Raw genomic sequence first — 144,179 nt, forward strand, 5'->3', positions numbered from 1 at the left:
TATAGAATATTTTTAAATGGTTTTATTTTAATTTATTATGGATAGGATATGTTTAATGGTTTTATTTTTATTTATTGTGGATAGGATATTTTTAATGGTTTTATTTTAATTTATTGTGGATAGGATATTTTTAATAGTTTTATTTTAATTTATTGTGGATAGAATATTTTTAAATGGTTTTTAAGGATTTTTAATATTATTTTATTATTATTTTTTATTAACCACATTTATATGCTACCCAATCCCGAAGGACTCCTGGTGGCTTACAAAAATAAAGAGAAAAAAAAACCACAACGAACACATAACGAAGGAATGGTTTAAAACAGCAGCACCTCATACATTCATTCTAATCGGGGCTGGACCTCAATAGTGAGGTCAACAGCCCCAGGCCTGCCGGAACAGCCAAGTTTTTACAGCTTTCCTGAAGGCCATGAGAGTGGGTATGGTCCGGATCTCTGGGGGTAGCTGGTTCCAAAGAGTCGGAGCAGCCACAGAGAAGGCTCTCCTCCGGGGGCCCGCCAGCCGACACTGTCTGGCTGACGGCATCTGAAGGAGGCCCAATCTGTGGGATCTTACTAGCTGCTGGGAGGTATGTGGCAGTAGGCGCTCTCGAAGGTACTCTAGCCCTAAGTCATGTAGGGCTTTAAAGGTGATAACCAACACCTTGAATTGCATCCGGAGACCAATTGGTAGTCAGTGCAGCTTGCGGAGGACAGGTGTAACGTTGGTGTACCTCGGTGCACCCAATATCACTCGCACGGCCGCATTCTGGATTAACTGCAGTCTCCTATTTGCTTTTCAAGGGTAGCCCCTTGAATATCTTTTTTTTAATTATTTTTAGGGAATTCTTATTTATTTATTGTTTATAGAATATGTTTATTACAAGAAATGTTATTCCTTTTTGCAAATGTTTTATTTGTGATGCAATATGTTGCTTTTAAGTGTGCAGGTTGGTGCATGGTTTATGTGTCTCAAAGTGGCTGCTTTTCTCTGGGCAGGCCAGGTTGGTGGAAGGCAGCTTTGCCAGATTTTGTGTGCTTCTGTGTGATACCTGGTTGTTTAGGCAATTGTGAGGTGGTTGCTGGTTCTGTGAGCTTCCTGGCACCATCCTTTATAATTTCCCACAATGCCTTGATGGTTTTTATTCCAGTGGTTTTGTCTTTCCTGTCCTTTGGGTTAGGGGGAAAAAACTGGTTTCATCTGCAGTCTTTTGGGGGGAAATTGTTATTTTTTGGTGTTTTCCTGGCACTGTCGTTTGTGTGTGTGTGTGTGTGTGTGTGTGTGTGTGTGTGTGTAATATCCCGCAGTTATCTATGCATTAATAATGATCAAGTACTAATAATATTTCTTTATATATTTTAGTGATCTTTCCTTACATAATTGGTGTTTTCTTTCATACTTTTAGATTTCTAATTTCTGTTTCTGTTAGTTAGCAATTAATAAAACAAATCCCACATGAAAAAGTATTTGAAGCCTTCTTGATTTTAATTGTCAACTTATTCATTCCTGCACATTCTAATATTTATTCATTTTCATATCTTTGTTTTTCCACTGTTGTGCAAACACAATTCCAGCAGCTGTTAACATGTGTAAAATTAAATATGTATTGTATTCCCTTTGAAATACACAACAAAATATTACTATTTTTAAATCCATATCTTGCTTTACCATTGCTTCTAACCATGACACCACTAACTCTAGAATAGCTACTTGGTCTGTCCTAAGTACTGAACCTAATTCATATATTCCTGTTTTTTGAACTGAGGAATAAATTTCAGAAAAAGAAATCTGTATTGCTCTGTGAAACTACCTATGACATTCATTCTTGATCTAACTTCTTAGATGAAAAACTATATCTTTCCTGTTTGTTGGGGGACATCCTTCCTGAAAAGACTGTACATTGTTGGGTCCCTTCTGTTACCTATAGTGTAGTCCTCAGCTTACAACCACAATCGAGTCCAATATTGTTTTATTTCTTCTGCAGTTAATATTATTTAACAGGATGAAGAGGCAACAGAGTATGACCGCTAGGACAGTCATCTTCCTTCTGTAAGTAGCTGTCTTTATTGTTTTGTGTGCTTGTTTCATCCTAATGCAGTGCATGCAATGGAAGAATTCATTTCTCTGTCTCTTCTTTGTGCAGGCCATTCATTGGAGTCAGTGATATTGAAGACTGGCAAGGACAGTCATCTTCCTTCTGTAAGTAGCTCTTTTATTGTTTTGTGTACTTATTTTAATCTTATTTAAGTAGTAAGTGCACAAAATAATGAATTTCCTTTTTTATATCTTTTTGTAGATCATCCATTGGGGCAAATAATTCAGTGACATCATTTTGGCCACTCCCACCCAGTCACATGATTGCCAAGCCATTCCTGCCCGGTCACATGGCCAGCAAGCCAATCCCACAAAGCAGGCCACACCTACAGAAGAGATTCTAAAAAAATTTGAAACCCACCACTGGAATATAGTAGCTATTTGTTCCTATGTATCATCATTGAAAAATTTATCCCCAAACTAACCTCTTTCCAAAATGTATGTATTTTAAACATACATTTAAATGTATTGTGTTCCCAGGCAACCCTGGGGACACAAATCACAAGCAGCCTTATCTTTTGTAAAAATGTTGGTTTTAGGAAACATTATTACTTTTGTCTTTTGGTTACATCTTGAAAGCTCGAAAACGTGAGCTGTTCATATTGTTTCCCCACAGCCCAAGTAGTAATTTATTTTCACCCCATTGATGACGACCGCACGACTCCCGACAACAAACAGATGCCTGCCCTAATTTAAAACTTCATATACCATCTACCCTCCACAGGGTTCTAGGCCATTCACAGCAATAATCAAAACATTTCTCTAAAGACAAAAATGTAGAATGTAAAACAGCAGAGTTAAACACCGGGGTAGCGAGAGAAAAATATTAAAAATAATGAAACGGCATTTGATAAAATAGCAAGAAAAAATCCATACCAAGGCCCTCGTAAAGAAGAAGACCTCCTCATCTTACAGAGGAGGGGGGGAGGCTGGTGAAAGCTGGTTAGAGCAGGAAAATGTTTCTAACTATGAATAGCAATTATACCAATTAGCACACACATACAAAAAGACTGACCCGGGGAACATTACTTTTAAAGCCAGGTAAATCAGAAGAAATTGCATAAAAGGAGTGGTGAAATATGTGGACTCAGTTGCCTATTTTTAGATGGAAGAGGTAGGGGGAGGAGAGGGGGCGGGAGGGGATGGGGAACAGCTAGGAAGATAGAGAGGAATGTAAGATAATCAGAATAAGAAAACAGATCAGTTTTTATTGATCTATACTCATAAGCAGGAAAAATAATAATGCAAATAATGCCTAGTAAGAGTCAGATAAGAAAGGGCATACCATCTCACAAGCAATGCTCCCCTTTGTTGGAGGAAAAAGATGTTTATGCCATAAGGTTTGTGCTGGGCTACCTTTGTGTCTCAAAAGCAATAATGGATGGTATCCCATCACCAGGACTAAAGCAAACCCAGGATAGGACAGGAACGGGATAGGACAGCATAAAATTTTGCAGTATTTCATATGACCACCTTAATATTGACTACCCTGACTTGGTTAAATGTGTCATGTTATTACAGCCAATACACACAAAGCAGGAGACTAGGGACCTGTATCTTTCTATTTGTTTTCTGCACTATACATTCTTTGACAGAGTTTTATACAGGAACTGGAGATCTTTCATAAGAAGTCCATCAGAATCCTAAGCTCCATTAAAACAGAGTCAACTGTAGTTCAAAACTGACTAAAAGAGGAATGTTTTAACTATTTGAAGAAATAGACAATTGCAGAATCCAGTCTGGGTCGGTCACGGGGATGAGAGGTTTATTCTTCCGAGCTTTCGGACTCATGCTGGAGCCCATCTTCAGGGAACTTCTCTCTAGCAGAGTGTGACAGAGTGTGTCACACTCTGCTAGAGAGAAGTTCTCTGAGGATGGGCTCCAGCACAAGTCCGAAAGCTCGGAAGATTAAACCTCTGGTCCTGGTGAAAGATCCAGATTGGATCGTGCAACATTATCCTGGGACATGTATAATTCGCCTTCATTCGAAAGAGACAATTGCCAATTCTCCTCTGACATCTCAGGGCTTCTATATCTGTCTTGTCAAAATCCAAACAATTACTAGAAGGAAGCAAAGAGATAAAGAAATCCTACTTCTTTGCTCTGATCTAGGAGTCATGCAGAGCTTTCGCAGATCAAGGATAGATTAAGTTTGTTGTGCTTAACCTTTAATTAATGTTATTCTGATATATACATAATACTGTGTAAATACAGTACCTCTGTTAATGTTCTACTGGCACGGAAGACTTTATTGTCTGCATATTCCAAAACTCTAAACACTGAGTGTGGCATCATACCATTAAAAAGATTTCTAAATGCCCTGTTCTAATCCTTTTTAAATAAATCTAAGGGTATTTAAAACAAAAGGAAGAACAGAACATTCTGTGTCATTCTTTAAAAGATACTGACAATTAATTCAGTTCACTTACAAGGGTCTTCCTGGAACAGGAGTTAAGATTTTGGATATTTTTACTCCTTCTATAAAAACCCATCAAACATCATGACATTAATCGAATACCAAGTACTCAGTCGACAGATTTGTAGGAAACTATATCTCATGCACTATCCTTAAATGCTGAATTTCTGAGGTGAGACAATGAAAAATAAATTCCTACTTATTATTGGTTAGGTGTGAGAATATAATTAGAATGCAGAACAGATGGCGAAGTTTTCATTCTTCGTGATACAGGGTTAAAGCTGCTGTCAAATGGTAGCTCACAGTACAGAGGGCAAGATTTTTCAAGCACCAATTGCATTTTTCAAAAACAGAGCTGAAGCAGGAAAGTCATGGTAATCACCTTATTTATTTATGTATTTATTTCAGCTATGCAAATTATTGGAGAAGGCCTTTTATCAGGGTCTATCTATGACAATTTGCCATGGCCAACTTGCCACCAGGTAACCTGCTGTGGAACAAGAGTTGCATTAATATCAAAGAAATGGTGGAATAGAATCATTAAAGAAAGGATGCAAAAGGAGGGACAGATGAAATGTGAATGGCAGAAATTAAAATATTTATTTATTTTAAATAATTAAATAGAATTGTTACATTGTCCCGCAATGAATTGGCCATGGCAAGTTGTCCCATTCCCCTTTCATCAGACGCCTTTTCCTGATTCTCCTTTATTCTCTCCCCCCCCCCAAGGAAGTTATGAAAAGAAAAATTAAAGGTGACAATATTATGAACCCTACCTTGAATTGTATAAAATAAAGTCAGAATAAGAATAAAAGAAATAAGTTTTTTAAAAATAATAATAATAATGAATGTAGCTAATGGAGCCTAGCTAATAGGAATAAGTTAAGATGTATTTTCTGGAAACGTAAGTTATACAAAGAAAATTAACACCCTCACCTTGCTTTTGAATGCATTCAGATAATTTTAGAGATGGCAAATAGGATTCTAATTCTAATCCTACTACTCTCTATGGTGGACCTCCAAGGAGAAAAGTAGCTCCATTGCTAATTTTATATTGTGTTTATTTTGTTAATATGTTTATTTATTATGTTTACAAATCCCTCAAAGCGGGGAACATATCCAACACACCTTCCTCCTATGTATCCCACAACAACCACCCTGTGAGACCAGTTATGTTGAGAGATACTGACTGGTCCTGAACCTGTAGAGATGGTGGAAATCTCAAAGCTCTTTTCCCAGAAGCCAGAGGTGGTATTCAGCCAGTTCTGACAGGTTCTGGAGAACTGATAGCAGAAATTTGAGTAGTTTGGAGAATCGGCAAATAGGCTGGCCCCGTCCCCGCTGCCTCTCAGCCTTCCAGTTGATCTTCCTTTGTTGCCCTTAGCAGGAGAATGAAGCTGGAAAGCAGGTTAGTGGGGTGGGGAGGGAATGGGGATTTTGCAGTATTCTTCCTCTGCCACACCCACAAAGCCATGCCCACAAAGCCAACCCATGCACAAAGCCACGCCCATAGAACTGGTAGTAGAAAATTTTGAATCCTACCACTGCCAGAAGCCCCTAATTACCCTAGTTCCAGCCCTTTTTGTTTTGGTGTGGGTTTCTTTAAGTGGGGCTCCTGGCAACTGCCAAGATTAGTCCCTGAAGTTTTCTTGTCAAGATTTCAACAATGGCTTGCCATTGTCTCTTTCCTAGGACTAACAGAGAATGACTGGCCCAAAGTCACCCAGATGGCTTTATACCAAAGGCAAAACTCACCAACTTGTAGTTTGTAACCTGCTGCTTTGACCACTACACAGACTGGCTGATTTGGTGTAGTGCAGTGGTAGGTTGCAGGTGGTATGGCCCGGTATGGGCGTACCAGTGCCTGCCGGGAGCACTGGGCACCCTTTCAGTACCAGTGCTCCAGAGGGCCCACCCGCTCCACAGTCCTTACCTGTATTTGAGTTCTTCAGTGCTTCTGCGCACGGAGTGTACAGTGCCTGCGCAATGCTCCACTGAGCAGCTGGAGAGTCACGGAGGTGTCATGGAGCATCACAGGAGGTAAGGATGCATGCCCGTGCTGCCCATGTGTGCGTGCATGCTGCATGCAGTCATATGGTGGATGCCGGGCCCCGTTTCACCGTACCAGTTGCACCGGGTTCCGGAACCCACCACTGGTGTAGTGGTTCTGGTTTAGCTGTTTGGAAAGTATTGCCATAATACCTTTCATCCAAGAGGAAAGCTCAGTTGATGACCTCGCTACAATCTCAGCATCTGGGATAGTAATTCTGGAAATTCTGTGCCTTACTGGAAAGTAAACACACACAAAAATCTGATAAAAATGAAATAAAAGTTATAGTGATAACTTGTGACCTTGACAAGGCATGTAATTAGGGAAAATTGCTCCCCTCATTTGGGGGAATAGATCAATCACACAAGAAGTGGACAATGCTGACTTTAACTTTTTTTAAAAAAAAATCAGGAAAAGAGAAACAGTAACTTTTCCTTTTTAACTTTAAATAGCCAAATACAAAATAATTGATGGCGAACTAGAGAAAAATGTAGAGCAGATGAAATTGCAGGTGGTAAGAAATCTTAAAAGAATCTCCAGTGGAGAAAAAATTTAAAGGAAAATATAAAGTTTTGACAGAACATAGTCTGATGCTCCTAGTTTAGAGGCAACTTTGTTGTAAAGCAGTTCCAGCTGCAGGAAATCATGCAATTTACAGCAAATATGTACAGAGAACATAAATACTAAAGATAATAAAACGTTAACTAGAAGACACAGAAAAAGAAATAATGCAGATCTTAACTAATCTTTTTTCTATTCCTCTAGGGAACAGATTAGCGCTGAATCAAACTCCTTTTAAAATTCAACTAGACAATCCATACTCTGTTGGATTATTGTTTCAGGGATATTTCCCAATTTAAAAAGAGCAATAAAATTACCGGGGGGGAGGGGGGGCAAAGCAGTGGGAGCAGGAGTAACTTCTGATTCCCTGCCAGTTTCCCCATTAATTTTCTTTGTGGGAATCTGGCTGGGAGTATTGAAAATTCCATTCCCTATTCCTATCTTTCCCTTCCCTTACCAGCTGGCTGTTGTTGGGGTAAGGAGCGAGGGATTGCAAGACTGGCTTGAAAACTGTCATAGAATATTGAAAATGAAGATTACATGACCAGAACAGCAGCCAATAGCACTGAAGCAGCCACAAAGTTTCCAAATTTCATTCTCTTGGGAGCCACGAGTGCCAGATTTTGGACCCAGATTTTAGCCCATTTGAGGTATCTTAGTTCAAAAAAGGTTGCCCTATAATGTACCATTTTGCCTAATTAAAGGCCATTACAAAACAGTTTTAGTGATATATGGATATTAATAAAAATTCCTTTGCTCTGAAAATTCCACCTATATCAGAGACTCAGGCAACATAATAAAGCATGATTTTCAGTCTGTCTTTCAACAACATCTGTTTTTTGCCTGTGTAACAAAACCCATTTGGAACTTAAGTAAGTTTTGTTGGCCTCTCTGAAATCTCAGCTTGTTGTTTTCAGCCATTTCTCTACCTTCATATCAAGCTGCTTTTGAATGTTCTGTCTTTTAATATATTAGCAAATTCAGTCAAAAATTGTGTTATCAAAAAAGTGAGATAAGATTCCTTCTGTCTTTTTATCAAATCAACAATATAATGATATAATGATACCCATGACTGATCCTTGCTTGTTGATAATTCTGCCAATTTAATAAGGGTGATTGATTAGCATTCTTTGAAATGATTTTCAAACCAAGGCTATCTATTTAGCTGCAATGTCATTCAGTTCATACTTGACTAGCTTGCTCATCAACATGTCATATGACACTTTGTCAAATTAGCATTCTCACAATCTATTAAAAAGTTATTTAATTAAACTTTGAGCTAAAATTAGTTTATTAATGACAAATTCATACCGACCTTACCAAATTACTGCATTTTCAAGGTCTTATTTGTCTTTTCCATTATGATCTGTTTAGATCTTTCCAGGTTAAAGACTGACAATCTGAGACTAATTGAGCTGGATCCTCCTTTTCTCTCTTTTTGAACTAAGGGAAACATTTTCCCTTCAATCTATGACACTTCACCAGCTCTCACAAGGGTTTGTTTTCACCATCACCTAGTACCTTCAAGCTCTCCAAGAAGCAGTTCACCTGATAGTGGAGATCTGTATTCATTCAAAATGAAAAGATGTTTCCTGACCATGTTTCTAAATCTCAGGCTTTAGTCCTGACCTTTGATCCTACTCTAAGGTGACCAGTTGTCCTGATTTTGGCGGGACAGTCATGATTTATAACAATTTGTCCTATGTCCTGGGGTGTTTTAAAAAAGTCCCGATTTTCTGGCTTCATGTTGAAAGCCCAGTGGATTTGCTTAAGAAATCCTAACCGGGGCAAGACAAAAGACACTCTGCCTAACCTCTCTCTCTCTGTCTCAGTACTTTCATTAAAGATATAATTAAAACATTAAAGCAAGAAAACGGACTCCCCCACACACCCCTTTTACCTCCTTTTATAAGAAAAAATGACCCAGTATCATAGAGCTCCAGGAAATACTTGGCTAGAGAAGTCACCAGTGTTCCTTCCTGGATTTTCCAGAGGGGAGGGGCACGGAGGTTGGAGGTCTGCTCGTGTGGAAAAAATGGTGGCAAAGTTTCTTTGAAAAATATTTTCCTGACTAATTTCACCATTTTAATTTGCTCAGTTCTTTGTATTAACATTTACATCATTCTGGATTGACTTGGAGTTCCTGCCTGCTGGTAAGTGAGCTGGGTTTTTTTCTGTTATTTTTTTAATGTATTTTAAAATAATATTTTATTTATTGTGCATAGGATTTTTTAAAATAGTTTTATTCTGTGTGGATTCTTTTTTAAAATTGTCTTAGACTATTTAAAAAAAGATTCTATCCAAAATAAATTGAAGTGAAACCATGTTTAAAAATTCTATGCAAAATACTTTGAAATATATTGTGCATAGAATTTTTAAAAATAGTTTTACTTCCATTTATTCTGTGTGGAATAGTTTGAAATGTTTTACTTCAATTTATTCTGTGTGGATTCTTTTTTTAAATTGTCTTAGACTATTTAAAAAAAGATTCTATCCAAGATACAAAATACCAGCTGCAGTTATTCATTTAAGAACTGTGGCAAGAAAGGTGGTATAATGGGCTTAGTGACCAAAGTTACAATGGCAGTTATTCATTTAAGAACTGTGGCAAGAAAGGTGGTATAATGGGCTTAGTGACCAAAGTTACAATGGCATTGAAAAAAGTGACTGACCATTTTTCCACTTAGTGACCATTTTCACACTTAGTGACCGTTGCAACATCCTCATGGTCACGCGATCAAAATTTTGATGTTTGGCAACAGATTCGTATTTATGATGGTTTCAGTGTCCTGGGGTCATATAATCACCTTTTGACAAAGTCAAATGGGGAAACCAGATTCACTTAAGTTACTAACTTATCAGCTGCAGTTATTCACTTAAGAACTGTGGCAAGAAAGGTGGTATAGTGACCAAAGTTTCAATGGCATTGAAAAAAGTAACTGATAACCATTTTTCACACTTAGCAACCATTTTCACACTTAGCGACCCTTGCAGCATCCTCATGGTCACGCGATCAAAATTTTGATGTTTGGCAACAGTTACAATTTATATTTGTAAATTGTAGTTATGTTGAAATAAAAAAATATTACAATACTATTTTTGCGTTGTATGATAATTTTTGTTGCTCCGTATAACTTTTTAATCAAGCCCCCCCCCCCCGGTCAAAGGTGTCCCTCTTTACCAATCTCAAAATCTGGTCACCTTATCCTACTCTTTACTCTTTCTGATAGACTGCATACCAAACTAGCAGCTCTTCTTCTTCCTGGTTACTTCTTAACATTTTGTCCCCTTCACTGAGCTGCCAACTTATTGCTTCTTTTGCTTTTGTTTTGAACACATCTAATACTTTTGTTACTCTTCACAAAGTCTGCTAAGGTCATTCTGACATTTCACTTTCCTACAGTTCAAAGCAACCTGCATTTCTTTGTCAGCCAGCCCTCTTTCTATTTTCTGTATCATCTTTTATTTTCAGATCTTCACTAAGTTGTATTGGTTTCTTCTGCTATTTTCCATTTCTGTTCTTCCTCAGGACATTTACTATTGTGTTTTTAGTATCTTCTTTAGGTGCCCCCACCCATCCTGAGTTCCTATTAGCTTCTCTTGCCCCAGGTCTATTTATTATTGCTTTTTTGAGAGGGGGGGGGTTCAAGATTCACATTTAGCTGTGCTTGGTTTTACTTTTCCTTAGACTCGAGAGTTTTAGCTGAACATGTCACTATCTCTTATCCAGCTAATTTTACTTTCTCAACTAAGTCTATTTATTAGTATCAAGGATAGCTTTCTCACTTGTGCCTCTCGCCACCTGCTAAATGAAACATTTGTCGGCAAGACACATGAGGACCTTTCTGGAAGAATTATCCTTGGTAGTGTTTGTCTCTCAACAGAAATCAGGATGCTGAAATTTTCCATGGCTGTAGTCTTATGCCTTTTTAAAAGATATGGTATAATCTACGTGTTCTGCTTGGTTGGGAGTCGTGCTTGTATTGGTTCCTCTACCTGTTTTAACTTGGATGCTCTCTACAGCACTGCAAAACTCATCCATTTGAATTTCTAAGCAGGAATGGATATTTTTAATATGTGCAACTCCTCTTCCCTTTCTACTGCTTCTGTTCTTTTTGAGCAAACAGTATCAATAAGCCTATTATAGTCATGGATATCGTCCTAGATGTGTCTTTTAATACCCATTAAATCATTTTTCTTTTTTGTACAATGAGGTCAAGTTCATCTTGTTTGTGTCCCATATCTTGAGCTAAAGTTTTCTTACCTTGATTTAGACTGTCTTATTGTTTACTCTGACTGTATGCAACTCTTCATAACATTAACAGGACCATAACTCTGTGGCGGAGCATATTTTCACTAGTTCTGTGACAAAAAACAGGCATCCAATTTCTCAAAAGCATTTTTTCTTCCCAAAGAGGCATTTATTTTTCTACATTCGTTATGAGTTGTGGATAGGATGCTGGTTCTGTAATGGGTTTTTTTCCCCAATTACACATTTTTCCACTGCTCTACAGCAAGGCTGTCCAGCAATCCAGATTCAAAGAACAAAAGGTGATTTAGGGTACACATGAACATGCACATTTCACCCTCATTGGTATCCTTAAAATATCTATGTCCTTCCCTGGGGCAACACTGAAAAGTAAGTAAGATCTTTATTATGGTCAAAGACCAGCAATATACATTTGTCTTTACACTATATTAAAAATACTAACATTAAAATATAATTAAAAGTATTTACATTAAAAGTGGATAATAACATTATGGTCCAAAGATTGTTAAAGGTATGTCCAGATAATTGGTACAAGATGGTACTATACTGTAGCCAATTTTTTTCTTATGGACATTGCAGCAGCACAGAACTTTGCCACTGCATACGTGGTAACCGGGTTAGTGTCCTGGAGGAGAAAGCCTAGATAAAAATGGTCTGCCCTCCCTGGCAATCTCTCTAATAAGGGGAGAATATATGCAGCCTACAAGCTCTGTATAGCTCACAGTGTAATAGTACATGTGAATTATCTTCCACTTCTCCTTTACCACATATACAAAGACGTTCGGCTATAGGTGTTCTCTTATACCTGCCCTGGAGGAGTGCTGAAGGAAGAATGTTAAATCTGCTGCATTACTCCAAGAAAAGATCCAGCTGCTTTGTGTTGCTGATAGGCATGCAATGTGAAGTATCTTTTCTCTTTAGAACAGGAGTGCCCAGACCCTGATCTCCAGATTACTACCGATCTGTGGCCTGTTGGCAACTGAGCCACACAAGCAGCAGGCGAGTGCAGGAAGCTCCACTTCTGTAAGCAGCGTGCGTGCAAAACCATAACCTCTTCTGGCTATTGCTGCTGCCGGTCCATGGACCAAACCAGAAAGATTTGCCACACTTCAAACAAAATTGCCTAATACCAGGAAGCCAAGTGGACAGAAAACCCATGCTGTTTCCTCTGATAGTGTCTGTTTTCATGTTTTGCCATGCATAATCATTGCAAAAGTAGGGAAGGCAATAGTCTGATCCTGGCAAAAAAAGACAAAATATAAAGCCACACTAATTTTTAAAAAAACAACAACAAAGCAAGACTTTCCCCCAAACATATCCTCTCTCAGTCCCAAAGCATTCTATACCTTTTTGGAATATTATCCATCCATTAGAAATAGATTTTAAAGTTAAGATGAAGATGGATGAGAAGGAATAAGTCCTCTTTATTGTCTTGGGGAAAACATGTCAAACAGTGGCATCAGCTAATTGGAAACATCCATATATTCCTTTGGTCTGCTGTTTACTAACAGGTCATCTAAATTTGAACTTGGCATATTTTATATTCTATGCATATATTCTATCACTGAGGATTTTGTTTTATGCAATTTTTCATCTTCTAGGGAAGAAATTGATTGTATGAATCCGATTTTATACGCAGGAGTTTTCTCATCAGCATCCATATTACTTTATGTTGTATTTGCAATGGTGGGAAATTTCATGCTCCCCTCCTCTCTACATGAAGCTGCCACTGCCTTGATGGGCTGCTCAAGAAGTGATTACATATTACATTCCTCTCTCTCTCTCTTTCTCTTTCTCTCATTCTACTGTGTGTCGTGCCCAAAGCAGAGAGAAATGAAAAAATAAGTTATAACTTCCCTAACAATTTAATTAAAAAATCTGGTGCCAGCTGCTGTGTTATTAAAAACCATTTTAATTAACACAACTAGTCCCTCAAAACCTGTCTCTGCAAAGCTCTTCGGGGAGTAAGTCCCTTTTTCGCTGTTTCTCTCCCCTCCTAAATAAAATCTGACTCTCAAGACAGAAAAGCTGCATTCTGCACATCATTTTGTTCCCACCAAGTTTATGTTGGGGGGGGAAATGTGAAGATAGGACTGACCACTTTCTCTTGTCATGTTTTTCCATAACACCTATCACACTAAGCCACAATGTTATTATAACTGCTTTATCAGGATGCCCACCAGTGGTAAAATGTGTGGTAAAATGGCAGCTGAATTCAAAATCATGGGAGTACCTGTAGCTATAACTCAAAGGAAAGTAGAATAGTTGTAGAGATGGTTTATTGGATATAAATTTTAAATGGTAAAATACACTCATGTGAAGCTTTTGCACCATACGACTATCAACATTCACAGCCTCGAACAGATTTATATGGATTATTTGTAAAACTAATTATAATGTTTAGGGGGGTTCTAGTGAAGATTTAAGGCAAATTTGATGTCCCTGAAGAAACAAATTTTGGCCAGTGAAGTCTCTCTGGAAAAAAAGAGAGATTGTGAGATCTTCCATTTGCACTTCAGACAGTTGCTCCTTGTGGGTAGACTGCAAGAACTGTGATTTTTGTTGTCAGCTTTTGAGTCAACTCACTGCAAGTTGAGGGATTTAAATCAGAGCTCATGGTTGTAATATGATCTATATGGACATACGGTTCACGGAGCTTCATTTCTTAATAACTTTCAGAAATTGATTCTTTGATTTGCAGCTACCAGTATTAGAAATCTTTGGAATGACCCATTTTATAGCACCAAGCGACAATACCAAGTCAACATCATGACAGGTTATGTTGAAAGAAGGAAGAGGTGATTTGCAAATCATTTCTGAGTCCCATCACTTTCAACAAATACTTTTCTTTCCACTTGAAAATGATGGTTGGCATCATTCCATATGAAGAACAAGAAACTAATGGCTATGTGTTATTATGCATATCAAATAATGAACCATGCTAAGGAGTTTAACTATCTCCTAAGAGAGAGACATGTATTTCACCAGACTTGGTTGACATATCCTTCCATCATTCAAAAAAATCTGCAGAGAGAAAGGATTCTTGCAAGCTGATTATTATTTAGCATATGATAAGAACATGACAAAAGAGAAGTGTGTGTGTGTGTGTGTGTGTGTGTGTGTGTGTGTGTGTGTTGTATTTGTGCTGATAAATAAAGGGAGACTAGTATAGATCTATTTCAAGCTATTTAGCTCTCATCAGCTAGCCATAGCCTTACTGCGATTCGAACCTGGGCTGTATTACATATTAGGCAGATGTGTTAACCACTAGGCCACAGGCTCTTCTCCTTTTATCAGCTGAGCCAGGGGAATAGGTATGTAATTAGTGTCACAACCCCCTGGTATGCCCAAATATGGGAGGAAGCTCACTGCTTCCATTCTCTGTCCATCGGCTCGTCACAAGAGACCATCCAGACGAAACCCAATATTTTTAATGTTGCCTTTTTGTTACATTTGTGTTGTATTTGTGCTGATAAATAAATAAAGGGATACTAGTGTAGATCTATTTCAAGCTATTTAGCTCTCATCAGCTAGCCATATTTATTTATCAGCACAAATACAACACAAATGTAACCAAAGAACATACATTGTGGACAATCTTGCAAACTGATGATCATTGGCAACAAATTATGGAAGACATTAAAAGAAAAAGAATCCTCAGAACACCAAGAGATTTGTTTGTTGTCTTGTAAACAAACACGAAATCAACACTGAAATCCACAACTGTGGAACCAATTCAAGAATGTAGTGTCTGAAGATTTCATCCAAATCAAAAGGAGAGCTATCAGTGACCCTAATATTATGATTGGTGAGAAAAATTATGAACAAGCTCTTCTGTATTGCCAGGACAAATATGAGAACTTCAGAAAAAGATTTGAAGGCAAAACTTGCCAAAAACAACAAATGGTACAAGTAATCAAAATGGTACAATGCAGAGGTAGTATTCTGCAGGTTCGCCCCAGTGTCATTGATGACACCTGGAGCATCTGGTCCTGCCAGATCTTACTGGAGAAGCAGAAGCAACCAGTAGTGGTGGTGGCGGCAGGAGGCTCTGCCCACGTGTCCAGACATCATCACAGATGCTCTGTACATGCACAGAACGTTCTGCGCATGCGCAGAAGTACTCCCCCGCATGCACGCTCCCAGTTCCAAACCGGTAGCAAAAGTTAGAGCATTTCATACCTGGTACAATGATACAATGATCTGCAATACAACAAAGACTATGATTAACACACAAAAGCCCTTATTGAATAAATAACCAAACAGCAGTATATGAATATGTGTGTAACTGCTTCCAATCTTTCTTTGATAATTTTAATTGATGCACCAGGAGAAAAGGGAAAGGCATTCGTCACCAACTTGATCCTCACTATAATTAGGAGACATAGAGGTATTGTTATTACTATGCTTTGCTATGCTGTTGCAGCAACATTGGTGCCTGATGACAATGCATTCAAGATTCATTATACCTCTCAAAGTGAATGAAAATGCTCTTTGTAATTTCCAAAAAGCCTCTGATACTGCAAATCTGCTTTGACATGCAAGTCTTTTTGTCTGAGATGGGAGTCTCATGATTAGGAGAGAGAGCTTTGAAGTCCTAGACCAGACTTCTCAAAAATGAGGCTTGGGGGGGGGGGGATTTTAACCATTTGCTGTAGGGATTTCTGCCAGCTTCTATCAGTTATGAAAAGAAAAAAAATGATGCTGACATGAAGAATTCATGCATCAAAAAAGAAGCTCTGACAAGTTTCAGTTGAAGAGAAACATGCAATTGACTGAGAGAGAAGGAAGACATTCTGAGTTCTTATTCGATGTTGGAGAAAACAACATTCAGAAAAATCAAAATATTCAAAAAAGAATTACTTTAAAAGATGGTTCTGCTAGCAAAATCTACGGAAGAGCATATAGATTTCATCTACCTGACATTCAACAATCCCTTAGAACTGTTTTCAAAGAATTCTGTCTTACTTTCCCTCACCGAAATGATAAAAATCAATTTCTCATGCATTAGACACATCCCTGGAGTGATGAAATGTTTCTTTAATGCTGTCAGTAAAAGAATTAAGGTCATTCATTTTCCATCAGAATTCCTTGATTCATTTGAACTGTCTGAATTGCCACCACATACACTAGAATTGAAGATAAGATCTCCCATCATTTTAATGAGGAATTTGGATCTGCCAAGACTTTGCAGTGAATACAGACTGCAAAGATGACCATGGAAGAACTCCACAAGAATCTCATTGTGACAAAGATAAACCAATGCATTTTTTACATTCAAAAATGACATTTTTTCATGATTTCAAGAATTACAGTCAATTTATCAGAAGGTGAAGATGTCCCTTTTCAGGAGACACAGTTCCCCATACAGTCATGCTGTGCTCTCACTATAATAAGAGTAAGAACAAACCATGGAGACTGTAGAGATTTACCTGGGGAAACCAGTAGTCAAGATACCATAGTTGGTATTCTTAAAAGAATGAAAGATCAACTACAAATATTTTTATGAAAAGCATTCTTTCTTAAATGAAAAGAACCCATATTTGTCTTGTGATGGATCTTTCTTCTTTACTAAAATATTTCTTCTTTAATTTTAAAACCCAAACAACGACAATCTATCTGTGGTCATTCTATTTCTCTGTTTCGGTAAGGAAATATCTCAGAGTCGCAGGTTGTCTAGTTTACAACCTACAGAATATATCACCGAGTAGCACTTGGTTATAGTAACGAAGAAAAATATTCAGGTGTCATGACATATTTATTTTTATTTAGTTAGTTTGTCATTCATGTACAAGATAACAGGAATAAGAATAAACATGACCAAGAACACAGGGAATGGGTACAAATAAATGGGGACAGTTGAACAGGGACTTTAGGCATGCTGGTGCGCTTATGCATGCTGATAGATAGATAGATAGATAGATAGATAGATAGATAGATAGATAGATAGATAGATAGATAGATAGATAGATGGATGATAGACAGCAGAGGTAGATTGCTGCTGGTTCAGCCTAGTTCGGACGAACCAGTAGTGGAATTCAGGCCTGGGTTGCAGAACCGGCAGCAACCCAGGCCTGCCACGCCCCCGAACCAGTTCCCTCGCTACTGCTTGGCTGCCACCATTTTGGACTTTAGTGACTATTCATGCGCAGTTCACTGTAAATTTTCTGTGCATGCGCGCAGAACAATTTACAGTGAACAATGCATGCACACACAGTGCGCGTCTAGGGTGCGTGCATCACACGTTGTGTATGGGTTGCAAACAGGCAGTAACGCTGGCAGAAACCCACCGCTGATAAGATAGATAGATAGATGATAGATAGATAGATAGATAGATAGATAGATAGATAGATAGATAGATAGATAGATAGATAGATCTAACAGATATGTATATCTACATATACATATACACCCCTATGTATGTATGTATGTATGTATGTATGTATGTATGTATGTATGTATGTATGTATATCTACATATATAAAGATCAAAACCACACAGACCATAGTTTTCTCTATGACAGTCTGTAGAAGTAAAAGTTGGACTTTGAAGAAACAAGGAAGAGTATGAACTTTGGTATTGGTGAGTATTTCTGAAAGAACCATGGATAGCCAAGAAAACAGGCACATGGATGATATAACAACTCAATCAGAGTTCTCATTAGAGGTACAAATGACCAGGCTCAAAATTATCATCAGCAGAAATACTAGTTATGGAACTTTTATCCTCATGAAAGAGCATAGTGATTAGATTGCTGGAAAAATGCAAGACTCAAGCAATAAGCATACGTATTGCAGCAAGGTAGTTTTCATGCTGCAAATGAAACACCACATTTATTGTTCCCCCTGTGGTTTTAAAATGAATTATCTGTTATTAGCTTTTTTTATTTAGTACATAAATATGTTTGAGGATAGGAATAAATAGCCTGCATCCCTACAGCTACATATGACCTGAAATTCTCTTTTCGGGGCTTCAGTTTCCTGTTATTTTGAAGTGGGAAAATATGAAAAGTCTAGTATAAACCCTGAAACAACAATAAAAGGGGGGAAATCCTTAAAAGTACCACAAAATTCAGCTCCGACCACATCATATAATTATGATCCCACCCACTTGCAGTCTCTCAGTGCAATAGAAAGAATAAATGACTATTACACTATATCAGTCTGCTTAATTGTAACATTATTTATTGATTAAGCTGAGTGGTATCCTTGTATGAACTATAATATGTTTTTTTTCAGTGTTTCTTTTCCTTTTTCGTGTACAGGTAGTCCCTCAAGTTATGACCACAACTGAATACAAAATTTCCATTGCTAAACAAGACAGTTAAGTTAGTTTTGGCCCATTTTGTGATCTTACTTGCCATAGTTGTTAAGTGAATAACTGCAGTTGTTAAGTTAGCAACATGATTGTTAAATGAATATGGCTTCCCCACTGACTTTGCTTGTCAGAAGGTCGCAAAAGGGGATCACCTCGCAACACTACAACCATCATAAATAAATGCCGGTTGCCAAGCATCCTAATTTGATCATGAGACCATGGGGATGCTGCAATGGTCGTAAGTGTGAAAAATGGTCATAAGTCACTTTTTTCAGTGCCGTGATAACTTTGAGCAGTCACTAGATGAATGGTTTAGGACTACCTGTATAAAATAAAAAAGTTAATATTAAAAAAAATATGTTTTATTCCAATTGTTAGAAATATAACACAACTCAGTTTAAATTGCTTGCAACAATTCATTTCACATGGGTGAACTGTGTATTTTTTTTTTCCAAAAAGCGTTAGAAATGAATAATGAAACTCCGGTCCTCACAAGTTAAACAGTTATACTTTTACCTCAAATGTTATACCCTTTGTGTGACATTTCAGCATTTTATATTCCTTTTCATAAATCCAAGAGCACTAGTTTAAATACCAACCATTTAGCAAAGCTATTAACACTTTTAGTCATTTCCAAAACAAAATCTAAGTAAAAACATGACGCATGTACCACATTCCATCTTTCAGACTAAGTTTCTAAAATGAGAAACAGTATAATAGAGAAACCTGGCTCAGATCAGAGCCACAGACATTCAAGTGAAGTTGAGCAATGTTTCTCAGTCATCCAAATATTAAATATTATAGCTCTGTAATACAAGTGGCAATTCTTACTGAAGCCAAGAGTTTTTCTCATTTTCATTCACAAGCAGAACAAGAATCAAATTATATTTGAAATTTGATTAGGCAGCCTGTTGTATCATTAGATTAAGGTAATTTTAAAAACAAACAGCGTAAGAAATAGATCCACAGGGATTAAATCGAGCCAGAATTCAGCACCAAGATATGAAATGTAAGTTTTCAAGTTGCAAGTTCTCACTTCTGGTCCATTAATTTATTTTAAGTGCAAATCAAAATGGCTGCATGTTTAGTTTGTTTTTGTTTTACTTGCAAAATGTTCATCACAATGCCATTGGGGAGAGTAAGAGGAATTGCATAGGGAAGAAACCTTGTTTAAGCAATGTAGTATGGAAAATTTGATCATTCTATATCTAATCCCTATTACTGAGTGCAAAGCCAACCCAGGATGAAAGGCTAAATCTAGTTCACTATTTTTCCCTTATAAGAATGCTTAGCTACCACTCTCTTTTATTGAATACAGAATGAAGAGGAAGAGTATTGGAGGATGAAAATGAGATCTCCTATTTAACCCTAGGACATCGATAATGAAGAAACTTTCATTATTGCACAGCCTTGCCTTATTATCATGGAAGAATGTGAAACAATGGTAGAAAAGGAGACATTCCATAAGTGACACGTAAGATAAGATAACCTTTATGGTCATTTTTTTTTTTTTACTTTGGGCCTACTGGTAAACATTAAAAATGAAATTCTGTTGTTCTATTCTCAAAAGTGTACACATACATAACACTCCTGTAGACATGCTACACATACATACATACACACCCTGTTTCCCTGAAAATAAGACCTCCCCAGATAATAAGCCCAATCCGGCTTTGGAGTGTATGCGCTAAAATAAACCCTCCCTGAAAATATTACAACACAGCAGCAGCCATAAGGTAACTACGCTCACCACCTCCTGCACCACAAAAATAATAAGACCTCCACGAAAATAAGGCCAAATGCTTATTTCGGGGGTCAAAAGAAAATAAGACCCTGTCTTATTTTGAGGGAAACATGGTATGTATATACCTACATCCTAACATATACTAAACATTAATCATTATCCATCTTGAATACATAGCAGAAAGAGGAAGCATGAATTATATATAGAAATTCCCAGTCTTCAGATGAAACTATCATAGAGTAGGAATGTGAAAGATTTCTCTGAAATTCTGGAGAAGTGCTATGAATAAAAACAGGGTAGATGGAGATATAGACTGACCTTGCCTAAAGCACTTCCGATTCTTAGACCAAGAGTTGAGAATCTGAAGCTTCTTAATTGTAAGAATTGCATTCCAAAACATCTGGAGACTTTTAGGTTGCTGATTTTTCAAAAAGCCACCCTTACTCATGCAATAGTGATTAAGTCATAATAGACCTGTTTTCATGCACAACATGATTTAAATGAATCTCTACTTTTAAATCATAACAAGAGGGTTTTTTTTTTCTTTTGAGTGATCATTCCTACACTTCATCTCATCTTTTTCTCCTATTTGGTTTTGCATTGCTTAACTAGGCTTCTGTTCAGAAAATTTACAATTCAGTCACCTTTTCTGAGTAAAGATTTAAGGAAATACTACCATACTTTAGAGAGAAGAGTTTCCAGAATATTAAACTACTGGTCAGGCATCTGCTTTTCTCAGTATTCCTGTAGCTGGTTTTTGAAGACACCAGGGAACTTGAAACACAACTCAAGTCATAAAATAGTTTCGGAAAGGGTTTTGGAATATCTAGACATTTTATGAGAGGAGCAAAGCAGAAAGCTTTCCATAGTGTTGACTATTTAGTAAGAAAGACACAGATGCCTTTACACTTTAATATTTGATACAACTGAGTATTTGATACATACATCACATATTACCATGAAATTATAACTTCTTTTTATAGTATATTAGATCTTCAAAGAGGGTATCAGAGAAAAGAGAATATCCAGTTAGACATTCCAGCTTCACAGCAGAAACTGGCACTAGGCAAATGTCACTATTCTCTTCCCACTTTTTCCCTTCTTATCTCACATAGGAACTAAAAAAGGAAACGGCTCCTACTGACATGCAGGCTCTTCCCCTTTCTTTTTTTTTAATTCTTGGGCTACGAGAGTGTGGATCTGTGGCAGCCTTACCTCCACAGCAGAAACTCAGGAAGGAAATAAATCTACTGCCAAAGATTGCCGAGCAGCTGGAGTACTTGGCTAAAAGTAGTTTGCTGCTGTTGCAGTCCAGCTGGCTTTGCTGGGTGCAAGCCCCTACACTGGATGTTCAATTTCTGTGTGCTTGGCCAGCCCAACAGCTTTAAAAAGAAAAAAAAATAGCAAAAAGCAACAAACAGCTGTGTCCCATTATTTAAAATGGGAACAGATGGTGAAGAGTCCCTGCAGTTGACAGAGAACGACGCTGCAGCTTCCAACAGCTTCCTTGTGTAGCAGCAGAATGGAAAAGGCAACGTGGCATGGAGGGAGACACCATGACCTCATCATCCATCACAGATGATGAGGTCGTTGCCAATTTGCTATGTGAGGCATCATTCTCTTCTTTGTGCGATAAATACTCAGAGTAGCTTAGAATCACCAACATAAAAGGGATAACAGAATGGAATGCAACAATTGTGAACAAAGATTTAAAACCATGGGAAGGGGTTACAGTTCAGGAACAGAGTGAATGTTTTGCCCGCAGTTCATCTCAAGGTTATTACTGGTATCTTCTAGGATGGGTGGGAAAGTATTTTATTTAAAATGCTGGAGAACTCATGGACCCACTGGGGTTGGAGTAAGACAGTTTCCTAGGTGCTACCATGCTTTTTTCATATAATATCTTCAAGGTCAAGGGGGAACTATTTCCTCATATGAAGTACAAAGAAATGAACATGATAGAAAATCTCATATAAAGAGGGAGCTGGGCAACAAGAGGCTTATTTAATTTTTTTTTTCAGATTGAATGTAATGAAATAAAGTTTTAGTAGAATGAAATAAAAATTACTTTTAGCATTACAAACTAACAGACTATGGCTGCCCCACAAGTTTAATAAATTATTATTAGCACCAAACTGTGCTGAATAGATTATACCTGTACCATTGCTAAGAGTAGAGAAATTTTGTTTTATTTAAAAGAAATGCATACAAAATTGGTTCTTTGTTGAAATACAAGCTAGATGAAACATTGACAGGAGCTGCCATTTTCTGTCCCACTACTTCTAATCAGCTTATTATTAAAGAAATTTATTTTAACAAAATTCTCTTTGCAATCATTTTTAACCTTGAACATTATGTCCCAGAATCCATTTTCTTTGAAGTTGATGGAGAAAACAGATTGAGGATCTGTTCTAATATGTAAAAGATGCAAATCTCTTTATTAGCTTCAGAAACATGTTCTTTATCTAATATTTATTCCCATTTTCCTATTTTCAGGTAGCAAACAATCAGACAAATAATATTTTAAGGTTGCCAGAATAATTTAGCACTCAACCTGTCTTCAGAAAATCAAATACATGAGCTTTTCATATAAGTAATTGCAGGACTATTCCCACCAACATCCTATGTCAGTGATGGTGAACCTTTTTACCTCGGGTGCCAAAAGCACGTGTGCACACGCTATTGTGTGCACTCACACACACTCACAGGCCCTCCCCATAATTTAATGCCTCCCCACTCTGTGCTCCCTGGGCATGCACGTGTGATTCCCCCCTGCTGCCCTGCTCATGCGTGCAAGGCTTTCTTGGAGTCTGGAGAGAGTGAAAATTGCTGCCCTCACCCCCGGAGGCCCTTCCGAGGCTGGAAACAGCCCATTTTCTGACTTCTAGTGAGCCCAGTAGGTCTGTTTTTCGCCATCCCCAGGCTCCAGAGGCTTTCTAGGAGCCTGGGGAGGGCGAAAAATGGCCTAACATGCAAAATGGAATGGACTTCTGTGTTGCCCATTGGGCCGTTTTTCTTCCTCCCTTTAGGGAAGCCTAGGGAGGGTGAAAAATGTCCAAAAATCGAGCCCCCAAATCAGCTAACTAGCACGTACATGCAGCTGGAGCTGACAGGGCAATGCCTCGCATGCCCTCAGAAATGGCTTCGCATGCCACCTGTGGCACATGTGCCATAGGTTCGCCATCATGGTCTTATATGATAGGATGGGACTGCAATGCAGGATTAGGTTGGACTTAATTCTAACTTTAGCACTTGGCCACCAGCAGCCCTGCTGCCCTTGTCTTTTCCTCCTGACCTCTCCTGATGGTGTCTCATCCTATTGCTGAGGATGCTTTGGTTACAAAGCCGGGTCTCCTCACATGCCCTTCTGGCCCACATACTGTGCCCTCCCGCACACACCATGAGCAACCTGGTCAAGAAGAGTGAGCACAACAGCAGCCTCAAGGAGGAGGTAAGTGCAGCCGGGTATTCCCTTGGGGAAGCAGAGCTGGGCTGTGTGGTCCATGTGCTCTGGGAGCTCGAGGGTCAGGCTGGGCACTTGCACTCCACTGCCTAGGGATCTAGACAGCCTGCGCCGTCATCTGGGGACCCTCTGTGTGCAGTGACATGTGGTGAGGATTATGGTTGGTGAGGCAAGAGCGTGGCAGTGGCAAGAAGCAACGTCCCTACTGCTGTGTCCAATAGGCCAGGCGTCTCGCGTTTATGGCAGACATAAATGCGAGATGCCTGGCCTGTTAGATACAGCGGCAAGAACAACCCTGCCGCTGCCGCGCTCCATCGCCTCGCCCCCTGCCTCCTCTGACCCGACCACTGAGTCCAACAAGCCAGGCATCTCGCGTTTATGGCGGACATAAACGCAAGACACCTGGCCTGTTGGAAACAGCGGTGAGAACGTCCCTGCTGCTGCCGCGTTCCGCCACCTCACCCCCCGCCTCCTTCGACCCCACCGCTGTGAAGAAAGAAACACACATGCACACACAGACACACAAAAATTCCCCATAATAAAAAATTACAAATTTAATTACAATAATTTTGAATCCCCCCGTCCCTCCATCTGATCCACATACCTTTTCCAGCTGTGGATTTCAACTCTCCTCTTGTCTGCCCGCCATCATGGAAATGTAAAAAATTAAATAAAAAAGCAACTTAGGCACGATTTGCTGCTCCCAGACCAGGAGGCGGGAGAATCACGTGCCTCCTTTGCATAAGGAATTTTTCGCCTTTTAACCCTTGCTTAACTCTGAGCAAGGATTAAAAGGCAAAAAATTCCTTATGCAAAGGAGGCCCATAGTTCTCTTGCCTCCCCCTGCAGTTAGCACTAAGCAGACTCAGAGTCACTGTGACTCTGGAGTCTGGCAGCCTTAGCCTTTTTAATTATTTTAATTATTCTTTTCTTTTCCTCATGGCACTGGTGAGGCCCCGCCTCCCCTGCCTGCACGTCCCTGTGTGGTCTGAGAGGGACAGGAAAGTTCCTCTGGAGGACAAGAGTTTGGCCCTCTCCCTAAGCACCACCGACATGAGTGACATCAAGCTGGCCATGCCCACCCATCATGCCCACCCCAGCCACACACAGCCCCCATACCCCCGAGGTCAAGCACAACCCTGATGAGGCCCTCAATGAAATCAAATGTGACACTCCTGCTTTATAGCTATGCATCAATAATTTGTGTTTCTATTATTATCCTTTTATATTGTAAAATGCACATTTTGAAGATCTCTTGAGTGGTTTTGATTACCATTTTTCCACCATTTGTTGTCATGTTTTTTAATAGCACAGCCCTTTTATACAGTTCATAGCAACTTAGAAAGCTGTCAAATACTATTCTGATTATTGATCCATTTCCCCAAATTGACTGACAGGATCTCTACAAAGTGTCAGATAGCAATTCTTCTAGTCACATTTTGTATCACACAAACAGCTTGCCTCTGACTATGTTCTTTTAAATATCTCTCCTTCTATAAAACTAAGCACAGATCCTGTGCCATTTATATAGGGACAAATATTATTTGGACATCAGCTAAATATTATTGAACACAAATAGTAACACTCACAGTGGCTCTCAATTAGCTCGGGCACCTCTTGTTCTGCAGCATGAGATATTCTTCTTCTATTTCCCCTCCTCAAAGCAATTAATTCATAAGAAACACCAGTTGTTGCTACACAAATACTGCTTTTGCAATTAATGAGACACAAGAACCCAAATTAAGTGAAAAGGTTAATATCAGTTCTGATAGCCTTTCTCCGGGAAAGTGAAAGGGGTCATTGAGTTTTCTGGCAGGGAGTAGATATGGAAAATCTTTTTAGTGCTTTCAAAATCATAGTAAATATCAAATTAGGAATGGGAGGTGGTAAAAGAGATCATCTTGGAAGGCCATGCTTCTAAAGATTGAAAGTGCAACTGCTGGAACCAATCTAATTTCATCGCTGAATTAAACACGTTGATTGCCTCTGGGGTCTCTCTGGGCCTGAGGAAAGGAGGGAACGCTGTCTTTTTCCTTAACTGTCAAAATGGTAATCTATAGCAGGGGTCTCTAACTTTGCCAACTTTAAGCCTGGCGGACTTCAACTCCCAGAATTCCGCAGTCAGCTGACTGGGCAATTCTGGGAGTTGAAGTCTGCCAGGCTTAAAGTTGGCAAGGTTGGAGAACCCTGATATATAGCACATCATAATCAAGGGATGACACATTCCTTAGCATGATTTGTTTACACAGTACCTGTTCTCCAAGTTACCTATTTCAACAAAGCGTCCCTTTGATATTCAGTTTATATATAATACGTTTTACAAGTTTGGAACAAAGCCTCTCTTTAGAAAGCAACCAGCTCTGTAGAAGAGTATCTGAAACTCCTGTTTGTGGGGATGAGCAAACGGGCAGGAAGGATGGCTCACGTATTTCGAGGATTTTTTTCATGCAGTTACAACAACAAGATAAAATTACAAGAGTGAATTGTTTTTAATGCATCCACTTTGCACTTGAAAGTGTTTAAGATTCTGACACAAAATGACATTTTCAGTTCTAGATCTGAATCAGAAATATGGCAGGTATCTCTCTTCCATGAAAACAGTTTTTTCTGCTGTTTTAATAAGCGTTCACTGTCAAGATTTTTCCTCCTCATGGACTACACTTACAAACAGGCAATGATTTGGGGGGGGAGAGAGAAATACTACCGTGTTTCCCCAAAAATAAGATAGGGTCTTGTTTTCTTTTGACCTCCCAAAATAAGCGCTTGGCCTTATTTTCAGGGAGGTCTTATTATTTTTGAGATGCAGCAGGCAGCAAGCGTGGTCACCTCATGGCTGCTGCTGTGTTGCAATATTTTCAGGGAGGGCTTATTTGTGGGGGAGGGCTTATTTTAGTGCCTGCGCTCAAAAGCCCAATTGGGCTTATTATCCCAGGAAGTCTTATTTTCAGGGAAACAGGGTACAGTTGCTCTAAAAACAGGTTGGGATATCTGTGACTCTCCAGATGTTACCAATCAACTCTCACCAGTAAATGTAATTGAAATTAGCACTTATATGCATATCATGATCAAAATAGTTTCCATCTGATGTGTTAGTAACTACATCTGATGTACAGAATTTTATATTTAAATATCCTGTTTAAATAATAGTTGTCAAAGAAAAAACAACTATGATATGTCTGCTGGCAAAGTTTGTATTTTATCTCAAGAGTGATGGAATCAGTGTAGGATATAATCTGTAGTTCCATAATAAAATACATCAGATGAACAGATATTTTTAATTGCAAAGACTAAAGTTAATTTAGATAAAAAAATATCAGGTTTTCAAATCTTCTGAATCCAGTTTAAAACTCATCCAAGATTGACCACAGCTGGATCTACAATGTTCCCAAAGGCTTACAAAAATATTTAACTCTCACTCTCAAGTGTAATGTGTGTACAGCAATTGTATATAAAGTAGTCGATGTATTTATATGTCAAAGTTGCAGGCCTATGATAATGAGGATTTAAGCCCTACACACACTATAATGTGTCATTGGTTTTGACAATTTTCATATACAGTATATGTTGGAACTCCACTGCCCCACCCTTCATATCCAAGGCTCATATCCTATCCAGTGTTCAAAAACATCCTGAACAAAGTTTCTGGAGGGTTTTTGGCAAGGTTTTTTTAGAAGTGGTTTGCCATTGCCTCCTTATAGAGCTGAGGTGGCGCAGTAGTTAGGGTGCAGTACTGCAGGCCACTTCAGCTGACTGTTATCTGCAGTTCAGCGGTTCAAATCTCACCGGCTCAAAGGTTGACTCAGCCTTCCATCCTTCCGAGGTGGGTGAAATTAGGACCCAGACTGTGTGGGCAATATGCTCACTCTGTAAACCGCTTAGAGAGGGCTGAAAGCCCTATGAAGCGGTATATAAGTCTAACTGCTATTGCTATAACTGCTATCCTAGGGCTGAAGCCCTGGCATGGCCCATTTTTGGCTGGCAGAGTGCTGCAGGAGACTGTGGACACTGAAAATGAGCCATATGGGGGCCAACAGGTGTCCATCCCATCTCCCACCTCCACCAGCCCGCAGAGGACTACAATGCTGATCTGACCTTCGAAGAAATCCAGTGACACCCCTGAACTAGACAAAAGGATCTGAAACATTGTTTAAGTCTACAGCTAAGACATTATAGTTATAAGTACTTCAGGCACTCTCCTTAATTCACTGGAATACATGATATACATACCCAACCCAACTTGCAAGGTTCTATTTTTATAGACAATCTCAAGAAAAGTGTTCGTTGCTTTCCTGTGGAATAGATTTCCTGGTCTGGTCTACAGGTAGTCATGAGGAGAGGAGAGAGATTTGCTGGCTATGTCTGAGTTTACCATATTCTGGCAGGTGATATGGGGTGCTTTAAAATGGCTTTTCCCAATTCACTAAAAATAATGGGAAATTACAGAAATGTTGCATGATGAAAAATTCCATTCACCAGAGTGCAACATAGTCTAATTAAACTGTTTATCTGAAACAAATGTTTTGCCTAGAAGCCCACACAAGGCTATTAAGAGATTATTTTATTGGTCAAAATTGTATCGTCACAGTCAGCAGAGAAGAATGATGGGTGAAAAACAAATAAGTCTCAGAACGGGCACAAGAATTCAGCCTAATTTTTGCTTCACTGCTAACCAGCAGATTCATCTTTTCTCTTCTTATGATCTTCTAAGTTCTGTAGTGGCTTTATCTGTCAAGCCATCCAAGGACAGGTATATTATTCAATTCAATGAAGCTTCAGACAACTTTCCAGAATACCCTCAAAAGAATTAACAAAATCTGCTATCCCCCCCCCCCCCCCCCGGGTATCACTTTGTTCTCTTCCCTGCGGGTCCTGCAAAAATTGAAAGTCTCTAAAACCTTTGGGAGAGTTTCCTCTTTCTCCTGGAGGTAAATTGTTGCTCCATTAACACAAAAGTTAAATGAACGCTGTCATTTTTTGCAATCCCAGAAGCTGATTATATTTCCCATTTCTACTTATTTCTACTATGCATAGAAACAAACTCACTGAAGGGGCTGCCCTGGCAAAAAAAGTAAACTGTGGCCATATATGTAAAGCATTTAAAATAAGATGATTTTTAAAATCTATGTGTTTTTGATCAAATTCCATATAAGCACTTGGCTGGCAAAGACAAAAATTAAAAGTATGATACAGATGGAAGCCTCCCTAAAAAGCTGCACTCTCCACATAGCCACCTGTTAACCTTTGGGTCAGCTAAATTGTATTCATCTATTGCAGAAGAAAATAGACAAGAAGACAAGAAATTCCCATTTTGCATGTTACATTGCTCCATATAATTATAGCATTTTAATGATATTTAAGTGCTGGGTTTCTATTGCTCCACTAAATGAGCAGCCAGTCTGACCTGTGAATGATTAAAAGAAAAGTTTGGTAGGTAATTTGACATTGCAGGAGATTAAAAAGAGGATAAAGCCTCCATTGAGCTCTAATTTTTAATATGACAGAAAGCGAAAGCTCTTAAATAGAGAACTAAGAATTATAAAATTCTTGGTGCTCTCTGAGCTTGGTTATTTGCTTGCAATCTGACGATGTTACTTAGGCAATGAAATGTCTGCAAGTAAACAACCAAGTTCAGAGAGCGCCAAGAACTTTAAAGTTCAACCCTCAGCTACGTATATTTTCTTCTATTTAAATCAAAATTAGTTTTTGTCCTGTCCCTATTTGCTCTTTGCAATGTAGGAACAAAGATCAAAGCAACCTTTAACTTGGAAAAAATTACTGAATTAGAAGAGGAGGCTCTGGTTTCCAGTGTGCTTCTGGGTTCAATTCAAGGTGCTGGTTGTTACCTATAAAGCGCTTCTTGAGGCTTTGTCTCCTCCTGATTGTATCCACCTCTCCTATCAGATCTGGCAGGGGTTGCTTGCTACCAGTTCTGTCTGGCACAGAGTCTCATTTGGCAACACTTAGAAAGGAAATCTTTTCTGCCATGATACCTGCTTTAGAAACATCATCCCCTTTAAGACTAGATTGGCCCTGACCCTATTCACTTTCACAAGGCCTTAAAGATGTGGCTATGCCACTGGGTATGGGAGTCAGAGCCCATGAGATAGTTACATTGATGGGTGTTTGTAGATTTATCTTATCTGTGTTTATTCCTATGATGTGCATTATGTTGGCTTTTAATCAGCTGCCCAGAGGCACTATGACGAGGTGGGCTGTCATAGAAAAGTCAATAAATAAATAAATAAATGAGGGATGGGGACCAAAGGAAAAAGGGCATTATTGATAGCTGTCCCACAATGCCAAGTTCTAGTGGAGAGCAGCTGACCCTTTAAATAAACAAACAAACAAACAAACAAACAAACAGCCTGTGGAGTCCAAAGAGAATTACTTCATTCCTGGCAGCCAATTAAGACGAAAAGGCGGGAAAAGTTCTGTCAGATTTTGGTGGGGAAAGTTTTAAGTGTCTTTTGTGAGGGCGTTAACTGAAATCCTGGATCGGGGGGAGTGTGTGACCTCAGGCAAGTTTCAGAGTTATATTATAATTAGAAATGTGTATTAATTGTATTTTATCCTATTGTAGGGACGCACTGGCTCAATGGCTAAGACGTTGAGCTTGTCGATCAGAAAGGTCGGCAGTTCAGTGGTTCGAATCCCTAGCACCATGTAACGGAGTGAGCTCTCATTACTTGTCCCAGCTTCTGCCAATCTAGCACTTCGAAAGCATATAAAAATGCAATTAGAAAAATAGGTGGGAAGGTAACAGTGTTCCGTGCTCCTTCGGCGTTTAGTCATGCCGGCCACATGACCACGGAGACGTGTTTGGACAGTGCTGGCTCTTCAGCTTTGAAATGGAGATGAGCACCGCCCCCTAGAGTCGGGAACAACTAGCACATGCAGTATGTGCGAGGGGAACCTTTACCTTTACCTATAATTGTATTTAAACTGTACAGTGTGTATATATATATGGAAGCTTATCTTTTTGATACCTTTGTTAAGGTTGATTATTGTTTCAATTGGCCAGTTGCCTTCTCATTCCCACCTCAGCTTGGCTGAACTACAGGCTCCTACAGTTTTCATTTGATACCCTTTTTGTATTTAGACAGGCCTGATGGAGTGAAGATTTCCCTTCAGGCCTCTCCAGCTCCACAGAAGTCTGGTGGGGAAGGAGAAACAGTTTCTAGGGGAGGGATGATGACAGCAAGGAGGGATTATCTTCCAGTTGTTAGTCACCCATAGGCACAAATTACCTCAGGACTGAAGGGCCTCGGAAGTGGTTTAACCCTGAGGCACCTTTTTTCCTCATTAAAGCATAAGGATGGTGTACAGTATAAGGGTGGGGAGAAGTGTAGATTATTTCATTAAATATTGTAATATTTTGTTAAAATAATACATTTTATTATTATTAATTTTATTAAATTTATTTTAAAATACTTTTTAATAGGGCAAAAAGAAAACAGAATCCCATCATTGGTTTCAAATGGGTTTCCCCTCCTCCAGCAATGCTTAAATGTACTTGAAATATAAAAAGGAAGGGTGGTATTATGTCAAAGCAATATCATCAGAGTGTAGAATTAACAATAAAAGACAAAGACGACACATAAACGAATTAATGAAGAATGATAGACTGAGCTTTATAAATTTAGCACTAGTAATTTAGGGAGGGGGTCATGATCAGCTTTGAAGAACTGCTCTTTGAAATGTTATAGTCCATAAAATGATGTGAGGAACAGATGGTGCAGTAATGCCTAGTTGCACTTTCCAAGCTAATTGCAGATGCTGGAAGAAATTAATTTCTTAGATAATTTAAAAGGATGTAATACACTTCAATAATTAAAATCAAATGGGATCTTTGATTTGCTCTAAGACTCTAAAGAAATAGCATCTGCTGATAGTTTGGTATTGATTAAAATGATTGACCACCTTCAAATTCACAACAGTGCTGTATGAGGAGACTTATTTATTATTACAAATTTCTACGATCGCCCAACTCACACAAAGGGTGCATCCAAGAAGTATTCAACCCCTTCACTTGTGTCAATTTTGTTATGCTACAGCCTTGATTCTAAAGTTGTTGAAATTCAATTTTTTCTCATTAATCTACACTCAGTACCGCATAATGACAAAGTGAAAACAGAATGTTAGAAATGTCTGTAAATTTCTTAAAAAAGAAAAAACTGGAATGTCACATATTTTGATTTTGGGGGATTTGTATTACTACCAAAGGAGGCATATCTTAGGTGATGCAACCAATCATAGTTTGGAAGGTGTGTTCTTTGGCTGTCAACCTTTGTTAGCAATTTTGTAAAGGAGCATTTTGAAGGAGCATCACCTTCATATCAACTAAATATGTTTGGTTCAGGAATGAGTAACATGGTGGTTAGAACCATATCTGGGCTCTTCTCTCGGACTTTGGGAAGCTTTGTAATTTTACTGATGTGCTTAGTTTTCAACAAATTACATTTATGTTACAATACTTATATTACATTTTTCGCCTGTGTTCCACTTTAGAATGGCAAGAAATGTTGCCACCATTTTTGGTAGTTATGGTCAGAGAAGGTTCTGAGACCAGAAAAGGAGAAGTCCACTGTTACCTAAGGCCACAAGTAGTCTACTCCTAGCTTATTCTATGCATTGGAGCTTTTTATGTTTCCTACAATGCATGAACTGAGTCAATTCAAGTGTTTTATTAAATTAACCACTATGTTTAAATCAGATATAGCTTATTGCAAGGATAAGCAATCTTGATGCTTGAGAGCTATCTTTTATCACTGGGAAGGGGATAAAGTACAGCAGCAGCGCCAAGTGAATGGGGATTTATATAAAGACTAGCTGTTCCTGGCCACGCATTGCTGTGGCCCAGTCTGGGCTTAGTGGGGCGGCGGGTGGGTGCTGCCATTGGTCAGGACTCAGGGATGCTGGGCCGGGCGAGGCTGGTTGGGGGAGATGGTGCTGGGGCTGTAGGCCTCATGGAAGTTGTTGAGCATCTCCTCGGAGGAGCTACACTCAGGCTCTCCCAAGTCGGTGGCCCGGGAGAGTGAGACGTCCAGGATCTCGGAGGAGGAGAAGTCCTCAGTGTGCCGCCTCACGGGGTACCCAGGAGCTGCCCCAACCTCACTGCACCTCAGGCTGACACCGTCGCCGCCGCCCCATCGGAGCCGCCTTGGCGAGGCTGTAGCTGGCTCCTGTGAGGGGGGTGGAGAGCATGTGTGGCTGGCCGGGCTAAGGAGACGCTCCGCCTCCGCCGCCTCTGGAGGGTGGAAAGGGGAAAGGATGCGGCCGCAGCCCAGCCACACATTTAAAGGGATCGTCAGAACGAAGCTGGAGAGAGGCCGAACTTTTCCAATTTAGTATAGCGTGTGTTGCTTTTACATCCACCAGATGGCACTGGTTTTCAAAAAAGCATGTTTTTACAGAAAATCATGTTTTTACCTGTCACAGGTGTGACATCTATGTAATATACATATATAAAAACATTCGCATATTCGAATGCAATGTTGTGTCAAAATTTCAAAGCAATCGGTGAAGAACTTTCGAAGAGTAGCGATTTTGAACAAACAACCATTACATTTTTTTTTATATAGATAACACCTATATAGATGTAAATGACATCTTTGTTCTAATAAAAAAGAACCAGCATGCACAGGCGCTTGGCTCAGGAATTCTGGGAGTTGAAGTCCTCAAGCTATAAATGGGCCATAGATCCTCACCTCTGAACTAAGAAATACAGCCAAAGTGATCAACATCCTCAAAGGAATAAAATTCACTAGGGAAGGAGAAAACAACAACATGCTACCCTTCTTGGATATTTTCCTCAGCAGAGGCAATCATGGCAAATTAGAAACACAAGTCTATTGTAAAATCATCCATACAACCAAGTGTTCCACTATTAAAGTAACAATCCAACCTCCCACAAGAGAAACTGTGTAAGAACACTATTTAAATGAGAACACTGCAGCAACCCTAAACACACACACAGACACAAACACACACACACACACACAAACCGATCATCAGTGGTGGGATTCAGCCTGTTCGGGGTGGTTTGGGCGAATTGGTTGTTAAATTGCTGGCTGGTGCTGCCCCTTCCTGCCCCACCCCTTCCAGGAATCCTCACGCATGCCATTCTGTCTCCCAGGAAGCTGCAGGGAGGCCTACTAGGCCCTAAACGGGGGACGTGCACCTCCCATGGCCCATTTTTGCTCCCAGGGAGGTGCAGGAGGCCGAGTGCTACCTATCACAGCCCCTGGCCATGCCCCCCCCATGGTCGTGCACACCCAGCCGGTCATTAGGTCAGAGAACCGGTTGTTAAATTATTTGAATCCCACCACTATAGAATGTCTTCCAACAAAGTGTTTATTCACACAACTTCATCAAAAACTGTCTGACCACTCAGTCAATATAGCACAAACAACAAAAATTGTAAAAGGGATAACGCTGCCATACATCAAAAACCTCTCAACAGACTAATTGCTAATAGATTATTACAACCACATGGCATCACTGTACACACAAACCAAACCTTCCAAAACATCCTAAGTAAACCAAAAGACCCAGCAGTGTCAAGCACCAGGGAAATCAGGAGATTCAGGCAGTTCAATTGAGTATGAAGATTTATTGCAAGCTTAAGGTGTACATAAGAATCTGAGCTACTAACAGTCAAGGGAAATTAGCAGGAGTTAAGAATAGAAAAGAATTCAAGGTGGACTGGACTTAGATCTCTTGTGGGATTTGCTGGGACTCATGACTGATGATGCACTTAACTCCTCCCTTGGGATTACCCAGGTCATCTCTACAAGCAGCCCCTGAAGAAGAAAAAACAAGAGTCATCTACAACAGTGGATAGAAATTTTTCTGCGAACTGGAGGGGGCATGGTCTTGCATGCTGCTTGCATCTTCATGTGCACAGAGCATAACCTTTGCTTGTTTGCATGGCCTGATTTCTGGTGCTTCATGGAACGGTGCCAGTCCACAGTCTGAGGGTTGGGGACCCCAATCTACAACATATAGTGTAAGGACCACAACAGCCACTATGTAGGGCAAACAGGCAGAAGACTAGTAAAGCACATTCATAAATCAGAAGACACGATAAAAATTATTTAATTTCACAACACATGGACAGATCTAACCATAGTTTCAACAGCAAAACTATCAGCATCATAAACCAAGCCAACACTAGAGAATTCCTGGAAGCCTGGCACTCAGACAAATAATCCATCAGTGGACACATAAACAACATATGCGTTCCATTCAAAAGAGACAATCAAAAAGTCAAAAAGAAAACAAAAAGATCAAAACACCTTGTTGCCAGCAATCAAGACACAGATAGATTAACACCAAGATTAACACTAAACCAACAATCAAGAAGCAAACAATAACCCAATCAAAGAACCACCAAGACCACTAACACTAACACTGACAAGGGAAGCCATTAGTACATAAAATGAGAGCAAATCCCACTCCCTACTATCACCAATGATGTTACCTGGTTAATAATGAAATGTCTGTAAGAAAACAACCAAGCTCAGAAAGCACCAAGGACCCCATAATTCAATTCTGAGCTACAAATATTATCTTCTATTGATACATATTATATATGTAGGCAGCATTTTTGCTTGTTTTCCTGAATAGAAAAAGTATTTTTTCCTAATTATTTAACTATGTTAAGCCTCTGTTGGGATTAGCCCTATAATTGATGTGGTTTCCAGTCACACGGTGGTGAAAATCTTGCTATCAATGTTTTTAGTGATTTTGGTCATATGGGATCTTGGAAACCAGAAAAATGGAGCACATCCTCCCCTGGGTCACTGGGGTATTGTCTCTTCAATTATGTTAAACAAGTGAACTAGTTATTGGATTTAGAGCTTGAGGAGTAGCAGAGCACACTGGGAAATTTGAGGAATTGAAATCCATGTATCTTAAAATTGCCAAGGTTAAGAAATGCTGATTTAACCAATGCAGATTTAGCATTTTAATATATCCTTTTCATGAGGAGTCTCTATCCCTCTTTCCCATCAATTCTAATTGGTAAATGGGGAAGGGAATTATTGCTGTATTACCTGGTTATGATTTTTAATTGCTTTTGCATGTCATACTATACCTGACCCAGTCATCTGCCTTGAGTGTTTTTGCTTGTTTTTGTTGGTTGGTTTGGTTTGGTTTTGTTTTTGCCTCAGCTGAACAAACTGCAGTTTTTTCTTTACCTATACATTAGCTCAGCTCTGGAGAAAGAGGAACTTGTGTTTATACTCCATGTACTTCCTCTGTTTCTAGCTCTCTCACTAGCTAATATTTTTGCTAAACTTTTTTTGCTAAATAATGAATTCGTAATCAGAGGTGTCAACAGGAAGGAGTCAAAAAAATCAAGATGGCAGCCATAACTATGTAATCAAAGGCCCACCCTTTTTTGTGTCACAAGTGAGTCCTGTGGTTGGCCAGCCATAGAAAGGCTTTAATAAATACATTTTATGTATTTTGTTCTGTAATCTTTAAGGCAGATGTGGGAGAGACAGTTTCCCCAGGAGGTAAAAGGCCTCTTTTGAAATCCTGTATTCTGTCCACTGAGGATTAGATTCTGATCATACAAATAACTTTGTGCTCAGCCTTAGAAGTCCAGATTTACTGTTTGTAGTGACTGTCGCTGGGGGATACAGGTCTAGATTTACACACTATGAGGAAATAGCCTTAATTAAAGGTATTTGCACTGTATTTCTCTGGGTCTATGAGCATTTCCAGGAATCCCTAGGGGCAACAAAATATATAACCCTCTCACTTGCTTGTTGAAACTAGGATATCTGGCTAATGATCATAAGAAATGGATGAGTATAAGTAACTGCATAAAAATCCTGTAGCAGCCAGAATTGTAGGATAATACAGTAATGCTTTTTTTTAGATGTTACTATTCTGGTATAGATTCATAGAATGTTTTTCCATTGGAAAAATCCATTTTGTGTGTAAGTGCTTGTTTGCCTGTTCAAACATGTAAGTCTTCTCTTATCCTGTTATCCTGAAAGATCCAATAAATTATTTGTTACTTGAGTCTCCTGATTGTATAAACTAGGCTGCGGGTGACACAAAACCTGATTTGTGAAAAATTGCCTTATTTAGATTTGATCAATGTGAGAGTCTTAATCATGGCAACTCTTTGTTTCTTTAATTTGCTTTCTTGCATTTCCATCATGAACAAAAACTAGTCTGACACACTGTTGCTCTACCAATGCTGAAAGTGTTGACAGTGGTGTGCACATAATAAAACAAGAAAGTTTCATGAAGGGTGAGATGTTCTGTTAGTATGATGTGTGTGCAAATGTGACAGCTTTTGTCTCTTCTGCCAGAAAGGTTGTTGAATTTTGGGGTGATGAGGTTTTTTGGAATATTTAGATTCCCTTTTCATCTAGCTTTTAGCATCTGAAGCACTTTTCCTTCTATTCTTAATTTATATTTTTCATTAGTGAGCATGATGTCTAATCTGCCAGAGTGGACAGATTCGTTTGCTCCTACACACATGCTTGCTTCAAGAATAAGTGCCAAACTAGATTTTATTTTTTACCAGTGGGTACAGGGAATATTTGACAATGTGGATTCAATTTTCTGAAATGCTTCTTGATCTGGCTTAAAGTAAGCTATATGTGAATAGCCAGCTGGGATGCTACTGGAGTGGGAATGACAGTAGCATGGCCACTCACTTATAGAATATATTTCATTCAGGGACAGATTTGATAGAACAAGCCACCATTGACAGTGAATAGATTACCTATTGGCTGTCCTTGACATTTATAAGGTAGCAGTAGTGTAGAAATTATATAGCAAACTGGTTATTTCAATTGTGCTGCCTACTAGGCAGAGTTTCCTTTCTCCTCCCTCCTATCAGTATAGCATTGTGCCTTTCAACTACTCATTACTGTGTGACCATGTATAAGGTCCAAACTTATACTATGGATTTTTTTTTAGTATTCACTACTAACATTTGGTTGCTGAAACTACATAAATTTAATAGACAATTCATAAACAGGGAAGGCAACCTGTGACCCCAGGACCCCATATGCCGCTCCCATTTGTCTTCTTAGATATCCCACAGTCCTCTATGACCACAGTCCTTGAAAACCAGCACTGTGCTTTCCTAACATTTTGAGGCACAAAACCCCCATATACTATATACTGCAATATAGGTTTTAAATTCTTTTTAAAGTAACCTTTCAGAACTTCCATAGGAAATTGAAGGAGAAAATTCATGGCTCCATCTATTTTGCATTTGAACAGATTTTACTATCACTGATAGTAAATCATCACACTGATAGTTATGTATAACTATAATGTACATTATGTAAGTATTATGTAAGTTATGTACACTATAGTTATAGTTATGTACTGTTGGAAGGAAAATACATCTGCTTCAGTTCCAAGCCAGGAAGAAGGCACTGGAAACAAATGGAGGCTGGAGGCTGATTGGAAATAATGTTTCTCTTTATTGATGAACAGAACCATCAACCTGATGTGATTCTAGGCAGCTGACAAAATTGAGTTGAGAGTGGGTAGGTTTTATACCTTCTTTGAGCTTTGTATTTGAGTTTTCTGTTCCTGTGCAAGAATATGTCCTTTAATATTCTATTGACTGTTGTCAGGTTCAGGGTTAGGGTTGACTCTATAGGCAAAGGGAGAAATGCAAATCCTAGGTACTTGTCTGAACTAATTTTGTCAACCTTTTGTTTGTTGCATATCTGAGTTTCTGTCTTGACCCAGTCTTTCTGAATGGGTTACCAAATCTGCATGTCTAAAAGCTGGCCTCTTCAGTTTCTGCTTGGGGCAGGAAAACTGGAGGTGGTTTCTGTCTCCCTTAAGATTGTTTATTTCTCCTTTAGGAGAAATATTTTATCCTGCCTTTTTAATATTTCCCAAAATATTTCATCCTTCTAAGAGGGGAGGAGGCTTCCTACAATTCAATATAGAAGCTATAATCTGAATTTTTTTTTCATTATCATAAATATGCTGATGATTTGAGAGTAAATCAAATCCGTTCAGTCATTTTAAACCACATATACCCAGCTATATTTCTGTGTTTCGTGTCCATCCTGAAGCCAACAAGAAATCATCCCAGGGCCTGTTTCAAGTCATTGTGAATTTAGCAAACACAGTTAAAATGATTCTACTTCATAGTACTTTTTCACTGCAAATTTATAACTTCACTGTAAACATCTATAAATTTAATTGTAAAAATGCTATCTTTGCCTTCTAACTCTCTGGTGATATACTTCAGAATTCATCAAATATAAAGTGGCCACATTTGTATAACTTGTGCCATTTGTCTCATGATACCAATTCTGTGGCAGAACCTCTTTCATCTATAAAGCAAAATAAAACAAAATATTTGCTCCAAAAGTAATTGCTTCATATTGCATATTTATTGTCAATAACCTGTCACAATATTTTTCCACAAGTTGCACTCTGCAGAGATGGGATCATGAGCCTCAATTGCAATTGTATGGAAATGTGAGGTAAATTAAAATGTATATAGATTAATTATAACTCACTAACAAGTAACAATATAAGCAATCACCATTAGCTATACTTACTGCTTTTCTTCAGTCTAAACCAGGGATGTCAAACTTATGTCATCATGGCTATAAACCAGGTTATGGGTGTGGCCAGCGCATGGCGCATTCCGCACATGGGCCGGGAGTTTGACAGCTCTAGTCTATGCTCACTGATCACAAAAATGACTAAGCTCATAGTCTGGATCCCGAGAAATATTAAAATTATTTTCCCCACAAGCCTATGTTTCTCAAAAGATATCTTAAGAAGTTCCACCAGAATTAGGTGAATTCTCTAAATCAATAATTTCCTTCATTGTTACTTTCATGATCCTTGAAGTTCTGAAAAGTCTATCAGCTTGAGGCAGCAGGCAAGGCCTATCCAGAATATTGTACTATGAAGATTTTAATCTAGTCTATACTTAATGAGCTGTCTATATTACATAAGGTTAGCCATGATCCCCATCTCTATTCCCAGAAATATACTTTTGTAGGAGATTCTCATATGTACAGGATCTTTCTCATATTACATCAATGGCTTATATATTTTATTTATATAGTAATGTTAGAGCTTTAGAACTCCCCACACTATGACTTTCAAGCTGCAATTTATATGCTGATAATCAGTTACTGCTCTGCTGCTTGGACTTAGCAGTACAGTATTTGCAAAAAAAGTAAATGAAATGCCCTGTATGTTACAAACCAGAAAGAGATTTAAATTGCCTGACAGCTAAGTTGGCAAATGAGAAGTGTTTCTCTCAGGCCTAGGAGAAATTATTGATTTTCATTGGTTTTGTGTCATACAGGCTATTACTTTTGTTTTATACAGCCCTACTTTTTAAATAGCTTCTTCAGAATCCAGCACAAGCTTCCATTATAATTGGCTGTTCAGAATATGTCCAATAAAATAAATGCACACTTCATATTCAAAACTAAACACACATTTCCCCAGACAAAAGTGAGTCTGCTTTGGCACTATATGTTTGTGGCCCCAGGCCTTCTCAAGCACCTTTTTTCCTTTAAGTCCAGAGTGCTACATTGCAGTCCTACAACCCAATATAGTCTAATAAAGCCAAGTTTATATATTCAAAGACTCTGCCAAACAATGCCTGCTCTCTATATTATAATGGTAGATATGATTCTTCTCATGACATCCCCAACTCTTTACCTGAAATAATTAACAATAATCAGATAAAAACAGATCTAACATCAAAAGTCTATTTTTATTTTTATTTAACTGTGCTTTTTTAAAATAATCCCATTTCATTACTGAAAAAAAGAAAATAATTAGTATTATAACTTTAGAATTGGAAGAACTGAATGAATCTCAGCTCACCTATTGTCCATGTAGTGGATGGGAGAGCAATGCTTTTTAGGTAAAAGCTTTCAACTCCTTTTACTGCTACGAACTTTCTCTTAAAATCCAGGTTAACAAATAGTATATTACAAATAGTGTAACTTCTTGTTGAGTTAAGACATATCAATAAGTCAAACTGTAAAGCACACAAAAAGTACATAACAGATATAAGCTTTCAAAAAAATGTATTCATTATGTGTTGACATGTACACCGAGACATGTACCAACACATACAAACAAATATACACTTATACCACCCCCTGGTATGAGAAATTAGATCATAACTATGTCCTTACTATGAGAAATAAAATAAAATAAGACTACTGCATATTTGGGGTTTATTCTTATCCATGTAGGTTTTTTGGAGATAAAGAATCTAAAATAATATCAGTTATATTGCATGTTAATACAGTATTTCCTTCCTGGACATAACTTTATTAATATCTAAAGTATACTGACAATCTCTAAGGCAGAGGTCCCCAAACTTGACAACTTTAAGACTTGTGGACTTCAACTCCCAGAAAAGCTGGCTGGAGAATGCTGGGTGTTGAACTCCACAAGTCTTAAAGTTGCCAAGTTTGGGGCCCTCTGCTCTAAGACCAAAGATTAGTTGTCATTAATAAGCACATTGATTCCTGACACATGTAAAAACAAAGTATTAAAAAAAATTGAATTGTAACTGTGAACCAGTTAGTTATGTACTAAGAACTCTGGATTCTTCTAAGGAGGGAAATTTGCTGGGTGATTTGCTGCAGTCATTCTCTCTTAACCCAGCCCATCTCATGGGACCAGGGGTGGGTTCCAGCTCCCTCTACTGCCAGTTCGCTCAGGGATGCGCCCCGCAACAAATGTGCAACAAAAATTGCTCTGCACATGTGCAAAAGGCAAAAATAAAATGGTGGTGCCTATGGTGCCGCCGAGAGAACTCGTTTGGGGCCGTGGCAGGCCTGGTTTGCTGCCAGTCCCAGAGACCCAGGCCGCCAAGTTACTACTGGTTCATTCGAACCAGTAGGAACCCACTTCTGCCTGGGACTGTTGTGAGGCAACAGCATTTTATATTTTGCCTTATGTACTACAAAATAAAGAAGAGTTATATTGGTATATCTAATAATAAATAAACATTTCTCCTGTAATTGAAAGAGCTCTCAGTGGTTTATATACATCACCTCAAAGCCCCCTTTTTAAAGGTTTTAACTTTCTCCTTTTAGCATTCTCCATAACTGTGCTACAATAATTTACAGCCCTTGGGAATAGCAAGATTACACTGTTTAGCACCATGTTTTATGAAATGAAATAAAGTTTGTAATTAGAATTGTTATCAAGTTTATCTGACAAGTTTATCTCAGCAAAAAGACCTACACTTACCAAGTTACTTTGTTTTCTGCTTCCAAAGGGAAACTTTGTGCACTATTTATTTACTATACCTACCTCAATGAAATCTGAAAATATCCCTCTCAAAATCTATTGCCCAAACCTATCAGTGGGCACATTTATACACATACATGGGACAAGAAAGAATGCGTAGTGATGAGATATTATAGAACTGCACAATTCACAGATGTTGAGCAGAAGGACAAACTTACCATATATTGTTGAGGAGATTCCTTGTGACAAACACCCAAACCAACTTTTCTCTGGAGAAAAGTAATCTGCAAAAATATAGTATCTCCTACTTTAAGATGTTTATGACTTAACACTGCATACTGCCACTTTTATGCGCTCCCTGTACTGTATCTTTTGCTATTAAAAAGACGCTTATATAGGAATAAGAATGATGAGGCTCAACTAAGGTTACTAAAACTCGATTGTATCAGACAGAGAGAACCAGAGGAAGCATGACACTGATTAAAGCAAGGTGAGAAACGAGCTCCATCAGGGTTATCTTTCCATGAGATGATTTCATTCTATTTCATTCTATCTAATTCCTTTCCCTCTCAGATTGGATCTTGCAACATTATCCATGGAAATGGATAGAGGTAGTCCTTGATTTAAAAAAAATTGTTTAGTGAGTGTTCAAAGTTACAATAGCACTAAAAAAAGTGATGTTTGACCATTTTTCACGTTTATGACTATTGCAGTATCCCCATGGTCATGTGATCAAAATTCAGATGCTTGGCAATTGGTTCATATTTATGATGATCACAATGTTCCAAGATAATATGGGCAACATCTGACAAATAAAGTCTATGAGGAAGCCAGATTCACTTAACAACCATGATACTACTTAACAACTGCAATGATTCACTAACAACTGTGGCAAGAAAGGTCATAAAACTGGGCAAAACTCACATAACAAATGTCTCACTAAGCAACATAGATTTTGGGCCCAACTGTAGTCATGAGTTGAGGAATACCTGTATTTACCTTAATTCATGATTTCATTCAACCTGATTGCAATAGAAAGAATGAAAAATGCTGCACCACTCCACTGACTTAGCAGACATAAGCCGTAGTTTATTCTTTCTTGAGCTAGTTCTACTTTCTTATAAGATCTATGTTATAATCAATTTAAAAATACATTTAAATTGTTTTTAAGTTGGGATCCCAAAATTTTTAAAAGTATTAGAAAAATGCTTTTAAAAAGTAATATCTTCTTTGCGAATTTAATATAAGTGTAATGATATATGGGCCGATTTTTATAAGAGTAACTTTATAGACCTAAAGCAAAAGCTCTTATGACTGTATTTCCTCTGGCTGCTTCCTCAATTGACATAATATTACATATCCACTACCTTTTGCTCCCTCTTTATTATTACTTTTCTTTCAATTCAAACAGATCAAATTAACATAATTAATATAATGATGAGGAGATTCCTTAATTTGATTTTTTTATCACCCAGATACTTGTTATATTTTTTGCTTTTAAACTGAGACTTTTTCCATTCTTTATTGCTTAGGATTTGATATCAAACTGTTCCACATTATTCACTAATTTATATTCAATTAGTTCTGTGAACAACCTCATAATGTGAAAAAAATAGATTTTGATGTAAGAATGTTTGTTGTAAGAAAGAAACCAGAGAGATTTGAAATATTGGTTATTTTTGCTGTAACATTTCAAAAAGATGTGAAGGTATATAATCAAATACTGTACTCGGGGAAGCTACTGAAAACAGAACTATTAGGAACTGAAGTTTGATGAAACTTGTAAAAACACTTAGAGGCAATTAAAAGACCACATTATGATGGATAAGTAGCCAAGGAGAAGTTTGTTTTGTAAGAGTTATACTGTAGTAAGTACTAAAAGAGGTTTTGTGAATCTAAATAGTTTATACTAGCCAATGTCCTAAACCTGGACAATAAATCAGTGATGATGATGCTTTTCTTATTCTTCTAACTTCAACAAATGTATTAGTAAATGAAGCAGACCTACTCAACCTACTCATTACTGTCTTTTTAAGAAAACAACTGATGAAATAAATTTGTTTCATTCTATTATTAGCTTGGGTTGTGGTTAAGATAATTTAAGACTTATAATGCTATAAATGTGACTCTTACATAGTTTATGGAAACTAAAAAAATGTTGCCTTCATTTTAATTGCCTGATTCATAGACAGCTGTTGCCTCTTTTAATTAACTGAATATCTTTCATATAAACAGCATGAATCCAAAATTAGCTGTATCATATTCCTACTGAAATTATTGAGGATAAGGACATAACTAACGTGACCACTGATGACAATAAGATAGTGTTAGATACCATAAACATTGGTAATGGTTTACACCAAGGTCCTCTGTTCCGGCAGGAACAGAGATTCAGTCTGATTGGTTGAAGGGTCTGACAGCTCCCTATAAAACGCTGGAGCAACTGGAGCATCACGGAGGCTTGCAGAAGCGTTGCAGGCAGGTACAATGCATGCGCGCACTGCGCTCATGTGTGCGTGCACCATGCGCATCCGTGTGGACGATGCCGAGCCATTTCCAACCATACCAATTGAAATGGCATCCAGAACCCACCACTGAAGAGAAGGTACCCTTCCTTTGTTTCTATGTAATCTGTTGTTCTTATCGTCTTTTATATTTTCCTTTTAATTGGAATTGGAATTTCTTTTAATTTTTCATTTTAAAAATGGTTAAAATTGAGTCTAGTCACATAGTGAATTGTTTTGTGACCTCAACTACTCACAACTAAAAGTCCAAGCTCAAGTGTGACTAAGTCACCTGTAACAATCTTCCTGAATTTGCCCATGATGTGCTTCCTCTGATCCCTTTAAATGTTCTCCTCTTAAACAGTACAAATAAAAGGTTTAGCAACTTGTATCTCCTTTGTGTAATTTTTATTAAATTTGTATACTCATCAATATCACATTTGTGACTCTGAGCAGCTCACATAATTCAAAACAACCAAATTACAATACATAATTAATAACAACTATTTATTAGTAATAATTAATAATTACACATTTTTAAGTCGAACAATATGAACAGGTTAATATGGTCTGCTCAGAAAGCTCCAAATAGCTAGATATGATTTCTGAATACATTTCCAGAGCAAGGAATCCTATAAAAGTTTATATGCCAATGGCCCTGAGACATAACCCATTCAGTATCACTTTCTGCAATCTGCCCTTATCGATGATTTGGAATTGCCTCAATCCCATCCCTGTGAAGTGATTTCAAAGAATACCAAAGTCAACTGCAATGGATACCATGGAGGAATCCACACAAATCAGTTGGATAAGATAGGGTATCCAGCACAGGGTATCCACTAAAGCCAAGAAATTTCTTTGCTTCAAAATTGGAATTTTGTGGGACCTTGCTGTGCCTTTAATGTTGAGTCAGCTGGCTTCACCACTGTGGCGTTGACTTGATTCCTATGCAGTACATTTTACATTTAAATGGAAAAAATAGAAAATGTTGTGGAAACTTATTAGGCATTCTGCAAACAGTGTATGTGTGTTCTCAGCTGCTAACTGCTTTCTTTAAAAGTTTGAGGGTTATTTTTTTTTAAAAAAAACTCTGCTTGTTTTCCTAACCAACTCATGTGTATCCTTAAGCTGTCAAGAAATCTCAAATATTCCTGAGAGGGCATAACCTTCCATTAGTTTTTTAAAAAACTGAAAGCAAAAAAGCTCTTGCTTTTCACAATAAACATTTTTGTGTGTTCTTTAACACTTCTCACCAACCTTGCAAATGCTTCATGAATATACATTTAACTAAGTTTTTCTCCAAATATTGTCGATTCTGGTATCATTTTTGATACTTGAATGCAGACATGAAATTATGTTTTTTCTACCCAATAGGAAGGTATTGTGAATAAATTGTGATTTATTTTGGATCCAAATAACCCATCAGTTCTGAAATGGTGGGTGCTCAGGTAACTCCATAGATATAATATACCCAGAGCTCAGCAAAAGCTATCAACAGAGCTTCTCATACAACTCTCCTTCATAAAATTCTAAAATAGAAAAGATGATATCACTATTAGATTCTATTGGATTCTCAGCCAGCTGGATGACTGCACCAGTGGTGGGATACGACTGGTACGCCTGGTACAGGCGTACCGGTGCCTGCTGGGAGCACCAGGTACCATTCTGGTGCGGTGCTCCAGAGGGCTTACCCATCCTCCTTACCTGTATTTGAGCCAATTGGGGCTTTTGCGCATGCGCACGGAGCGTACGGCGCCTGTGCAACACTCTATCGAGCAGCTGGAGCATCGTGGAGCATTGTGGAGCATTGTGGGCAGTAAGTACACATGTGCGCACTGCGTTGAGCTATATAATTAAAAAGAAACTGTCAGTCTTACTTGTCTGTAAACTGAATCTATTGAAAATCTCAGCCAAAACAGTAGTTTGGTAGAATTTATAATTCCAAATAATTGCAAAGAACTTTTAATCTAATATAAGTATTTTTTAATCTACCCTTTGATAAATTATTGGTTGATAACTAATTCAAATTTATCTTTTATTTGTTTCTCAGACACATCTAATACTCTCTGTTTGCATCAAAAGAAAGCTCTTTGAAATGTTTTGCTAATAAATTTTATGTATTGTAATTATCTTACAATTCTTTATTGCAATGAATGAAGATCAATATGTGAGTTCTGATTTCCTCAAATTTGATATAGTTTATATATGTGTGAAAATGGTACTTTTTAAAATTAACCTAACAAAAATTGTTTTTAAAGGGAAAAAAACCCTTTATATTAAATAAAAGAAATTATTGTCTTCTTTGAACAGATTATATCCCAAACAGTGGTTTCACTAAAAGTATTGTTTAAATAAATGTTCAAAATTCAAAATATTTAAATGAAAGAAAGTCAACAATTTTAAATAAAAACAGAGGTGGTATTCAGCCACTTCTGACCAGTTCTTGAGAACTGGAAGCAGAAATTTTAAGTAGTTAGGAGAACCGGTAAATACCACCTCTGACTGGCCCCGCCCCCATCTATTCTCTGCCTCCCGAGTCCCAGCTGATCAGGGATTTTGCAGTATTCTTCCCATGGAGTGGGGTGAAAATGGAGATTTTGCAGTATCCTTCCCCTGGAGTGGGGAGGGAATGGGGATTTTATAGTATCCTTCCCCTGCCACGCCCACCAAGCCATGCCCACCAAGCCAAGCCACACCACGCCCACCAAGCCACACCCACAGAACCTGTAGTAAAAAAATTCGAATACAACCACTGTGTAAAACCTAAGATGGAATAAAGCAAATAATCAAAATTTTCTGGGAAATGAAAAAGGATTACAGGAATGTTTCTGGCTATTTACCTTAATTACATACTGCTTATCTAATGAATTACTGAATTACTACCAAAATAATTAGATTATTCCTGTTTTATATATGAAATATAGGAAATAATAATAGGAAGGATCTGGTTTCAAATTTGCCACTCATTGCAGATTGCTATTTAAAGTGGCTGCTTCATTTTGTCAAATAGACAAAATGTCCACTACTCTGCACTACAGCAAGAAAAGAAATCTAAAATACTGCTGTTTGACACCTTCAACTGGGAAAGGCCATTACATTCCCAGCCTTTAAATATTGGACTTTTTTTAAAGAAACAAAATATCTTCCAGATTTCTTCTTCAGATGAGCCTGTTACCAAACCCGAAGTCTATTCAATCCTTGCAACAAATTCATATCAAGCTGATGCACTGCTATCTACCCATTATTCATTTCCTGATTGGCTGTGTGAAATTCTGTAGCCTGGGATAGTTTACAATGTGGTAATGCAATGCAATAAACTGTATAAAGCACTTTACCTGTCAAACTTCCCAAAGACACTGTTCACATAAGATTTAAAAGAAAACCCTCGTTCTAAATTTTATAAGGAATCAAGTACCACAGGAGGGAGGGGAACCCCACAGCAAAAGTTGACATGAGCGATATGTTATTTTAGTATCAATTGTTCTATTATTTTTGTATCCCTTCAGTGCTTCTTTGAAGTGCCTAATTCATAAGTTCTATCATTAAGGAACTGCAGTCATACACCATAGTATTTCTTAGACTTAGACATATAAATATGTCAAGAAGCTCATGGGGCATGCAGAGCGCAAGACAGATTCAGACCCTCTCAGGCTAAAAAAAGAACTTCTTGTCAATAGGTCTTGCTGAGTCTCAGAGGAAAAAGAGACAGAGAAAAAAGATGGCTTGGTAGCTAGCTGGAGAGGAGCAACACTGTAGACAAGGGGTGTTAAACTCATGGCTTGCAGGCCGGATGTGGCATGCACTGCCATGCCCACCCCGGTTTACAAAAGGGGAGGAGTTGTGATATGTTATGTGACAACAATGTGACACTGCAAGTTTGACACCCCTGCTCAGAGGTGGGTTCCTACCAGTTCGAACCAGTTCGGCCGAGTAGGTAGTCAACTGGCCGAACACGCACCCAAACCAGTTCTATCCTTGGGGCCGCCATCTCAATTTTCTGTTCTATGCATGCACAGAACAATCTTCATTGCAAAAATGTAATTTTTCCCCCTTTTCTAATGTTGTGGGCATGCACATACCTTTTTAGGTGCAAATGTGCACACACGGAGCACACACACAAAAAGTTGTGCGCCGAACCGGCAGTAATGCCGGCAGGAACCCATCCTTGTGCCTGCTCTAGACTTTCTGCTGGCCCGTTTTGAGACATCCAAGGCTTCCATTCCAAGGATTCAGTTACTTGACTGATCAATATGTGTAGAGCAGGGGGAAATTAACAAACCATGTTATCTAGAGCATCCCAAGATCACCGTGTTAAAACAAGATAACAAACCATTGACTCAGTAGGTGATTTTCCATTTTGCTTTAAGAAAGCCCTGAAAGAAGCAAGATTCTGATAAGATTAATTCAATTTTGTCATGTTTAATATCCAAGTACTAAAAAAAAACAATTTCCACTTCCCCAAAGACATAAATTTAGCTATTCAGAATATAAATTAAGAGGGTAGGCAATGCATTATGCATCATATCTTCTGGTTGAAAAACTACATCTATACCCAAGTTCTATTCTTGATGTTACACTTTATTTTCGCTCAGCCCTTACTTATTTACAGGTCGACTTGGGTTATAACCATAATGGAGACTTCCCATTATAGTTGTAATTCATGATGTGGGTCATAAAGTGGGTCAGTCATGTGACCAACCCAATTTTAAGACCTTTTTTGCAGGAGTCACTATCAAACTCATAGTTTGCTATGAGGCTGGTTTTACCGAAATATGAAGTAACTACCAGTTTTCAGTAAAACCATAGTAAAACATGGTCACATGACTACAGGATACTGCAAACAGCTGTAAATGCAGGCTGAATTGCCAAACACCAGAAGTGTGGTCATGTGACCAGGCAACCATCAGAACTTTGGAACTGGGTCAGTAGGTCCTAGGAAGGTCCATCACAACTTTGAATGGCCAATAAGTGATTGTTCCTTACTCCTATAAGCTTGAAAAAAATATTGCTATTACTCTACTACAGTATATAAAAGAATAATTTTGCTGAAACTATTAATAGTTTTTGTAATATATTTCACATATTCTGAAACATATTGTGAAAAACATGCATTACTTAGAATGTATATATAATCCCAAATTTGGGCATGCTCTAGATCAGGGGTGTCAAACTCAAGGTCCAGGGCCCGAGGCCAGCTCGTGGGGTGCTTATATCTGACCCGCAGGGCCACCCTGGAAACAGTCCATTTTTGCTGGCAGAGCTCTTGGGCCACCACAGGCACCCCTGACACAAGTGACATATAGCTGGCTACTCCCCACCCTGCCTCCCTAGGTCAAACACAACACTGATGGGCCCTCAATGAAATCGAGTTTGACACCCCTGCTCTAGATATACAGGTTACTTTTCTTTCAGAATTCCTCGGCAGATAAGGTTATTGCTGAGAATTTTGGGAATGAAAGTTTACACATCTGAGGAAGTTGGGAAAATAGGGGAAGATGTAATAAGTACCATCAGTATTTCTACCAAAAATGAAAAAACAATTTGATTTACTGGACCACAGGTTTCTGACTTATTCTTCTCCCTATCCCCCAAAATCAATTCAGTCTACTGTGAATGTTTTCTTTTTTAAAATTTTTTATTTTTAGACAGACATAAACAAAACATAAAACATAAAACCATCTTCAATTACATACAGTGTGTCGATTGGTTGCAAGGTTTTTGTGCATCCTTTCCATAGTCATCACTTACAATTTATATGAAATCACATATTATCAAGTCAAATATATTTGTATACCTTATTATCATTGTACCGCATTTATTTAACTATCACTATTATTCCTTCATTTTAAATGAGATATTCTAGATATTGGATTCATCTATGTTATTAACAATTCATTACATCATCTTAAATCTATCAAATAATGATATATCTTTATGTTATATTCTGTATCATTCTATTATTCTCGTATTTATAACATTCTCTAACATCTTTCATTTCCATGTTTTTTTACCTAACCACTGATAAAATAAATCCCATATCTTGTAATATTGTTTATCTTTTTCTTCTCTTAATTTCAAATGTCAATTTACTCATTTCAGCACATTCCATTATTTTCTGAATAACGTCCTCCTGCGTTGGTATTTTCTTGTGAATGTTTTCTTATAAGGGCACATCAAGCAGTTCACATAGAAAAGGGGCAATAAGGCATCTCATAGGTTTGGTAGTGAATGCAGTCTACATGTGTGTAAGTGTGTCCCTTATCCTACCACCAAATCTCTCATTAGTGCTGTTAGGCATTAGAGCATGGCTGTCAAACTCCCAGCCCATGGACCGGATGTGGCACGCACTGGCCATGCCAAACACCAGGTTTAATGAAGGGGGGGGAGTCCCGATACATCACACGATCCTGCCATGACGTGAGTTTGATACCCCTGCATTAGAGGAACAGCATAGTGAGGCTGTGGGGTCCTAAAGCATTTTGGGCATTTATTAAATTTATATGCCACCCATCTCGCTGATACAGCAACTCTGAGCTGTATCACTAAAATATAATAAATACAATATAATAAATGTACCATACATTCTATAATTTCTGTATCCAACAATTCTTACATTCAGAAGGCTTTTTATTCCATCACTTGATTTTAAAAAAAATATCTTGCCTCTTTGGGAGAATAAGATGCCACATAGATATTCTATTGTATGTTAGAATTTCTTCCCTGTATAAATATGGTTTTCTTGGATAGAGACCACTAAGACATATTTTGCTAGATCACAGCCTCTTAATTTTAATAAATGGCTCTGTCAAACATCTCTTGGACTAAAATTTTCTTAAGGGATTTCTTAAAAAAAAGCTTGAGTTACTTTTCAAATATAAAAGGCTTCCATATTCCTCTCTCACACATGGTTCATTAATGAATGAACCACAAATATATTTTCTTATGTTACAGAACATTTCAACCACCAGATTTTGTTACCTTAGTCATATGATGGTGCCGTCTGTTCTTGCAGCAATAAAAGCTGTCACTGCAACTACTCTGGATAAGAGTGATTAGCCTTCTTCATTATACATGGAAACTGGCAACTAGGTTGGAGGGATAGAACAGCCAATGAATTTTCCACTTTCACCAGAAACTGCTGTTTGAGCAACCATCTCCCTTTGTCTAGAAGGCGAGCCTAGAAATTGCACAGATCAGCGACATGAGCTAAAGTCAAGTACTTAGGGACTATGCATTTTCTATTCCATAAAGTTATGGTAGTTTTTATTTGCAGCTGTCTCATCATAAAGACTTCTCCATTAGGCAAGCTTAGTTATGCATTTAATCATGATAGTAAATTACAAAGGAAATGAGGTTGCTTGATAAAGATCTACAAATTTTCTTTGTAAGTTAAAACAAACTTTCGTTTTCTAAAGTTTGCTTTTAAGTAGCATTTCTGCATCTGTTCCCAACGTGACCCAGTGGTCTTGAAAACAATAGTTAAACTCCCTTCTAATCATTTTGGAAATTGGTTTTGATCAAAAAGGAATCTTTGGATCCTCGAATCTTACAGCCCTGGGAGAATTTCCTTCAATTCTTAGTGAAAGAAGTTTTAAATACAAGTTTAAGGACCATTTTTTCTGGAATAAACAGAAAAAGGATCAAAATGTTGACTTTTATCATATTACAAACAGACTAGGTGTCCAGATAAATTTGAAATAAGATTTTAGAAATAATTATAAGAATCCTTCCTGTTGTGAAAAATGCTATTGTTTTAAAATTCTTTATTAAAAAAACAACAACAACAAAGGAACTTTAAAGACTAGACACTAGAGGAGAATAAAAGGAACTTACTATTATAATTAAATGAGAACACTTATATATGACTTACAAATATAGAATGGAACAAAATGTTTTAATGTTGGACATATTGAAGGATATTTTAAAATAATGGATCCAGAAGTTAATTTAAAGAAGTGTCTGCCTCTATAGAGAGAAGCTATTTTTTTAAGATGCCATGAAAAAAAGAACAGGTTTTAACCAAGCAAGACTGAGACTTATCTGAAAGTGGATTTAGAAATCACAAGTTATAAAAATGATATGGAAAAATATGCTACACTGGCCACCCAAAAGAAACTGTCTGATGTCTTAATAATTAAAAGAGATACACAAATAATAATTCAATTAAGTGACCTGGATAATCTTCCTTTATCAGATTTATAGAAAAGCCTTTTTAAAGCTTTGAAGAATTTGTAAGAAGAGACAAAAAATGAAAAGAAATTAAGGTTTAAGACAGGAGTAAAGTTCAAGTTTGTTAGAAATAAAAAAGGAAAATAAAGTTGGTTTATTTGATCAAGGTTCAAATCAGTGGTGGGATTCAAAAAATTTTACTACTGGTTCTGTGGGTGTGATGTGGCTCGGTGGGCATAGCTTAGTGGATGTGGCAGGGGAAGGAAACTGCAAAGTCCCCATTCCCTCCCCACTCCTGGAGGAAGGGTACTATAAAATCCCCATTCCCGCCCTACCCCACTAACCTGATTTCCAGCTCCATGCTCCTGCACAGGGCAACAGAAGAAGACCCAGCCGATCAGCTGGGAAGCTGATCAGCTGGGACTCAGGAGGCAGTGCCAGAGGTGGTCTTTACAGGTTCTCCGAACCACTCAAAATTTCTGCTACCGGTTCTTCAGAACTGGTCCAAACTGGCTGGATACCACCTCTGGCTCAAATAGATATTTTACTATCTCTGGTAACTCTTAATGGACTTTTTTTGATCAGGACTGAAATGGCAAGTTTTTTTAAGGATCTGTTTATAGATAAAAAATGAGATATGGGAAGAAAAGATCATTTGTTGTATTTTAAGAGAAGGTTATTGTTTATATTTGTTGTGATTAAGGAGGAAATTATTTTGTTATATATTTCATTTCTTTTTATTTACTATATGTACTATTTTTCTTTCTTTTCTATTTTTTTCCTGTTTCCTTCTTGGTATTTTTTCTTTTCATTTTTAGTTATTTTTAGGGGCACAGTGGTTAAGGTGCTGAGCTTGTCAACCTGGAAGATTGGCAATTCAAGACCCAAGCACCGCAAGACAGGTTATGCGCCCCTGCCAACATAGCAATTTGAAAAAATGCAAATACAAGTAAATAAATAAATACCACTTTGATGGGAAGGTAATAGCATTCCATGTCCCTTGGCATATAGTCATGCTGGCCACATGATAATGGAAGAGTCTTCGGACAATGCTGGCTCCCTCAGCCAAGAAAGGGAGATGAGCATTGGCCCGTAGCATCAGACATGACTGGACAGGGAATACCGTTATCAATTAATATTTTTATCATTGTGGTCACAATTTTTAATAAAATTACTTTAAAAAAAATTAAACTCCCAAGCTTAACCTTTTCTTTCTCAAATGGTCAACAAATTAATATAAATTTAATAAATTATTATATTTTTATCCTGCCTTTTTAAAACATATAAACATATCTTCTGCCTATCCTTGTTCCCATAACAACAAGGGCTGTGAGGCAGATTGGGCTAAAAAGCCATCCTACTGGCTACTTGGTTTCTAGGCCAGCACCTTAAGCCCCACACTGCTTCTCTACAGCAGATAAATAAATAAAATGCAGTTTATTGTTTTAAAATAGAAAGGAAAATAAGGTAGTCTTCTACTGAATTTATTTCTCCATACCTCAGTTTTTGCTTTCTAATCTCTAAAACCAGTTTTAGGAATTATCCAGCAGCCAAATCTGATGAAGCAAAAATACAGAATGCCTCCACAGAGCACTTTGTGCTCTCCTAGCTGCCAATTAAGGGAAAGGGGATTTTCTATAAAGAATGTGTTTGTCTCGGACTTAGTGGGTTAAAAGAAAAGAAAGAAAACGAGTGTCGAACGTATCATTCACATTAGAAAACAAGCTCAGAAGGGAATATAAGATTTATATCGGTGCCTTAAGCTTGATCTGGCCTGTGCTGCTTTGAAAGGATTTGATTTATATTAGAAACTTCACCAAACATATTGTCAACAAAATGTAAATATAACTGAGAATTTTATGAATACAATTGGAAAGGTAAGTTGTAAAGAAAAAACGAGCTTTGGTTTTAGTAGACGAGTAGTAGTGCCAAGTGCAATTCAAAAACTAAAGCAAGGAAAACACTCCATAAATCAGCCTAGTACCCTACACATTGATGGACAACTTCTCCCATCATTCTCATCCCATCACTGGGAGGGATAAAGTTGCAAACACGTTGAAGGCTCTCTGCTGGTTTAAAAAAAAACCTGTCATACATCTACTTTCTGGGAGAAACAAACAAATGATAGGGACTATAAGGAAATTTATTCCTGATCCTTGGCCATTTCAGATAGTCTTGTTTAATATCCACAACAGTCATTCAATGACTGTTTGAAGTTACTACAGTGCTAAACAAGGGCTACTTACAATCAGTCCTCATAGTTGTGGCCATTGTAGCAACACCCACACATCCTGTGATTGCAATTCATGCACTAGGCAACTGACTTACAATTACAACACCATACCTTCTGACAGTCACATAATTGAAATTTGTGGCCTTCATTGCAGCTTCCAACAAATAAAGACAATGGAGAAGCTGTTAGAAGGTTGTCCAAAGGTGCTTTTTCAGGAGGCAACTGGAGATTCTTGTTTTTTCTTTTGAAGATATTTCACTTCTCATCCAAGAAGCTTCTTCAGCTCTGACAGGATAGTGGGGAATGGAATCCTATCAGAGCTGAAGAAGCTTCTTGGATGAGAAGCGAAAAGTCTTCAAAAGAAAAAACAAGAAACTCCAGTTGTTCCCTGAAAAGGCATCTTTGGGTCAGCCATGACCTGGATGACTGAGAATATCTACAGACTGTCAGAAGGTTGCAAATAGTAATAACATGATTGTGGAATGCTACAACCACACAGGATTCTTCTAACAATGACAACTGGAACTGCCAGAATTGCCATCATATCACCATTGTCACATGATATCATGCCTTATGACCATATTGCTTAGCAACAAGATTCCTAGGCCCAATTACTGTCAACAAGGACTAATTGAACTATCTTTTTTGAAATGGTTCATATACATTTAATCTTTATTTAATATTTAAATAGGGTTTTTTCCTCCATAGAAATTGTATGGGTCTTTTCTGCCCTATCATATAGGTGAAGACTGTGTGTGGCCTATTCCAGAATTAGGTTTCTGTGCATCCAATTATTGCAAAATGACATGGAGATGTTTTAGTACAGTAGATAGAATTTTGGCAGAATGAGGCACTATTTTTCTTGGTTCTTTAAAACATTTAAAGCTGGATAAAATGACAAAACAATGTATTGTTTATAATTTAAAGCATAAAGGTAAAGGTTCCCCTCGCACATATGTGCTAGTTGTTCCCGACTCTAGGGGGCGGTGCTCATCTCCATTTCAAAGCCAAAGAGCCAACACTGTCCAAAGACATCTCCATGGTCATGTGGCCAGCATGACTAAACGCCGAAGGCGCACTGAACACTGTTACCTTCCCACCAAAGGTGGTTCCTGTTTTTCTACTTGCATTTTTTACATGCTAACAAACTGCTAGGCTGGCAGAAGCTGGGACAAGTAATGGGAGCTCACTCCTTTACGCAGCGCTAGGTATTCAAACCACCAAACTGCCAACCTTTCTGATCGACATGCTCAGCATCTTAGCCACTGAGCATCCCTATTTAAAGCATACAATAACATATAAGTAGTATTGACAGGGAAACATTTACAGAGGAACCAAAAGCATGAACAAACATGCTTGCAGATAGTCCTGACTGCAAGAGTGAAAGGCAAACAGCCAGGCCTCCAGAAAAAGGGCATTTTAAAGTCAGGTTGCCCTAATAGAGAAGGTCCTCCGTGTTAGCCATGGAATCCTGGGCAGTCCGATCCTGCAGATTTTAAATTTCAGTATTCAATAGGCTGTTCCACAACTACCAGAGACCTAAACCATCAAAAGCCTTTAAGTCCTCAGTAAAATCATATATGCCAGTGATGGCTAACCTCCAAACTTCCAGTTGTCCCTTTGGGCCTGTTTTTCGCCCTCCCCATGCTCCGGAGGCTTTCCTAAAGCCTGGGAAGGCCGAAAACAGCTTCCCCTGGCCCTCCGGAAGGATGAAAATCAGCTTGCACGCACATGTGCACTGGAGACAACAGCTCATGTGCCGGCAAATATGGCTCCGTGTGCCACCTGTGGCACACATGCCATAGGTTCGCCATTAGGGATAGAGGCACTCAGAGCAGGTTTTTTTAAGACCAGTGCTATGTGGTGGTGATCCCACTGTCCTACTGCCAGAGTTTGTACTAGCCACAGCTTTTGCATAATCTTCAAGACATTTAGAGCATATTGTAGTAATCAAAACCCATTCCTCAGTAGTATGTACATTATCAGAGCATGGACTACTATGGCCAAAGTATTGCCTACTTTAGCCATCATTCTAGCTGTGGAATCACAGCTACCTGGAATCACAGGGTCAGTGCACTTTTAACTATCAATGCCATGAAAGTCTGAAGTGACAGAGATCAACCCTTGAGTATACCAAAGCTGCATAGTTGTACCAGTGGTGGGATTCAAATTTTTTTACTACCAGTTCTATGGGTGTGGCTTGGTGGGTGTGGCATGGCATGGCTTGGTGGGCATGGCTTGGTGGGCATGGCAGGGGAAGGTTATTGCACAATCCCCATTTCCTCCCGATCAGCTGGGACTCGGGAGGCAGAGAATAGATGAGTGCGGGGCCAGTCAGAGATGGTATTTAGTTCTCTGAACTAATCAAATCTTTTGCTACTGGTTCTCCAGAACTCATCAGAACCTGATGAATACTACCTCTGAATTGTACGTTATTTAGAGTCAGAAGCTTTCCCAGTTTTCACATTCTTGACTCAACAATTCATGGTGCCACCATTCAATTTCAATTTATTAACTCTCATCCATACAATTTCAGGCTCCAGAGGCTATCTCAGTATCTTCACCACAAGAAAAATGGCATCATGCAAATCAGCTGTGTGACTTTGGGACAATCACTCTCTCTCAGCCCAACCCACTTCAAAGGGTTATTGTTATGGGGAAAATAGGGGGAGAAACCTGAGTTAAAGATGTTTGCCACCTTGAGTTATTTATAAAAATAATAAAGACAGTATACAAACAAATAAATAAAACTATCTTATTTTGTATTGGACATTCAGGAAATACAATCATTTAACCAAACATTCAGTAGTCCATCTCTAAGGAACCACTGCCTGAGAAGAGGAGGTGTTTCATAAATGTGGTGTCACTACCCCTTAGCTTTTCCCGCTAAGTGCCTACTCTGGTTTTAACAGATCAAACACTGATCATACAATCTTCTCAGTGTAATATATATCCACACCACTGAGGAATAGGTTTCATATAATAATTACCAATGCAAGCAGTATAGGTAAACCAAGATATCAAGGTCATGTAATGGCATGAACTTTAATGAGGAAAAAGAATCATAGACAATGCAATGGTTAAGCATAATCCATTAATGTGGAATCCATGCTTGTGGAGGATGGTCATTTCTATGCTGTTGGAATATTTTTAGGCATGAGAAGGTAGGGCTTCTGACCATGGCCTCAGAAGGACCCTATTTTAAAGTCTTTCCATGATATAAGCAGTGCTGTCCTAGACATATTTATTTTGAAGTGGTCCCAGAGCATCATGGAGCATGGAGCATAGAAAAATTTAGTACCTACTACTGGATTTCATAACTAACACTAATATCAAGGTCTGCTTGAGAGTACAAATGTCTGAAATAACGAAAGAGCATATCATGCAAATATGCATCTCTGTATTTAGGAATATGGAATACACAATATGAACCATCTGCTGCTGAGCAGCTGGTCAATATTTGGACCAATTCCACTTTAAACAAGTATAATTTCTTTTTTTTTTAATCCCAAGCTATTAATCACAACATTTTCTATACAATACAATCTGTTTTTGTTTGTTTCCAAAACTGACTTTTTGAAAAAATATTTTTAGAACTGCATTTGCTATTTTTCTAATGAGTAATCCTTTAGAACTGGTGCTGTGTGATCAATCCTAATTAACTATTTTTGGAGTTTTTCACACTTTGCTATTCTTGTCACTGCAAAGTGAGCCAAAGTGAACACTGTCATATAAAAAGAGGGTTTATAAAGCATTACTTTCTGACTAATCAAAATTGCATGTCATAATTCATTGAGCTTCACCAAATAAATCTGTTCCAAATGTAAAAACATGGAATCTTCAAACTTTGAAATAACTCAATTTAAGACGTAATAGAGTCATATTTCTGTTATATGGCCTTGACCATTTGTAAATTTTCCACTTGTGAAATATTCACCAGATCATTTTCCATAGCATTATGCAGAGTGCTTTCAACTTCATGTGTCAGTATATCTGGAGAAGCAAAATATCATAAATAAGAATAAAATTACTATTGTGCTCTAAACCGAGCAATAATCTAAGATTAATATCAACACAATTGAAGAGGAGGAGAAAAATGTGGTATGCCGGGGATCAGGAAAAATTAATTTACAGACACGGTTGGGGGTTTTTTTGTTTTTGTTTTTGTTTTGGTGCGGGGACACAATATAAACTTTCTTCTTAAGGAAATAATATTTTCCTCACAATTTTGCTCATTAGTGGTTTGATGCAAAGAAAAAGAGATTAATGATCCCACCCTTCAAGCTGTGTGCCTGGGTTAGTACATAGTATTAAGTGTGATCCAGCTAATTTCAATTTAACAAACCACAATTATGAGAAATCTCTCAGATATGAATCCAATCTTAAAAGCTCTGTCCTCATCCAAAAAAGACATACAATTCTGTAGGTATGCCCATTTGGAAAGAGATTCTATAATCTGCCCCACCACAAAACTGGAAGAGAGTTGCCCTGAATTTGGTATTTAGAAATATTCCACAGATTAGCTTTCTAGCATAGACAATGGAATAGTATTTTAACTTCTATAGCAAGAGTGTTAATGGACCTCAAACTACAATTTATACAGCAAAATGTAATATTTAGAATTCATCCAACGTTGTTACATTTGTATAGAAAAGGACTGTCAAAAGCAGCACTTTATTGGATATGTAATAAGGATAACATTTCTTCAAAATACATGTATTTATAATTTCTTACATTTACTACGTTAGGGGGGGAGAATGCTAGATTATATAAATACGGTTGTGCGACAAAAGCTAAACTTTTCAGACAAAAATACTCCCTTGAACTACATACCTACCGTAGTATTTGGAATTTGATAATTGGACAATATATGTGAGTTCTCCATACCCTTGGTATGACCAAAAGAATGATACTGCAGCACTGGAATGATGGTCCTATTCACTCAGTGGGTTGCCCTTGCCCCATATGAGCAGATTGCTTAGAGAAATAGACTTTGTATGGAGTAGTATAATGAAATATTGAACTCATTTATACAAAATACAGTAGGTTAAAAAAGAATGGTAGTTATACAAATGTATTAGAAATACATACCGTGTTTCTTTTTACCCACAAAATATGGCTTGGGCCTTATTCTGAGGGGAGGGTTCATTGTTTTGGGGTTGCCAGGCAGCTGCTTTCTTGCGAGCGGGCTCCCAAAGAGCCGGGCACAGCCTCATGGCCAAATGGCTGTGTTGCGCTGTCGCAGCAGCGCAACACAACAGCCATGAAGCGACCACGCTCAAAAGCATCCACCTGGCAAACCCCCTTTCCAGCCGGGCACAGCACCATTCACTGATCTAGGGGTATCGCCAAGCCGTGTGAGCGCCTGTTCATCACTGCCCGGCTCTGCAGCTTAGCGCCTTCAAAATGCCAGGGAATGGCGCTCTGCACAGCTGGAGCTGTGCGAGCGGCTGTTCCGCTCTCGCTCACAGGCCTCCCAGCCTCATGATGCCCTGGCCCAGCTCTCCCTGCAGAGCCAGGGCACCTCAACTGCCACTGCCACCGCTGCTGCCATCCCAGCATGGCTTTTTCGGCAGCTTCCAAACCGAGTCTTCCATCAGTGGCTGCTCTGGGCATACACTCTATGGTTGTATGCTCTGCCGGCAGCTGGCCCACAGCCATAGAGTGTACGCCCAGAGCTGCCACTGCCGGAAGACTCGGTTTGGAAGTCGCCAAAAAAGCCATGCTGGGATGGTGGTGGTGGCGGCAGCGGAGGTGCTCTGATTCTGCGGGGAGAGCTGGGACAGGGCATCGTGAGGCTGGGAGGCACGCGAGCGGGAGCGGAACAGCCGCTCGTGCAACCCCCCCCCTCTCCAGTTGTGCAGAGCGCCTTTCAATGGCATTTCGAAGGCGCTAAGCCGTGGGAGCTGGTCGGCAGCGAACAGACACTCACGCGGCTTGGCAATACCCCTAGGTCAGTTAATGGCGCTGGGCCCAGCTGGAAAGGGAGTTTGCCGGGTGGCTGCTTGTGAACGTGGTCACTTCATGGCTGTTGTGTTCCACTGTTGCGACAGTGCAACACAGCCATTCGCCCATGTGGCTGTGCCCGGCTCTTTGGGAGCCCACTTGCAAGACAGCAGCCACCAAGGAAATCCCCCTCTTCAGCTGGGCACAGTGCTGCTCACCAACCTAGGGGATCCCGAAAGTGCCAAGCAACGCAATCACCTTTGCCTCACCCTCGGTTCCCGTGGCTTGGCACCTTCGTTATACCGCTAGGTTGGTGAGCGGCACTCTGCCTGGCCAGAAGTGGGGGGGTTATTATTTGCAGGGGTGGACTTATATTTTTGCCCACCATAAAAATGTGACATGGCCTTATTATCAGGACATGTTGTATTTTCGGGGAAACACAGTACTTTGGAGGAGCGTCATCTTAAAAAGCAATAAAAATGAATAAAATAAAAGATTAGCTTTGTGAATACGGGTAGCCCTCAACTTACAACCACAACTGAACCAATGGTGAAATTCATATTTTTCTACCGGTTCTGTGGGCATGACTTGGTGGGCATGGCAGGGAAAGGATACTGCAAAATCTCCATTCCCACCCTACTCTGAGGCCAGCTGAGTTGGTATTTGCTGGTTCTCTGAACTACTCAAAATTTCCGCTACCGGTTCTCCAGAACCTGTCAGAACCTGCTGGATTTCACCCCTGAACTGAACCCAAAATTTATGTTGCAAAGTGAAACATTTCTTAGGTGAATTTTGCCCCATTTTGCAACCTTTCCTGCCACAATTGTTAACTGAATCAGTGCAGTTGTTAAATTAGTAATATGGTTGTTAAATGACTCTGGCTTCCCCATTGACTTTACTTGTTGGAAGGTCACAAAAGGTGATCACATGATACCGAGACCCTGCAACCATCATAAATATGAGTCAGTTGTCAAGCGTCTGAATTTTGATCACATGACCATGGGAGAGTTGCAAATAAGTATGAAAAACAGTCATATATCACTTTTTTCAGTGCTGTTGTAACTTTGAACATTCACTAAATGAACTGAGGTAAGTCAAGGACTACCTGTAATGTTGTAGGAAATGGCGAGACACAAAAGCCAGCTCTTTAGAGAAGGAAAAGTTTATTTGCACAGGTTCAAAGCAAAGAATAAATGGCCTGAACACAGAGTGAAATTCAGTAACTTCCTTATATAGTTTATCACTGCCAGCCAACGCCATCTATGAGATTTGGAAACACCCCTCAAGATTTGCCCTTGAGTTACAGAAAGTATGTCTACAGGATGTCATAATACATGGGTCAGCCAATGGACATACATAGCTCGTATTTTGAGGAACTAACAATATATGTCTACCAAACAAATTAACAGTCAAGCAAGCAGATGGGCTAGAATAGATGCTTTACTTCAGCATATTTCATGTGCAGACTTCCTTTTAACTCGTGTCTAACCGCACTATGTCCTAAAAGCAAACCTTGCAATTTCTATATGAACAGTTAAAGCTTAATATCATGAAACCCTAGTTTGGTTCAGGATTGAGGCCTACTTCGGTTCAGCCTGCCACCTCAGTAACACCTTTGATTTTTTTTTATTTCAGAAGTGAACAGCAGTAGGAATATGCAGCTTCATAAGACTGACGCTTTTAAAAAACACTTACATGTGTATTCCAGTCATATAGCATTTGTGTGAAATAAAAATGTCAAAGGACTACCTATTCATCACCTTTTCTCCAAACAAAGCAGTACAAGCAGCAAGGAATATCTTTTGTTTTGGCAACTTTAATCTGTAAGGGCGAGGGGGAAGAAGGGAAAGCCTACATAAGCTTCCAAGCTGTAGGAAATACAGTTGAAATCTTAAATTCAGCACCATAACCAAAAGAAATATCCTAACCATAAGAAATAATCATAAATTGAGAAGCATTTGTTTTTAAACACTACATATCATTCTTTATCGCCAAATTATTTGCTACTGCCCAATAAATGCAAGGATCATACAGTTTTAGTAGGTTACCTTGTCTCAGGAAATAACTATGAAGTGAATTTATTACATTGCTCACTCATAGATATGTCATATGTAGGAGTGGGGAAATTAAATGTTTCCAGTGCTAAATTAAAAAGAGGGAGAGAGAAACACACACAAAATATTAAATATGTTAGCAACACTGGACTTTTTTTTTTTACCAAGTGTTTGTTGATCTTAAAACTTAATACCAGCTTTTTAGAGTTCTAGTTACTGTTCCCTTATGGCTTCCATGAGCAAACCTTCAAATCTATATTTTTAAAATCTGCAAGAATCCAAAAGCTAAATGATGTTATGTTGCACAGTTTGTACCATAATATAACTTATTGCAATTTTGAAAAATACTAATATTTGTATAATATATCCTGCATGAATATGTGTTTTAAAAGCAATTAATGTTTAAATTACATGAAGCAAGCTCGCTACATCTTTGCTTGCTTGCTTACAGAATTAAAAAAAAAATCAAAAACGGCAATGGATATTTTGTTTTAATTTAGAGCTGTTAATATTCTTTTCAGCACAGCTTTCTGACTAAAAAGCATTTAAAAGTCTACACTGGCAAGACTCATGAGTCATTAATCAAAAGGCATAGACTAAAAACCATACAAAGTTAAGACAAATTAAAAAGACTTCCTTTATGTAAAAAGGAAAATATGCTGGTTTTTTTAAAAAAAAACTGTTGGACCATTTTCACTAAAATGACTTTTTAAAAACTCAATTAACCAATATTTATTCCTGCGGTGTTAAAAATAAATACCAAAAGGTTATCTAAAGGCCTGTGACAGTTAAAAGCTCTTCCTTCACATTCTACAACAAAAAGTGGCATATTTATCCATCAAAGCAGAAACTTTTTTGCATCTAAGAAAAGAGCAAAATTGATCAGTGCCATTCAACTGATGCCAAAAAAAAAGTGATAGAAATACACAGATTACTTACTTATTAACAGGATTAGCTTGTTCCTTCCAAGACATTCTTTTTTATTTCGCCTCAGTGATTTGCTCTTTAAATTTGTCCTCTTATTGAGTTGATAGAATTGTCTGGAATAATAGGTTGCTAGATTTGTCTACTATTCTCTTAAGGCCATGATGGCAAACATATGGCTCACATGCCACAGGTGGCACGCAGAGCCCCCTCTGTGGGCATGCGAGCCGTCACCCCCGCTCAGCTCTACCGCGCATGAGCACTCACCTCCCGCTGACCAGCTGATTTTCGGGTCTCTGGCATGCATGTGCAGGGGCTGGGGCGCATACAGAAGATGCGCATACATGTGCAGAAGGATGGGAGTGTGTATGCATGTGGGGGGGGAGCACAGGGGGAGTGTCGTGCCCCCCTCAGCCCCATTTTTGGTCCCAGGAGGCTACAGGAAGGTCTGCTAGGTGCAAAACAGGGCACAGGGGGCAGGGAGCATGGGTGATCATGCATGTATTCGCTGGGGGGCGCACGAGGGGGTGTCACACACGTATTGCATTATGTGTGTGGGCACGCGCACATGAACTATCAAATGCATGCACATACTTTCGGCATGTGGTGACAAAATGTTAGCCATCAGTGTCTTAAGGTTTCCAGAGGTTTTGTCTTCAGCTATGGCTGCATCTCATCTCAGGTCACAAAATGTCAAATATCTAGTTTCTATTTAAGCTGCTTCAATCCTACACTCATGCTGGCTTGATTCTAAAATGGATTAAGAAATTCTGTCCAGACTGAGATATTTTGGCAAAACCCCATTGCTGCTCAGCCCCGCTCCCCCACCTCCCTGCCCACGCACAAACCTTTTCCTTTGAGGAAAGTAACTGCCCAATGATTTCGTCTTTCTGGGGGTGGATGGGTTTTTCTGGATGTTTTCGTTTTTCTGTCCAGTTGTCAGACTGGACAGATAGCAGCAAAGGGTGATGTGTATGCGTATTTATTTATGTATATATGTACATTATATATACATATATAATCAGTTATATCAGTCTGATCAGCTGATACCGGATCAGAGCCTGTGGCTTAGTGGTTAAAATATCTGCCTAATATGCAATACAGCCCAGGTTCGATTCCCAGTAAGGGTATGGCTAGCTGATGAGAGCTAAATAGCTTGAAATAGATCTATACTAGTCTCCCTTTATTTATTTATCAAATGTAACAAAAAGGCAACAGTAAAAATATTGGGTTTCTGTCTGGATGTCTCTTGTGACGAGCCGAAGGACAGAGAATGGAAGTAGTGCTCTTCCTCCCATATTTGGGCATACCGGGGGTTGTAAAATCTAAATAGATACCTTTCACCCTGGCTTGGCTGATAAGGAGTCAAGCTCTGTGGCTCAGTGGTTAACACATCTGCCTAAGATGCAATACAGATAGATAGATAGATAGATAGATAGATAGATAGATAGATAGATAGATAGATAGATAGATACTTTATTTGTATGCCGCCCTTTTCCCTGAGGGACTCAGGGCGGCTCACAATTCAGGGGGAGGGAGGACATAACAAGTTACAAACATAAAAACAGTACATCATTAAAAAGCACAACAGTCATACTATTCGAGGGGGGAGGTGAAATCTTTAGCCCCAGGCCTGTCGGGACAGCCAGGACTTAAGGGCTACGCGGAAGGTCTGGAGGGTGGTGAGGGTACGTATCTCCACGGGGAGTTCGTTCCAGAGGGTCGGAGCAGCCACCAAGAAGGCTCTCCTCCGGGTAGTTGCCAGCCGACATTGGCCGGCTGATGGAATTCGGAGGAGGCCTAATCTATGGGATCTTATTGGCCTAGTGGAGGTAATTGGCAGTAGGCGGTCTCTCAAGTACCCAGATCCAATACCATGAAGGGCTTTGTAGGTGACAACTAGCACCTTGAAGCGCACCTGGAGATCAACAGGCAGCCAGTGCAGCTCGCGGAGGATAGGTGTTACATGGGTGAAACGAGGTGCACCCACGATCGCTCGCGCGGCTGCATTCTGGACCAGCTGAAGTCGCCGAATACTCTTCAAGGGCAGCCCCATGTAGAGCACATTGCAGTATTCCAGCCTAGAGGTCACAAGGGCACGAGTGACTGTTGTGAGAGCCTCCCGGTTCAGGTAGGGATGCAACTGGTGCACCAGGCGAACCTGGGCAAATGCTCCCCTGGTCACAGCTGACAAATGGTGTTCAAAGGTCAGCTGTGGATCCAGGAGGACTCCCAAGTTGCGGACCCTATCTCAGGGGCGTAATATTTGACCCCCCAGCCTGAGAGATGGAACACTTGGCCAATTAGTGGGAGGGAAGCACAACAGCCACTTGGTTTTATCTGGGTTGAGTACAAGCTTGTTAACCCCCATCCAGTCTCTAACAGCTTCAAGGCCCTGGCTCATCACGTCCATCGCTTCATTGAGTTGGCACGGGGCAGACAGATACAACTGTGTATCGTCCGCATACTGGTGGTATTTTATCCCGTGCCATGGAATTATCTCGCCCAGCGGTTTCATGTAGATAGTAAAAAGAAGGGGGGACAGGACCAAACCCTGCAGCACCCCATATGTTAGGGGCCTAGGGGTCGATCTCTGCCCTCCGACTAACACCGACTGCAACCTGTCCGAGAGGTAAGAGGAGAACCACCATAAAACAGTGCCTCCCACCCCCACCTCCCGCAGTCGTCGCAGAAGGATACCATGGTCGACGGTATTGAAAGCCGCAGAGAGGTCAAGGAGTACCAGGATGGAGGCGTGGCCTCCACCCCTGGCTCTCCAGAGATCATCGGAAAATGCGACCAAAGCGGTTTCTGTGCTGTAGCCAGGCCTGAAGCCTGACTGGAATGGATCAAGATAACTGGCTTCCTCCAAGGACCGCTGTAGCTGAAAGGCCACCACCTTCTCAACAACCTTCCCCACAAAGGGGAGGTTGGTGACTGGACGATAGTTGTTTAGAATGGCTGGATCCAAAGATGGTTTCTTCAGGAGGGGTCTCACCACTGCCGTCTTTAAAGCGGGGGGAAAGACCTCCTCCCGTAAGGAGGTGGCAACAACCGCCTGGATCCAGCCCCGTGTCACCTCCCTGCTGTTAACAACCAGCCAGGAGGGGCACGGGTCCAGCATGCATGTGGAGGCACCTACAGCTCTCATGGCCTTGTCCATATCCTCAGGGGTAACAGCCTGAAAATCAACCCAGCGATGACCTACCAAATTATCCCTTAGTGCCTCGGCTGGTTCTGCAGAATTGGAGTCCAGGTCCGCCCGAAACCGAGCAACTTTATCCGCGAGGAATTGGACGTAATCCTCAGCCCTGCCCTGCAAAGGATCACCCGTATCCCTCCTATTTAGGAGGGAACGGGTTATCCTGAACAGGGCGGCTGGGCGCGACTCAGCGGAAGCGATCAGAGAGGCAATGTGAGTTCTTTTTGACGTCCTGATTGCCCGGATGTACTCTCTGATGCAAGATGTTAAAAGTGCTCGGTTCGATTCGGATTTACTGGATCTCCATTGGTGCTCTAGGCGTCTCTTTCGGCGCTTCATCTCCTGGAGTTCCTCAGTAAACCAAGGGGCCCTCCTGGATCCACTGCCTCGGAGCAGCCGTAGAGGCGCAATCCGGTTAAGAGACTCCGTCGCTGCCGAATTCCAAGCAGCAACCAAAGTCTCCGCCGGACTGCGGGCGAGAGTATCAGGAATAACCCCAAGCTCCGTCTGGAACCCCAAGGGGTCCATAAGTCGCCTGGGGCGGAACCACCTGGTCGGTTCCTCCTCCCTACAGTGGGGGTTTGGTCTCCGAAAGTCAAGCCTCAGTAGGTAATGGTCCGACCATGACAGGGGTAAGGTCTCACTACCCCTCAGACCAAGATCACAACTCCACTGCTCCGAGAGAAATACGAGGTCGAGCATGTGACCCACCAAGTAAGTTGGGCCCCGGATTACTTGGGTCAAGCCCATGGTTGTCATGGAAGCCATGAACTCCTGCGCTCCATCAGAGTGTTCACCGAGTGAAGGCAAATTGAAATCCCCCAGAACCATAAGCCTGGGGAACTCAACTGCCAGCTCGGCTACCGACTCGAGGAGCGAGGGGAGGGCTGCTGCAATGCTGTTGGGAGGCAGGTACGTTAGCAGCAAACCCACTTGACCCTTGAGGTCCAACTTCACCAGCAGGGACTCACACCCGACAAGCTCCGGAGCAGGGATCCTACGAGGTGCTAGAGACTCTCGGATAACAATGGCCACACCCCCACCCCTTCCCTGGGCCCTCGGCTGATGAAGCACCTGAAAGCCCTCTGGGCACATCTCTACGAGGGGGACTCCTCCCTCCGGGCCCAGCCAGGTTTCAGTAATACATGCCATGTCTGCCCTCTCGTCTAAAATTAAGTCCCGAACGAGAGGAGCCTTATGAACTACAGACCTGGCATTTAGCGACAGCAGCCTGAGACCAGGGTCCTGATTACTCCCACCATCTGGCCTTGGAGTGGGACTCATAGGGCCGGAAGGGGGGATCTCTGTGACGTAGCGAGCCCTCCTTCCCCGGTAATGGCCTGCCCTAAAGTCCCCGCCATATCTGCCCCTCCCTGTTAAGACCGTAATGCTCCGGCCCACTCCCGTGTCCGTGGCCCCCCCACCCACCCCTATAACCCCCGCATGCTCCGGCAGGCCCTTCGAATCACACATCCTGAGGCTGGGATTAGCTCAGGCCCCCCTAATACTCAGCACAGAGGGTACCTGGATTGGCCCCAGCCTGCTCAGACATACACAGTCACAAAACCATTCGCTCCCCACTAACAATTTAAAAACACAGAAAAGTTACAACAATAATAGGAGTTAAAAAGTGGGCGCATACAACAACAGTCACATCATTCTCACCTCATTCATAAAATGCGGAGACTAAAAATTGCGCAAATCTAAAAATGGAACAATGTGGGAAGGAGGGGGGAGAGGTACTCCGCTCCTCTCCCTTCCTATGGCAAAGTCCAAGGAGGGCAAGTCCAAGGTATGATGGAGTAATGTCCTTGATAGTTGGGATACTGTTTTTGGGGCAGCGGTGGGCAGCCGTAGTCGCAACAAAGGAGCAGGGACGTAGCTCTGGAGATCCGAGAGTCCAGGTCCAAGTTCGTAGACAAAGTAAACAAAAAGAGCCAGATGGTAAAGATGGTAAAAAAGGGAAGGAAACTCCATAATCGTTGAAGTAGTATAGGAGAGGGGGGGCGCCTGGGGGGGGGCGTAACGGCGACAACAGAGCCTGCCGAACGATCCCCTTTGATGCCATCCGAGGCAGCTACCCCCTCCCTGGCACGATAGTTCCCTGTTCAGTTCAGTCCAAAATGGCTCTATTGGGTCTCCCGCCCGAGGAATGGAATTGTAAGGCGCCGGCCTCGTTAACACTGCAGGAAGAAACGGCAGCCATCCACAGTTCGCACATGCGCAGTGTTGACATTTTCTTCAGAATTTTTCAAATGGAAAATTAGCTTCACTGCTAGCTATTCCCATGAAATCAGTTCTACCATCTCCTTTTCATATGCTTCATTATCATGGAGCAATTCTGTCACCAATACAGCACAGGTTCAATTCCCAGTAAGGGTATGGCTAGCTGATGAGAGCTAAATAGCTTGAAATAGATCTATACTAGTCTCCCTTTATTTATTTATCAAATGTAACAAAAAGGCAACAGTAAAAATATTGGGTTTCTGTCTGGATGGTCTCTTGTGACGAGCCGATTGACAGAGAATGGAAGCAGTTAGCTTCCTCCCATAATTGGGGCATACCAGGGGTTGTGACTTTAAATATATACCTTTCTCCCTGGCTCAACTGATAATGGACCAGAGCCTGTGGCCTAATGGCTAAGATGTCTGCCTAATATGTAATATAGCCCAGGTTCGAATCCCAGTAAGGGTATGGCTAGCTGATGAGAGCTAAATAGCTTGAAATAGATCTATACTAGTCTCCCTTTATTGATTTATCAGCACAAATAAAACACACACACACACACATGTGTGTGTATATATATATATATATATATATATATATATGTATGTATGTATGTATGTATATATATATATGTATGTATGTATGTATATAGATAGCTAGACAGACAGACAGACAGACAGACAGACAGACAGACTTGGTATTCTCTGAGCTTCATTGTTTACTTGCAGATGTGTTATTATCTAAGTAGATAATATAAGGAATGCGACAAAATGTGGGCTTGCTCCCTGTTTATAGCTTGATCTCCCAGTTTTGGTGGGGGTGGTTTGCTTCTTGGTAATTCTTTGATTAAGGAATTGTTTTCTGCTTAATTGTTTGCCTAGTGTTGGTCCCTGTTTATTTGGATGCTGGCTGCTGAAGATAATACTTTCTGGTTTGTTTTTTTCCTAGCTTTTTTTACTGTCTTTTTTGCATTATGTATTGTTGAAAGAAATGTCCTTCTGGGTTCAGCTCCAAGTGGTGAAAAAGACACTGGAGACATGGAGGCTGCTTGGAAAGATGGTTTATTGGTGGACAGGGCCACATGGCTTGAGTCCTGAACAGAAAAGGTGATCACAGGCTTCAATGTGGGGTGAGGAAGAAGAGAAGGGCCGAGGCAGGGGCTTGCTGGGCTTTTTTATAATCTGTTCAGCCCCACCTCTCTGTTTCCTGTTCCTGTGTAAGAAATGTATTCTGATTGGTTGCCAGACTCCCCTGGGGCCACAGGGCCAACTCTCTAGGCTGCGTTTTGAATCCAGATTTGGTTGAGTTCTCAGATGCCATGTGGTGAGTGGGTAAAGGCTAATCATGCCTTAATCCCATCACCCTGGAGCTGAAGGGGAGAACTCTTTATTATGTAAAGGGACTGGATTGGGCATCTAAATGGCCCATTGACAAAGTGGGTGGGCAGGAAGCTGCAGGGATCCACTCTGTCTTTTTAAAACATGTTTCTCCCTTTTCACATCCAAGAAAATGTAATATTCTGCCTTTTCAATATTTCCTAGGATATTTCATTTTTCTGGGAGAGGGCTGGGTGATAACGTCCTACAATATAACTATAGTTCATCTCTTAGCCTCTGTTGATGACTCTGTATACCAAGCTTCCTGGAATTTTTGGATTTGAATTGGTCTAAGATGCTAACAGTTTTCTGGTTGAAATTGTGGTTGAGTCTGTCCATGTGTTGTGAGAATTTAGGAGCTTTCATTGTGTCTGCTGACTGCTATTTAGTGTTCATGGTGTGCTCTACTAGTCTATATAAACACAGAATAAACCACACACTTATTCTTTGTACTTAAACTATTCAGATTAATAGTATATTCAACTGAGCCAGACAACCAGCTAGCCACACACACACAGAGAGGGGGGGGGGAGTTAAATTTGAGCCACATTTGATGGGATCAGTTGTTGCCTGATCTGCCACTCAAAGCAATTACTTCTTTGCACTTAAGTGTAACGAAATTATCTAGTCAGCTGAGCCAGAAAGTGAGACAGGAACAGAGAGAAGGCCCCAATGGTAAACTTAGACCAAATTTGATGGAACCAGTTATTGCCTAATCTGCCACTCAAAACAGCTCCTTCTTTGAATTCAAAAGTATTCAGATGTCTACCTCATTTTTCTATACTAACTGGATACCTTATAAGCATTACCGTATATACTCGAGTATAAGCCGAGTTTTTCAGCCCACTTTTTGGGCTGAAAAAAGCCGCCTTGGCTTATACTCGAGTCTACAACTGGATCCGGCAGTGCTGTTGCCTGTTGGAGGAGGAGGAGGCGAACCAGCCTGCCACCGCCGGCCACCACCAGCCCCGCCGCTCTTCCCGCCCCCTTCCAAGCCCCACAGTCCAGCGGACGGAGCAGAAGCAGCCCCGGGGCTCCGCTGCCGCTCCCTGCATTTTCTGGACGGGGTCTCGCAGGAAGGAATCCCCTCTCCAAGGGATCCCCGTCCAGAAAATGCGGGGAGCGGCAGCGGAGCCCTGGGGCTGCTTCTGCTCCGTCCGCTCCTCTCTGCTCTCCTGTCGCCAGCTGGTGGGGCTGACCCTGATCCATAAACACTGCCGAATTCAGCCTCGGATCTTTGTCGGGACCTCTTTCTGGTCCACCTCTGAAGTCCATATTCTCCATAGTCTCTCAAACTGCTCCCCCCCACCTCCAGTTTCTTCCTAGTTTGATCCCACGCGCCGCTGACCTAGGAACCACATACCTCCCAGCAGTTTTTTCAGGCTGCTCCCAGATGGGAAGGGAGGGGGATTGTAAACCCCTTCCACACCCTGGCTCCTCCTCTTCCAGAGTTCAGGCTCTCTTTCTTTCTTTCTTTGAAAGAGAAGCCCAAATTAGCCAAAGGGGGGAAAGCGAGCGAGCGAGCGAAGCAGTGGGAGGGGGAAAGGTCCCTGTGAAGCCCTGCGGCCAAGGAGCGCTGCCTGCTTTTTAAGAAAACCTGGAAGGGGAAGAGGGCGGGTTTTTTTCCCCTCCCTTTTTCTTTTCGTTCCCGTGGCTCAGCCTCTCCTTTCCTTGGGGCCGTCATGTTTACTGTTTGCAGTTCCTTTCTTCGTATAAAAACCCCTCTGGCTCCAACGGGACCTCTTCCAAGAATACCGGGCGCAAAACTGCGCTCAGTTTCTGAAAGGTGGCCACGATCCCCAGTGGAAAGGCGTTATTCCCCTCAGTTGTGAGGGCAATGCTGCTCGCAACTTTCCCCTAAATGTTGGGGAAAACTTTTCGCCGCTGTCCTCCTCGGCTCATTTGGGAAGGACGATTGTAACAGGTCGAGATTTCCTTTCAAAACAAAACAAAACCAACCCCTCTCCCGGTCCCAATGTTTCAAACAACCCCCTTTCCTGCTGGGAAGAGCCCAGCCAACCCCCCGTCCCTTCCCATTCGAAAGGGAAGCTCGTATCACCTTCTAGAGAAAGTGGCAAATGCCCTCCGTGACTTCCTTGGTTTCTCTCCGGGCTCTGCTCTTCGGCATTGCCCTTGGGGAAAACTGCCGCGGTTTATTTCCGTGAATATATTAACAGGCGCGCGGAAAGCAACTAAGCCAAGGAGCGTACGTAGTCCAGCCAAGCGAGTCTAGTTTCCTGGGGTCCCTTGCTCGCTCGCTTTCCCCCCTTTGGCTAATTTGGGCTTCTCTTTCAAAGAAAGAAAAAAAGAAAGAAAGAAAGAGAGCCTGAACTCTGGAAGAGGAGGAGCCAGGGTGTAGAAGGGGTTTACAATCCCCCTCCCTTCCCATCTGGGAGCAGCCTGAAAAACTGCTGGGCGTCCCCTCCGCCCGTCCCTGCCAGCCCAGCCAGGCTGCGATCGGCGGCTGTCCCTGCTACAATCCACGCCGCCTGCCGCATCAGCAGAATCTACCGTAATTCAAGAAATCTTAATCTTGACAGCATTGTTGGGATCTGCGGTGAAGAAATTACTTTAATCAGTGAGGTAAAGTCCTTTCTTCCCCCCCCCCCCGCAGCTCTGATGCAGGCGTAAGAAAAGTCCTCTCTTTCCCCCTCATCAGAGCTCGGGTGAGCGAAAGAAAGAACTTTACCTCACTGATTAAAGTAATTTCTTCACCGCAGATCCCAACAACGCTGTCAAAATTAAGATCTCTTGAATTACGTACGGTAGATTCCGCTGATGCGGCAGGCGGCGTGGATTGTAGCAGGGACGGCCGCCGATCGTAGCCCAATTGCGCCAGGGGGTTCCGCTGGTTGGAAGAAAGTCCTCCGCGCCACGCCTGCGCCCCAAACAGAGCTGGGTCCAATCAGCCTTTTTTCCCCTTTTTATGCCCTGTCTCAGACGTGCGGGCGCGCATGCTGTGAACTTGCCCACTTAGACGTCGAGGTTGCCGCGTGCACTCTTGTATTTTCCCCTTCCTCTTACGTGCCCCCCTTGGTGCAGCGGGCTAACGCTGGTGAAAGGAGTGGGGTGGACACAACTGGTAAATTATAAACCACAGATTTTAATCCTATTTAATTTTTAATGGTATCAAATTTAGCTATAAAGAAGAGAGAAAGAAAGAGGGAGTGTGTGCACAGGAGTGTGGATTTTCTAAAAATCCCATTGAATCCAGAGGAGGGAAGAAAGAAAGAAAGAAGAAGTGTGTGCACAGGAGTGGGGATTTTCTAAAAATCCCATTGAATCCAGAGGAGGGGAGAGAGAGAGAAAGAGGGAGTGTGTGCACAGGAGTGTGGATTTTCTAAAAACCCCATTGAATCCAGAGGAGGGAAGAAAGAAAGAAAGAAAGAAGAAGTGTGTGCACAGGAGTGGGGATTTTCTAAAAATCCCATTGAATCCAGAGGAGGGGAGAGAGAGAGAAAGAGGGAGTGTGTGCACAGGAGTGTGGATTTTCTAAAAACCCCATTGAATCCAGAGGAGGGAAGAAAGAAAGAAAGAAGTGTGTGCACAGGAGTGGGGATTTTCTAAAAATCCCATTGAATCCAGAGGAGGGGGGAGAGAGAGAAAGAGGGAGTGTGTGCACAGGAGTGTGGATTTTCTAAAAATCCCATTGAATCCAGAGGAGGGAAGAAAGAAAGAAAGAAAGAAGAAGTGTGTGCACAGGAGTGGGGATTTTCTAAAAATCCCATTGAATCCAGAGGAGGGAAGAGAGAAAGAAAGAAGGAGTGTATGAGGGTGGGAGATTTCCTAAACCCCATTGAATCCAGAGGAGGAGTGTGTGTGTATTTGTGTGTGTGTGTGTGTGTGTGAGAGAGAGAGAGAGAGAGAGAGAGAGAGAGAGAGAGAGAGAGAGAGAGAGAGACTATCACTGTGTTGTAGCTTATGATTCTTGATGAATGTATTTTATTTTATTTTATTTATGTACACCTAAGACAAATTCCTTGGGGGTTCCAATCAGGCTGCTCTATGCAAACAGTCATGTCATCACTTTCTATAATATCAGCCTGCATTAGGCCTCAAAAGATACGGTACCCGAACAAGTCTTTTTTTTTTTTTTTTATCCTGTTAGAAATGGATCCCAGTACTTCTACCGGTAATCCTCGACCAAAACAAAAACGCAGGTCATTCGAAGCTGGTTTCAAACTTAAGGTTGTGTCAAGAGCAGAAGAAAGCAATAACAGTATTGCAAGTAGGGAATTTTGTGTTGATGAAAAACAAGTGAGGGAATGGCGGAAAAAGAAAGCTGACTTGGAAAAGATTCCAAAGTCAAAAAAAGCTCAACGTGGTTTAACAACTTCATATGGGGCTCTAGAGACTGAATTGTATGAATGGGTTATGGAGTGTCGTCAAATGGTTACTGTGTAACACGCATGGGAATTCGCTTACGTGCCCTTCAAATGGCACAAGATGACAAATTTAAAGCACCAGGCATTGAAAAATTTGTTGCGTCAGCAGGATGGTGTACCCGCTTCATGAATAGGTTTTCCCTATGTTTGCGGCAAAGAACAAAGATTTCACAGAAGTTGCCAAAAGACCTTGATGAAAAAGTGATGTCATTCCATTCATTCATCATAAAACAAAGAAGGATCCATAACTATGACCTGGGAGATATTGGAAATATGGATGAAACACCTATGACCTTTGATCTTCCAAGCAACAGAACTGTGGCAAGTTTGGGAGACAAAACTATTTTTCTCAGAACCACAGGAAATGAAAAAAAACCATTTCACAGTTGTTCTGTCATGTTTGGCTAATGGAATTAAGCTGCGGCCTGTCATTATTTTTAAAAGAAAGACCTTGCCTAAAAAGGTCAAATTCCCACCACGAATTACAGTGCGTGCACATATTAAAGGCTGGATGGATGAAGATGGAACAAAAAAATGGCTGGAAGAAATTTGGAAAGAACGACCAGGAGCAGCCTTAAAGAAAAAAACATCATTGCTAGTTTGGGATATGTTCAGAGCCCACACATCTGATGACATAAAAAAAATGGCAAAATCTTCTCAAGTTACTTTGGCCGTTATTCCAGGTGGGCTTACATCTGTATTGCAACCGCTAGATGTGTGTTTAAATAAACCTTTTAAAGACCGTGTGAGAAAGATGTGGCATGAATGGATGTCATCTGGTCAAGCCCGACTGACAAAAGGTGGAAATCTGATGAAGCCCGACATAGAATTGATAGCAAAGTGGGTTCGTGATGCATGGGAAGAGATTCCGGAGGACATGGTGCGACACGCCTTCAAGAAATGTGGCATTAGTAATGCTATGGATGGCAGTGAAGACAGCGCTTTGTATGAGAACGACAGCTCTGATGGTGATGACTGCGAACTCAGTGATGATGACAATGTCTATGCTGATAACCTCACACTAGCTAATGCTGAAGCTCTGTTTGGACATACAGATGATGAGGAGGAATCCAGTTTTGAAGGATTTTAACTCTTATGTTTTAGCTTGGTTGCTGAATGAGCTAAGGTTTTTGTACATTTAAAGTTATTGTTGATACCATATTGTTTTTATTGACCCTCTTTTCCACTTACAGAGCTAGTTATTTATTTATAAATAAATAATATTTATTTATTCAAAAACATTATTGGTATCTATTTTTATTTTTGAAATTTACCGGTAGCTGCTGCATTTCCCACCCTAGGCTTATACTCGAGTCAATAACTTTTCCAGCTTTTTGGGGTAAAATTAGGTGCCTCGGCTTATATTCAGGTCGGCTTATACTCGAGTATATACGGTACTTTAAAGGAGTTGCACAAAGATCTGATGGCTATTTTCTAATGAATCATTCTTAGGAGCCTGTTAGATTGTTGCCAGGGGAAATAAATCTCTCCCTATTTTGATATTTAATCTCTATATGAATGGAGGTTTAAAACTTTTTTAATCCCTGCATGACAGAATGTTGAATTTGCAGCTTTTGTTCTTATTCATTAAAAACTAAAGTGCTTATTTTGTTTAAGAAACACTTGTTCAGGGAAGAAAACAAATAGCAACACAAAAACTATTAAACCAACTTGACCTTAACTCTAACATTATATCATCTGTGATATAACAGAGCCAAAATATATATTCTAGTTCTCCATAGCAAAACTATCCATCTATCTGTCTGTCTGTCCGTCTGTCCATCCATCCATCCATCCACCCACTCACCCACCCACCCACCCACCCACCCACCCACCTACCTAACTACCACCTACCTACCTACCTACCTACCTACCTACAATGGACATACTCACATACATAGATGCATACACACACAAAACTATAGAAAAGCAAAGTCTGCAAGCAGAAATTTATTCATAATGGATGAGGAAGTAAACCCTGCAATTACAAAGTAAGATTTCCTTCTAGCCAGTTTTATCTCTCCAGTCATAAAGAGGGAGATATAGCAGTGAGAGGTCCCTATGAGAAATTTCCCTAGAAATTCAGAACTTCTGCTTGAAATACTAAATTATTCAGTGATGAATTTCTGGAATTACCCAAATGTAATCCATCATCAAGCAACATTTTAACTTATTCTATTAAGTCCTCATTTCAAATTTAGCTTCTAATGTTCCTATATAGATCTGCTCTTCAGTGATCAAAATCATTCAAAATACTATCAATAATACATTTTAAAATATTATCTGGTATTTAGTCTCAAAGATCCGCTTTTCCCAAGAAATCATCCTTTTAAAAGTTAACTGTTGAAACATAATTACATACATCCCATATCTCACTACCATTTACTTTCTCCTCTTTCAATATGTTATTTATTTCCATGCCTAGTTCAAATTTTGAAACATAATATGTTAGAGGAATATTGTTTTCATTTCTAAAACAACCCTCTATTATTTTATATGGCCGATCAATGCTTAGATGCTAGAAATATGTTCCCAAATTAAATGGCCCAAGAGGGGAAAATTGTACAGTTGAATGAGTTTCATCTTTTTGCCAATCATAATAATATAATAATAAATTAATATAGCATATTGTTTACTATATGGCACAGAAGTAGTACATTTAAGAAATATTTCTTTAATTGCTACTTCATTGTTATTTCAGTGGAACAAACTATGCAACAAACTATGCAACAAACTCTTGTATGATTAATTTAATACAATGGTATTGAGTCTTAGGTAACAACCACATAGAAGTATATTGATCATATTGCTATGCCATGATTTTTAAAAGTCCATTTATTTATTTAATATTTATTTAAATAAGTAAAAAACCAATCAACATGTAGAACATATCAACATGTCTTTAAGCCAGGATTTTAAGTTGCAAAAACATGAACATGTGTTCTTGGAATAACAACATGTACAGAAGACAAGGAAAGTCTTGTCTCCAGAAACTATTATATTTATAGTTTGTAGAAATATGAAATCATTTTATTTTAATTGTTTTGTATTTGTATTTGCTGGGTTGTTTTAATTTATGTTTTTGTACATAGTTGTGTTTGAATGGTAGTCATACATTTTAAACACTTGTCTGTAGTTTTAAAAAAAGTAACAAAATATATAACTTAAAATAAAAACTTAGAACAAATACAAAATGTATGAGTCAGAATCCCTTGTAACAGGGCTGACATCGCTACACACGACATGCAATCTTGGAGCTCCAGGATTGCTGTCAATATATCTGCTGCTGGATGGTCCTTTTGGACCTAAACCATCCCGTAGAGATGGTGATAGAGAAGGGCACGTCCTGCTGATTTCAGGGATATCGCAAAGTCCCTGATTGATCCAGGAGAAGCAGCCATTGAAGCAGCAGAAGGTTGGGACAGCCTCTGAATGGAAGGAAAGCAGGAGGGAGAGTGTGTCAAAATGGTGAGATAAATTTTACTATTAGAGAAGAGAACACCCAAAAAGACTTCAAAATTGAGGATAGAAGAAAGAAAGCGGTGAATTAAGCCAGAATTAAACTTAGTGTGCTATCTTTTTTTAAAAAAAAATTTGGTGGGGGGGTTGGATGGAACTTTTACAAATGCCTCTTACTTTTTAAATTGGACTGGTTTCTTTTTTCCCTCTTCTTCTATTTTCCCTCTTTTTTCATATTTGTGGATCATGATTTTCCTTCTTTTCTTTTTACAATGTTTGGCTGGATTGTTTGCTTTTAAGCACTTTTTTTTTCTTAAGTTTGGAAGACCCTTAAAGAGAAGGGTAGAGGCAGAGGAAAAAGAAGCAACACTGCCATCTAGAGGCTGGAGACTTGGAAACATTGTTTTTTAATTTCCTTTGAACATCTGACTCACATCTTATACTTCAAGGCTCCGTATTTTATTTATTGAAAGGGATAGTGGGAAGAATACGGATTGTTTATGCAGGTGCTCTTCTGGAGTACTATAAATAGCCGGACTGAGTGAAGAGAAAGCCTTGACTGGAAAGATTATAGTGAACTTGTTTGAAACTTAACAAAAAGCTTTGGATGTTTTAGTGGCAGTATTTATAACCTGGAAGAATGGCACAACATGAAGAAGAAAAAGAATTAACATTGCAAATGATTATGTTAGAAATTCAAAAAGTACAAATAAGTACAAAAAACATTGAAAAGAGGATAGAGAACATAGAACAAAAAACAGAAAAAATAGAGGGAACAGTTGAGAATATTTATAAAATGATGATGAAATCTGATGATAGAGTTCAAAAAATTGTAGAAAAATATGAACAAAATGATAAGAAAATTGTTGATATTGTCAGCAAATTGAGCGTGGTTGGAAACAACAGGAGTGGAATGTTGAAAGGAGAGATTAACGAACTGGAACCCTATCTCAAACCTCAAAACATGGAAGAAGAAAAGGGATAAAATTTGGCAGAAACAATGAGAGAAATTCTGGCAGAAGCACCGGTGATAACTAAAGGCAAGTGGATGAAAGGAACAGATGGAGGATTTTGAGTCTTTACAAGATACACAAGGAAGAACAAGGTGCTAAGAGAAGTACACATAAGACTTATCAAGAAAACAATTAGAATACAAATACCACAAATGGCAAGAGATATAGGATTGCACTACTACTGGAAGGATACAGGATGATTAAATGAAAAGTTAGAATAAAAATTAAGTTAAACTTAGTTAAATGTAGAGTAGTATGTATAAAATAAAGTAATAATAGTTATAACTAAATAAATGATTAATAATGATATGCATATATATATATACACACTAGATTGATAATATGAAATTTTATATAAATTGTGAGTGAGGACTATGGAGAGGATGTTGAAAAGCTTTGTTATAAAAGATAAATAATTCTATATAGAATAGAATATAAAGATGTAATACTATTGGATGATTTCAGAATGATGTAATGAAATACCATAATATAATTTTTAAAAAATTTAGAATATTTTACATTAAAAGGATGTAATAATAGCTATAGTCAAATGAATGTTTAATAACCATAACAATTGTATACATATATATTAGAATGATGATATGAGTTTTTATGTAAATTGCAAATGAAGACTATTGTGAGAAAGTACAAAAGCTTTGTAACTAATCGACACACTGTAAGTAATTGGAGAAGGGTTTTTATTTTGTGTGTGTTAATGTCTGTTGTTTTATGTTTGTCTAAAAATAAAAACTTTTTTTAAAAAAGAATCCCTTGTAACATACTATACTACTAGGATATAAAAGCTAAAACCAACCCTTATTATACATTGTCTGGAGTATCCAACATACTTGAAGAATAAAATTTTCTTGGATTAAATTGACCTTAATATCATATGATACTAATTTAACATTTTCTGAAAACCCAGCTCTTTGATATGTTAAAACAGAATATTCCAGCTCATTATTCTAAACTATCTGCAAATTATCCATATCTACCATTATACAAGTTTTTGTCTCTGAATAAAGATTAATTATAACTTCAGAAGCTGCAAAAAAATTTCCAATTACATTAGGAACTTTAGCCAATGTATCTGGTCAAAACTATACTGTCAAAAGTTGCTTTAATAGCATATATTGCTGTTAAGCACTCTCCAATTAGTTTTAATAAAACACTAAATGCTTTGAAAAATAAATTGGAAATAAAACGCTGTCAAGTATTATTTTCTGTTTTCCACACTGAACTTCAGAAAAATGATTTGCCAGAAATTTAAATATTAGATTATTCCACAGTAACTTTATTGTGAGAGTTTGGATGAAGTTTAAATTTTCTTTCTAAAGTATTTTGAATATGCTTTACCTATTTTACTACACTGAATCATAACTAAAACTGGAATCAAGGCTTCACCAATATGGAAGTAAGATAATAACTTCCTAGTTTTATCCAAAATAGTTTTAAACAAATTATTAGAATTTCCAAAAGTAATAGATTTATCAAAATATAATCCCAGTGCTATAACTGAAATTTGGGGAAATAGTAACCTCCATCTTCATATTATTGACCCAAGACATCTAATAATATGCATCTACTTTGGACCATTTATTTTACAGATGTTTATTCATACTTGGGGAGATTTTTAACAATTTACTTATATAACTCTAGTATAAATAATTAATATTAACCAACAAAGAAAATTTTCTAGACATAATAATTCTAAGATATTTAAATGACTCCATTTTTAAATGTCAATGCACATTTTAACAATCAATAAGAAATTGGTTATGGAATTTATTCCAATTGTAATGTAATTTAAAACTTTGCCAAAGGATGGTGTAATATGCATACATTTTGATAAAGAACAGCAGTAAGTATTGGTGGATGACAAAGTACCACCATATTACAATTTCATTCTAACAACTGATGTAACTGAAATATGTTTAGAGTCAAGCTGCTTAATAAAATAGAGCAATGTTGCCATTGCAAATTAAATAAAGGAAGAGAAAATGGCCCCTCCATCACAACTTTTGAGTAGCATCCTAACAGATAAAGAAACAATTCAGTGTATGCTAACTGTTGTTAATGGGGTTAAATACCATATTTCAATCTGGATAACAAAATTAAAAGGTAAACCAAACTCAACCAAGATACATTTCCAAAATTTGATCTATGTCATGTTATTTTAGCATCCAGTTAGAAAACCACCACCAAATCAGATTCATCAAAGTCTGAACCTAAAGCAACTAACAATCTAATATAGTCCAAAGATTGGTACTCTTTAATAAAGCAAGATTGTGCCAGAGGAACTGCTGGAGACCATATAGTTTACAACATGAGCCATTATTGTGACCATAATTTTTACAATTCCAATTGGATAATAACTTTCAAATTCCATGGGATCTTTTCCTAGTTCCAAATTTTAGATACAAAAGATTCATTTTAGGAAGGAACATTATTTTATTTATATTCCATTTTTTTTCATATGAATTGGTTGTGTATTTTTTCAAGGTTTTTTTCCTTTTGTTTGTTTTCTTTATGAATTAAAATTAATTCTTTATGAATTAAAATAAAATTACAGTTTATTGTGTTTTGTTTTATACTTCATTATTACTATACCTGTTTTTTATTCTTTTGTTATAGATTAAAAAGCAATGAAATATTTAAAAATAATCAATTGCAATGTTATTTAGAACTACTGCTTAAAAACAAAGGATAGCATGCCCAAATCCTAATTTGATGAGAAACATGTGGAATCGAGATGTCTATATTTCAGAGTTACTTTGAATATACTGTACATCTACAAAAAGCAGAAGGAATCATATATAGATACAAAAAACAATTGCCTAAGCCAATCTAACTTAACCTGAAATCCCTCCAAATGGATGGATTTGAGCTCCTGGCTCCTAACTATTGCTGAAAATTCTGAGACTTGAAATCCACACCCACTGTCATGCCATTTTGGGAGACACTAGATTCAGATTCATTGCCAGAATGAGCTTGCCTTTGGAGATACTGTACGGCAATTACCTTTAGAGAGATGAAGTTAGTCGGGTATTTAGAAAAAGGATTAACAGTTACAATAGATACAGCAATTTAAAATTACTACATAATTTGGATAACCCAATCATCACCTTCCCGATTTTCAATTATTTTCAATGTCTTTAGAGTAGAAAACAGGGATGACATTGCATATAGATATTTACTACCTAGTATTTTTTGGCTGGTGCATTTCTTGCTCTGATATGAAATAAACTCTTAATGGACTCACTCTGTCACTTGCAAATATCTCAAGTGAAGAAATGTGACATATCCAGCAGACGTTGTCAGTTGGCACACCTTCTTCCTCAAAGCAGCATGTAAATTACATCTCTGGTTTGTCAATAAAAATGCAAATTCTCTGGCCAGACTTGTCACCATGGTAATCCTGCATTCTAAACAAATAGTCCCCTATTGTCTTAAAAAAAAATCAGGAAGGAAATCTGATGATGAACCTTGATGCTAGTCATACAAAAGAATCAAAGAGTAGATTTGTTGTCATTAAAAATAAATAAATATGGGGGGAAAATAAGGCTTAAAACATGGATCTGATTTTCTTTTCTTTTTTAATTTTCCATTTTTTCTTTAATAGAGAGGAAAAATAAAGAGAAAATGTCTTCCTTTAAGATAAAATAGGGAAAAAATGTAACTACCTCCATTTAGATCATAGTTACATAACAGTTGCAATTGTCCATCCCTAATTTATTTCTATAGGCAACTGATGCATAAAACACAAGTAACATCAGGTCTTCCAATCCACTGGATAATTGGGATCATAGATTTGTTCTTTCAAATGTTAAAGAACTAATCTCTTGTCAATAATTAGGGACACAGAGAATCCATTTCCATAGTCCAGCTGTCAATTTTCATGTAGCAGTTGTGTAGTTCAAAACAGTACATACAGTATTTGAAAATATTAAACTTCATCTCAAAGCCAAAAGAAATATATGTAATTAATTTTTCTCACAATTTAATAACTTTAGAATACTGAAAAAACATATCTTAATGAAGCATTATTCTAGATGCATCTCCAAGCAACAGAGAGATTCCTGTTTATAAAACACAATAAGGGTTCAATAAGTCTGAAGAAAAATGTTGCTGTAAAAAACATAATCTGAATTCTAACATGGCTTTTGCTATTAATTTTAAAAGGTTTTCCCCATTGTTTAGATAAAGTTCCTTATTCTATTCAGTCTTTAAAATCTGCATATTAAATTGACTTATTTATCACAGATATTTTATAAACACTGATAACCTTGATCTGGTAAGAATTAATTATTGCTTCTAATAACTTAGATGTCTCTGAGGTTGAAAATGCTACTAATCTGAAAAAAAGATGCCAATAAATGTTGTAATTGCAAACATTGCCAGTGGATGGCAACTGACAAATTTTAACACAGAAACTGTACCTAGCCTAATATACAGTTCCCAACATCTATCCAGATCTTCCATAAGCAAAAATCAAATCAATTTATTCAATTAATTATTGAATGTATAAATATTCCAAAGTGCTTAGAAGGAGAATTTGCATAAAGTAAAGACATCTGAACTTATTATGATGGTATAATTTCACTTGGGGGAAACTTAAAACCTTATCTTTAAATGCCAATTGCAATTTTTAACAAAGTTTTTTTTAATAAATCAAAATAGTGTGTTAAATTTTTGAAAATATTTTAGACACATATATATGGGTGTGTTATATGTATGTGTGAATATTTAATTGATATACTGCATATATTCCTTGCAAAATATAAAGTTTTAAGAGTACCAGTATTTTTTATACGAAAACTGGCCCGTTTTTTGTCAAAAAAATTGCATGCATAGCCTTATAGAGGTTTATAGAGTGATGCTGTGGGCTGGGGGGGCACAAAACAGCCCGTTTTTTGCTCATTTCTGCCCTCCCCATCCCCAGGAACTCTCTGAAAGCCTCCATAAGGGTATGCACAGCCATTTTGGTTAAGGGGCGGGGCTTCGGGAAGCAAAAAATGCTGTATTCAATGTATAAGACACACCCAGATTTTTAGCCTCTTTTTTGAGGAAAAAAGGTTCTTCTTATACTCCACAAAAATACTGTATTTATTCTACAGCAAGGAATAATATTTATTAACTCCCATGCATCAATAATCAGATAAATTGCTGTAAAGATCTTATTGCTATTCAGTGTAACTATTGAGAAATAGAAAAAGAAACTTGGAATAAGAATACAAAAAAACCCTGATAAATTCAGTACATATACAAAAATTGTATTAATTTAATTAATGTATGAATAATCAAATCTTAACCTGCAACAATACCAACTTAGACCAATTAATAGGAAATCCTGTATTTGGGGATTTTAATCAGATATAACAAAGCTGAAATTATAGTATGAGATTTTGAGACAAAAAATAAAATATCATCAGCATAATATCAATTTAAAGATTTTATCAGGTTATAAGATAAAATACAAAAGCAAATAGGGAGACACTGGGGGGGGAGGGGGAAAGAAAGATGAGGAGGAACTGCGGAAAAGAGAAAAAGAAACGCTGACTTCCGACTCCTTCTGTAGCAGTACATTAAAGCATTAACATCAAACCACAACTTTTTGTTTTTCCATAATAATATAAACTAGCCATTTCTATAAAAACATATCAATTTAATCAGTAAAACCCAAAGTTTTATTTTTTTCCATTTCAAGCACAAAATTCAGAAGAAGTCTCCATGTAGAAACAAAAGTACTTATATTCTTTTGTTTAACCAAAATGCTCAATTTAGCCATCTCTGCCAACTACATCAGCTTCTGTAGCCAATCGTCCATAGTGGGAATCGAAATGTCCTTCCATTTTTGTGCAAACAATCTTGCTGCTATCAACATAAATAAAATCAAAGTTCCAATTTTTTTCTCCAAGTTTTTTCCCATTAAACTCAAAAGAAAAAAATCTGGTTTCATTTTTATTTTAGCTTTAAGAATTTTCTTTATTATAATATGAATCTTACTCCATTTTTTTTTTTTTTTTGCTTTATCACACATCCACCATAATGATAAAAAGTTCCTTCTTTGCTTTTATACTTCCAACATTCATTTGAAATATTTTATGCATTCTAGATAACTTATCTGATGTTAAATACCAGTGATACATCATCGTATAAAAATTCTTTTCAATTATAGTGTAGTGTAAAGTTGAAAGCTTTTGTCCACATATTTTCCCATTGTTTCAAGCATTACATTATATCCAAAATGTGGGAAGAACTTACTTCTACTTCATAAAGGAGATGGAAAAGACATAAGAGACATTTAGTTTTGTTTCTTAAATATGTGGAAGAACTCTTTAAAAAAATCTTAGTATGCTGTGGCATGTCAAAGTGACCAATATATGACATTTCTATTTCCAAAGTACTGTATTAAGTCAAATAAATTCCAGAAGAAAAACAAAATTGTGTTTGTGTACAAGCTGAATGCAGCTGATATAAAAAACCTGCAAATACTAAAATAGCTGTTGATCACATTTGAAAATGGAAATCAGACACAATGTTAGCAATCTATTTTTTTTCAAGTGCCTGAGCTAGTCTCCTAATGCAAACACCCAAGTAGACTCAATCTGTCAGAGACAACTGCCGGATCAAATGTTCTGGTTCTAAAGAAATAAGGATAAATGCCCAGATATCTAAATAGAGTTAAATGAAATAACAAAAAATATATTGACATAATTATATTATCCATCTTGCATTTTTAAAGACCAAGAAGAAAATGAATAATGAATACTAAAAGCCAGAGGATTTCTTTCTAATCTAACTACCTAAACCATATGCTGAGTATCACTCATTGTGCAGATGAAGATCTAACTAATTTAAACAAGAGCTGGGAGTCATCCCTTGTGCATGTTGTGAGGTATAAAGCCATAAAGGAGGATGAACAGTGATCAATACTGTTCTTTCTCTGCCCCCTCTGCCATTTCACAGAAATATAGCAACCAGCCATGTCAATAGCCTTCATAAATTACAAAACCACAGCAATCTCAGTCTTTCTTAGTAAACTTTGGTGGTTGGTGGTTGGTGCCAGGGGTGGGCTTCAAAAATTTCAGCAATGGGTTCGCTGCCCCATTGCTGGGTAGGTGTGGCCATGGTGGGTGTGGCCTACTCAGCCTCCTGCACCATGGTGGGGGGGGGGCATTTTTCACCCTCCCCAGGCTCCAGAGGCTTTCCTTGAGCCTCTGGGAGGGCAAAAACTGCTTCCTCTGGACTCCAGGGGGCCACTCTGAGGCCAGAAACAGGCCGGTTTCTGGACTTTAGGAACCTCCGGTAGGCCTGTTTTCCCGCTTCCCCAAGCCTCCATGCGGGCCCTGCATTTACTTGGCATGATGAATGGGCTGCATGGAGACTCATGGGAGGGGCGGAGTGGGAGCATAAGGTGACCAGACGTCCCGCTTTTGGCGGGACACCCCCGCTTTTTGATGCATTTTCCCGCGTCCCGCCCGCTTTTTAAAAAGGCACGCTTTTTTTGGCGCTTGCAGCTCCCGCCCATCAGCTGCTGGGCTGGCTCATCGTTCTGTTCTATGCTACCACCTACAAATTTAAGCCATCCCAGCCTGCCGCTCACTGATTTGATTGGCTGGACTTCAGCCAATCAGTGAGCTGGCCAACCAGCTCACTGATTGGCTGGACTCCTTAGCTGAGGACGCATGTGCGAGTCTCCATTTTATTTCGTCTTTGTTTTGGGCAGCTGCGCTTACTCACTGGTGGTGAGTAAATCATGTTTTGTATTAAATTTGGTACCGTGGGAATCGGGAGGCGCTGGGCTGGGGGAAGGAGACAGCCCCATTGCGGAGTTCGCAGCCAGCCCCTGTGCTGCGCTGGAACGGGCGGCAAAACCTTTGGAACCACGTGGAAGTTCTCGGGCGGCTGCTCCCAGCTCTCCTGCCCCGGAGGGAGCAGCCGCCGGCGGCGGCAGAGGAGGAAGCAGCCCGGCGTTGCTGCTCGCCGCGCGCTCCCTCGCTCGCGGCCAGGCTTTGGTGCTGCCTTTCCCGCTCTGTGCGTGCTGCCCAGACCAGACCTCTCTTCCTTCCGTGGAGTCCGTTCGTGAATCCATGGGATTCGCCGCGGAAGGAAGAGAGGTCGTGGCAGAGGCAGACGCCAGCAGAGAACGTCCTCTGGCTTCTGGGCCTCCCCGCTGCTGTCCCGATCTCTCTTCCTTCCGTGGAGTCCGTTCGTGAATCCATGGGATTCGCCGCGGAAGGAAGAGAGGTCGTGGCAGCGGCAGACGCCAGCAGAGAACGTCCTCTGGCTTCTGGGCCTCCCCGCTGCTGTCCCGATGTCTCTTCCTTCCGTGGAGTCCGTTCGTGAATCCATGGGATTCGCCGCGGAAGGAAGAGAGGTCGGGGGAGCGGCGGACGCCAGCAGAGAACGTCCTCTGGCTTCTGGGCCTCCCCGCTGCTGTCCCGATCTCTCTTCCTTCCGTGGAGTCCGTTCGTGAATCCATGGGATTCGCCGCGGAAGGAAGAGAGGTCGTGGCAGCGGCAGACGCCAGCAGAGAACGTCCTCTGGCTTCTGGGCCTCCCTGCTGCTGTCCCGATCTCTCTTCCTTCCATGGAGTCCGTTCGTGAATCCATGGGATTCGCCGCGGAAGGAAGAGAGGTCGTGGCAGCGGCAGACGCCAGCAGAGAACGTCCTCTGGCTTCTGGGCCTCCCCGCTGCTGTCCCGATGTCTCTTCCTTCCGTGGAGTCCGTTCGTGAATCCATGGGATTCGCCGCGGAAGGAAGAGAGGTCGTGGCAGCGGCAGACACCAGCAGAGAACGTCCTCTGGCTTCTGGGCCTCCCCGCTGCTGTCCCGATGTCTCTTCCTTCCGTGGAGTCCGTTCGTGAATCCATGGGATTCGCCGCGGAAGGAAGAGAGGTCGGGGGAGCGGCGCCGCCAGCAGAGAACGTCCCCTCACTTCTGGGCCTCCCCGCTGCTGTCCCGATCTCTCTTCCTTCCGTGGAGTCCGTTCGTGAATCCATGGGATTCGCCGCGGAAGGGATATCGGGGGAGCGGCGGACGCCAACAGAGAACGTCCTCTGGCTTCTGGGCCTCCCCGCTGCTGTCCCGATGTCTCTTCCTTCCGTGGAGTCCGTTCGTGAATCCATGGGATTCGCCGCGGAAGGAAGAGAGGTCGTGGCAGCGGCAGACGCCAGCAGAGAACGTCCCCTCGCTTCTGGGCCTCCCCGCTGCTGTCCCGATCTCTCTTCCTTCCGTTGAGTCCGTTCGTGAATCCATGGGATTCGCCGCGGAAGGAAGAGAGGTCGGGGGAGCGGCGCCGCCAGCAGAGAACGTCCCCTCGCTTCTGGGCCTCCGAGAGCGTGGACGCAGCGGCAGCTGCCCGCAGACAACTTCCACGCGCTTCCGGGGCTCCTGTCGCTCGGCAGAAGCTCCTGAAGCGTGTGGAAGTTGTCTGCGGGGCAGCTGCCAGCGCACCCACCTCTCCTCCTGCCTCTTCGTGCATGGGATCACTGCCTCCGAGAGCGTGGGAGCGGCCGCGAGGAGTCCGTTCGTGCAGCACCCCCACCTCTCCTCCTGCCTCTTCGTGTATGGGATCGCTGCCTCCGAGAGCGTCTCTTTGGTTCCCTTCTCCTCCTCCTCCTCCTCCTCCTCCTCCTCCTCCTCCTTTCTGGCGCCCCTTCCTTAAAGATTTGGTACCAAAGCAATGGCGGTGAGGTCGTGAGGAAGTTGTGTCTTTTGGATTTTGCTGCACTGTTGTCTTTTCAATGGTTCTCAGACTGGTTGAACCTTTAGCAGCTGGGGTGATATTCTTTACTGTTAAGGTTACAATTGGATGTGTTGGACGAATCTTAAAAGATGAAACTTTTATTAAAACGTTTGACTTAACTAAAAACGTCTTCCTTTTTCTTCTTCTTCTTAAATATGATTTATTTATTTATTTTTACTTCAGAAGTTTGATGACTGTTGTACAAACTAATCCAACCTAAATGTAGAGGAGGAGAAGAAGGGGGGGATTTAAAAAGAGCAGAGGAAAAAGAAAAGAAAGCATGAAGAAAACATAAAGAAAACATAAGGAAAGGGATGGGAGGGAGGGAAGGAAGGAAGGCACTTTATGTTGAAACAGAAAATATTATATAAGGAAGAAAATGGAAATAACTTAGGAAGGAAGGAAGGAAGGAAGGAAGGAAGGAAGGAAGGAAGGAAGGAAGGAAGGAAGGAAGGAATGAATTGCACTTAATATTGAAGTAAAAGAGAATGAAGGAAAAAGTATTGGAAGGATTGAAAGAAGGAAGGAGGAACAAAGAATTACACTTAATATTGAAATGAAAAGAAAATATAATGAATGAAAGAAGAAGTATAGGAAGGAAGGGAAGGAAGGAAGGAGGGAAGGAAGGAAGAAACAAAGACTGTTGAAACAGAAAAGATAATATAAGGAAGAAAATGGAAAGACGTATAGGAAGGAAGGAAGGAAAAAAGGAAGACAATGTTGAAATGGAAAAGAATATAAGGAAGAAAATGGAAAAAATTATAGGAAGAAAGGAAGAAATGTACTTAATATTGAAACAGACAAGGGAATGAAGGAAAAAAATATTGGAAGGATTGAAAGAACAAGGTTTTCCTCGTATGGGATTGATAGTGTCATTCTTAAATTTATTCCCCAAAATTTTTCCCATTTGTCTAGTTCAATGTTATAGCCAAAGTTCTGTGCCCATTTTATCATTGGTTCTTTTACAGTTTCCAATTTCCTCTTCCATTTGATACTTCAAGAGGAATTTGTATATTTTCCCTATCATCTTTCTGTCCAGACTTTGAATAATTTTATTCAATTTGTGTGGTTCTGTTTCAATACCATATATTTTAGTGTCTTTATTGTATTTAGTTTTAATTTGGAGGTAGGTTAGCCAGTCACCTTTCATATTCTGATCTGCCAATTCTTCAATTGTTTTTAAATTTCCCTGTCTGTCAATTAGATCTCTGTATCTTAGAATTTTGTTCCAATCTGTAAAATTTGGGTGTGTCGTTCTTTCTGTTGGTGATAGCCAATTTGGGGTTTTCACATAGTGGATTTTTTTAATTTTGAGCCATTGTTGCAGTAAAGTTCTAATTAAATGATTTTGAAAGTATTTGTGCGTTTTATGTTTGTCATTCATTCCATAAGAAATTATGCCAGCCTGCCTGCAGGTCATGGCCTTCTAAGATCAGAATTCTTTTATTCTTTAACTCAATCCAATCCTTCATCATTGTCATTGTTACTGCAGTTGCGTATATATAGGCTCCCTGTGTGCTTCCATCCATCCCTACGAAGATCTGCTGACTCTGCCTGCCTGCTGGTAAGTGAGCTGGGTTTTTTCTTTTATTTTTTTAATGTATTTTAAAATAATATTTTATTTATTGTGCATATGATTTTTAAAAATAGTGTTATTCTGTGTTGATTCTTTTTTTAAATTGTCTTAAACTATTTAAAAAAAGATTCTATCCAAAATAAATTGAAACAAGCCATTTTAAAAATTTCTATGCACAATACTTTGAAATGGACTCAGGAGTCATGATTGACACTGAGTGAATTTGCACTTTTAATAATCAGGAAGATACAATGGCATTGAAAAAAGTGACTTATGACCATTTTTCACACTTAGCGACCGTTGCGACCATTTTTCACACTTAGCAACCGTTGCAGCATCCTCATGGTCACGTGATCAAAATTTTGTTTGGCAACAGATTCGTATTTATGCTGGTTTCAGTGTCCTGGGGTGACCTTTTGACAAAAAAAAAATTTTAATCAAGCCCCCCCCCCCCCCCCCGGTCAAGGGCGTCCCTCTTTTCCAATCTGAAAATCTGGTCACCTTATGGGAGCAGCATCCAGGAGTGGGATTTGGGGATTCGCCAAACAGCATAGAATCTTCACTAGAGAATTGCCCAAACTCGTGCAAATCTCCAGCAGCCCACCGCTGTTTGGTGCTGAATAACCATCTCGCCACCTGGTGTCAAAATGGCCAGACTTTCCTTTTGTTGGTTAAACAAAGATTTCCCAAGGCAATTTTTCCAAAGTACTTCCAACACAGCAACATGGCAAGCTTTGCAAATATATATGGTTTCCATAAATTAGTCCAGGCTGACTCTGGCATTGTTGTACATGAAAGAAATGGCCCTGTTGACTTTCAATAGTCTTATTTCAAGCAATGTCAGGAAGGTGTACTGGAACATATTAAAAGCAAGGTTTCTTCTTCAAGGCCTGAAGAAAATAAAATTTGTCTCAGAGGCCTGTCTAAAATTCTAAGTAATGTTCTGAAAATTGGGATTAAACAAGAAACCGTGTAGGGTTTCTGCACTGAAGAGAGAAAACAAATCTCTTTAATGAAATCTCTTTAATGGGAGGAAATAGACCTGAGAGCAAAACATTTGCAACAGCAATAGATTATTCAAAAGACTATAGCATTCATTGCTACTGTTCTGAATAACCAGCTTGTGACCTACTACTTCTGAATACCAGCAGGCCTTCAAATTGCAACTTATTTCAGCAAACAGAGCCAGCAGAACTATTGTAAACAAATTTCGCACAACAGAAAAGATGGTTTAAAGCAGAGATTACAATTGGCAGGTACATTATTATGACAGTGAGAATTTTGAAAAGGTGCCTGTTAGTCCAAAACCAACGAAGATATTATTTCAGATTCAAAATACAGTTCTAGCATTGTAATAATGGGTGGTGGTTAGGAAAATTACTGTGTCCTATAATTCAGGAAAATACAGATGTTGAACCAATTGTCATTTCATCTAATGATTTTATGATTTTTCCACTGGTGACACTTACTGACTAATGTCTTGGACTGTTCAGTTAAAAATATCATTCAATCTTAGTGATAGTTTCTATTCTTAGATAAATAATTTCACAAAATATTAACTAACCTGGAAAAATGGAACTTCTGAATTATTTTGAGAGTATAAATGCAGTTTAGAAGATTTTCGGGGACAGCAGCTGAGCAAAGGTTTAAATCTTCTGGTTGATGGTTTTTTCCAAGTTCCATGCAATGAACCAAACAGATCATATCAGTAGTACAAAAATAAAAACAGAATTTAAATTGTGAAAAACAATGGCAATCAAAATGTCCCTAATTCTAAGAACAATTTTATCTTCCCAAAGAAAATAAGCAGCTCCTTCAATATACAGTCTTCCTCCTCCTAGCAATATTTTATGGAAACCCAGGATCAAATAAAAAGAGTACACCAGAATCAGTGTCCCCTGCCAGATAAATCACTAGAAGAGGAACTTCTCAAATGCCCTTTAGATCCTCAATCAATCCAAAGCAAATGTGTTCCTCAGGAACTAGTGACAGAAACTGAAGCCAGTGAAGGTACTTTAATTTATTTGTGTGAATTTGCTCCTGTGCTGATGGACACTAATGTTTCATTGCCTGTTAAAGAGCCAGTTTGATGTATGGTGGTGAAACTGTTGAACTAGAAGCTGGGAGATTGTCAATTCCATTTTTTCCCTTAAGTACAGATGCCAGTAGGGTGACTTCATTTATTATTTCAATTTTGAAGCCATTCCACTCCATATTGTTTCTGATAATTTACACATACAAAATAAAATAAAACAAAAAACATCAAGAGTGGAGGGGAGAAGATAGCTGACTGGAACCAAAACCCTAAAGTCAAGTAGCCAATTCTAGTCTGGAGCTTGGGAGAATAATCAGGTCTTAAGCAGTTTATGAAGTCAGGGTGGTGGGATCAGTATGAATCTCCAGGAAGATATTATTCCACACAAAAGCATACTTCTTATGCCCCTGTTAGATGACATTGCTTAGTATATGTAATCTTCTTATGACTACATTTGGAACCAGAATATCAGTTGTTTAGCAAATATTCTAAATTAAGCAGTCATTAAGGAAGATGCCCACGTGATCACTTTGCTCAATGATTGCAGTCCTGGCTCTGTCAGTTGTGATTGTTAAGCAGCCACAGAGGTCGTTAAATGGACAGAGCAAAAGAGCTATCTACCAAGGTGGGGTAGTTTCTTTTAGCTTAACCCATCTCACAGTGTAATTGCTGTGGGGGGAAAGAGATGGGAAAATTATATTCACCTAGAGTTGTACAAGTAAAAGCAGAATATGAATCTAATAAAAATAATAATTGCTGAACAACTAACCAAATAATAGTTGACAGCTAAACAAGTCCTTAACTGACAATGATATGATACTTCAATTAACCTCAATAAAAGAACAAGTCTGAACATACATCTTTTTCCCAGCAAGGGTGTGGCGTGCTTTCCTGAATGAAGCAAACACAGTATAACACTCAAGATCAAATCATACTGAACCATATCCATTATCATGAACATCATCATCTCTTTTCTCTGAAAAGCATCATGCAAACAAAAATTAATCACGCAATTGTCGATGACAATCTAGCAGAGAACAAGACTATAAAAGCAACAGAAGTGAAAACACTAAAACAAAATTCATCTGGTATGTGGAAAAATCAAGAAGTTTTTTTACAAAAAAATATTTTTAATATAAAGTAATATAAACCCCATACATTTCATCAAAAACTTTATATACAGTCCCAAATATAAAGTCTTTTTAGGGATGATCAGACAAGGAGATGAGGGTCACATATAATCCCAGGCTGCTTTGTGCTGAAGAATTACTGAAAATTGATGGCAAGTTTTCTAGCCATTTGTGATGGAAAAGGCACGAAAAATATAGCTCTAAAATAGAATTAATTAAAACTCCACCCCCAACCTCCTGAACATCTGAGGGAAAAGAACAATGGACATGATACACTTTCATCCACTTTGCATCTTCTTCCTCCTCACTGTAGCTCCATCTGCCTTGAACATTGTTAAATGTACTCCCTACCACATCCTGCCTCTCTCTACACTCTACAGCCACATTTATGCTAAATGCTCTTTTATTTTTGAGTTTTTTCAAGGGCATACAAATAGTAGGAAGCAGCTCTCATGGTGCTCATAGTCTCAGGAGGCTTCAGGTTTACCGCATCCCTGATCAACCTGATCATGCAAGACTCCAACAGACACTGTAGCCCAATGTGGGAGGGAGGGAAAGTGAGGGAGAAGCCACTGGCAGTGCTGTTCTTATTCCACCCTCTCCTCACTTCTGCTTCTAATGCAGTGGTGGGATTCAAAAAAAATTACTACTGGTTCTGTGGATGCGGCTTGGTGGATGTGGCTTGGCTTGGTGGGCATGGCTTGGTGGGCACGGCAGGCGGAGGATACTGTAAAATCTCCATTCCCACCCCACTCCAGGGGAAAGATATTGTAAAATCCCCATTTCCTCCTGATCAGCTGGGACTCGGGAGGCAGAGAATAGATGGGGGCGGGGCCAGTCAGAGGTGGTATTTACCATTTCTCCGAACTACTCAAAATTTCCACTATCGGTTCTCCAGAACTGATCAGACCCTGCTGAATACCACCTCTAATGTACACACTGCTCTGTATTATGCTTCCTTGGATGTTTCAGTGTCAACTACATTTTACATAAAACCAAACATGCCAACTCTATCCTGAATTGTGTATCCTAAATTGTAAAGGGAAGAAAAAGCAGGGTGTTCTCACAATTTGCCTTTGTTTTGTAATGTATACATTGGCAGCTTTCAAAAATGGTAAGTGCCTTCACTGCTAGCTCGGAAGCTCACATCCTCAAAGAGAAAAGTTAGTGTATCTTTTACTGGATTAGAAAGTAATATCAGGCACATAACACAAGGAGCTTGCACCAGTATTTAAACACTTGAATGATATTGCTGGTAGTTCATTGTTTGCATAAGTCTAAGCAAACAGTGACTAATCAAGAGTTAGTAGAGATTCTCCACAGAATATCCACCAATAGTGAGAATATTGGCAGCATAGATGAAAAGGAATCTATGTCACAGGATGTTCCTTTGTGGCTACACGGATATGCACAACCTGAGTATCCAGACTTTGAAAACAATGGGCTTTAGCTTTCAGATACAAGTAAAATTTATTACAGCATTTAATTGTTCTTATGCCAAAAAAAAGGAGAAAATGTTGAAATGTGTAACCGAAGACAAATAAAGTTAACGATTAATTTTAATTCAATATATTACAGATAAGGAAATGGAAATCCAATTTATTTGATCATGGCCCTACCCCGTAATTTTCAGACTCAGGCACTCAGCAGGGCATTCAAAGATTAAGCATAGCACTCTTGATCTGGAAAAAGATGTATAGCCCATGCCTTAGCAAAAGCAGTAAGTAAATTAGCACACAACAAAGCGGTATGTAAAAAGCTGGTTTCTATCAGCTTCTGCTCATGAAAGAACATGATATGCAAGAAGAAAAAGAGTGTATCTTTGATAGCTGGTGTTAGCAAAAAAAAATCCATAGCCTTAAGAACTCCTTTTTCATCCTTTGGAACAAAATAGACCTTTCTTTTCAACTATAAGCACAATAGTTGATCTGGACAGATCAGATAAAAAGATTTTTGCTCTTTTAATACAGAATTTGAGATAAGAGTCATAGATAAATTCAAAAGTCTAGTGATTTTAGAAGAACCTGGGAGGTAAAAACTCTTCAGTGTGTATCTGTTGCCTGATATCTGCATCTTCAAATAGGGTTTGTATGGTAGAAAAACAATTCCAGGTCCAAGATCACCAAATAACTATTTAATTGTGCCAAGTGAAGAATCGAGAGCTAGTAAATTATTCCCTGTAGAAAAGTCAAGATGTGGCGAGAATATTGGCAGAAAAAAGGGACTTCATAGCATGTCCTTCAGTGGGGCAAATGCATATATCCAATCACATCTGAAAAACTATCATCATTGACTAACTTGAGCAATGGGAAATCAGATATGTGTATATGAATTATTTCTTTCATAATGATAATTATGTGAATAAAATAAAATTGTCCATCTTCTGAAAGAATTGGGTAGAAGAAATGTATGCCTTTGAACTAGTTTCAGATTACCATTTACTTAGATTACTAAAACTGCAATATGTTTAGGGTGAACTTTTCATAATCCCAATTGTTGGTAGGGAACTCTGTAGGAGTTAATAATTTTCCTTTATTAATCATAAGATGTACCTTAGCAAGCAGAGAAATTACCTGCAGGGTTTGTGAAAAGATAAAGTTCAGCCTATTAGCACAGAGTCTAGCAGCAATTATATGAACAAACAGAACAGGGATGTGTAAATAGTAGTCCAAGTGCATCTTAAAGCGCTGGATGGGGAGTGAAATTGGCCTGTCATTATGGCACTGTCTCTTGGAAAATGAATGCTAAAACAGAGGATGACTAAGAATTAAATGGGAGCTAAATTAGAGTAAATGAATACTGATGGTTTGGATCAGCTCCCTCCCTCCTCAAAATTAGTGAAGCTAATTCACTCATTAGGCTCTTAGTATATCGTTATGGCAAGGACATGTAACTTTCTGTAGGCCAAATTTCCTCTTAGTCTCTGAGTTGCTCATTGGGATGCATTCATAGACAAACACAGAGTGAGTTGGGCTAAAAAAAATGTATTGAATTTCATTTATCTTTACACATAATGTTAATTAATTTGTAAATACAATTATTCATTATATTAGTCCCTGAGATGCTCATTGGGGTGTATTTTCCAAATCACAGACAAACATAAAGTGAGTTGGCCTAAAACAATGTGTTGAATTTCACTTATCTTTACATCTAATGTTAATTAATTTGTAAGTACAACTTTTCATTATATTTTAATAATTTTCCCTCTTGGCCATATTAAAAATAATAGCTTAGTGACATTTTAGAAAGATATTATCTCAGGCTTTGGGAGAAATACATAAAGCTCTGAAGCTTCAGATATGGCTTATTGCTATTCCCACCTAAGTCTATATAATCAGCCCAGTGCGGCTCACAGTATGCCTGTACTTGCCAAAATATATTTAACTTAGGCAGAAAAGTGAGAGTCATAATTCTAACCAACTTTAATTGGGCTCATCCTTGACTTTCAGAATGGTCATTTTGTGGAGCTGTAGCACAAACCAACTTGTTGCTCACAACCATCATCAGCTAGCCCAAGGAAAAAAACCAATGAATAATAGGAACAAAAACCTAGTCAATCATGGTAGAAGCTTAATAGTGATTTCTGTAAGCAACTGGAGTGACTTATGAGCAAGCTTGTTCATTGCTTTCTTTCTTTTATATTTTCAGAGAAAAGAGTCATGACACTTCAAATCAGATCAGTCCCAGAACATGACTTAATTACAGATTCTCCAAATTACAATTTATCATCCATAAAAGTCCTTGACAGAAAAAGAAAACCAAGGACAAATATTTCTCTAGAGGACCATAGCTTAGCATGACTATCTTAATGGTTTTAAAAGAAAAGTGAATTAGTAATTATTTCAAATTGTTCAGCTACTTTTTAAAGATTTTGAACAAAAGGATCATTTTGGATAGTTTGCTCAAGCAGACTGATTCCTGGAGCAAAACAATGTTTGTAAAAATAACATGAAGGAGAATCTAGATGTTTTAATTGATATAAACCACTTCGGGAAAATTAATTTTCTGAGATATAAGATGAAAACATTAAATAAGCCATGGTGGCACAGTGGTTAGAGTGCAGTACTGCAGGCTACTTCTGCTGACTGCCAGCTGCCTGCAATTTGGCAATTCAAATCTCATCAGGCTCAAGTTTGACTGAGCCTTCCAGCCTTCCGAGGTGGGTAAAATAAGGACCCAAATATGATGACTCTGTAAACTGCTTAGAGAGGGCTGTAAAACGCTGTAAAGTGGTATATGTCTAAGTGCTGTTGCTATAATAGCTATAATATAACCAGGTATTGTAGTTTTTGCCATTGAATTTTAATGGTATGTCTTTGGTATGTTGAAGGTTATAGATCGAGCACTAGAGGTACACACAGCTATGGGCTGTCCACCCCTAGAAAACTACAGTACCTAGTTGTATTATTGCTATTATAGCAACAGCACTTAGACTACAGTGCTTTTCAAAGGAACTTTTACCCTTCAGAATTAAAAATGAAAATAGTACCAGGAGTCAATCCCTGAAAAACGACTAGAATTTGCACTTGAGCTCACTGCTTTAACACTGAAAACTGGCTGCATTAATTAGGACAGATTTATGGGGTTTGGCCGGATAGGTTTAAGAATGAGAATAGAAGCATTTTCCCTCCTAGAGGCCTTCTGGCCTCATTCTTTGATCAAATCAAAAACACGAAATCAATTTACGTAAAAGGACTCACATGAATTCTTCATTACTGATAATAGCTGGAATCAGAAGAAGAGATAGAAAAGAGGGTAGAAGCAATAAAGTCTCTTAGATGGTCAAGGTTAAAGGTTCTGCTAGTGGTATCATCAGGGATGCTGTGGCTCATTGGCTAAGATACTGAGCTTGTCAATCAGAAGGTTGGCAGTTTGAATTCCTAGCGCCGCATAACCGAGTGAGCTCCCATTACTTGTCCCAGCTTCTGCCAACCTAGCAGTTCAAAAGCATGTAAAAATGTAAATAGAAAAATAGGAACCACTTTTGATGAGAAGGTAACAGCATTCCGTGCACCTTTGGCGTTTAGTCATGCTGGCCACATGACCATGAAGATGTCTTCAGACAGCGCTGGCTCTTCGGCTTTGAAATGGAGATGAGCACTGCCCCCTAGAGTCGGGAACGACTAGCATATATGTGCAAGAAGAATCTTTATGTTTACCTTTAGTGGTATCAGCAGCAGCAGCACCAACCTTTCTACCTTGACTTTTCTTGTTTTTTCTCAAGACAACATATACAGTATATACAATTCTCTTATCTAGTGTTTCCGAACAACAATCCTGTAAGGTAGGTTGCACTAACAGATCGCGATGGACCCAAAGCCCCCCAGGGAGCTCTCCATCAAGTAAAATGTGGATTTGGGTCTCTCCAGTCCAAAGCCAGCACTTTAACTATATTACACTGGCTGACATAATCTTACATGAACGACAAATGAACAGAGCAATATACAGTATGTCTCCATGGATGCTTTCAGAGAGGCAGTTTTCACTGCTCTTAATATTTTTTAAAAAGTACTTTTGTGCAAGTCTGTGATCTTTTCCTCTTTCATGCATTTTCTGTGGTAAGGGGGGGGGAGGGAGAAGTGGTTGGAAAATATGAAAGGGTTCTAAAGGCAAATGGCATTAAACACTGTAAAATTCTGTGAATCAGACAGAAAGCCTCAACTAGAAGTGCTCCATTTTAAAATAAAATCACTGGGATCATAAGCTATATCAATTAAGAAAGATAATGGAAAGAAGGTTTTACTTTTACTTCTGTTTCCCTCCCACCGCAAGTGCTGTAACCAGCACCTCACCAAAACACACACAAACACACACACACACACACAATTTCAAGAAATAGGAAGAAAGAATTCACCTGCTGAGAGAATAGGAAATGGGGCTTGAAGTCTAACTTAGAACAAGTCTCACTGTCCCTCAAGGATCTTTCACATTCCTTTGGGAAGGTGCTCTGGCTTTCTAAGAAAATGTTTTAGGGATGCAAGAGAACGCACAGAAGAGGATGGCAACAGTGCCATCTGCACACATCCTTTTGTGTGGTTCTTTAAACAGAAACTAAGTCTAAGGGTGAATTATGGAGGCGGCTAAATTTATAGAAGCATCAGTTATTTTAATCTGTTATTTTATTTATGATATATTTACCAGCTTTATATCCCTCTTTGTTGCGGAGCACAACTAATGTTCCTACCTCCAGTGGGCTGACTGTGCTATGAGAAAGTGAATATGAATTTCCAGGTTTAATAAGTTTAACTGTTATCCCAGTTTAACGTATGCTCACATTTTACAGTATATGGCTATAAGGAAAGAGCATATGTTATGCTTTTGTTTTATATTCATTGATTCTGTGTGATTCTATTCTTTCTTCATCCAGTTTATTTCATCTGTAAAAATATGTTCAAATCATGCTCAGAAATCTAAAAATTCTATTAAATATTCCTAATGTTGCATATACTTCTAGGAAAATAATATACAAACTATTTCTAAAGAGGTGTTTTGTTTTAGCTGTTATCATAATTATACTCTTTTGAAAGCCTATTGCACTTGTTTTATGTGTTTTATTCTCTTCCTTAATCATCAGATTTACAATTATCTACTTGGCAAAAATCTGGTTACATAAGCACTTCAGTGAAAGGAGGTCAGGTCATAAATTTATTGTTAACTAGAAGTTAACCCGGTGTTGCCTGGGTATTTATTTATCCCAATCCTATATTAGACATTCACAAATGTCCGGACCAAACTAAATTTCTAATGTTGGACTTTCCCCCTTACCAGAGGGAGCCCCCCTTATGGAGTATTGTGAAACTGTTACCATGGCATCTTCACTGTGCTGTACAATAGAAGCCGTTTTAAGGCACAACAGGCTGTATCTTAATAGAACAACCCCCAAGGGGTGTAAGGGGTGTCTTACCCTCCCCACACAGTACTTGTTTCCAGAGAGTCATCTGTGTACCATCTGTGTACCACACACATGCACACACACATTTTTTAATATATAGATAGATAAGCCATAGGGCACTTTGCAAAAGAGTGGCCTAAATTGTCCCTGTTGTTCTCATTTGGGTATTAGGGAACATTTTCATAAGAAGTAGTCTTCCAGGTGAGCTCTGCAACCCACCTCACCTCACTGTCACAATCCTTGGACTAATTTTCTTCCAGTTCAGCATCATCTTCATGAGGATGCACAAACCTTTTTTTTCCAAATTGTAATATTGAAGCTCCATGGAATTTTGAGGCCAAGCCAGTCATTTCCCCATTAGTAGGATCTCCTGGGTGTTCACAGGGCAGAAGGCAATTTGTTTGCTTGCTTATCACAATGAAAACTAGTAGGACCAAAGAAGGATATTGAGTAAGATAGCCTTTCAGGGTATATTTTTCACTTCCCCATCAGTTGACTGAAGAAGTGCTGGTTGGTTGATCTGGAGTTATTCCTAGGCCAATATAAAAGTGGTTCTGGGTATTTGGGAACACAGGATAGTTTTAATGGCAGCTCTGTAAAACTTAGATATCTAAGTTACTTTTTAAAACACACACACACACACACACACACACACACACACAAATAAGAACTGCCAATTACTAGGGAAACAAAAACTACATTTTAAATTCAAATATAATTTCATATACATATACATCAGGGATGGGTTTCAAAAACTTTTAGAACCTATTCTGTGGGTGTGGCCTATTTTGTGGGTGTGGCTTGGCAGTCATGTGACCTGGTGGGTATGGCCAATTTGACATCACTAATGCACACTCAGTCTCATGAAACCCCCAAGCCATGCCCACGGTGGCAAACATTTTTGGGGACTCCAATGAAAGGAGGGGAAGAGAGAGGGGAAAACTTCCAAAAATAGACAACTGGAGGATTAAGGGCCGAAATTAGGGAGACCGAAGAAGGCAGGACAGAGAGAAATCCAGGAGAAAGCTATCACAGGCTGGGAAAAGAACTTGGGAAATTGGAGGAGGGAGGACAGAGAGGAATCTAGTAGAAAGCTATCACATGATGGGACCAGTGAATGAGGCAGAAGGAGAATGAAAGGAGATAAAGTAGCCTAGGGCAAAGGAGCCTGCAGCCTCCTTCATTCACACATTCGGGCAATGGGGGGGGGGCTTCTCACACACCTTCGGAGAAAGAAAGAAAGTGTGCAAAAAAGCCGTTTGAATGAAGGAGGCTGCAGGCTCCTTTGCCCTTGGCTATGCGATCTCCTTTCGTTCTCTGCTACCCTAACGAGTGAATGAGGCAGATGGAGAATGAAAGAAGATCACATCAGGCGGGGGGGAGTGAGCGAGGGGGGGCAGCCGGGAGGCAGCATTCCGGTACTGTGCCACCGGATGAATGGGTTCTAAAACGTACGCTGAATTTCACTAACGGGTTCTAGCGTAACAGTTAGAACCGGCTGAAACCCACCCCTGATATACATATACATATACATATACATATACATATACATATACATATACATATACATATACATATACATATACATATACATATACATATACATATACATATACATATACATATACATATACATATACATATACATATACATCTGTATGCATACTATATTAACATACATATATTCATATACATTTGAAATTCAATGAAGTGTGAAATATAAGGGATAAAATCTAAGGAATCTAATTTAAATCTAAGGGATAATATATTCTGCTCACCATCTTAATCTGCATAGTGTAAAATCATATTAAGTGAGAAGAGATTCAGTTTTCAAGTACCTTTCATGCAAATATTCTCCAATTAGAAAACTGCCTCTCCTTATCTATGTAAGTTTTATTGAGTTCATTTATCTTCTTTTCTTTAAAATTCAAAGATGGTATTGGCAATGATATTTCAAAATGCGGGGGGGGGGGGATATTTCTTCCTCCAGTTTTATCCCCACAATGAATCTTAAACATTACACACCTCTTGTCCTGAGAAATGTCAAACAAAAACTCTATCCCATCCAGGTAAGAACTAAATTAGAAATGGCAAAAAGTTCAAAGTAAACTTTAGTTTAGTTTTATATTACTATTTCAGAGGGGAAAATGTAATGGACAACTTTAGTATTTCACAGGAACCCTATTTGGGCAACATGTTCAATTCAACACTTAAGGAGCAGTGAGCAATCCCTCCACTCTCCAAGTCACATGAGTGACATCACTGAAGAACTGGCCCTCAATAGGTACAGCACATGTTTCTGCAATGGAAAATCAGTGCATGCATGCAAAGGCTTCCATGTAATCAGAATACTGCAAGATTGACTTGGTACCAGTTTTTCAGCTGTGGACAATATCACTGTAGTCATGGAGACGGCTCTTCAGCGATGTCACCAGTGGGACTTCTAAAGGGGAGGGGGTTGCCCAACATTCTTCATCTGTTCATTTACATTCACAAATGTCTGACATGAATATAATTAAATATATAGTCAGTTTTGCCTAAAAAGCCCAAAAATCCACTTACTGCCTAAAGGTAAATAATGATGGAATGTATCAAATGCTTATATTTTCATAAAGCACATATCCTCTCTTGTCAAATAGTATGCTTTGTTTATGGTAAAATGCTGACATTTAATGGAAAGCATTATATTTGCTTGTCTAGTTCTTTTTAAAATCGATGTTTGATTGTGATAATGTTTTGTCTTCCCTGTGCTGTATCTTATTTAATATAAGAATTCATTTTTTCATGCTATTTAAGATGGGGGAGGGAAAGGACAAGGCATCCATTTTGTCCTTATAATAACTCTCAGGGATGCTATTTTGTTGCCTGAGACAAAGATCAGGACTCTGTCCATCAATCCCACCTCTTCAAGTTAACTTGCCTCGTAAATGTTGCTTCAGTAATAATGATCATCCTCCATCAAATCTGATTACAAAATCTGAATTAAAAGTGTAGGTCTGATTCCTTGCAATTACAAACATTATCTTTTGAAAATTGGCAGAGAACTATCATTGCCAACACCTCCACTGGAGTTGTTTTTAAAGTGGACATGCTAGAATTGTTTTACCTAAGACATTTTTCTTGCATGTTGTCTCACTAAACACACACACAATTTATATCCTACCTTGGCAGTAGTTCAAGGGAGCTTCTGCCACTTGGATAGGATTTAAAAGAACTTTGGGCTCCATTTAGCATTCTCTAGCTGAGCTATTAATTGCCACATTTCCAAAGTACAGAAAATAATCACCCATAAGAACCAGCTTGCTTCAGCAGAATCAGACAAGTCTGGCATTTTTATTTTTAAAAAATGTGTTGATTACCCAGAATAGTCCCTGATGCAATTTGCCTAACCTTCCCCAAAGCAAACTGAATATTTGAAATATTGTCTTTTATTCAAGAAGGAAGGCACCCCCTTCTCATCTCCAAAGAAGCTACAGAATAGGCAAAACAAAAGCCAAGAGATCACCCTTGAGATGTGGCTTTTTCAGAAGTTGAAGATAACTGTTAGTAAATAGTTAGTGTATCCTATCCAGCTACCATCTATTTTTTACTCCCCCGTCCCATTTCATCTCCTTCTTTCTCTTGTCTATAAACCAAGAGTCTAACAACCGGTTCTCCTTAAGTAGTGCAAAGTGGCTGAATCCCACCACTGAATGAATGAATGAATGAATGAATGAATGAATGAATGAATGAATGAATGAATGCATGAATGAATGCATGCATGCATGCATGCATGCATGCATGAATGAAGCAGAACAAAATTTCAAATTTTAGATAAACTTGCAATCCATAAAATAGTAGAGCCAAATGAAAATAATGTAAACCTGTATTAATAATCCTAATAACACTGACAGAAGATACTTAATATGGTAGGCATTAGATCCTGACTGCAACTATTAAAAGATAATATTTTATCTAGCACTGAAAGCAGCTTCCCTTCTCCCTTCTGGCTTCTATTCCAAAGTGAATGAATTCCAAAGACACTTTCCCATTTCTCCCCATAATGTACCTCTCCTACCTGTGGGATCCTGAGAGGATGCTCCCCCTGCAGATTCTCATGTGTGGTAGTATGTTCTTGCACAAAGAATAGTAATATTCTTTGATATTCGATATTAATATTCACTGAGCCACAGTGGCACAGTGGTTAGAGTACAGTACTGCTGACAGCTGGCTGGCTGCCTGCAATTTGACAGATCGAATCTCACCAGGCTCAAGGTTGACTCAGTCTTCCATCCTTCCGAGGTGGGTAAAATGAGGACCCAGATTGTTGGGTGCAATAGGCTGACTCTGTAAACTGCTTAGAGAGGACTGTAAAAGCACTGCAAAGCGGTATATGAATCTAAGTGACATTGCTAATATATTCCATAATTTAGATATGCAATTGTAACCACAAATCTATGGCTATCATATCAGGACTATAAAAATCTGGATGATAATTTGATAAAATACAAAGATACAGAACACTTTAATTCTTTGCTGTAATTTAGTGATTATCCAGATTTTTGTAGCCCAGATAGGGTACCATTACACAATCCTATATTTGGAGAGAAACTCCATTCAATTCAGTGGGATTTCATTTTGACTGCAATACTCAGTAAGTTTTAGCAAAAGATCTTCTGCCACCTTTAGTCTTTACAAATGTTCTGCAAAAAAATCCCAGATTGTTGTTTTTTAAAAAACCCGGGATGAAAGTAGAACACCATCAAAGAAAAGGAAAATATTATTTTTCTCATTTTTTAACTTCCTATGTTCTATTTCAAATGAAAGTAAGCTAAAAGCATTATGGTTTGAGAGAGTGGGGTAAGTCTATCCATTACGTTAGTGCTCTGAAGGTGATGCTATCAGTTTTATTCTTTAAAAAGCACTACCCTGTATTTTTTTCCAAGTTACTATTAATTTTTGTTATGATGGCAAACATAAGATAGTAGAATTATGTCTGACCATGTTTGTTGTAAAGAAGATAGATTATTGCAAATGGTCACCATGGTTAATGAACATTGTTAAATAAACTTGATTCAAATTTACAATATCATGACCCAGTTATTTTTTTCATCTGAAGTCTTTTTTTTCTTTTTTTTATAGTTTTTTTTATTTTAAACACATAAACACATCAACAAAAACAAACACATAACTTAAAAACAACATAGGAACAATAAGTTCCATCGTATATCATACAGCAGTTCCGAATTGGTTTCTGTGCAGTTAGTGTTTTCCCTACTATACATTTCCCTCTTTCATTCATAATCTCCTTATTCATTATCCATTTGTATGTACATTTCTTTATTTATTTAAACTTAGCTACTTATGACCAGATATTATTTACCTATATTATGCTATTTATTTTTATTGTCATTTGTTCTCTTACATACAGATTATAGATATACATTCACATAATTATTCTTTTTCTTTGCCATTCTTATATTATTATTATCCCATTTGGAAGGTTATAAGGTATAGTTTAGAATGCTTTGTTTACCATCCTTCGCACCTGCTAAGACGCCACCTTGTTTTCTCTTTCTTTTCCTTTCTCCCTCCCTTCCTTCTCTACTTCCTTCCTTCCTTGTCTCCATCCCCTTCTTCTTTCCCTCATCTCTTCCCTATCCTACCCTTTTTCTTCTCCTTCCTACCTTCCCTCCTTCTCTTTCTTTCTCTTCCTCCCTCCTCTTCTTCTTTTTCTCATCTGAAGTCTTTGATATTTTTCTCCTTTAAAATGTATTAAATATGGAAATTATGCTTTCAGGATAATGCCAAACTTTATGATTCTTTTTTAAAAGCCCAGATTAATAGAGAAATGAGAAAATGCATTTAGAATTGCACACAGATAACCAGTATAAAACAGAAAAAGAACAGTTCATGATTGAATGTTGCAATACTAAGTTGGAAAAAACCATAAAACAATGCTTCAAGAAAGGAAATGCATTTTTACTATAGCTCTGTATCCTTCCAAAATTATTTGGAAGAAATGACCTCATGTAAGCAGAAACACAGCCAGAACCTCTTTCCTATTCATTAAAAAAAGTCTAACTTTTTTAGATTTCCAAGCTAGTCTGAAAATAAAAGATGCCATTACTTCAAACATTAATTTTAATGAGTTCTTTAAAATAGGCTCATGCTGGAGCCTGAAAAATCAGATTTCTTCAAAGAATTAGTCATGTGTGGTGTGAAAGATTTTTAAATATTTTGAAATGTGCACAACCTTAAGTTTTATCACTGTTACTGCTATGTTATATAGTATACAGTACAGAATATGTAAGCCTAGGAGGAAATTCTCTATGCTGAGTGAACACCTTATCATTATTTCACATGGTGGAATTTATAATAAATATATCATTTATTATAGACAATATCTGGCATTTTGCAAAAATGGTGCTGTGTATCTTTAAGAACTCAATCAACATTGCCTTTATTTCAGAATGAAGAAATCAAAGATCAAGGATATGTGACACAACAGAGAAGAATAGAAGGAAATTAATAAAAATTACTAACTGATCACAAATCCTTCAACAATGTTCTTGATTTGATTTAATGATGTTGTTGCTGGGTTTTGATGCAGTACAGTTCATCCCAGGCTGGCAAGCCACAGCCCATAAGTAACATTAAGTTGATAACCCCCCCCTTTTTTTTTTTGGGTAAGAGAGTTTTCCTGTCCAGACTGTATATTAGAATTCATGGGCAAATGGCTAGATAATTAGAAGCATGAGTTTGTTCTGGCATTTTTCATAGGGTGACCAGACGTCCCGCATCTGGTGGTACAGGCATGCCTTTTCATAATTGTTCCCGCATCCCGGGCCATTCTAGAAAAACCCCGCTTTATTTTGGGGCTCGCTCGCTCCCCCGCCCATCAGCTGCCGCTAGCTCGCTCGTTAGTTCCCCCATCTATTTCTAAAAATCTAAGCCAGCCGAGCCTGGTGCTCACTGATTGGCCTGGACTCCAGCCAATCAGTGAGCTGGCTGGGATGTAAAACTTTAAGCACACTGCGGCGTGCTTAAAGTTTTCCATCCCAGCCAGCTCACTGATTGGCTGGAGTCCGCTTAGCACACCGCGTGAGTCGCAGGAGTCTCCATTTCATTTCGCCTTCACGGCCGTTTCTTTGTTTTGCTGCTTCACTGGTGAGTAACCGGGAATTAGTAACCTGCGCGGGGTTAGTGAAACAGCCACCGCTGCCCTCCTCCCCTTCCCTGTGCCCGCTCACCAGCCCGCCCACCCTTGGGCTCCAGGGGCAGCACCTTCCCAGCACCGCCGCTGCCGCCCTGGTTCCTTCGCACCCCTCCCACCCCTCTCCCTCCTCAAACTTCCACGCAAGAATGGCGGAGCGAACGAGCGGCCATGGCTGTCGTTTTAAACGAGGCTCCGCTCGCTGCTCATCCCGCTCCGAGCCGCCAAGCTGGGAAAGGGGCGCTTTGGCAGGGATTCCGCAGCACCCCCAAGGACCACCGAGCGAGGTCAGCAGCCGCGGTAGCGGCTGCTGCTGAGGGCCTTTAGTAACCTGCGCGGGGTTAGTGAAACAGCCGCCGCCGCCATCCTCCCCTTCCCTGTGTGTGAGAAAGGTGCCTGCTCGCCAGCCCACCCACCCTTGGGCTCCAGGGGCAGCACCTTCAAGCGCCGCTGCTGCCGCCCTGGTTCCTTCGCACCCCTCCCACCCCTCTGCCTCCTCAGACCTCCACGCAAGAGCGGCGGAGCGAACGAGCGGCCACAGCCGTCGTTTTAAATGAGGCTCCGCTCGCTGCTCATCCCGCTCCGAGCCGCCGAGCTGGGAAAGGGGCGCTTTGGCAGGGCTTCTGCAGTGCCCCCAAGGACCGCTGCACGAGGTCGGCGGCGGCTGTTGCTGAGGACCTTGGAGAGGAGGAAGCGGTGGCCGAGCGGAATCCTTTTGAGAGGGGACGGGCGTGATTGGCAACGCCGGAGGCCATGCCGACGCTTCCCAGGTCGCACCCGCGCGGCGGTCCTTGGGAGCACTGCGGAAGCCCTGCCAAAGCACCCCTTTCCCGGCTCGGCAGCTGCAGGGGACCGCGCTGCCACTTCTTCTTCTTCCCCGCCCTTCCCAGTTAGCTTGCTTGAAGCTCCGAGGAGGCAGGAGGAGGGTCGCAGGAGTGGAAGTGGGGGGAGGTCTCCCCGACCAGGAAGGGCTGAGAGGCTGCCGGTTAACTTTTCTTGGCTAAATCCTGCCTGTCCGCCAGCAAAAGCAACCATAAAAATCACCCAGGTGGCTTGAGCGGGCCACATTCAGCCCTGCCCCAGCGTTTCCTGCTGCCCAAGGAGGATGGATTCCCTGCATCTGTATTGAGGTTGGTGTGTTTCCGGTGGCGCTCTGGGAGGAGGGGGAATGATGTAGGGGAGGACGGTGGTGCAGCGGTCGGTGCCTAGAGCGGAGCCAAAAGAGGTCCGTGACGGTGGCTCGGAGCTGAACGGGAAGAAAAGTCGCTGCAGGCCTGGGGAGTGGGGGAGCGGGAGGAGCGCTGGTGGTTTGCTTTTGGGGTGGGGGGCGTGATGGGGAAGGGGGTGACTGCGCGGAGAGGCTCAGAGGCGGATACACCTGGCAGTCGGTGGGGACGGTGTCGAGAGGGGCTTGCGCTGGGAAAGGGCAGCGTGCGGCGGACCGTGCAAGCTCTCTCCCTCTGTTTTGGTGGAAGGAAAGCGGTGGCAGGGAGGCGTTTTGTTCCGAGAATGGGCTGCTCGGCGAGAGGAAAGGGGGCTCCCTGGGAAGCGAGAGCAGCGAAGAGGTGGTGCAGTCGCAGAATTCCCCGACACTCGCTTTTTTTTTAACCCACCCTACCTCGTAGGGTTGTTGTTACGGGGCTAGACTAGGAAAGGCAGCCTCTCTCCCGTTTTCGAGAAAAAGTAAGGATGTCCATCTGGTAGAACAACCACCTGTGCAATTTGGTGGTGATCCGCGAACGTTCAAGCCATGTAATGCGTGGGAAGGCTTTTGGGAAGCCAAAAAAATGTGCCCTTCTTCTCAACCCCTTCTTTCGTGCACAGGCTGAATCGAAACCTTGGCAGGAAGCTCTATTTTGCTGTAGAAAAGAGAAGGCACATTTAAAAATTTTAAAAAATTAAATAAAATCAAACATTCCAGAACTTATAACTCCAGCTCCGTTTTTTTGTCCCCCCCTCCCGACTGTATTACTTTTTTTTAATGATACGTAGTTATCTTTTTAACTATAACCATTTATCTTGGATAAATATTGCCCAGCCTCCTGTTACAGTCAAACTGGTCATTTTTTAAAAAATTATTGACTTTATATGCCAACTCACTGGTAAGTCAACTCTGGGCAACTTAACAAACAATAGCAAGATAAATATAGAAACAATTTCAAAACATTTATATAAGAAACTAGATCCAATGAGACAGACAGGGATGAGATCTCCTAACCCCATCCTCCAGCAGGGAGCCAGAAGGGTAGGAGTAGTTACACCTCTGGATCACAGTGGAAAAGGCTCTTCTTGATCCCACCCATCAGAATTCCTTAGCAGATGGCATCTGCCAATGGCCTCTTCCACTGGAGCTAGTGGGGCAAGCTAGGTCCATTAGGATGAGATAATTCCACAGACACCTTGGATGTATGCCATTATAGGGTCTTAAATGTAATACCTTGAATTGGACCCAGAAGCAAACTGGCACACATGCACCTAATGTAACAGCAATCTTAAATGTGACACCCTAGGGCGCCCCCAGAACTCTCTGCACCGCTGCATTCTGCACTGGCTGTAGCTTCTGAATAATCTTCAAAAATAGCCTCATGCAGAGCATATTGCAGCAATCTAACTGAGAGGCTATCAAGGCAGGAGTGACTATGCGCAGGAGGGTCTCACAGTTCCAATACAGGCACAACTGGTGTAAACATGAAGCGGTGCAAAAGCCCACCCAGCCACAACTACTGCCTGCATTTGAGCCTTAATAAACTAAACCATTTTGTTCTTCATCTTAATGGTATAATTGAATGAGATTTGGGAGTTTCCAAGATGTGTGGTTGGGCTGGTGAAGAAAGTGTGAGGCTCAAGAGCTAACATTAAAAAAAAACAGGACCATATTTTCCTGGCAAGATTCTTGTAAAATTTACTTGCAAAATTTTAGAAAGGCTCCTTATGTGAAGATTTTAAAAAGGTGAACTGGACCTCTATTAGGGAGGGGAGTAGAAGATCAGAGGTAACCATTTGGATCCCCTTTCAAAAGGGAATAAATATTATCAGCAGTTTGGTTAGTAAATTGTAGTTAACAGCATGTTGGCTTGAAAAGTGGTCTTTAGATTAGAGATTGCAGCTTGCATAGAATAAAGTTAGCATACTTGAAGTGAAATAGGCTTTGGTTATGTTTAGGTTGCATTAGCTAAAATGTGCCAATACCGTCCTTGTTGGTAAGCATTGTTGTGATGTTAGAAGAATGACTAAGGCTGACAGCCTAATCTGCTCTATGTTAAATAAATAAAATGGATGGATGGAAATGAAAGAATACAGAAAAGGTTAGTGAGGCATTTAGTGGCCTATGGATGAGAATGGTGACTGTTTAGTAAGAAAATCTGTTTGGAATGTGCATATATATTCATATGTGGCCATAGCAAAATAATAAATAGAAATAAAAAAGCATGATTGATTTTTACTGTTTTTGATGAAAGTTTCGGAAAGAGGAGGTGTGGGGCAGATCGTGGGATCGCTGGTTTCTGAGCTTGGTGCAGCAAGGATCCCATTATCTTACTATTTTATTTTTCTTTATGTACACTGAGAGCATATTCACCAAAGACAAATTCCTTGTATGTCCAATCACACTTGGCTAATAAACTATTCTATTCTATTTTACTCTACTCTATTCATTTCTATTTCAATTCTAACAAGGAGTTTAGCTTCTCTCTCTTGAAAATGTAAGCTAGCATAAGGCATTATAATGCAAGCTAGCCTTAACTTTCAAACAGTTCATTTAGTGACCAAAGTTACAATGGCATTGAAAAAAGTGTCTGATGACCATTTTCATACTTAGCGACCATTTTCACACTTAGCGACCGTTGCAGCATCCTCATGGTCACGTGATCAAAATTTTGATGTTTGGCAACAGATTCGTATTTATGATGGTTTCAGTGTCCTGGGGTCATGTTTGACAAAATATAACATTTTTAATCAAGCCCCCCCCCCCCCCGGTCAATGGTGTCCCTCTTTACCAATCTGAAAATCATGTCACCTTAATTTTTCAGAAAGAAAAGAGTAAATGCATTTCCTTTCCTTCTTGTCCAAGTTAGCTGTAAAATGGGGTACTGTGGCCCCAGCACTTCTAGCATAATGTGCACCTCCTGACGACAGAAGGATATGGAAGTACATTCATCTGATATCTGTATTTTAAATACCTTATCCAATCTGATCTCACCCAAAGGTTCTGGACTGTAAACCTTATCACTTCCAACTAGGATGGCCATCAGTTCACTAATGAAACTCAGTATAACTTTGCATTAACTGAGTTAAAACAAAAAAAATCAATCACCAGATTATTTGACAAATCTAGCTAAATCATGTAGGATTAAGTTCTTGGTAATGTAAACAGTCATATTAGTTTTAACAGATCAGTCCCGCAAACTCTATGACCATGATGGCGAACCTATGGCATGCATTTTGGGCCAGAAAACCGGAACGTGCATGCATGTGCACCCACTAGAGCAAAAAAAATGCCCAAAAAGCAGGCATGCAGGTGCTGGTCTTTGGGTTTCCAGTGCTCTAGTGCGTGCACATGCATGCGTGTTCCGGTTTGGGCACTCAGTGCTGAAAAGGTTCACCATCACTGCTCTATGATAGAGATTTGTCCACTCCACAACACTATCATGCAATCTTCTACAATTGACTGCACATTAAAAAAAAGATCATTGAAATTTAATCTTTTAGTAACATAATGAGATTTCAATGTAATCATGCAAAATTTCACAAGAGATTCAAAAACCTTAGCTATTCATTTTATTTCAGTGGATACAGATACATCTCCAAGACTAGTAGGCATCAAATTATTGAGTCAACTCTTCTATATATTTTTTTTAAATCTTTAGGAAGTAGTTTACGCTGACTAGCTTTTTTAAAGCATGTATTATTCTCCATGCCCTGTTCACCTAGAAATTGTTTTTTAGAGAAAGAGGATGACATGTATATTCTGAATGTAGCAGGAAACAAAATAGTCCAATTTATTCCTTGGTAATAAATAAGAGATCCATTAAATTCTAATGTCTCTGCCAGGAAAAAAATACATCTATGAGCAAAGTTAGTACTACCTGTCATGGACTCACATTTTGCATATCAATGAAATTCCTTTGTGTTTGTTTCTTTTAAATTCCAGTTTAATATGTTCCTTGAAAATGCTCAGAAAATGCTTTCCCTCTCCTATCAGGTATTTTGAACTTTCAAAACCTTGGATTTGTACCTTACATTCTGATAATTGAAATCTGAATATATCTGGTTAATACTAATTTGAGGCAGGTTGGACTGGAGGATTATAGGGTGGTAGAGTAAAGTGCAGTTCTAATCAGGTATGTTTTGTCCTGCAAGTTCGATTTTGAAAATAGAAAACATAATATTTCTCCATAGTGGTGGAGGTATCATCCACTGGGTTGACATCATCTGCTCTCTGATAGGACTGAGTCTGATGATAAGTATTAAGCCATGTCCCTTTTGCTAGGCAGACCCAGCTTTCGACTCAGTCCCTCAGTGAGGACGGATGCAGTTACCCAGTTGCTCCATAGCAAATTGCCTATTCTTGAGATAAATGATCAATTGTATATAAATTTGTCTGATATTGGCGATTGATCTGAGGCCTGAGCCTTCTTGGAAGTGGCCATTTCTGCCTACAGCCCCTAGGGGTGGTGTAAGCCTAGGAAGCTAAAAACTTTCTGACTGCCTGGTAGAGCTCCGCACTTTACTGAAGGCATTAACAGCAATGTTCCCTCTAATTTTTTTTCAGTGTGTGCGGAAAAGTATAGTGTTCGAGCAGCACATTTTCATGCCTGAGCACCTGAATTTTTTTTAGCCATAATTGCCATCAGAGCAGATGTTGGGAGGGGGGCAAGGAGGAAAAGGGGCCCCTCCCTCTCCCTCAGACCCCCAGGAAGGGAGGGAGGGGAGGGGGAGGGAAAGGAAAGAAAATGGGAAACAAGAAAAGGAAAGGAAAAAGGAAAGGAAATGGGAATGAAGGAAAGGAAAAAGGAAAGGAAAGGAGAAAGGAAATGGGAAAGAAGGAAAGGAAAAAGGAAAGGAAAGGAGAAAGGAAAGGAAAAGAGAAAGGAAATAGAAAAGAAGGAAAGGAAAAAGGAAAGGAAATGGAAAAGAAGAAAGGAAAGGAAAAGAGAAAGGAAAGGAAAAGGAAAAGGAAATGGAAAAGAAGGAAAGGAAAAAAGGAAAGGAGAAAGGAAAGGAAAAGAAAAAGGAAATAGAAAAGAGGGAAAGGAAAAAGGAAAGGAAATGGGAAAGAAGAAAGGAAAAGAGAAAGGAAAGGAAAAAGGAAAGGAAATGGAAAAGAAGGAAAGGAAAAAGAAAAGAAGGAAAGGAAAAGAGAAAGGAAAGGAAAAAGGAAAGGAAAGGAGAAGGAAAAGAAGGAAAGGCAAAGAGAAAGGAAAGGAAAAAGAACAGAAGTTAGAAGAAGGACAGAAAGGAAAAGGAAATGGTGGAAAGGATTGGTACTGCTCAAAAATCAAGTCTCAAGATCCTGTGGACCCCTTTGGCTCAGGCATTCCAATCCCACGCTGCTTCCCTCTCTCCCCAAAGTGAAGGGATCGCAGAAAAAATGCTGAGCCCAGAACGGGGCTTCAGACGAGGCAATGCCTGAGAAACCCCGGATGTGCAGAGAAACGCAGGCTACAACCAGCGAATCCCGTTTTCCCAGGAACTGACGAAGCCCCAGAGGACCAATGGGAATTCTCCCTTCTGCAGCGTCATCGATCTCCGGGCAGAGTCTTCCTTGATTTCACCAATCAGAAATCAGAGTTCAGAAGGGAGGGAAGGAGGATATTTTCAGTCACATTTGAAGGCATTAAAAAACACTGCGCTGCACTTTGAAACTTGTGCGCGGTGTTTTTTTGTTACCTGCGCGGCCGCTCACGCGCGCACCTTAGAGGGAACACTGATTAACAGCACTTTTAAAAAGCCTGCTGAGGCTTGAAAAGGCTTGAGGCTTGCTGGGCTTGTCGGGGATTCGGATCCCCTTTTAAATGATCAGATAAGTGATATGCGGCTAGCCCCTTTGCCTCAGCTCATTGCAGAGCCTCAGGAGCAGTTTAAAAAGGCGGGGAGTGTCATTTTGTTATCCAGCCTTCTATGAAATTCAAAATGGCGGCCGCAAGAGCTCCAAAGACCTCACTGAAGCCTTATCTGAACAGGAGGGCAGCCCGCAGAAGTTAGCAGGGGACCAGCGGTGGGATTCAAATAATTTACCAGTTCTCTGCCCTAATGACCAGCTGGATAGGCGGGGCTCGGTGGTCATGTGATCATGTGGGCGTGGCCAAGTCAATGTCACTCAGGTCGATGGGTACTTCACCTTAGTTGTTACAATGATAATAAGGGTTAACTGGAGAGGCAGTTTCTGTAAGCAGGGCAATAAAGATTAGGCTAGAAACAACACCAGAATGTTTCCTTCCTGCCTTCCTTACAGGATTAGCCCTGGAAAGTGGACGGAAACAAAAGATTTCTTCCACCAACCAGTTCTCCGAACTGCTTAGAAAGTTACCAATCGGTTCTCCTGAATAGGTGCGAACTGGCTGAATCCCACCACTGCAGGGGACCCAGAGGCTAATCAGGAAATCTCCAGTTCTGTTTCCTCCAGAGTAGGGACAAGCAAGTCCCACAGGAAGGGTGGCAAGGTGACAGCTAAATCTTCTAGATCTCAAAAGACTTCCAAGTCTGCCTTCAGATATGAAAAACAGAGAGATAAGGCATTGAAAAAATTATACAATAAAGCCTCTAGCCAGAAAACCCCTGCTTCATTGTCACCTGCTAGGAGGCTCTGTTCCTCATCAAGGTTACAACTGCAATTGTCACCTGCAGGCAGAGAGGATAGGGAAGCCTCCCTTGATCTTAGGCTATCCATTGACACCACTGGAATCTGGGGGTCTGTAAAGGATCTACATGATTCACCACACCAAGGGAACTTTGACTTCCTTTTGGGGCCGGACAGGCCAGAGTATGCCCTACTTTCTACATCACAGGCTCTGCACCCTGGTTCTATGGTACCAATGTACATGCTCATGTGCATGCCAGATATGCAAGATATAATAGCAAATGCCATTGAGAAGGGCATAGCAATAGGATTGCAACAAAGAGAGGGTGCCCTGGCACGTGGGCCTTCCATGCACGTAATGGGAACATTGGGCACTGCACCTAATCCTGCATGTGGTTCCTCCACATGCAGTGGGGGTGATGAACACCACACCTGAACCTGGCTCCATGTCATCTGGTCCTGTCCAAGATGACATCACGTTGATACCAGAGGAAGGTGAGATTAGGGAGGCTGATCTCTCCGAGAATGAGGGCATGACCCCCAACCAGCCCACCTTCTCGTCCAAATGGACAACATATCCACAAAACCCCACATAAACAGGCAGGGGGGGACCAGGTCCAAATCCCTAATGCAGGAAGCCAGCAAATTAGGATCATGGACCAAGAGGAACCTGTTATCCATAACCACAAAGCATATTTCAGGGGTGGCGAACATGCAGGCCGATTGGCTCATTCGGACCTTTGTGGACAATGCAGAATGGTGCCTGCAATGTCCCTTTCTGGGACATTGTGGACCGCTTTGGCCTTCCAATAATCAATCTGTTCACCACTCCTCACAACTCTCAGCTCCTGTGGTTCTAGTCAAGGTTCCCATCGCAACAGGTGGAGGGGGTTGATGCCCCCTGCTGCAGTTGGCCTCGGGATCTCTTATATGCTTTTCCCCCCTCTACTCATCCTGATAAGGGTGATCCAGAAGATATTGGATAAAGAAGAGAAGGTCGTGCTGATAGCCCCCCATTGGCCCCGTTGGCCCTGGTTCACTGACCTGCGAACTCTATCAGTGGACAGGCCCTGGAGGATCCCTCAGGAAAGGATCTCCGTCAGCCAGGGGTTGCTGGAGCATCCAGAACCTCAGTGGCTCCAGCTGACTACCTGGCGCTTGAGCGGAGCATCCTGAGAGAGGACAAATTCTTCTCCAGGGTCAGCCAGACAGTTCAAGCTGCTAGAAGGCCATCCACAGAGTGAATATATGACTCTACCTTGCGCACGTTCTGCCCCTGGTGCGATGGTAAGAACATTCAACCTCTCAGGGCAACTATTGCACAGGTCCTGGACTTTCTCCAGGATGGTCTGGACAGGGGATTGTCTTCTAATACCTTGAGGAGGCAAGAAGCGGCTATCTCTTCAATGCTGATTTGCAAGAGACACCAATCTTTATCGCAACACCTGACAGACGATTTCTAAGAGGGGCGATTAACCTCAAGCCGTCACAGGTACATAGGTATCCCTCATGGGATCTCCCTAAAGTTCTTGACACACTCACCATTAATCCATTATGTACAGTGTCCTTAAGGTTTCTTACACTGAAGGTAACTTTTCTGATAGCCATTACTTCTGCTAGGCGCATATCAGAACTGCAAGCCCTCTCATCCCAAGAGGATCTTTGTATATTTCACCAGTTGGTGCTCCGGCTGGATCCCCCCTTCATCCCCAAGGTGTGCTCCTGTTTTCAAGAAATTGGGCTCAAGAAATTGTTCTTCCAAACGTCTGTCCAGAGCCTATTCATCCACTGGAGAGAAAGTGACACACCTTGGACATGAGGAGGGCTCTAAAGATCTATTTGAAAAAAACTTCTTTGTTCAGAAAATCGGAGGCACTATTGATATCATTCCAGTTGGTTTCTATGGGGCACAAGGTTACTGCTCCCGCAATTGGTAGGTGGTTGAGGGCCTGCATTGCCACACCATACCAAGCCCAATCTACAGCACCTCCTGGAAAAATAACTGCCCACTTTACCAGGAGTGCAGCAACTACTGTAGTTTGGGCCGTGCAGGCATCTTTGGCTGAGATCTGCAGAGCGGCTACTTGGACTTCCCAATCTTCTTTTATAAGAAATTATTGCATCGGTGGATGTGGCCTTTGGTCACAGAGTATTACAGGCGGTACATAGAGAGGGGTCATCTTCAGACCAGTTATAACCCCCCTCCCCTGGGGGGACAATTCCAGCTTGGGTACGTCCCAGTCTGGATGATACTTCCACCACTATGGAGAAAGGGCATTGGTACTTACCTGATAAGCTTCTTCTCATAGGGTGGAGGTATCATCCAACCCCTCCCAAGATACACTGGTCCTCGGAATTGACAATTTACTTGACTAACTATGACTTTAGACCTTTTAGTGGGCTTTCATCAAGAGTATGGTGTTGGACGATAACACAAAATTTGTTGAAGGGTGATGCATTGAGTCTGACAGAATTCCTTTACAGAAAGCTGGATCTGCCTAGCAACAGGGGCATGGCTTAACTTGTCATCAGACTCAATCCTATCAGTGAGTGGATGATGTCAACCCAGTCTGGATGATACTTGCTGATAAATAAATAAAGGGAAACGAAGGAGAGATTTCTTTTATAGTCATATGGTAATAATAATAACAATAATTTATATTATTATATAATGTTATTATATAATAATTATATAATTATAATTTTTGTCTTTGCGGTCCCTCTGAATAGAGCAGCAGGAAGATTTGTTTTCATCAGTATCACCTAATGGATTCAAATTTTCATTACTAGGAGAAAAAATTCTAATTCATTTAACAGTGATGCTTGGAGTAGCAGCACTGAACTAAATATATACAGTATCTTCATCATTCCCAGCAGAGGGGAAAGGGCAGAAAATGAATCAAAGAATTGCTTGCTTGATTTTCCAGTTTTGTTACTGCTGTCATTAAGTGCTGTAATTGATCTGATCTATTTCATTTTTTAAAAAGGAAATAAAAAGAAGCAGCATGTGCCTCTGTGGTCCAAATGATTGACCATGTTTGATGCTAGATAATGAAAAGTGCTACAGAAATTGCCTATCATTTAAACAAATGCTCCCATGTCACTGACTGTACAGCTGTACTGTTTTGTTTAAGTTTCCATAAATAAAACAGTACAGCTTGATACTTAATGAAAAGTTTGAACAGAATGGATTTGTTGAAAACTACTTCGAGTCCAACTGTCTGTTCAAGCAGGAGACCCTATACCTGTGATGGTGAACCTATGGTACACGTGCCCAAAGTGGCACACGGAGCCATGTCTCCTGGCACATGCAGCATCGCCCAGGTTTCTGACGTGCATGCGTACACAATGATCAGATGGACTTTGTACATGTGGCAGTGCCGGTACCCAGAAGAGCTGGTCTTCCACTTTCTGGCATGAACATGTGCTCTGGCCAGCTGATTGGTGCATGTAGACTTGTTGGCCGGTGAAAGTTCATTTTACAGCGCATGCATGCCCCCTGGGCAGCTCCTCTTCTTGGTCGCGGCTTAGATGAGCATGAAGTCCTCCCTTTTTGGCACTCAGTGCTGCCTGCGTGCTCTCCCTTTTCGGTGCCAAAAAGGTTCGTCATCGCTGCCCTATACCATTTCAGACAAGTGGCTGTCCAGTCCCTTCTTAAAAACCTCCAGTGATGAAGTAGCCACAACTTCTGAAGGTAAAGAAAATGAGAAATGAATCTGGTTTTATTTGTCCGTCCAGTATACATATCCATACCATGGTTAAGTCTTCATTATTTGTTGAGTGAAGTAGTTAATTTCCTTTATATTGTACTTTGTCTTTCATGCATTGGTTTCCACAGAAACCAATCTCCATAACCTAGGTCATTTATAAAATATGCCTATCATGTCCCCCATCAAAACTACCTAGGTGACAGCAGTAATTAGATTAATTTATTTGAAAATGAAAAAGTACAGCGCATGCTGAAAATTAATACAGAGTGTTCAGGGAAGACAGTAAACAAATGGCTTTGTTCACGGAAAATTGTGTGAGGAAATATTGCCTTGGAAGCCTAAGAACTTTTACTGACCAAACAGCATTGCAGCAGAGAATTCAAACCAGGTCCAATGTTACATTTTAAAATCACATTGCAATTTGTACTGTGATATATATTTGTTCTATGTACCAAAAGGTACATAAAGTATAATAGTTGCAATAAGTCAAAGTGTTGAGAAACTGTTGTCTTAAATGGACTGGGGTAAGGGTAAATTTGTCTGCTTATATATAGGTTGGGTTTGGTCAAATGTCTTCAAAGAGAAATGTAAAAGTAAAAAAATGTCAAACAAAAGCAAGATAAATTACAAAAAGCAACTCATGAATGTTAAATCCTACAACTGAACTATCTTTCTGGACTACATTGAATCCCCATTCCCTCCCGATCAGCTGGGACTCGGGAGGCAGAGAATAGATGGCCAGTCAGAGGTGGTATTTACCCGTTCTCTGAACTACTCAAAATTTCCACTACCGGTACTCCAGAACTGGCCAGAACCCGCTGAATACCACCTCTGCATCAAAGAGTACTTTCCATTTGCCACATAAGGCCTCTCTCCCAGCTGTGGGATAGACAAAACAGAAAAAGAATTCAACATTCTAGAGTATTGGAAGAGATGCTCTCTCAAGTATCACAATACTAAGTGTCCTCAATATTAGGTATTAATGTGCCCCTAGGCATTTCTTTTAACTTCCAGCAGGCTTCCTGACCTACTCTAGTTAGCTGCTCTGTGGAAAATGCAAAGGTCCAGCCTCCAGAAACATCTACAGCTGTACTTTTGAGTTCCACATAGGAACCATAGATATTCTCAGAAAACAAAAATGCTGGGAGACTATAGCCGGGCATTTTGTAGTGGGGCCAATTGGTCACTAAAAAAGACATCACTCAATAGGAGGTTGAAAGTCACTATCTTTAGACATGAAAGATGATGTCAGGAAGCAACATCACCACTTGCTTTCTGATAAATTTACATTTCATAAGTGGCAGCATCTACTATGCATTCATTATGTGAATGGGCAAAGCCTGTGGCCCATTCCTTTCTTCACTGCCTTTCCTAGCTTCTGGCTTCTACTCATTCATGGAAGGAAATTGTCAAATAATTATTTCTATCTCTTTGGACCCGTTTTCACTCCAGCTGCCAGCTTTATAGTCTCATGCTATGCCTAAATGAGCATGCCGGCCTTAAGCACTTTCTCCTGTCAGGCTTTAAAAAAAAAAAAAAACCCTTGCTGAATATCCAACAGCAAAAGGTGTCAATTCATCTCCACAGTGCTTGCCTAATGCTCAGAATTACAGAGCTGATGGAGAGGAGAACGTCAATTAAGATGTCAGATCCCAAAAAGTATAAAAGAGACATTTTCAGCCAAGGGGCAGCAAGCAAAATGAAAAAGTGAATAGAATAATGGAAACAAGGAACAAAAGAAGTATCTCCCTTGCCATTCACTTTGATTGACCCACGGAGTAGCTAAAATGATAGCTCTGATGCTGTAAAATCCAGATACATAATGAACTCAGGACTTCTAAGGCATCCTGCTAAATAAGGGTAGCTTGCAATGGTGGGTTCCTACCAATTCGGGCTGGTTCCGCCAAACCAGTAGTAGTTTGATGGTCTGGGTCCAGCAGCGACCCATGCCTGCCACACACCCGAACTGGTTCTCCAGGTTCTGCCATAGGCTCCACCATCTTGTTTTTTGCTTCTGCGCGTGCACAGAATTTTTTTTATTGTACTGCGCATGTGCACACAGCACTCATCAAATGCTCACGTGCGACACGCACCCACAAGCAAATCAGCAGTACTGACTGCTGGAACCCACCCCTGGTAGCTTAGTGGGGGGGGGTGTCTTTGAATCCATAACTGAATTAATTATTCTGGAAAAAACAAGTAGTTTGACCATCATAATAGAACAGGCTATATAGCATGGGCAATGAAAGATCATTTGCTGCCCTTTTCTTATCCAATGGTGGAGATCTTATAACCTAATACCTCAATGGGTTGCTTCTTGCCCACGCTTTCCAGCATTCCTCACCACTAGACATCACTGGGATTGTAACTGAAGTTCAGCAACATTGGAGGACAATATTGTTACCTATTTAGCTTTCCAGTGGGCCATGAAGATGTGGCTCGTCCCCTGCCCCCAAATAGTGGGCTAAGAATACTGTTTGGTCTGGTGCCTGGAAGGCAAAAGGTATTGGGAGAAAAAAAGGTACTTTAGCTATGCTTTTATGGATTATTGTGAATTGCCTAGAACCATTATATAAAATAGGCATCCATATCTCTCCTGAAAATAAATACATAAATAGATAAATATCTTCCAACCTTTTTTGCAACAATTGCAAACAAGCTAGAAACAATCTGTGACATTGTGAGATCCACATGACATGTTTGAAGATATTAACTTTCCCCTATGTGATTCATTGCCACAAAGCAAGATCTTTACACACGCACACTTTTAGACATAGGAAGTTACTTCTTAAGCTAAAATGTAGCTCTGTGTAAAAGCCTCAATCTCTGCAAAGAATCATTGGTTCTGGCTAAGAGCATTTTTATTCATACCAGGTTTGCAACCATTGTAAAATAACAACAGAATAACAGAAAAAAGACAATGTAGAATGTAGACAAAAATGGGAGGGCTGAAACAACATGAATCTCCCTTTTTAACTCCAACATCCATAATGTGGACTCAGATTTTATTTCAGTACAGCATTAATTATAGAGAAAACATGTCTACATAGGTGGTCACTAGGAGTGAACAATGACTTGATGGCACATAACCAGTCATTCAAAGCATTACATCGATAACTATAATTGCTTAAAATGCATTGTTCAAAAGCCAAGACAGAATGAGGGCAGTATTTATGATCTCTCTGTGGCACACATCCATTCTCGTTTTTCATGAGCAAAATTCAACATTGATTAATGTTACATTTAGAAAGCAAATATATATTTGGTTGGTTGCTTTTCTTGATAATCAGAAGCATGCCTTCTTTTTTCTAACCAATATATGAGGGTGAACATTGTTTTTTATCATTTATAAACACAAACACTCATGTGTGTATATGTATCCCCAGTCACACATTCCACAACTCAAAATCTTCAGATTGATCTAAGTGTGATTATTGTTTATTGTTCAATCAGTGTTTAATATTGGGTTAACCAAATATGTCCAATTCAAAATAGGAACAATTATCCATATTTTATTTACTTCCTTTTCTATTTCCTTCTGTTATTTTTTTACTTTTTTTTTCAAATAAATCACATAAAAATTGCTTTAAAAAAACAAACCACAAATAAAAAGGTCAATTCTGTGATTTGTTTCAATTAAGAATATTTGTGAATATCTATTTATTCATGTATTTATATTTGATCCTTTGATAGGCATAATTTATTCTATTTCTACTCACAGTGGACACGTATATTAAATAGTATATTGAATCCCTAACTCCATAGACATTTTACTCATTTTGCTAAAAACTGGTCACTGTACTCTTTAAGTATGAGCCAGCAATGTGCTACAGCTGCCAATGCAGTCCTAGGCTACATCAGTAGAGGGATAGAATCAAGATCATGAGATGTGATAGTATATCTCTATACTGCATTGGTGAGGCATCAGTGGTGAGTTCCTACCTGTTCTGACAGGTTTGGCTTAACTGGTAATGGTTTGGAGGCCTGGGTCGCTGCCGATTCCAGCCACGCCCCTGAATCAGTTCTCTGGGTGGTGCCATAGGCGCCACCATCTTGTTTTTCACTTCTGCGCATGTGCAGAAGTGTTTTATTCGACTGTGCACAGCGTGCACATGAGTGAACCAGCAGTAGTGCCTGCCGGAACCCACCCCTGTGAGGCATGCTTAGAATACTATATCCAGTTCTGTTCACCACAATATAAAAAAGATTCTGAAGCCCTAGAAAGAGTGCAGAGAAGAGCAACAATATTTAACCCATAGGTACAAAGAAAAGCTAAGGGGACTAGGTATGTCCAGCCTATCGAAGAGAAGGTTTAGGAGTGACATGATAACAATCTTCAAACATTTGAAGCAGTGGTGAGATTCAAAAAAATTTACTACCGGTTCTGTGGGCATGGCTTGGTGGGCATGGCAGGGGAAGGATACTGTACAACCTCCATTCCCTCCCCACTCCAAAAATCCCCATTACTGCAAAATCACCATTTCCTCACAATCAGCTGGGATTCGGGAGGCAGAGAATAAATGGGGACAGGGGCAGTCAGAGGTGATATTTCCCAGTTCTCTGAACTACTCAAAATTTCCTGTACCGGTTCTCCAGAACTGGTCAGAACCTGCTGATTATCACCTCTGATTTGAAGGGCTGTCACATGGAAGTGAAGGTCAATTTATTCTCCAAAGCACCTAGGGCAGGCCAAGAAGCAATGGGTGGATGATAGTCAGAGAGAGATCCAACCTGGAACTAAGAAAAAACTTCCTGACAGTGAAAACAATGAGCCAATGAAACAGCTTGCCCTCCAGGGGGTGTGAGAGCTGCCTATTTGTATTTTCAATAAAATATTGGACAACCATTTGTCCAGGATGGAATACGAATTCCTGCCTTGAGCAGGGGGTTGGCCTAGAACAGTGTTTCTCAACCTTGGCAACTTGAAGACGTCTGGACTTCAACTCCCAGAATTCCCCAGCCAGCGAATGCTGGCTGGGGAATTCTGGGAATTGAAGTCCAGATGTCTTCAAGTTGACAAGGTTGAGAAACACTGGCCTAGAAGACTTTCAAGGTCCCTTCAAGCATTATTTCCAAGTGTAAATGTATTGGACCATTCCCCTAATTCTCAGTCAACATAGGAATCTTGCTGCTGTTGTTTTAAATGAAGCTGCTCTCATATTGCAAAATATTTTGTCCTTTTTCCCCTCTTGTGAATAAATAAGGGAATGAGAAGCTTTTATTGGTCAGAGACTTGACCTAGAGGTCAAAGGACAAGAGCCGTAGAGTCTTTCAATATAATTACAGTGGCAATATTATTATATGTAATGGAAAGGTTCAATCCTATCCATTATGGAATAATGGTTGGTGAAATTGATAGATTTGGCTGAAATGAATAAACTGGCTTCTTTGATTAGAGAAAAAGACATTATCTACATTGATGGTGACTGGAAACTTTCTATGGACTTTTGTTGCAAAAATGGGGAAAATGAAGATGATTTATGGTTGTGATGATTAGACAGCACAGATACAAGAGATTGATGCTGAAAGTATAGAATAACAGTTACATTTATAATTGTACTTGGAACCATTGGGAAGAATATCAGAAACCACTTTTTAATGTATTTTTTTCTTTTCTACTTTTCCTCAACATTTTATCTTTTTTTCCAGTTTTTGCTTTTTTTTTTTTGGATTTCTTTTTCTTTTCTTACTTTATGTTACTTTGTGTTTTTTTATCTTCTCATTTAAAAGTTTTAATTAAAAATGTATACAACCTCCCACCCACCCTGCCCTGAACTGCAGTAGGTAAAATAATGATGGAAAGTCGAGCAATGATACATATAGAAAGAACCTATTCTATTTATTTGGGGTTTGGGAGGGTTTACAGAGGGTGCTTTGTTTTGCTATGCACTTTTTTTTTTTTTTTACTCCTGGTGACTGCCTGGTCAATTTTTTTGGCAAAGTTCTTTGGAAGCAATTTTTCCTTGCTTGCCTCCTTCCTAGAGCTAAGAGTAAGTGATTGACCCCAAGTCACCCAACTGGACTTGTGCCTAAGGTGCAACTAGAAGTTCTGGTCTCCTGGTTTTTAGCCTGATGCCTTAACTCAGAAGTCTTCAAACTTGGCAACTTGCCTCCTTACCTCCTGTGACACTTCGCGATGCCTCCATGACACTCCAGCTGCTCAGCAGAGTATTGTGCTGTGCACATGCGCGGAAGCGCCGAAGAGCTCAAATACAGGTAAGGAGGGCGGGCAGTCAGGTGGGCCCTCCAGAGTACCATACCAGAATGGTACCCAGTGCTCCCAGCAGGCACTGGTATGCCTGTACCAGGGCGTACCTCCTAAAACCCACCATTGTCCCTATCCCAAACTATCTGAAATTTGGCAATAGCACTGGATAAGCCCTAGAACCACAGTTTGCCCATTTGGGAATAGACATAGCCCTACATAAGAAAAATAATTTTGAATAGAAACTTAAACTACTATTAAAAGTAGCTTTTAGTAAACTAGTAAAGGTAGTTACTATCAACAGTGGCTATTAAAAGATACAGCAGCTTGTATCAAGGAACCCATTCATGCCCATGTACCTGGGCCTATTACCTAGCACTATCCTGCAGCTATAGGTTCTGTAATATGAGCAGCAACCATGTGGGAAATTAAGATCCTTCTGCAGCCATAGCAGATACACTTGCCAACCAGATTGCTTTCCCTTCTCCAGTCCTTTGTGGGCAGTAAATGAAAAGAAATGGAAAGAAACCTGTAGAGAAACAAAAACAATTCTTGTGAACAAGTGGCAACTTTTCTCAAAGATTGCCAACAGCTTTGTAGAAATAATGTCCCAAGAAACATTTACTAATCATAATAGAAGAAAAGGGGTGGGGGAAGCAAAGTGCTGAGTATGTATTTTGAGCTTTAAAAAATAAAGTGGAATTATAGTTATATTTTTGTTTTATTTATGTAATTTTATTTAGTGAGTTATAATATTTCTGTTTCTCCCAGCAATTACCTGTAGGCTTTGACTTATGACCATGGTGAAGCCTACTCAATAGTCAAAAGTTGTGAAAGTTGTAATGTGATTCACTCACATTACCACCCTGATTTTATGAGCCTTTTTTTGTCATTAAGCAAAGGGGGCATTTTTCCTGAAAACCAGAAAGAAAACACTAGTTTTTACCCAAAACATAGTAAAATGTGGTCACATGACTGCATAATGCAGACCAGATGCCAAGCATCCAAAATGCAGTCATATAACTATGGGGGAAGGGCAGCTTTTGGGAACTTGGGAACCAGATCTTACGCACTTTTGGGGGAATCCATTGTAACTTCAAAAGGTCACTAAACAACCAGTTCTAAGTTGAGGACTATCTGTATAAAAACAAATTTCCCTCCATTTAAGACATAGATTGACAATGAAAGTAAAACCAAGCATCAAGCAATAGGAAAACAAATGGTAGAAACAGAAGAATCAGTCTGGAAAACATGAGAAAAGGAAGGTCAAGATTTTCTTCTCTTGATCCTACAATGCTGCTCCCAAATTGCAAAGCCAAGTGAAATTGGCTGAGCTATTCAAATACATTAATTGGCAATCCAAGACGCACTCCTGGAGAAGCCATTCAGAACTTGTCGCCTGGTAACTAAGAAATAACCACAGTTGACTAGCTCAGCTGAGAAAGATCTCCAACAGAGTGAACAATTTGTTTAATGGCAGCTGAAGAACTTTTCAAATATAGTAAAAGTAAAAAAAAAAGTTTCTTTAGCAACTTTTGTTCAGAAGAAGAAGAAGAAGTGATATGGATATGCAGTCAGCGGTTGGGACTTGCCAAGCTCTTATTGGACATATTGGACTGCCTTCCAGGGGTGGGTTTCTATGCGAACTGGTACTTCTTCACTCACATGCATGCTTTGCTTGCACATGCACAGTATGCTGAAAATGGTTGTGTGGATGTGCGAAGACCATTAAAAGGTAATAAACAAGATGCCAGCAACGTCAAAGGAGACTGGGGAACCGGTTGGGGACGTGGCCAGTCTGGGTTGCTGCCGGTTCTGCAACCCAAGCCAGATAATCACTACCGGTTTGGCCAAACTGGGCCAAACCGGGAGCAACCCACCTCTGCTGCCTTCCATGCACTGGATACTGCCTACATGGCTATTCAGCCTGGGCCACAGAAAAGACAAGATGCCAGTCTTTCATAGAAGTATCTCTCTGAGTAGCGCCTGAGAGGCATGTTAATAGCACCTCTCAAGTCTTACCAAGATTCCTTATGACATGGACTTAGCAATGTTTATAGACACAACATCTGATTTTTAAACATAGGACCAACATTGTCTTGACAAAGCATTATTGTTGTGCTATGCAAAAGGACAAATTAGAAATAGACCCAGGTTCATCATCATTGGGTTCATTACAGGTTTTCTGCTATTTGTGTTAAGAAGAGATGCCACACGCTCATAGTTTTGACTATTTTTATAATTCGGAGGAATGACTTTTTGCCTATTCCATTCCAATTTTGGCAAGACTAGATGCTGTTTTACCTGAGCTCAGAAATATACTCCCCGATAGCACAGGTGTGAAAGAGAGGTTGCACCAAGCAGCAGATTGAGGGCCATTCACCCTCCACTTTTCACCTTTTCACTTTTCACTAGAGGTTCACACCTGTAGCCTTTGGATTGATTTGTCTGGCAATCCATTTGTTTTCAAGTTTATCCATGACATTCTTAGAAGTCTCTTCTAATTGTTTGTGGCACAACATGAGCCAGGAAAGTACTCCTCAAAGGTCCTGGAATATAGTCCTCAAAAATCTGGATTGACCTTACTTCAGAGGAGCAAACTCAAGAAAAGGAACTAACTGAATATTGTACAGCAGCTCTATCAACCTAATTGCTTCAGACAATTTGACAGCAACAGGAGTATAACCTCTGTGTTTGGATCTGAAAAACTGAAGAACAATAATCGCCTTTGTCTGACTGTTAAGGGCAGTATAAGAAATATAAGCCTTTGTACAGTCAGAGATGCAAAATAATATCTTCAAATATTTGAAGCATGTCAATTTTGAAGGCTGACAAGAATAAGGAACAAAAGCATTGACTGCACAGTTGATGACTGATATTCTCCTTTGTACTCCTATTTCTGCAGGTAGCATATGTGCACAGAAATTTGTCTTTCATAGATTTTGTCAAAATTTACCCTTTCTCCATACCGCCTGTCTTAACAAAGGACATTTGGTAATAGATCATAAGAATTAGTTACAGTCTTGAATTGTTAGAGAAGAAGAGCTTATATATGTCCTTTTAAGAAGTTGCAAAATAGAAGGGCGCTAACAAAGCACACAAAAGAAGCTCAGTGATACTGCAGTGGAAAGGGCAAAAATCACAAAAGAGAAAGAATAGATAGAATTTCAAAAATGAAGAAAAAGAGAGCTGACCCTCAGGATTTCACTGCTAGGCTTGAGACAACTCCAAATACAGAGCTATATCCAGGCAGTATTGTAATTTAGAACTTGGGGGATTAAAAGTATATTTAAAATAATCACTTGCAGGTATGTGCCCTTCAAAAATATTCAATCTGCCAATGTAGGAATCTCAATAATGTCCTTACATCACCCTGATATAGTGCAGCTTCTGGTTGCTTAGCTACAAGAAAAAGAAGTCAGAGATCTGCGTGGTATTTTCCTGATGCCCAAGACTCCCTTTTTTCTCAAGGTCCAGCCAACCTGTGGGATGGATTCTGGCATTTTCAAAGTGAGAGGGAACAACTCTGAAATCCTGCTGGCAGCCAGGAATGATGATTCCTATTATAGGAATCAAAGGTTGACTTGGTATAAAGCAATGGTGAAATTCACATTTTTTTACTACTGGTTCTGTGGGTGTGGCTTGGTGGGCGTGGCAGGGGAAGGATACTGCAAAATCTCCATTCCCACCCCACTCTGGCCCCAGGCAGAGGTGGTATTTGCTGATTCTCTGAACTACTCAAAATTTCCACTACCAGTTCTCTGGAACTGGTCAGAACCTGCTGGATTTCACTCCTGGTATAAAGTAATGTTCTATGTTCTGAGACCAGAACGGAGGACACAAAATATATAATCTATTACATATATAATACATACTGGGGGGGGGGGGGGGGGGTCCCAATAAAAACTCTTCCCTTTAGGTCCTTTTGGTTTCACTTATTTGGAGAAAACTCCAAAAAGTTTGCTGACAATTTTGTAACTTTTAGGTTGGTCATAATAAAAGCACAATACTGTCCAGGTTTTGAATTAAAAAAAAATACTGGACTAATTGTACAGCTCATCAATTTGCTTTTCTGTAATGTGTTAAATCACACCTTGAATTAATCTTGTCAAATTCAGTTTATTCAGTTTCCAGCTGATAGACAAAATCATTTAATAAACATCATCATTTTGCTTAAGAGTAGGAAAAAAGAGATGAATACCAGCTTGTTAAAAGTTCTTTCAAATTCAACATTACAACAGCATGCTTAGATTGTATTTCAGAAATTTGTGTGTGTGAACAGCTTGTTCCCATTTCAAGTCACAGTCCTTTGCAATCACAGCTGGTTACTCGATAAATTACCTTAATGCAGCCAAAGCCACATCATGAGCTCAGCTAGGAAAGAAGCAGCATGAAAATATCAAATTTAAATAATGGTTTTCACAGCACTGAGCTTGCTCCTTGACTGTAGAGTTGGGAAGACAAATACAAAGAAGCCTTCATAATAGAAGCAAGGCCTGCATTAAAAAAACATGACAAAACAAACTGTTTAAAAATGCATTAATGGCACATTGTTACAAAACAGTGGAGAAAGCCCCTGTCCAAAATGCTAAATAAAATAATTGGGTGCCTTATTTTTAATAACAAATGTGATGGAAGAGTAAAAGCATGCAGCCAGATAGAGCACCTATAGGTTAGTTCCTTAAAAAATGTTGTTAATGTGATGCAATTGATTAGCTACTCTCTGGCATTGCTGGGGTGACAGAGTAACTAAAGAATCAATACCAACCTCCAGGAAAGGATAGATGAGGACTGCTAAATGCCATGCACCTCCCTTAGTGCCTTTTCTGGGACACCAGCCCTTGGGAAAGCAGCATCAAGTTTCCACTCATAATGCTGTGAAAGTAAAAGTTCTGAATGGGGCATGATAAAAGTACCAGATCAAGCACCTTGCAAATGCCCAAGCATCCTGATCTCCCAGAAGGTCACACACCCACCTCAATCATGGCACCTGGAATCAGTGTGGTTTGTCGACTATAAAATGAGGAGAAGACGAATAAGGAGATAAAGAATTAAAACTATGGAGTCCTTGATGATCTCTGAATCCTGAGCTACATATATTCTCTTCTATTGAAATGAGTAAAAATCCCACTTTCAAACCCAGGGAGTCAATGGAGGTTTAACTCTGGCCATAGATCTGTCAGGGGAATTCCCCATCCATCCTGAGATGAGCTATGCATCCAGAAATCCCTCATTCCACCTCACCTCTAGACTTAAACATGCTTTGGACAGATGGTTCCTCACACCCTCACTTTTTCTAGCTACAAAATGGGGACAATAATAGCTATTTATCTTACCATACTATTGCAAGCTGTATATGGGACTATGGAGTATTTTAAAGGGTTCTTGACAAGGTCTCAGTGAACTATGTTGTTGTAGGAAGAATAAATCCTATTTTTAAAAAAAAAACAGGATCAAGAGATAGGGATGAAAAAGAGATACAATAGAAACATATGTGCTTTTACTGTATGCTTTCAGTTGTACACCTTGGCTAAAATGTGCGGTACTACTAGCATTTAAAACCTGAAGATAGTGCTTGATCAAAGTTCAATGCTACATTTTGTAAATTTACATGTTCTGTAAACACACATTATGAAAAAATGGTAATTCTGGTGATATTTTTCTGCTCTTTTGAATAGCTAGCCTCCAGTCAGAGATTAGGAAAACTGAATTATCTGTCCCACTGAAACACCACGTGCTACCCAACAGGCAAAAGAAAAATGGTGAAGCAAGAAATCATTCAGGGAAGATTAGATTAACATTTATGCTGCATACAAGACTCTCCTCCTCCCACACAATGAGCCATTCTTGAAAAATGCCACAACAGGCTATTATTAAACGTGAAACTTTTACTAACATAATGAATAAATATGGTACATATGAACTCCCATTAACAACAACAACAACAACAATAGCCTCCTGGATCAAAGATACTAAAAAAAAAAACACGAAACAAAATGGAGAATATTGTAATAACAACTGATATAGTTGCACAACAACTAAAGAAAGTCAAGAACTGGAGTGCACTTGGACAGGACGAACTACATGATACTGATTAAAACACCTGACCAGCCTCCATCACCACATGGCCACTTAATTTAATGAAATGCTTCAAAATGCAACAAGAGAAGAATGGTTAACAGCTGGCCGAACATACTTGATAATGAAAGACCCAGAAAAGGGCACAGAAACAAACAACTATCATCCAATTACTTGTCTGCCAACAATGTTCAAACTTTTTACAAGACTATTGGCAAATTCAGTATTCAATCATCTGCAGTGATGGTATTCAATTGTTTTCCCCTACCAGTTCTGTGGGCGTAGCTTGGTGGGCACAGCTTGGTGGAGGTCATGTGACTGAGTGGGCATGGCCAACTCAACGTCACTCATGGCAAGGTGGGGCAGCACCACTCCACCAAGCCATGCTCACCAAGTCACGTCCATTTGAATGCTTTGAAGACCCCCCTCCACCCAAGTACCTTAAAGGGACAGACTGCAGTGGCTGCCTTGCAAGCAGCTCTGCTGAGATGCCATCTTTCCAGAGCAGCAGGCTGTTTTCCTGGCCGGGTCTGACTCTGGCTGCGAGTGGAACTGGTAGGCAAGGGATGCAAGTGCTCAGCCAGTGCAAAGAACAGGGCAGTGACAATCCCAAAACAACTGGAGCACCACTTGAACACCATAGGCATTGACAAATTTGCCATCAGTCAATTGCAGAAGGCAATTGTTACATGGAACAACTTCCATCCTTCGACAATATCTGTAACACCATCAAATATCCAGATTTCAGGACCTTGGTAAGGACACAATACAGACAAAAATGCCAAACCCAGTCTGAACATCTGGCTGCCTGTGCATGATCAATAATAATAACAACACAACAACAATAACAATAATAATTTAAAAAGTGAAGTTTGAATGATTATGTGAACCAAAGTTCAGAAAAATTGCTGCAGGCTGAGAAAATGGAGAACATTATTAAAGCAACAGAAACAAAGGCAGAATATAAAAAAAATGGCTAGATGATAGATTAAATGGATGGAAAACCAAAGCTTTCATGGACAACAGTTGAAAAACATTGAAGATAAATGTGATGACAACTTGACATAGGCATGGCTTAAGATGGGAACTATCAAGAAAGAAATGGAAGGTTTAATACTCACTGCTCAAGAATAAGCACTACAAACTAATGTCATGAAAGCGAAGATACAAAAATCCACTGACAATCTAAACTGTCAACCCTATCAACCATCAGTGCCAGTCAATAATATTTGTGATACATCTTTAAACGTTCAGTTGACTGAGTTTCATGTTTAATGAATAAAAGTAGCATCATCATCACCATCATCATCTTTACTGTGCATTTAGAAAATATTTCATCAGCAGCAGGAAAAACTTCTGATAACAAGGTGAAAGTGATTCTTAAACGTTAACAAAGGCTAGCTGCAAACAGGCTTAGTTTCTCTTTATGCACCTGAGCATCTTCACTACAAAGCTGCCAGAGACCATTTCAGTTGCCAGTTCTTAAAGAAAACAATGCTTCCCACTGCCAAGCTCTTAATATCATCCAAGTTATCAGACAAAGAATATTCCTGTGAACATGCAGATCAAATTGGCCAGGATGTGACTTTCAACCAAGAAACTTAACCGATTGATTGTTCTACCTATTAAATGTCAGCCTGTGTCCTTCATAATGAGCCTCACAAGAAGCTAAATGGGTTTGTTATTAACAAGAGTTTCTCTACCACACCCAACTGAAGCCTTTATTTTAAATATTTATGCACCATTATAACTCTGTAACTTAGCAGTGGTCAAAACTGCTTTGTTCTAATCAATGTCTATAAACCCCACCTCCAGACAAAGGGATCTTTCTTAAACATTTCTTGCATTGTCTTAAATTCATTCAGTATCTGTACAATCCCACAGTATCATCTGTGTTTAACAGCTAAGCTGCTCAAGAGTGATGGATGTAGAACAGCACTATAGAAATTTTTTTTTTGTAGAACTTGTGAGCCATCTGAATCTCCAATTTCTCAAATACATAAGAACTCTTGCTTCTTCCTAGTTACTGGCCCCTAACCAGTCTCCCTCCCTTCCCCATAAAGGCTCAGCTATTGTGTTTTTCAGATCTTTTGCGTGCAACTAAGAGATAATAGCTTGGTGGCTTTACAACTCCCTTTCACTAAAAGTGCTCAATCTCCGGAGTACTGAATCTTTGCAGAAAAAATGAATGGGAGGGCAGAGTATTGATTGAATGCTGTTATTTGTGCCACCTCATCAATAGCAGAGGACAATTATGGTCTCCTCAGTATTTTGAAGTTAGCAGCACTGAATTTCATCACTGGTGATCTTAAAAGTTCTTTTGAGGTACTGGGTAGCAGAAATGCTAGAAGTACTAAAAAGCTCCAATAGGAGATCAACTCCAATTTTTTCCATTTATCAAAAACAGGACACCACTTTACAAGATTGAAAATAGGCCACGAAACATTCACACATTGCTCACTTTCCAAGGCAGGAGTGGGTTCCAGTAGCCACTACTACCGGTTTGCTTGTGGGCATGTGCGCACACATGCACAGTGCAATAAAAATTGTTCTGCGCATGTGCAGAAGCAAAAAACAAGGTGGTGGTGCCTATGGTGGCACCTGGAAAACCAGTTCAGGGATGTGGCGGGCTTGGGTCGTTGCTGGTTCCAATGACCCAGGCTGCCAAACCACTACTGGTTCAGTCGAACCAGTCCGAAATGGTAGGAACCCACCACTGTTCCAAGGTATAATACATTGTCGGGTCAAATAGGCAGGAAGATTTGTCTATCATTTCTGTAAGGAAACCATCACCACTATTTTGCAAGTCAGTGCAGGGTCTCATATTTTTCTGTCTTCTCCCTCCCTCCATTTTACCCTTAAGTACAATATCTCAAATGTGTTAGGTTACAGGAATATTGTTTGCTTCATTTTTCTTTCTGAGTACACCATCATATCTAGGACAGTAGATTGTCCAATAGATCAAGATATCACAGCATATTAAAATATTCACACTCTCACTGAGAAATACAAGAAGCATTAGAGAGAGGTATAGGTAAAACATAATCTTGGTATAAAGAAAATAAACATTATATACATTAAACCTCATTCATGAATGACAAATAAAATGATGGAATATTGTGTTTGTCCAGTGAGCATTCAAAATTAACTTGTTGTGAGTCAATTATCATCTAGTTGAAGGTCATGTTCTTTGACCACAAAAAGACCTTTACTGGCTGCCTTCTCAAGTGCCACTGAATTGGGGATGCTAGAGATTTTATATTGTGTCACAATGGTTAAGGCTGCCCCCAATTTAAGCCTACTCTTAACCAAAAATAATCTTACAAGGACCCTTCCTTACTGGAGCAGAAAAATTGCTATACATGCTGCAATGAACTCCCAAAGGAAAATGAAGAATATTGAATGGGAGTGAATGAATCAGTGGTGGGTTCCTACCTGTTTGGACCGGTTCAGCCAAGCCAATAGTGGTTTGGTGGCCTGGGTCTCTGGAACTGGCAGTAACCCAGGCCTGCCATGCCCCCAAACTAGTTCCCACTATCAGCGGCACTATCTTGTTTTCCCACTATCTTGTTTTTCAGTTCTGCACATGCGCAGAATAATTTTAATTGCACTGTGCATGTGTACACTGCATGCATGAAGCACACACATGCGCACAGTGCACACACGAGCGAGTGCCTGTCGGAACCCACCCCTGGAGTGAATGAGTGAGTGATGAATGAATAAAAGCTCTTCTACTGAACCAAGCCCCTAGCCCTATTCAAAAATAGCAAAATTCAGCTGAGTTTGTAACATTGGTCATTTAAAATAACAGAAGTGGGGTTGGCTGGGAAAAGAAAACTAAATTTGAAGAATGTTGTTATGTCTCACAGTTTACTCAAAGGAAGCCCAGCAATCATGCAGGGCCTAGGGAGTGACAAGATGATGGTAATGGTTGAAGCCCCACCTTTTTTCCTTTTCTTTACACATGGGGTTTTGTTGCACAATTGGGATTCCCATCTTGACTTTTTTTTTGGGGGGGGGAGATACTCCCTCTCCATGGATAACCCTGTACCCATATGACATTATACTTGCAACAAAGGGAAGGGTGGTCATTTAATGTTTTATGGTAGCTATTTTCTCTCCTTTGGCACCCCCTCCTCTTAGAATGTACAGCACTAGCTGCAAGCAAGATAAAATCTAACATTTTCATTCTTATGGCTATCACATTTTTTACCATCAATTCATTCTCTATTTAATAATAGACTGGCCAGACTAAAAAACTCTGATCTTAAGATCCCTAATGCTCAAATTATTGTTTTCCCCATTAACCTCCCTGTTGTTTCTCTATTGCTCCTTAGTTATGACAACTATTCCTAATGGACACAGACCTACACTTAGCTCTTATTGTTAATAAAATGGAGAGAGGAGGCTACCGCTTTGTCTGCTTTAAGCAGGGCCAGTCTCAGAGTGCACAGATGGTAAATGCCAGCTCGGCCTTCAAAAAGCGACAGGCTGCCAGTCAATAAGGAGACAGCAGGCACAGCAACACAATCAATCCATTGCTTTCAAAGACATCCAGACACTCTGACTTCAGTGGAAGCCTGTTATTAAATGAAGTAGGCTTTAACTTAAAATGAGAAAAAGATTTTTCTCTCCACAAAATGCCTGCTACACTTTGTTTCCTTGATTATTCTTGGCAACTAATTTGATTTATTAGAAAGCACAGACTCAAACCACCATAACGTTTCTTCTTCATTCAAGAACTCTCAAACATATATTTATGATGCAATGATGAAAATTAGCATTGAAAGGGGAGGGGAGTGTGCCCCCCATTTTGCCTTGTGACATGAATTTCTGGCTTGCTGCTAAGTTAAAAAGCGTCATAACTGCAGTCCAACTTTTGTATTCCTAAAAATGCACCAGTTGCGTCCCTACCTGAACCGGGAGGCCCTCACAACAGTCACTCGTGCCCTTATGACCTCAAGACTGGACTACTGCAACGTGCTCTACATGGGGCAGCCCTTGAAGAGCATTCGGAGACTTCAGCTTGTCCAGAATGCAGCCGCGCGAGCGATTGTGGGTGCACCTCGGTGCACCCACGTTACACCTATCCTCCGCGAGCTGCACTGGCTGCCTATTGGTCTTCGGATACGCTTCAAGGCGCTAGTCGTCACTTACAAAGCCCTTCATGGTATTGCACCTGGGTACTTGAGAGACCGCCTGCTGCCGATTATCTCCAATAGACCGATTAGATCCCACAGATTAGGCCTCCTCCGTATTCCATCCACTGGTCAATGCCGTCTGGCAACCACCTGGAGGAGGGCCTTCTCTGTGGCTGCTCCGGCCCTTTGGAACGAGCTCCCCATGGAGATTCGAACCCTCACCACCCTCCAGGCCTTCTGCAAAGCCCTTAAAACCTGGCTATTCCGACAGGCCTGGGGCTAATGAGTCTTGTCCCCCCCCCCTCGAATGGTATGGTTGTTGTGTGCTTTTAAACTATGGTATTGTTTTGTCTGTCTTTTTATTCCTTATTGTACCCTTCCCCTTTGACTTGGGTTGTGAGCTGCCCTGAGTCCCCTTCGGGGAAAAGGGCGGCATAGAAATTTAATAAATTCAATTCAATTCAAGAAGGCTGGGCGGTTTTAGAGAAATAGTCTAAGAAAGAATTAAGAAGCCATGCCACCAACATCATTAGCAATTATGCCATTTTCCCCAACTTGGCCATCTTCGTATATACCACAACAATAACTAGGCAAGAAATTGGTTATATTGTCACCAATTTAGGATACCAAACTAGATAAGATTGCATTGTTCATGTCTTGGAGGAAGAGTTGTCACAGCATAGGACACACAAAGAAGAGTCCAGGCCATTTTGATTTTGTTGCATTGTAATTTAGAACTTGAAACCAATTGATCCTTCCTGTTCCTAGTATTTAAGATTGTTTTGAAAATGATTTTATGCTATGATTTGGATTTGTAGTGATTTCCATTATTTAAATATTATATGCATGATGTATTGGGCTGTATTACATATCAGCTGATATATCATATCAGCTAGCTGATGAGAGCTAAATAGCTTGAAATAGATCTATACTAGTCTCCCTTTATTTATTTATCAGCATAAATATAACAAATGTAACAAAAAAGGCAACAGTAAAAAATATTGGGTTTCTGTCTGGATGGACTCTTGTGACGAGCCTAATGACAGAGAGTGGAAGTGTGACCTTCCTCCCATACTTGGGCATACCAGGGGTTGTGACTTTAAGTATATATATATATATATATATATATATATATATATATATATATATATATATATATATATATATGTGTGTGTGTGTGTGTGTGTGTGTGTGTGTGTGTGTGTGTGTGTGTGTGTGTGTGTTTTCGTTCCCTGGCTTAGCTGGTAAAGGAGGAGAGTCTGTGGCTTAGTGGCTAACACAACTGCCTAATATGTTATACAGCACAGGTTCAAATCCCAGTAAGGGTATGGCTAGCTGATGAGAACTAAATAGCTTGAAATAGATCTATACTAGTCTCCCTTTATTTATGTATTTATTTATCAGCACAAATGCAACACACACACACACACACACACACATATTGCAGTATGAATTGGATTTCACAGTCTAGTGAAATGTGTAGAAGACATGATTAATTAAGCAATAAAGAAAAGCCATAAATAAGGTAAAACCCACTCTGGAAAAATACCTGAGGTAGGCAACAGCTTTACAATCAACGATTCCTCATAATATTTAAAAAGGTAAAGGTTCCCCTCATACATATGTGCTTGTCATTCCTGACTCTAGGGGGCAGTGTTCATCTCCGTTTCAAAGCCGAAGAGCCAGCACTGTCCAAAGGCGTCTCCATGGTCATGTGGCCTGCATGACTAAATTATCTTCCTACCAAAGGTGGTCCCTATTTTTCTACTTGCATTTTTATATGCTTTCGAACTACTAGGTTGGCAGAAGCTGGGGCAAGTAACTGGAGCTCACTCCTTTACAGGCGCTAGGGATTCAAACTGCCAAACTGCTGACCTTCTGATTGACAAACTCAGCGTCTTAGCCACTAAGCCACTGCATCCCTTTTTGTAATATTTATGCAGCGACTAACCATTAGGAAACATGTTCATTAATTAACTGCCGATTTTAATACCAGATGGGCTATTTAAAAAAAAAACACTTTTAATTAAAATATATTATAGTCATCACAAATAAGAAAATAAGACACTGCTATTACATACATTAAAGTCCACACTTATATATTTGTGAATGTGCATGTGTGTGCAATTTTTCTCAAGATCAGTTTAGCCTATACATACACAAATACACTTCTATTGCTAGGCCAAATTAGTGAGAAAAAAGCAAGATTTCCTTGTAAATATGAAAAATGAGTAACAATTTATAACCAGGGTGTCTACAGCTACTCTCTCTCTCTCTATCTCTATCTCTAGAATGATCATCAGTCTTTCGGGGGTGGGATCACTGAGATCTTTTCTTCCATTTTATTTGCAAATTTGTCAATGTTGTAATAAGAACACCCACACATTCTTACTGCAGAATAAGAATTTCGGGGGCTGAAAGCCATATTATATTTTTCTGCTCTGCATGAAAAGTACACAGAGATGGCTGATAACATTATGACCTGGTAGGTAGGTAGGTAGGTAGGTAGGTAGGTAGGTAGGTAGGTGTGTGGGGGGGGGGGGTCTTTGGGTTTAGAGAGCATATTGATACTTTAAGTCTTGTTGAAGTAGCATTGGTATCTTAAGCATTATAGAGATTTCAGACATCCATTCTACTCTTTAAATTCCTTCAAATGGACATTTGGAGAAATCAGAGATTTTGAGGGTTGCAATGGATTTCCTAAGCATTGACAAAACTTAGGGCAGCCATTTGATTCTCTCAAGTCCTCCTCCCTCATGCAAAATGGAACTCAAATGTTAGTCCCATTTACTTTGGTGAACTCCAAGGATGCTAATGGGTTGCTGGCAGGATCATATGAGGCCCTCAATGCACTAATTAGTTGGTCTGCTTTACTGCAATTTGGAATCTATTTTCCCTCCTCTTCTTGCTAGTTATTTTATATTCTCCTCTTCAAATAAAGATTTTACTAAATATAATATATTCACAGATTGTGAATTCTTCTGATTTTGGGCTATCAATTTTCCAGGATTTTTTTCCAGTCTTTCTAGGCTTCTCAATTAATATAATCTTGAGCAATACATACACATATGAAAAATACAAAGGGTGTGGTAATGGATGCTGTAAATGCAAATTACAATCAATTTATACTGTATAGCTTTATTCCATTATTTCAAACGTTAAGTGCAATTACTGATATGAATATAAAGAGAAGCATCTTCCCTTGTGCCAGCCAGCTCTCTGCTGATGATCAATGGCATTTTTCCACAGACCACGAAAATCAAAATAATATTGTCTTTTATACTGCCTTTATAAAAGGTCACACAAAAATGGAAAATAATATAAGGACATAGTTATACTTTAGCCCTTCCAAGTTGTTTTTCATGTTGCAATTTCATAAATATCTGTCATAGTTATCAGGGGATTTTTAATCTAAAAAAAGTTGTCTCTTGGTCTGAAGTAAAACGATACTGCAGGATAAGAATAGATAATGTACTACCCAGCCAGTCTTTTTGACTTATAATGCCCAGAATCCTTTGCCATTGATCATGCTGGAGTGTCTAAAATATTAAGGTCAAGTTTACTCCTACCATAAGACAAGATAAATTGCCTCAAATGAATTCATCTTGTAGTTGCTGGGAATACATCCTAAAGACCTCAATCTCTCTCTTCACATGGGGATAGGAAAGCACTTCTTAGGAAAGAATAGGAAAAAACCACAATTGATTTTGTCACTTTGCTTTCAGTTCTTCAGCAGTAGTAATGATTTTTAAAAAAGAACATGTTGAAGACTAAGAGAAAACAGGAAGCCTCTACCATTAATTACTTTAAAAGCCCATTGTTAATCTCATTTCGAGTAAATCCAAGCATACTGATCTTCTGTGAGCACAGCAGTACTATTATTGGTCTCCCTCAGCTTCTCATATTAAATAACACATCACCTTTTCCATATAGATGCTATTTAGCCCAGACTTTTAGTAAACCAGCAGTCCTCCTTGTTACTCTGAATCCCAATTCCATTTTTTTTTCTTTTTTGCCATTGTTCAATGACAGATTCAGGTACTGCTTTAATCTAGGATGACATGATTAATGCTTGTAACAAGAGGACATTGTTTTATTTAATCCACAGGGGATTGCTTTACTTAATGCACAGTGAAGCATGTCTTCCTACCACCACATATAATAGCAGGAGGTTACTGACACCATTCTAATCCCTTGCTTCTGCTATCTAGAAGTGGCAAACTTCAATCTACTTGAAAGGGGGAAATTGCAATTTTCCTCTTTTCCTCCTCCCATTCTCATTGACTTCCCTCTTAAAAGAGATCAAGCTATTGCAACCCACCTGCAAGTTGATTTGATTTGGCTCATTCTCAAGGAAATATTTCTAAGCTTGCAGCCCACCCAGTATAGCTGCATTGATGATTTCATTGTTACAAGACTACTTGAGAATACTAGGCCTATAGCAGTGGTGGTTTGCAGGTGGTACGCTCCGGTATGGGTGTACCGGAGCCAGCCCGGAGCACCGGATACTGTTCCGGTACAGTGCTCCGGGGACCCACCCGCCCGCCCGAGCTTCTTACCTGTGTTTTAAAGCTTCTGTGCTGCTGCACATGTGCATGGCGCATACAGCGCTTACACAGTGCTCCATGGAGCAGCTGGAGCATTGCAGAGGTGCTAAGACACATGTGTGCACTATGCGTATCGGTTGGAACAGGATTTGAAACCCACTACTGGCCTATAGGTAGACTGGGAAGTAAAGCAAAAATAAAACAGAAAGCAAAGGATAATCGTTTTCATCCTGTTGCCAAGCCCCCTAAAGCAGGGGTGTCAAACTTACAGTGTCATTTTGTCGTCATGTGACACAACACGACTTTTTCCTCCTTCGCTAAACTGGGGGTAGGCATGGCCAGCACGTGACGCATCTGGCCCACGGACCATGAGTTTGACACCCTTGCCTTAAAGGAAATTCACATGAACTCACCAGGGATCAAGTTTGACTGTTAACAAGAATTCATTTTAAATGATTATCATTTTATCTCTTAATTATTACAAATTAATATCTGTGTTGTTTTGCATTTGTGTGCTTCTCTTTTAACTTTTTTCTATTCTAATCTTTTTTGTTATTAGTACATTACTATTTTCTTTATGTTTCAGTAAAAATTTAAAAAGAAAGAAAATAAAACAGTGGGAAGACAGAACACTCCTTATTTCTTTTTCTAATTTTCCACTCAAAAGCTGACACCCTCAAACTGATTTCCTAAGAGAACCTGAAATTTAGGAAGAACAATTTTGAAGTCTGAATTTTGAAATTAGTCCCTTTTCTTCATATGAACTAGCAATATGTTGATGCTGATTTTAGTCCTTAAAGTGTGAAAAGAAATTACGAGCAACCGCTCTTTTGATTGAAGAGTTTTGAGTGAGAGTTGAATTTCCAATACTGTAATGAGAATAGAAATACCGAACTCTTATCCATCAGATATACTATATTACCTCTCCATCAAATGGGTTCTGTTGACATTGGTTAACAATGTCCATCAGCATAAAGATTGCAACTGTGTTTGTTTCTATTCCAGGCTTAAAAGAAACAAAATTCTTAAATGGAGCAAAATAAAGAGGAAAAAACCCATCCAAACCAATATTATAAAAGTAAAGAAAAAGATTTAATTCATAGGTAAAAAAAAGAAATAGAAGAAGAAAACCCAATACTTTCACTTTAAAAGGTAGGAAATATTTGCAAAACTTTCATCCATTAAAAAAAAGGATAATACACTGTCCAATATAGCTTCTTTGCAAGTTTAATTTAGCTTTGATTTTTGGGGGGCAGTCTCTTTTATAACAATAAAATTTCCTCACTAGATGGACACACTTTCTCTTTCCACTTTCCTCCCGTTGCAGAGCTGTCCCAACTTCAGTAGCTTTTGGCTGCACTTCTGTTGCCGGCAAGAAGAGATTCTCTTGGATCAATCAGGAACTTTGCAATGTCCCTGAGATCAGCAAGACATACTCTTCCCTGTCACTGTCTCTTCGGGATGGTTTAGGTCCAAAAGGACCGTCCAGCGGCAAAAGTATCAACTGCGATCTCAGAGCTCTGAGATCGCACGTCGTACCATTGCAATGTCAGCTCCTGTCTCATTACATATTGTTTTTGTGATTAATCACTATGCTTTAATTATGTTCAGTTTGTAATAATGAAAATACATCCTGCATATCAGATATTAACATTACAATTCATAACAATAGCAAAATTACAGTTATGGAGTAGCAATGAAAATAATTTTATAGTTGGGGGTCACCACAACATGAGGAACTGTATTAAAGGGTCGCAGCATCGGGAAGGTTGAGAACCACTGCTCTGGTCAATTGTTCTTGTGTTGTGCTACATGAACTGAAACATGAACTGATCTTTTCAACTTCTATGTTCTAAGCAGACAAGGTTCTGCAGAGACATCAAAAGGTTTTCTAGACATTCCAACTTCACAGTTATTTCAGTGTTCAAGTGTAAGAGTGAAAAGAGGATAGTAACTGAAGTTGGAAAGTATAGTTTTCTTGAAAATGTCCACAGTGGGGTTACCCTGATATTGTCATTGCAAAGGAGAAAAAATAAATGGTAAGAAAATTGACCATCTCCTTGTAGCAGTTCAGTTTGCAATTAAAAATATGGCTTCTGGATGACTATTGAGTAATTTAGGATTGGATGCTGCCACAAAAGATGAGTCAGTGGACGGGGAGAGGGACGACTAGATTATTAGTACAGGGGAAAGAGGTGCTGTCTGAATGCCATCTGGACTCACTGGAGGAAATTTTTAAAAATACTTCTAAAAATAGGGAAAAGGATTATTAAAGGAGACAGTCATTTAAAGTATGATAGATGCTTAAAATAATCAGAGCAATATCACTTTCATCTGGAACAAAGGCTATCATATTGCATGCATTCTTCAGATACAATTTTAAGGTATTTTGGTAGTAATCCATCAAATACAATCAAAGGTTGTAAGTGTTGTTCGGTACATTTGTTTCTTTGTCCTTGTTCAAGAACTT

General features: G+C 39.7%; 1 pseudogene; it reads left to right on the top strand.

Moving 5' to 3' along the window:
* The first annotated feature begins 23,852 nt into the window (after nucleotides 1-23,852).
* Nucleotides 23,853-93,068, top strand: LOC116511754 (annotated as a pseudogene).
* The last annotated feature ends 51,111 nt before the right edge of the window (nucleotides 93,069-144,179 follow it).

The sequence above is a fragment of the Thamnophis elegans genome, chromosome 1 (assembly GCF_009769535.1).
Source record: "Thamnophis elegans isolate rThaEle1 chromosome 1, rThaEle1.pri, whole genome shotgun sequence".
NCBI lineage: Eukaryota > Metazoa > Chordata > Lepidosauria > Squamata > Colubridae > Thamnophis > Thamnophis elegans.